At 41.5% G+C, this 113,406-nt stretch overlaps 2 protein-coding genes across 6 annotated transcripts; one reads left to right on the top strand and one right to left on the bottom strand.

Annotated features, from left to right (window-relative positions):
* Positions 1–382: 382 nt before the first annotated feature.
* GNS (glucosamine (N-acetyl)-6-sulfatase) lies at positions 383–20,720 on the bottom strand. Of its 2 annotated transcripts, XR_005700524.1 has the most exons (15): positions 20,580–20,720; positions 20,016–20,075; positions 19,124–19,330; positions 17,958–18,023; positions 17,445–17,543; positions 14,997–15,164; positions 11,422–11,504; positions 9,982–10,100; positions 9,267–9,370; positions 8,805–8,906; positions 7,488–7,595; positions 6,702–6,812; positions 4,726–4,886; positions 3,741–3,877; positions 383–2,039 (listed from the first exon to the last, which is right to left on the bottom strand). XR_005700524.1 is itself a non-coding variant. In XM_040062035.1 (14 exons), the coding sequence occupies exons 1-14, from the start codon at positions 20,718–20,720 to the stop codon at positions 3,802–3,804; spliced, it is 1,605 nt and encodes a 534-aa protein (XP_039917969.1). In that variant the 3' UTR covers positions 383–3,801. The 2 variants fall into 2 exon arrangements, 1 of the variants encoding a protein (XP_039917969.1); XM_040062035.1 differs by having other exon boundaries at positions 383–3,877.
* A 1,063-nt stretch (positions 20,721–21,783) lies between these two features.
* Positions 21,784–74,746, top strand: TBC1D30 (TBC1 domain family member 30). 4 transcript variants are annotated; one of them, XM_040063140.1, is made up of 14 exons: positions 21,784–22,036; positions 24,635–24,799; positions 50,253–50,314; positions 50,711–50,776; positions 53,704–53,829; positions 54,735–54,920; positions 58,526–58,694; positions 60,067–60,235; positions 62,993–63,098; positions 68,304–68,416; positions 68,587–68,726; positions 70,372–70,578; positions 70,770–70,826; positions 72,151–74,746. In XM_040063140.1, the coding sequence occupies exons 1-14, from the start codon at positions 21,784–21,786 to the stop codon at positions 72,921–72,923; spliced, it is 2,592 nt and encodes an 863-aa protein (XP_039919074.1). In that variant the 3' UTR covers positions 72,924–74,746. The 4 variants fall into 4 exon arrangements, with proteins under 4 accessions (XP_039919074.1, XP_039919076.1, XP_039919077.1 ...); XM_040063142.2 differs by lacking the exon at positions 70,770–70,826; XM_040063143.2 differs by lacking the exons at positions 21,784–22,036; positions 24,635–24,799 and adding an exon at positions 44,363–44,613.
* The last annotated feature ends 38,660 nt before the right edge of the window (positions 74,747–113,406 follow it).

Here is a 113,406-nt window from a genome sequence, read left to right on the forward strand (position 1 = left end):
ACAAGCCTCACATGGGATGTTATTCTTCCTCTTTCCTGGGGCAGAACATATTGGTTTTAATTATGAACAGCAGTTTCTCCATTGTGCTTTCAATTTTCCATCTACTCAACTACACCAGTTTCCAAGGCAATGCAAGCAAGTACAGGTTGCATTTCAGGTTGTTCCCTCACCTCAGGGTTTCTTCCTGGTACAAAGTAGTCAGGTGATGCTGTGCTAGACACTGTATTAAGCTTCCCTGTGGCCACTTGAAGTAGCCCTTGTTAGGTAGGAGGGCAGTAAAACAGAGGCTTTTAAAAGTTTATAAAATAGGAGTTCAGCAATTAGACACGTGACATAGCTTATTCCTGCAGGAAGGTTTAACTCAAGCTCAGTAACAAAGATAGGAAGTTTGATAGGCAGTTTATTTTTTCTTTCTTCAAAAGTGCAGCAGTGAACAGGGTCCTCTAGAAGGGCACTTGCTAAACAGATGTTCAAAACAGCAGAAATATACTCACACCATGCTACAGCAAAGTATGCTCACATACAGAGAGAGTCATACAATGAAAATTCATTTTAATTGAATCACAATAAATGACAGCTGTTTCATTATGTTCAAATACTGTATTCAGCTTGATGAATCAGTCTCAAATTTAACTTAATTGAAAAGGTATTACATTTGCTTTGGGTGTGTGTTTCCATGTATATGTCCCTGCTACAGCTTCATTCCCCAAAATGAAGAAGCCCAGTTTTGTGGGCCCATGCTGGGTAAAAGCAGGTACTGGCTGTATTCACTTATGCTGAAGTGATGATAATGAATGTTGGTTTGCTTTAGGATGCATAACAAAGTTATTAATTTCTCCCTGTATAGTATCTACTTTATCAGATCATTAAAAAAATCATAGCTCTGCTTTTGATAATAATGATTTTTTAAAAAAAGTAAAAAACATGATCACATTTTATCTAAACTCAGCTCTGTACCAGTAAGGCCCTTTATTTAAAACTCTGTGCATTTAACATCAATGCCTTCCATAACAAGGTAGAGATGCAGCCATGGTCAAATAACACATGAAATGGAATATCCAGAAAGACCATTTAGTTTTAAAATAACTTAATTGGGAATTAGATCTGGATAAGAGTCAAAGCTCCTTCATAGTGGTTTTTTTAATTATCAAGGATAAGAATTAACACTGTTCATTTGAGGCTGTAAAAATATTCAGAATTAACTGCTTTATGGCAACAGACACAAGTGATAACCTGCTCTAAAAGCAATGGAAGGCAGGCAGCTCTTGGTTCCTGTTCTTCCTTCAACTACGTGCTTAACAATTCTTAACTCTTTATCAAAAGTGGGAGCAAATCAAATAGTCCCATGAACCATTAAGTAAGGACTGATGAATTTAATTCTGAATTTCAGTTTAATACATTTACTACCTATGTCAGATTTCAGGTATAGTGTGGTTCTCTGACAGTGTGTTAAATTACTGACCTTCGTTACAAAATGCTTTACAGGTATGTGCAGACAGCAAGAGTATTAATTTGGGTAAAACATCTGGTCACTCATACTGAATAATCTGCATCAATTCTGTGAGCTTTCATATTATTAATTAGGCAAAAAATAAATAATTCAAAAGAAAGTGTCCTTGTTAGGGCTTAAAATCATTGTAAGAAATTAAGAAATGTATTAAAGTTACATTTCTATACCCATAACAAAGTTTTTTTTTTTCTAATAAGGAGCAACAGAATACACAAGTTGCATTGAAACTTAAGCAGAAACTTGATGTACGACCCAGATTTGATAGGACTGATGAGGGTTTAATGTGCAGCAGTCAATGTATTTCACATTAGCCTCCACACAGCTACCAAAAATGAAGTTTAAACGAAGAACAGGTCTAAATTGCTAGAATTCTCCAAGCAAAACACTACCTACATGAGCTCAGTGTGTAAGAAAACCCTTGAGAGCATGAAGACAACTTTGGTTTGGTTTCTAGAGACAAAACAGTGTATAAAGGATACTGATGGCCAATACTGAAGCTTGAGAAACAAAAAGCAGGATAAAGCTACAGCTGTAGTTAAAAAAAAAAAAAAAAAGTCCTGAGTTTCTGAAAGCATGTAAGGAGTCTGAATATCTAAAACCCTCTGCATTTATACAGATACCTCAGCTGAAAAGCTACCTTTCAAGCTATTTTTTTTCTTCCAAATATTTGGTCACTCCTGAGAGATTTGAAACAAAAGTTCTATAAAAATCTAACCTGTAGACCACCACAGAAGTTTGCAACTCTAAGCAACATGAAGGACAACTTCCGTGCCTCAGAATTAAAAGCCCGAAAGTTCAATTTACTTTGTTGTAGCATTGCTTGTATCCAGTTTGTGGATCTGCACACTGGGGGATGCACCTTCACAGTTTTGAGTCATACTTTGTTGCCTACTTAATCAGCTGAAATAATCACGCTCTCTACTGGGGTAAGAGATGTGAAATAACAACACTAAAGAGTTTTGCTACAGTTTGCTTGACAAGGGAATGATTATCACTCCTGAAAACAGAGTTGAGTTGCCCACAAGCAACACAAAACTTGTCTTGCAGAAGGTCCATAATTCAGTGTTTCCAGGTGGTGTTTTGCCAGTGAATCTATACAGAAGCTACATGGTAACGCAAGTTTGTGTGTTTTTCAAGATTTTGGAGGGAAACCAAGTGACTTCTGACATGCAGACCTTTGGTGTGAAGGCCACTTTTTGCAGGTTCCAAGTAGTTAGGTCTCAACCAAAAAGCGACACTATGAAGCATTTAAACTGCCTAAAATAGCTCTTAGCCTAATGTCTAGTGAGCAATGATTCTATGACTTATTTTTACCTAGTTTGCTTTCAAAATAATTTACCTTCAAGAATCTAATCAACATAAGAAGTTAAACAATTCAAGACATTTGGAGGTTAGAGACAGATCACCTCTACTGTGGTGCCCTGGTTTGTTGGATTTTGTTTATTTTAGTATTACTTCTGTTTGTGTATTAAAAACAGATTTAAGAGTTAGCTCAAAGCACAGGCACACTTACTTGAACAGTTGTTAGTCTCAACAGTGTCTTAACTCACTAGGAAGTCAGTCCAAAACCCTAAGAGGTCTTTCAGTAGTACAGTAACCCAGCCCAGCATTTCAAACCAGAGGGAGGCTGAAATTATATTCTTGTTTGCAAACTACCAACGCTGTCCTACAAAATGCATTGGTCTCATCTAAAGTGGTCTCATTGAAAATAACTGTTTAGCAGATAGGTTTTAATTCTGCACAAGACACTTGCTAATCAGATCCTACACTTCTGGCTAATGCCCTCCGGTTCTCTTTTGGGCTAGTTTGCTATTGTCCTCAACAGCCTGGAACTCAATACAGGAAACCTATAATTAAGCATTAGCTTTTAAGAAGGTCTGTGACACTGAATATGAGTGAGCATTACTGTGCAATAGCACCTGCCTATCTAACCTGACTTGAATACACATTTATTTATTTTTTAGAACAAAATAAACTGTTCAGATTCATAGGCATAGGTTCACCTCTGTGCCTGTGATATGAAAAGGTACTTGAAAGACAAAGGTGGTAATCAATGATCTGAGCAAGACAGATTAGCTGTGTCTAACAATTTACAGTTAGAGTTCAGCTGTAAAATATATATATTGCACAAGGCAACCAGCTAAAGACAAGGGGTTTCCTTCCAAACAGGGTTTGAAAAGCCCATTAAAAGTCTTCCAGCTGTAATCAGAGAAAGTTAACAGAGACAGACCTGCTGCAGTCACTGGAGAAACTGGTCAGTAGGAGCCCATTGCAAGAGGCTCTTAAGGGTCTTACAAGAACTGTGCAGAAAACCTCCGAGCCCGTAGCCCATGATTGCTGAACATGAGCCGTGGGTCAAACCTGTACCTGGAGAGAGGAACAGAGTCAGTGTGAGCTGCTTGGCTGGCAGTGACCAGCACTGCTAGAGAGAGCTTTGTGCTAGAAGAGCTCTGCTACAAGGCTACGTGAAAAGCTGCTTTCTCAGCAGCACACAGCAGTGACAATTTCTGTTACAACAGATAAATTATAACAACATGCAACCAAAAAGCTGAGTCCCCAAAGAAATAAATCCTACAATGTACAGGCAGCATAGGGGCACGTATAACATCAAGCATTCAGGAGCTACATTCTAACAGAAAGCTTCGCTGTCCCAAATGACAGACTTACATAGCACTTTAAGGACCCTGTAAGGACATTTTAAATACTGCTTTAAAAGGCTTTGGTATAAATGATTAGTGACTGAGTTTTGAGGCCCAAAGTGCTATTTACTCCCAACAGCTAATGCAGACAGCTCAGATCCTGCAGGAAACATTCTTACAAACAGCATCTCCAGGAACAATCAGAGATACTTGGACATACAGACTTGGAAAATGCCTGCCTATAGAAACTAACAGAGCTTTTCCTGGTTTGCAGGGAAACCTGAGGTCTGTCTCTTGACTACTCAGTACAGCAGAAGTGTACAGCTGTGCTAAGTCAACAATGCCTGACAATATTAAAGCACTGGTATTCATACCATCAAAGTTATACATGGTAAGTTAAAATATAGATTTACCATTAAAAAATGGAAGCATCAGGAAAACACCTCTATTAAAAAAAAACCCCAGTATGTATGACAATAATATATTTCATCACAAATACACTCTAGAAAAGCCAAATTTAAAAAATAGAGGGTTATATCTAAAAGTGTTCCAGTAACGAAGTGGATGAGTGTTTACCCGGGATCGAAGACACCTGGTGTGCGGCACGTTGCTCCTGAGCAGGACTGCAGCATCATCAGTCGATAGTTCATCTTTTCTAAAATTTCTTGATCAATTGTTTTAGCAATGTTATTGATCTGGTGTGGATCTGCAGTCAAGTTATACACTTCCACAAACACCTGTAGAAGAAAGTGCCTGCACTGTATTAAGTCCTGAATGCTAATTAACTTATATTATTTGAGAAGAATGCTTTATGGCAGCACAATCTCAGATGTTATTTTGAACTCCACTACAGCAGCCCCACACATAAGCTGTGTTCAGCCATGCAGTATGTGGTGAAAGACAGCACAGTGTGCAAGTAAAGCAAAGTTTTGCAGTAACACAATTTCATGGGAAAAGTTTTTACTTTCACCTAAGGTACTTACCTGCCACTGCAGATTCTTTTGCAATTCTTACAGTCTTATGACTGTAAGACCACAGTGAGAGGTCTTGCCTAAGCTAGCAGGCTTTCCACTAATGGATCTCAAAATAACAATTTCATGATCATCACATCAGCATTCTATACTCATCAGATACTTAGTGCTGGGAGACCCAGACAGGTGTCTTGACTTCTTCATGTACAAAATATGCTGAAGACAAGTATACTACAGCCTCAAACAGAAAAAGCTTATCCTGTGTGCATGTATTTTGAAGTTTGCCTGGAAGATTTTTGGGCAGATTTGGTTTTTGGTACATTAAATCTCTAGACACTTCTGTGGGACAAATACTGGTCAACAGTATCTCAAGAATTTAGCTGTGGTTTTGTCTGTGCTAGAGCAGGAGGCCTAACTGCAGATGATACTGATAAAAAACGGCTGAGTTGTGTCTAACTTTGATAAAGACATATCTGGACAGACTTTGGCCTTCTTACAAGGTTCACTGCAAGGTTATAGAAGCCACATTGTTGCACCTTCCCCCTACGGTTGGTTTTATTTTAGCTAGCTCAGGTAAGCAGAGTGACCCAAAAATGACCCAGCTATACCTTCTTGGTAGAAAAATCCCAAAGTGACATGAAGAGTATTACTGAGTCAACTTTGGAGTCTGCTTTTAAAAATAAATCCGCAAGACTTGTTTAACTTGATCACAATTTGTCAGAAAGGGGAATACCAAAGTGCAGGGTCTGCTAATCAATATTTTGGTTTCCTGTACAGCTTCTCACATTATCTAACCGCAAAACATCTTGTGGGATTTCCTCCCCTGGCTTAAGTTGCTCACTGTAGACTACCATGCAAAATGTTGTGTGGTGCATGTTACTGAGTATACCTCAGTTACTGACAGCACAGTTAGATCTGTGACCCAACTGCCTCAAACCCCACATCCTTGTTGGAGCAGCTGCATGCAGACCAGCACAACTAAAGATCAGCCTTGTGACATAACATACAGCACTTTTGTACATACAGCACTTGCTCCCCTAGTGAGACCCGAGCAGGGGACGTTATGTTCCTTAGAACCAAACAACTCAAGGTCAGAGACCTTTTCTCACAGTTGTAACTTTACTGCTATTTTTGCCAGACAAACAAACAAATAATAAAGGACAATTTATTAGCCTGGAATTTCAGGTCTTCCCAAGTAAAAGAGTTGAACACTGTACCTCTACTGCGTTTATGTTATCAGAAAATACTTGTTCAAAAGAGACTGCTACGTGGAATTAGGCTAAGAGAGAGAACTGAAACCAGTCAGCACAGCTCCCTGTGAGGCTGTTAGGTGATACCAGAAGGTAATAATCATAGTTTAGGCCTCACTCTCCTCCCACACCCTTTTTTCTTCCTTCTTCTCAGAACCCCACTGCAGTTTTGGTCAAACATTCTCAACAGGCGATAAGTACTTCACTGTTTATCCTGCAAGCAATGCCAGTCTGCTTTTCAGAGTACTTCATGGAAACCTTGAGAGCTGATAAGAGTGCAGACAGACACACAGTTGGGCACAGCTGACATCTGCTAGTCAGACAGCCTTACCTCCCGGTCATCAAATTCACAGTACTGCAGATCCCAGGAAGCTGACAGTGTCCTTACACAAGCATACGTGTTGTTATAGGAATCTTCACAGACACAGTCTGGGAAGCAGTGCTGTGAAGCAAGCAGCAAACAAAAACTTCAGGCCAGAAGATGAACTTTTCCTGGAGTCAGTACCAGCTCATGCTAACTGCAGCTAACAGATGAACACCCAGATCTTCATCTAACACATGCAAATTTCCACTGGGGATTTTAAGCAAAAAGTCGGTGTTGTTTTTAAAACTCATCATGATTAAATGCTTTTTGCCTGGGAAGTGAAGGTACATACACAGAAGAGAACAGCACAATGCACTACTGAAGACAGCACCAATGGGATGCTTTACTTTGGTGAAGCAAAGCAAACCTGCTTCGATTTAGAGAGTAGCTAGTGACTTAAACAATAATCACAGACAAGAATTGTGCAATAAGGTTACTGAAAGTTTAGAAAGAAGATTATGTCACTGCCACATACTTAGCTTAAGCCCACACCTTCCTGCATCGGTCTCCAGCCCTGAGGCTTCATAGATTCCCACTGAAAGGGTTTTTATGATCTTTCTGGTCATATAGACATGTCAATTCCACATGGCTGGACACCTCCTTCCAATTGTCAAATGCTGCACAGGACCTACAGAGCTGGCTCCTACTTACCAACACACTAGGAGCTTACATAGAGAACCAGGTTAGCCCACACAGCAAACAGATTTAATTCAGCTGCTATTTTCTAATATTAACAGATCTTGTCTTACTCACTGTGACTCCAGGTCCTAGGCCAGGACAGGTAGGATCACTGCCATTGTATCCCTCTCCTTGGTACTCCACCAAGAAGTCTGATCTCCACGTGACATTTTTGTCTCCTCTCTACAAGAGGTTAACATAACTTAGTACGCACTGTACTGTGAAATAGAAAAAATTTTCCATGCTTGGAATAACACTAACACTGCCCACTGCTTACTAGGCAGTATCAGTCTTAAATAATTAGCTTTAGGTCAGAAGGTCTCGTGTAACTGCAACACAAGGATTAAACTCCAAAAACATTAGTACATCTACCTGTGAGGGTTTAAAATACTACCTTGAATTTATAAAGGACAATGCAGTAATACCAAGTAGGAGCCACATGGCCAGATACTACTATCCTACCGACAAGATCCCTGTAACAAGGCTGTTTCCCTTTGATTTGTATCACATTACCACAACAAGTGAAAAAAGACACCCTTGGCAAAAAAAAAAAAAAACACGCAAAAAAAGAAAAAGCTTTAAGAAACAATTAGTTTTTAAGCTGGTGTATTTGTAGCTGCATTTTAAAGGACAGAGGAAGATGGACGTTTACAGTTAATATACAGCACCACCACAGGCATATGCAGCAAAACAGTGAGTTTCAAATTCAATTCCAACAGAGTTTGGTGCCTTTTGCCTGCTTCTGTCTAAAGAACAGCTTAAGATTTGGATACAAGGTTTTAAGAGCAAATCACCATTTTAAGTCTGGATGATCCTTCCAAGCTTACTTTCCAAGTAAGCTGCCTTCAATTTTTAGACTAAATTTAATTAAAACTAAACAGATCACCTGCAAGCAGCTTTATTTAAATAGGCTTCTGCTCACGTATTAGAAAGGTCAAGTTTACTTTATAAAACCATATGCATTCTTCTACAGTTTGGCAGGAAACACCAGTTCTACTGAAAATGGAGTCAAACCAAAGATTTAATAAAAACAGTCTTCCTTTCTCCTATTCCTATGCTGAAAAACGCTAAGGAAAAGGGGAAAGAATGCAAGGTGGAGACAATAATAAAAACTACAGGCTTCAAAACAGGAATTATTACAACTGTGAGAATTATCCAAAGGATGACACAACTTACTATTATAACATGACCACAAAGCTGTAGTGCTAATGAAAATACAACTGAATTTAAACATACCTGCTTTTTTCACTCAGCTATGAGCATCCCATGTGAAAACAACATCAAAGGAAGAATCTGGGTTATGAGTCAACCTACTCTATCAAAGGAAGTAACATTGACTTTGAAGAACTACCCCTACAAGAATCATTGGTTACTATCCTGGTCCCTACTTACCAACAGTGGCAACAGTGACATCCCATCCATCTGGGTCTTATTCAAGTCGTATCCAGCAATATCCAGAATAGTGGGACCCAAATCAATGTTTGCAACAAGCATCTGCAGGATGAGAAGAACTTAACTTCAGAACCTATTTTAAATACTTATATTTGTAGGTGCATCTGAACACTACCACCTAATTTCATCTTTATGGGCTAATGGACTCTGTAACATTGAAAAGCAATGGCAGGGAATTTGGAAAGTGAGTTCAAAATTCATTTGCTTTTGTGGCCTGCAATGGCTTCATTTGATTCAAGCAGGAACAGCCAGCTTTTTATAATGACGTCTTCGCACTTCCTACCACTCTGTGTTTTTCATTTAATGGATATATATATGCAGGGCAGCAAATTAGTAGCTAAAGTGGTAACTGTAAAACAACATTAAAAATAAATCTGCACTGGGATTTTACTTCTTTCTTACCTTGTTTGTCTGATTTGGTTTTATCCCTGGTCCTCGAACTAGCAGTGGAACTTTGATATCAAACTCATAGAGCTGCCGTTTGTCTATTGGCAAAGAGAACTGGCCTAAACAAGAGAAGATGGAAAAAGTTAAATGGCTTCTTGTTTACATTATCTGCCTTGTGTTACCATAGAGCGGTTTGGGCTGGAAGGGACCTTACAAAGATCATCTGGTTCCACCCCCTCTGCTGCTATAATTGCCACCAGTCCATTTTTAAAGAAGAGAGGTTCTTAACCTGAACTGTATTAACAAATTGGAGGACAGAAGAGATAACTTCAAAGTATAAGCTGTATCTTACAAAATTTAACAGCTTAGATACTTCACTTTTAGTTGTGCAACATGATACAGACATGTATTTGACAGATTTTTACTGGTTAACCGTCTTATACCAACTCTTCCTATAGAGCACAAAGATCCTTCCTTTATTTCTGTCCTAGTTTTATACATACCAGAATTCTCTGGTAGAAATTAATGCTGAAAACCACAACCAAACAAAAAACCAACAGTAAAATCCCAAACACCCCACACTGCAACTCCAGATCGTTTTGCGATTCAAATCAGTACTTCCCACATCTATAGTTTTCCACAGCTTCTGTTCCCATTTTCTGGAGTGGTCATGAGGGTGAAAAGTTATGCAATTCCTGGATCTTCTACAAATAAGCAGTGAAATTTTTACCAGTGTGGAAGCCATTGTCTGATGTGTAGAAGATGTACGTGTTGTCTAACTCTCCATTCGCTTCCAATTTCTTCACTAGTTTCTCTATCAGGTCATCCACTGACAGCAGAGTTTGCCACCTACACAGAAACAAAGTACTTCACATTGGAGCGTGAAAAATTTGGAATAACCCTGACTGCAAGTAGGGCATTTATATCCTGCTTCCAGTCAGCGGTATATGCACTGTAAATGAATAATTTTGCTTACAAATTCTGAAAGCAAGCTTCATACACTAGTACACTCTTTTTTTAAGGCTGCAATTAAAGACAGAAATAGACTGTTTGTCCTCAGTTCTTGTTGACTTCTGTAGTGCCTGTGAAAGACATCAAAATGCTGATTACTTCTTATCTGGACTCAGTGAAGACTAACATTGAAGTGTCACAGTGACAGAGTCAGTTTATCTCCTGCAAGGTCACTTGTTATTAGTTCTTTATATGCAGTTTAATATTAAAATGCAAAACAACCATGAATACAGTTGTCTTTATGGGCTCCTTTCTGCTTGAAAACGGTAGCAGCTGTTTTGTATTACTCACATAATGTCAGGGTCCATTATTTCAGTGTATCTAAAGCCTTTGACAGTTACAAGTTCTTTTCTTTGTCATGGGGTTTGCTGTTGAGAAAAGTGACCGCTTCTTCTACCCTCTACAGACCAGTGTCATGCTGAATTACCTCCAGCTATTCAATTCTTGGATTCTGCTGTCTCTTGGCTTAAAATTTTGTTGCATAATTTTACCTTCATGTTTTATAAAGCAAAAGTCTGAAAAATCTTGTGTTTCCATCTCCAAAGTGACAAGATAATGCCTGGTAACTGCCCAAACTGAAGACCAACACTTAAGGCAGCATTTGTTTCAAATCTTTTAAAGAAAACACATCTATAGTGTAAACAAATACCCTTGCTCTCTATTAAAAAAGGAGACCTGACTAAGTCATGTCTGCACATTATTCCCCATGTCCCCTTTATAAAAAGGAATATAGTACCTGCCCTGGCCAGTCAGGTATTCCCATGTACAGATTGAGAGACAACATTAATAAATCAGATTAGCTGGCAGACAGATCAACTACATTTGATGTACATCATGTAAAGAAACTGGAATTACGTGAAGTAGAAGGTAAGGTCTTTTTTTTTTAATAAAAACCTGTTGTCCACTGAAAGAAAAGCAATAGAGAGACCAAGTGTGATTGGTCTTTTTTTGTCACAAATAACAGCAGCATTTGTGAATATGGTATTTCTGAAGCCAAAGTTTATCTGCAAAATGTAAACAAAGTCAGGTCTTCTGAGACAGGTGCCATAGAACGATTAGAGGTTATCTGACATCAATTTTCAGACTTACTACAACCTTTGTAAGAAATCTACACCTTACAGATTCTGATCAGAAACCTTAAGCAACAAAATATTCTTACCGCTTTCTATAAGCATCATCAAGAAACTGTATTGAAGAGTTGCTCATTGGAGTCTTTGCTTGTCGAATTAACCAGTGCTTGTTCTAAGGCAAAAGAAGCCAACAAAGATTAGTGTACAAGAGAACTATCAGATTTTAAGCATTTCTTAGAGCAATTACCAAAACGATTCCTGTGAACAAGTCAGGCACTGCTATCAAACTGACCTGACTTTGGTTTTCCCTGTTGGTTCATGTAAAATCTAAGTTTCAAGAGTAGGTTACATTACAGCTCCACTATGTTCAGCCCTTGATGAGAAGGAAACAGCTGTGGATCTTTCCAAAGCAGTTCAGGGAAGAAAATTGCAAAAAGATCTAGGGAAGGCTCTCTCAGAGGTAAAAGTCTGATAACAAAAGACAGATCTGAGGAAAACAATGTGAAGCACTGAGCATCATTGTAAGGACTTGATGTCAAAGTGAGGTATATTTTGGGACTAATATTGGTGAGCATTCCAACAGGTAGCAAGGTGGGCAGAAGCTCCTACACCCAAAGCAATTAGAATTACGTAAGTTATAAACAGGTGAGTTCAAATATCTGTAACAGTGCACTATCAGATTCTTGGCAGTCTAAGAAATCAGGGCTGGTGACTATTGAATGAAAAAGAACATTACCATTTTATTTAGATTTTGGCTCCAAAACAAGAGCATTTCTTTAGCTGCAGCATCATGGATTCTTCTAGATGTATTCCCAACCTTCAGAAACAGCCCCTTTATTTCTTTCCTCACCTATGCCACTAAAATAATGGAGATGATGTAATTCACATAAAAAGTGATACTCCCACTTTGAAGGACCAGTCTGAGCTGGGTCACCTGCTGTGCAAATACATGGGAAGGTCAGCTATGAACAACCTGAAGGTTAGTATTAGTGGGGATCAGAACAAAGAACAGTCATGTCAGTACAGCTTTATGTTTCTTCATTTTGTAGGTCAGAAATGACCCACTCATCACCCTCAGCTTGATCCTGTTTTTAGCTGGTCACTCCTCTGTGTGGAGCCTATTGTTATGCAAATTCCCTTCTATCACAAGCAAATGACTGAAGGGCTCAGGCTTTAGGGACTCACAACAAAATGACTCCTATCTCCTGCAATTACTCAGTTCCCCTGTTTTCTGCTCTTGACTACTGAAGGAAAAATTTTTGGCATGGTGTCTTAATACTATGTCCAGTTTACTTTAATTCATTTGTGTTCAGGTGTTTCTTTTATAACAGTTGTAAAACAATTCTCTGGAGAGACACAATCTATCTCAGCTGAGAGAGGAAAAAGTAAGGAAATACAGCACAAATCCTACCCTCAGCTCAGCAGAAGTTCTTCAGAGAACAAAGGAGCTGGCAACATCACCGGTGCACCAGCCACCTTTCACAGGGGCTGTGCTTAGGAGAGGAGCTTCATAAGGCACAATTACGCTGGGCAACTCAGGCAACCTAGCACAGCAGAATCCTCCTCTTTGAGTATTTTGTTCTTCTTAGCTTTCTCTCAAGTTTTAAAAACTTCACACAGCACTCAAGCACCTTTGTGGATTTCGGTAAACTTCACGCTGACTCAGAGTTCTCAGATCTGTTTTCCCATCATGTCTCTTTCAGCACTTACATACAAAGCAGTCCACCAATCCTCCTGCCTCCATAAGCTCCATTCTTGGAGAAATTTAAGAGATCGAGACAATATATAATGTACTGCCAGCAGAATCAGAACACAGCTGAGCTCTGATTTTGCAGGAAAAACAAGGCATGTAAGGGAGATACCCAACATATATCTTAATCAAGTTGTCTTTTAGAACAGCTTAGATAAAACTCATCTGGACTATTAATAATTCTGCTTGGGAATCCAGACAGCTGCTGATCATTTAATACAATTCACAGCTGAGGATCCAAAGCAGAAGGTAAACTCAGACTCTGACCAATGACACATACAAGAGCTTAATTCCTATTTTTCATGCAAAGATTCTGCCTAAATGGTTCCTCTTGGTAGCCCTTGCCCACATACAGTATGAGGAAGTGAGGAAACAGTGGCTGCAACATTTGTCAAGGCTGTACAATACAAGACCGTCAAGCAAGCACTACAACACCAGTGAGGGTCTTAGCCTATTTACGTGTTTACTGCTACTGCAGAAACCATGCTTGCCACAGAGAATAGTGAAGCTCTAGAAAACTCTGAAGCTCCAAGAAGATTTAGGCTTCAAGACCACAACACTGCCAGCTGCAGAAATGCACATTAGCTGTGTCTAGGAAGGAAGGTAATGCTAGCCTGTTCCTCTAGAAAAACTGCTGTATCCACAGATATTAACTGCCAAACATTAAGTCCACTATTCTGCTCTGTGTTATAGAGACGTATGCAGAGCTTTTACACCACATAAGCGAACTCCACAGTGTATATTTTGCTAGCTGCTGACTTCACTAGTCAGGTTACTTCTAAATCACTATTTTTAAAGCACTATTACAGTAACAGAGCCTTAAGACAAAATCTGGAATCCCTTTATGGAAGAAAAAACCTCAGTCTGATTTCTACTCCCTAGTTTGAAACTTAAAAAGATGGGGCTAAAGTAGTTGCTACTGCCTGCAAGCCCTTTTCTGTCCTTTCATTCATGTTTTTCTATCATACTGATGAGCACATAGTCATTTTGCAAGTTACAGTCCTCAGCTAAAAACAAGTTTCACTCTGTACTACAAGGAGTCACAGTGACCTGAGGAATGACTGGGCTCCTGATAGGCATTTAGGCAATATTATCTCAGTCTTAAGATTTGAAGCAAATTTTGAAGTGAAATAATTGAACACTGAACAGCAAAGAGGTCTATATTTTAAATTACTTGAATCAAAAATACAAAACTTTTTTAAGTTTTCACCAAATTAACTGCTTGTGAAGCTCACTTACTGGCAGAGTAAATTGCAGCAGATTAGTCTGAGCTAGACCATATCTGGCCATATTTGCTGGCAGTGGAAGGTACTGCCCTGTCACACGGGGGACTGAATTTGTAACATTAGGTTGTTTTAGCAAATGAAAGGCAATTTCTCAAAGCACTTAGTAACCTTGGGCCTATGGTTCATTATTCCAGAGCCCTCTGATTAGTCTGACATTAGTCTTCACCTCAGGAAAGCATTGCCAGGGGCTCAAGGAATGCACTGCCCCCACTCACGAGCAGACATGTGAAGGAAGACAGGGCTCTTGCCATTTTGCACCCAAGCCTTTGAGTAGCCCATTTCCTATGTCTTCCCCTGAACATACTGAGAGCAATCATAAGAAAATTTTAAGAGCTTCAGGAGAGTCTGGAAATGGAACACAGAATTCACTTTTTATCTTTATCAATCATAATTCCATTGTACTACCATATCACTTTTGCCACTATGTTATTTTTCTTTACAAGACATTAGTGTGCAAATATCTCAAAGTCACAATACACTTATCTGACCCTGACACACCAATTTAACATGATTAAACAACCCATAGTCATAGTACTTGCCTATTCTAATCTAACATGCAAGTCAGGGCCTCTGCCTTCTGCTCTCACAAACTAGAATAACCTACACAGGTTCTTGCTAGTTAGCTTACCTTGCCGTGAATATTAAAATTGCTGTTTCTTGGTGCACTGACATTCTGAAAGCTCTTTGCATACTGTGGAGCAGGTGTCCAAGGGGAATGTGGTGCTGGGGTTGCAATCATCATAAAGAAGGGTTCGAAATTAGATTTGTACTCCAAGAAGTCCAATGACATGTTGGCCTGTGAACGGTGTTGTTGGAGAAGAAAAGTCATGCCTCAAAGGAAAACAGCAACTATTTGACAAATCCAAACTAGACATTCATAACTTATTTAGAGCTTGGTAATACTGTGAACATTTAAACTATTTCAAAAACTTACTTGCCCATCTACAAATGTCTAGAGTAGCAGCTCATGATAAAAATAATCCCAGGTGCTCATGTTAAACAAATGATTTTTCCCACATCTTCAAACGACTTTCTACCTCAGACCCTTGTGTTAATTAGACCTGGAAAGCTCATAAAAAGTTTGTGCCTGTTCCAAGTACATTGAAATCCACCTATATTCTGGTTTAATCAAGTAAAATCAGAGCTTTCTTCAACAGAGTCCAAGCCTGAGACTTTAAGATGCCATCTCCCATCTGATAGGCTCCAGTTTAAGAGTTTCAGCTTCCTTCAGAAATAGCAATAGTTCTGAAAAAAAATTCAGCCCCACTGTTTATAGCCTGTGCTCATTCTACAGCAAGCTGCGAGATCACAAGGGGTGAAGACAGATCTGGCGAAGAACAGTGCCAAAATGCACTCACACCACTGCACTTTCATTTTCCTATACACAGTTTCAAGTAGCAAGCTAGAAGAAATTGCGAGTTCCATTTTCAGTTCCCCTAGGTCAGCCTTTAAAATTAAAGTTTCAAAGGTATTAGTTGTAGATGAGTTCTTCAGTATTCAAATCTTGCAACATTTTTTCCTGCCTGATTATCCTCTTTTGGATATCCTTTTCTTTCCCTAGAAATGAAACAATACACAGGAATTCCCCCTTCCTTCCTTCTAAATTGAGCATCTAAGCAAGTAGGGCTCAACCTCAGTTATATGACAGCAGAGTCAAGAAAATATAAGAACCATTCAGAAACCCATAATGGTAGCCAACTTTAATTTCATTAGGAGCTTCAACTGCAACATATGAGAAGTGCAGTAGAAAGATTCAGGTGTTTGGATGCTTAATACCAGACTCAAGTACCCAGGTGCCCTTAGACAAGAAAGCTTGAGGATCACATCAAGCAACACAGGAACTTTGCATTAGCCATTTATTCCTGTGCACTGCCCAGCAAGTGAATTAAACACTGTCTCTGAAACGTTGAATACATGTTTAGTTACTACAGGAAGAAAGCAGAGCACAACACACTGAAAATTGTGATACACTGCTGCATCAATAGGTAACATGCCACAAATAAGCAGTTTATGCAACAATGACCTGTTGGACAAAATGCTTACATGCTGCTGAAGGATCAAAAAAACCCAGTACCACGCCAGTAATAGGATAGTCTCACTTCTGGCTTATCAATTCCAATTTAGCTTCAGACAATGTAAATCTAAATTTAATCAGACAGCTGTTCAGTACCCTAAGAAACATCAATCAGTGTTGTTGCTAGTGAGCAGCTGTCTGTGTTCCAGCACCCAGTGCAATTAAACTCCTCAGGGTCTCAATGAAACACTACAAGACTGCAGGAGGAGACATTTCTAGAGAAGAATTTTTGAGAGTGCTAACCTATACATTGTAACACAGTACCAACCTAAACACTGTAACAGCATGTCAAGTTATAACTCCAGCTTGGGAGACAGGAGGACATTTTCCCTCGCCCACAGCCCCTGCTACTTGCCAAACAGGGACTTAGAGAGCTAAAGCAACTCTTCCAACCTTCCTTAAAGTATCTGACAACTTTGTTACCACTCTGTTTTATGTGGACAAAGTGGCTAAAACCGCCCCTGATCAGCTACATATTAGCCTCATACACTACGAAGGATTGATTAGGATTTAATATTTACAAATTATCAGACCGATGGACTTGAGATTACAAGATACTAACACACCATAATACCTAAGAAAAAATCCCTGGTGTGAACTTCATTTTTACATACTTCCTACTGAAATCTTGGCCTAGGTAAGCTGTTACAGAAGTTGCATATTATAATGAAACATATCCTTGTATGAAGTAATTTAAATCTCTGTCTACCTGTTCCTCCTGCAGCATAGCAGTCAGTATTAACTCCTTAGCGAGGGTATTGGCTAGCAAATGGCCAGCTGGAATTCCTTTCCTCTCCACAGCTCAAACATTAACCTGTTATTTCTAAACATACTCAGAGTCTTGCTTTGCTGACAAATGCCCAGCCACCCTCATGACAGCACAACTGTCCATCTGTGAACTAATGCAGCCTAACAAATTATCTCACCCTTTCCCAAGTCCCCAGCACGAGGCATTATCTGGTCATAAGCAGCTTCTGGACCACACATTGCAATATTTCTTACCAGTACATCTGTGAGATAATCTACACTGTAATTCTCGCCGTGCCTTCGTGCTTTGCCATTTACTGAGAGAGTGTAGTTGTAGTACTTTGAATTTTTCTCCTGTGAAAAAGAAAAGCGACACAGATACTTATGCAAAGTAACATGTACATTGATTACTTGAAATAATCCAAATTAACTGCCAGCAAGCATTTGCAAAATAGGCAATGAGCGTTTGCCATAAGGATACTAAAAAAATTCTCAGAAGTGGTCTCTATCAAGAAAACTGTTTTTATTGCTATCTCACACTGCTCTGGCTTTACAAATTGTTTTTTTTTTCCTCCAGGCACCCAGTAGGAGTACCCCTTGTAAAAGGCACAGATCTGATGTACAACGAAGGAAAAAGAGGGAGAAAATTTGCATTAAATCGTCAGATGTTCTTTTCCTGCTCTTTCACAACCAGCAAAGTTAGAACATGAGTAGGATTATAAAGCAACAAATACTAAGTTGTTAAAAAAAAATAGAAAAGTCACATACCAAAGCATACCAAAAACTCCATCCAGGAGGGACATGACCTACTCCCCCCGCATCCTCTGCTCCATACTGAAAAAACAGAGATCATGACTCAGAGTTTCAATTATGATGAATCAAAGCTAGACAGTATGCTTCATATTCATGTGCTTTATTCAACACTACTCAGAAACCATGCTAAGCCAAATTCAATTTCGGAATGGGGAAAACTTTCCACATATATATGCATATAAAAACAAATGTAGGACCTGTCAAAGAAACCAGGGTTCAATAACTAGACAGTAGCTAAAAGCTTAGCAATCACCAGTAAAATTTAAATATTATTCCCCTGCTCCATTCTGCATGTGAAAATACATAGAGATCCTGGAGAACATAGCGTACATCATCAAGTAATGACTGGTGATCAAAACATCCATGTGACAAGACACTTGCAGGCTTCGTGATAAGAGTTCACAGGATACTAAAGAGAATTCCACACAGACCAACAGCTTCCTTCATCCTCCTCCAACAGGGGTAGGAACTGCAAATAATGCTAGCCTCTTACCACTTCACTGCCAAATAATCTACAAAAACTAGCCTTTAACACAAATAGGGAAAGTAGCTGCTGAGTCAGTGCCAAACTCAAAACAGAGGGTTCCTTAGAGCAACACAACGGGCTTTCTCAGGGCAGCCCTCTCCCATCTATGTGGCTCACTTAACTGCAGGCATGAGAGACTGCTGAGTCAAGGGATGCTCAGAGGAAGCCAGTTAAGTTTCCCTTCCCCTTGCTGCCTCAAGAATATCAGCAGACACGAATTTGTAGCTATGAAAATTCATGCTCCATTGTTTTATTATATCACCAACATTTTCCACCATGAGGTGCATAGAAAACATGCTGTTTAGAACCCTGTAGCTCATCTAACTCTTAATCCAATTCTATCACACAAGAGGAACACCCAGCCTTACAGCTGTCAGTGCCAAATTTTACATCTTACTATGAACTACTAGAAAATATAACCTAGTTAAAAAGACAAAAAAACCTAAAGCACACATAAACAAGAGACTCAAAATGTTGGGTAACTGCCATAAGTGAGCTCTGAAAATATCTGTTCTCCTGATGAATTTGCCTCTGTAAACACTTAATTCTTAAAACAACCCCCTCCCCCCCACAAAAAATAAAGAACACCAAATACCTCATTTAAATACTTTCCAGCAAAGAATGTTTGATAACCACACATAGCTTTGAGCAATGCTGGGAAGGTGTATGGTTCTTGAATCTTCTGCCATAACTTGCTGCTACAGTTCCCTTCCAGAGTGTTATTGACAACATGATGATTATGTGGATATTTTCCTGTTAAAATGCTAGCTCGACTAGGACAGCAGAGTGCACTGGGGACATACTAGAAAAAAAGAATTAGGAGATTTAGACTGGGACAGTAAAACCATTTTATGCCAAAATGTACAGTTTTCAAATATCAGCTAACAGGTTGATTAATATGTTCACCAACAGTAAAACCTACTTCCCTCTGAATTATATCCCAAGTATTCTCACTAGCGAAAAACAGCACATGAAACCAGTTGTAGGACTCTGCAGCACATGCCCTTCAACTTCTCACTACCAGATTGGACATGGCTTTTAGACAAGGCGAGAACCCACTAAAATACTGTTTGATTATTGACTCGCTCCATTATTTTAGCCATGGAGAAGCACTAGAATATGAAAAGAGCAAAGTGACTTTTCATTGCGCATGAAGCTGATGAAAGTTTCGAGCAGCTTCTTTTATTGCTTTGCAGTCTGTAATAGGAATATTCAGACGACGCAGTTTTACTTTACAAATTAAGGAAGTGAGCACAAGTGCTTTCAGAAAGTGAAACTTTACTGATTTTGAACACGGCTTTAAGTTATATTCATTTTGAGACCAGAAAGTAGGTAGCGACTGAATTAAAAAAACCCCAAATCCATATCTACGGGTTTCATAAAACTGATACCATTTTTTGAGACCCCAGATGACCTAAGATACATAAATGCAAAAACACATAAATGCACACATCTCAGAAGCTCTGAGTGTTAACGTAAACACTTACTGCGTTTACGAAGGTTATTCCCATCTGGGCAATAAGAGCGTTAGTCTTCTTCAGGGGGGTCTGAAAGGAAAGCACCAAAAAGGTATCGGCTAAAAATACAAGGACGCCAGGTAAAGCACGGGACTTGAAGCAGGCTGCCCACAAAAAGGCACACCACAGTTTTTAGGCACCACCCCAGCAAGACACTCAGAGTGCCCGTTCCTTCTCGCTAGGGCCTGGCGTGGCCATAGCGATTGCACAACTGGCCCAAGCGAGCACAAGTGCGGGGAGTTTCCAGGGGTATCGGCAGCGGCAGAGGCTGCTCTGAAGAGGGCCCAGCCCCGGCGGCTCCGTAGAGCGGCTGATCGCACCCGCGGAAGCCCCGTCGCGACCCTCCTTTCGCGGGCCGGCTTGGTCTGAGGCCGCAGCGAGCCCCTGCCCGGCGGCGGGCTGGGCCCAGCGCACCGACCCCCGCCCCGCACCGCGCCCGCCGAGCTCGGTCTCGCCCTCCGACAGCCAAGCACGCCACCCGGGCGGGCGGCGAGCCCCTCTCCCGCCAGCCCCGCGCCCCCGCCGCAGGGTTACCATGCCGCCCAGGCAGACGTCCTGGTCATCGGTGAGGATAAGCACCACGTTGGGCCTCCGCGCCTGCCGGACCGCCCGCGCCGGGCCGAGCAGCAGCAGCACGGCCAGCGGCAGCGCCCGGAGCAGCGCGGCGGGGGACATGGCGGGGCCGGGCGGTCGGGGCCGCCACAGGCGCGGAGCGGCCGCGGAGCCGGAGCAGCAGCGCGCGGGCCCGCCCCGCCCCCGGCATATGACCCGGGAGCGCGGGGGGGCGGGGCGGGGCGGATCACGTGCGCGGGCGGCAGCCGCGGCTCCGCCCCAGGCCCCGCCCCCGCCCCGGGCTGCGCGCGGAGGCGCTTCCCCGGCGTGACCTCCGCGCTCCGCTCCCGGGGGGTGGATAAACATCCACGGGAGGCGTGCCGAAAGGATGGAGCCGGCCCTTCTCGGCAGAAAATGGTCATCTCAACCAAGCAATAGGGCAAGAGGCAACGGGCAGAGACTGATGTACAGGAAGTTCCACCTGAACGCGAGGAAGAGCTTCTTTCCTGTGCTGGTGACTGAGCACTGGAACATGTTGCCCAGAGAGGTTGTGGAGTCTCTCGCGCTGCAGATATTCAATAACTGCCTGGACGCAGTCCTGCGCGATGTGTTCTGGGATGATCCTGCCTGAGCAGGGAGGTCGGACCAGTCAGCCTTACCCATTGTGTGATTCTGTCGATTCTGAATTAGTCGCGACTGCTTACGCGTGTGGCCGGGCCTCCCTGCACGGCCATCGGTGCCGTAGCCAGAGCCCAGGAGCGCCCAGCTCTGGCGGCCGTGCGGACCCGGCCATCCGCTCCGGGTTGCAGGCGGTGTCACGGGGTACTGAACAGTACCACAGCACAGGTACTGAATTGCTGGCAAAACCTGGCCGCCCCTCCGGCGGGGGAGCGGGAGCGGGACAGCCGGCAGGACGGTGGTGATCTCCGCGGCAGCCGCACGGCGCACGGGCACCGCGCCCGGTGTCACCGCCCCGAGGCGGAGCGGGGTCCCCACCCTCCCCGCCCCTCGGCAGGTGCAGCGCCCCCGCCCCGGCCTCTACCACCGTGCGCGGGGAGGGAGCGGGGCCGGGCGCGGCGCTCCTGCCCGGGCTCTCCCGTCCGCTTCCCTTTCCCCTGCCCGCCCCACCCCGGCGTGTGACCGTGGAACGGGCCGGGCCCGGAACCCGGCGGCGGCAGCGCGGAAGATGGATGCGGCGGAGGCCGGCGCGGCAGGCAGGGCGGGCAGCAGCGCCGACAGCCTGGCCGAGGAGGAGGAGGACGAGGACGAGGCGGGTCCCGGCAGCGGCCGGTCCAGCCGCACCTCGTCGCTGGTGAGCGGGCTGCTCACCGAGCTGTACAGCGCCGCCGAGGCGGCCGCCCCCTCGGGCAGCGCCCGCTCCCGCGCCCTCCGGGAGCTGCAGCAGCGGCCGAGCCAGGTCAAATACCTGCGGCTGAAAGGTACAGCCCGCCCCGCCTGCCTGCCCCTGCCGCCTCGCTTTTCCTCTGTGAGCGCAAGGGAGTCCTGCCCCAAGGGGCCCTCCGTGCCTGCGCGCACGTGTCCGCGTGTGAACATGTGTCCGTAGCCAGGATTCCTGCGTGGCTCTGGCTCCCAGAAGCTTCCCACGTATTGTTAGTTGAGAGCTCCTTCAGACTAGGGCCTCCTGTGCTGTTCGCTCCTCTTGTTTCAGGTGCCCTAGGAGCCGAATTAGGGTTGTCTGCTACTAGTTTCTGTGACAGACTGCCTAAGGTTTTGTCTTTCTGCGAGTTTGGTGCTTTTCTTCACTTACAGTAATGAATAAATGTCCAATTTTTTTCCCCCTCCTTTTCCCCTCCTTTTCCCCTCCTTTTCCCCTCCTTTTCCCCTCCTTTTCCTCCTTCTCCTCCTTCTCCGCCGTCGCCTCCTTCCCCTCCTTTTCCCTCCTTTTCCCAAATCCTTTTCCCCTCCTTCCCCTCCTTCTTCCCTCCTTTTCCCTCCTTTTTCCATCCTTTTCCCCTCCTTTTTTCCTCCTTTTCCCCTCATTTTCCCCTCCTTTTCCCCTCCTTTTCCCCTCCTTTTTCCCTCCTTTTCCCCTCCTTTTCCCCTCCTTTTCCCCTCCTTTTCCCCTCCTTTTCCCCTCCTTTTCCCCTCCTTTTCCCCTCCTTTTCCCCTCCTTTTCCCCTCCTTTTCCCCTCCTCTCAGTCCTTATTTTCTGAATCTAGAAGAGATGCTACACATACAGTATCAGAGTTTTTCTCAGGGCCTTTTGGTTCTACTGGACATAAACTAAGCTGCACAACTGTAAAGCTTATTTGGAGCTTGGTGTGTCTTCTGGGAAAAAAAAAAACCCAAACAAAAAAAAAACAAAAAAAGAGGAGTATAATGAAAAATGTAAATGCTGAAGTCAGTCAGAATCTAAATAAAATTTTCAAAGATTTCTTATGAAAGTTAAGTAGCCTCAGCGGTGCATGTTTGTGAAAGACTGAGACATGCAATTCCAAGTTGATGCAGTGAAGAGGAAAAGAGAACAAAGGCCTCTTGTCTCCTGATGTTTAATCACTTTTGCTTTTGATGAGGAAAAAAGAGGTGACTAAATATTCCTGTTTTTCAGAACTGTACAAAGAGCTATCTGCTTCCGTGTTTGGCTTCTTAATGAGATGACACGCCATCTGATGTTACTAGGATGTAGCTCAAGTTCTTTTGTGTGTCCTTTGGCAACCTGGGACTCAACAGGAAATTTTCTTGTTCAGAAATATATTTTGTGGTATTTCAACTTATTAGTTTTGCTGCCAAGTTACTGGCTTTTACAGGCACAGCTAACTGGCACGAGTGGGAAGGAGTAAAAATCGCCAGACAGCTCTGGTGGTGATTGAATAAATCAGTATGAATGCAACTTTTTTCTTCCCCTCTTAGTTTTAAATTATCTTGCCTGGTACAAGTGATTGGGAATTCCATCTGAGCAGCAGGTGCTGAAACAGGGTAGTGGCAATAAAATAACGTAGTGTTTTATCAGTGGCTCCCCATCCTTGCAGTTACACTTTTTACTAGCCTGTGGTTGATGGTCATTTCAGCCTAATTTGGCCTTTTCTTTAAGCTCTCCAGAATTATTGAAAAAGTTTTGCCATGTGAGCTGAGCTGTTTACTGTCCCACAGATAGCAGCTTTTCCTGGATGTGTACATATTTTTCTCAATTAGTTCAGGTTATTGAAGAATGGAATTTTTTTGGATTGTTTTTCTTTCCAGCGTCAGGGCACAGGGGTTGCATTGAAAGTGATGGTTTAAAAACTTAGCTGCAGGGAGCAGGCAGCTGTGTGGCTGCTGGTGGCAAGCTGTACCAGGGAAGAGCTGAAGAGATCAACATGTGATAGGCAAGACCTAGGATTTCACTGGTGGGGAGAGTCTCTGAGAACAGAGCAGAGGACTCAGAAAAATTAAATGGACTTAAGGCATCTCCCCAACAACTCCCTTTGTTGGCCCTGAAGCTCATCTCGTGGCAGGATAACAGGAATATTAGAACTAAGCTGAGACATTGGGATGAACTGGAGGGGTCTGGTGGCACTGTGACTGGCCAGTGGAGAAACTGAGGCCATGACTGAAGCCATCTAGTTGCATCTTAGTGGAAAGAATTTCCCCCTGAGAGCTTATTCTGGAGTTGCATTTGTAGCTTTGGAGGCAGCTTTTTGAACATGTTCACTTGTCTGTTACAAATGTGTATCTTGTCCGTGCTTGGGCAGCTTTTGGAAGGTACTGTATTTAAATTGTATCCCCTGGTTGCACTATTATTGGTATATTCTCTCCGTATCTGTCACCTTCCTAGGAGTTTCTAACAGCAAAATTGTTAAGATTCATACTCTGTGCAATAAATTAAAGTACTTTTGTTTAAATGAAAATTAAAGACTTTGGCTCAGATTCTGAAAGCATTTGTAACTGGGGATTACTCCAGTCAATATAACTTGTCATTTATAGGAAACTTGTATTTGTAAATGTCTGTGAGGCAAGTGCCTTTGCGTGTCAGCTACAATAAGCTGTTTGTGAATTTTTTGGCCTGTACTGAAGTTGTTTTCTCTGCTTGTTGGCAGATGTTGATGAATTAACAACTATAAAACAAGAACTGAATTACAGAATTTCCATTCAATCAGCAAAGTTGCTCCGTCTTCTGAAGCAGAAAGACAGGCTCGTACAAAAAGTCCAGAAGAACTGCGACATTGTCACGGCTTGTTTACAGGCAGTTTCCCAGAAACGTTGTAAGTACTTTCTGTGTACTAGTGTAAATAGTTTATTTCATTAATGTGGGCAGTGTTTCATTTAAGCCCTCACACTTAATTTAAAGTCAAGAGGCCAGGCTATGCTATTCCTTAGATATGACTGACCCCTAATGATGTCAGTAGTACCTGGAAACAGGCAAAGTTCAACTAGCTCAGCTGGGTAAGCTGCTGTAGCCTCAGCTGTTAATTCTGTGTAACTCCTTTTTACCAAGTTGATCCAAGGTGAAGAGTATTAGTAAAAACAAACCTACGTCCCTCAAAGCCCTTTATCAGCATCAGTGTTTTGGGGGTTTCTGAGAGATTGCATGGGAAAGAGAAGAAATGTTGTTCTTTAATTGTTTAGCTTTTTTTTTCCTGCGCAATAAAACCCTTTTATTTGACTTGGCAAAGTTGTCATCATAAGATAGACTGAAGTGCTTTTTGGTAGGTCTCCTAGAATAAAACTGCATGTAGCATCATATGTAAGAATAATTAGAAATTATGCCTTTGGAAAGGACGTGTGAAAATAACCTAATGTTCCATCTTATTTTTTCATTAACATGCAGCGTGACAGGTACAGAAATGTTCAGGTACAGTAAATAAAGCATGGTCTTTTCATGAAAATGTCTGTAGGAGCTTTGAGGTGCATGTAAGACTACTAAAAGAATTTTGCTGTAGTGGCATGTGCTAATGTAGTCAAGGTAACAGCTTGTCTGTTAATGTGAAACCTAATTTTTAAGCATTTAAAAGTGTTCCTTTGTCTTACTTAAACATGGCATGAAAGTTCTTGGCCGTCATCTACTATGTAGGCATATTTCTTCTCAAAAACTCTTTTCTTAATGTCAGTTTGATAACCAAGGCCTCCATGCCACTAGTATGGGAGCATATTCTATTGTCTCCTTTTAAATGAGACTACTTGGATTTTTTATGTATTTAGAGGATTTGACTGTAAATTCTGAATACGTTTTTCCCCATGTAGTGGAATCTCTGTGTAGAGGTAGAAATGTAGTTTTCAATTAACCTCAAGTTCACATTCAGCTGTTTGAATGCTACCTTTAAGCAGTCTGTACCCACGAATTGCAAACAAATACTGTTTCATGAAAAGATGGAAATTCTGTCTGACCGTTTTTGATTACTGCTTGACAGATTAACTTCTAGTGGTAATTTTCAGTTAGTTCAGAAATTACAGAGCTGGTAAATTGCATCTCTTATTTTCTGACAGAATGTCTATCATGCTTTTATCTGTTTCTAGAGTGGGAAAATGACAGGCACTGTTTAAAAACTCTATGCTTAAATTCAGGGTCTGAAGGTTCAGGATCTGTGAGTTTTGCAGCTCACACAGGGAGCCATCTGCTCCTCAGTCTTAGACCTGTGCTGGCTCCTGGTCCCTGCTGCACGCACAGAAGAAGCCTGGCCCCTGGCAGCTTTGGGAGCCACATCTGACTTGCCTGTGCTTCAGGGCCACCACCAGCCAGCACAGCGCCTGCAGCCCCGAACCCCGGAGTGGCTACAGTAAACTCGGAGGAACAGTGGCCAGGCACAACTTCATAACTTACTGTCTTGCTCATTCTGCTGCTGACCCCTGTCCGTAGCAGGGGATGCTTGTTTTGCATGCAAATAGGTATTGCCATAGAAAATAAAATTCACTGCGGAGTGAAATGTGTTTTGGTTGGACACATTAACGGTCATGGCTCTGTTAAAGGAGTGATACATCATTCTGTAGAATATATGATAAAATCAGTACACCGTGCTGTGCTTCTAGTTTGTAAGATATATGCAAGATAGATGAATGAAGAATTTCATTTTAATAATGCCTTTTTTAATCCAAATGTAAATGAAATTCTCCAATGAAGAAAATTAGTAAGAGAAAAATTACAGAGAATACCTCATGGCAAACATGGCACTTGTTTCTCTTACTCTTGTGATTCTGACTTATTTGGGGTATGAAAAGATAGATGTTTGTTTGGGAGCACTATGAACTATTTCAAATCCATATTAGAAACAAGCAGAGTTCTTTATGCACTTAATTATATAATTTCAGAAAAGCAGAATTCAGTAAAAAAACAGCGAGTTTTTGCAGCTGTCATCTAAAGACTATGTGAAAGACATCTCTTGTATTTTATATAGTGACAGCTTGTTTTCCTTACTAAATATATTTTGACTGATCAAATTGCAAACCAGAAGTTCTTTGAATCGCAAATTTTGATTGGTTTTAATTAAAACAAACCCAAAAGACAACCAACGAACAACCCAAACCAAAACCATGTATTATCTATTGTATATTTAGAAGTAAAAGCATCCAGCTTAATTCTAAGTCAGTCTGGCTGGAAGCAAACAGGAATGTTTAAATCTAATTCAATATAAAATATGCTGAAATTACTGAAACAGAAAGTTCATTAATATTCTCTTGCATTTTTAATGAAGAAATAATTTTAGTAGAAAATTTCCTAAAGATATAAATAATTTCTCTCTCATAGCTGTGTCACTGTGGTGGTGCTATGTACCTGTGATAACTTCAAATGGGCCTCATGCTGTGCTCAAAAAGATCCTTAGTATTCTTTCTTGTAATACTTGTTTAGAAGCTATGATTTAAGTATTAATCTTCTGTTATTTGACCATTGCTTCTGTATAGAATTCTCTAAGATAAAAATAAACATTTGCTTTCTAGATTTTCTGTTCTTTTTTATGGTTTGATTTAATGCAGAGCCAGTAGAGGGAGACAGAATATTTTATTTTGTGCAGAACTAGAAGTGTATCTCTATCCTTGATAAGGATACAAAAGCCATCGACCTTCCTTAAACATGAAGGGAAGTGCTTTACAAATGTGGTCAGACAAGAATTGGATGAAAAGATTTAGCATCAGGTTGCCAAATAAATGCTGTTCACAAAGGAAATATTAGTTTCTGTATGTGAAACAGATGATAAACAGTGACAAATGGCTTTTTAATTATAACTGAGATCATTAATTTCCACGTGGTTGTCAAAGTTATTCAGAAGCTCCTGACTAAAGGAACTGAATGTTTTGGAATCCAACTACAGAAATTCAGAGGGTTTTGCCTGTATTTATTAGTGGTGTTTACAATCTCTTTGAGTGTATCTTAATTGGATAGAAAGGCAGTGTGAATTGGCATCACCTGGGCATAGATTTGTCCCTCACATGTCCTCAGAGCATGGACAGTTTCCTGGTACAAGGCTGGGCTATGAAGTCTCCTCAATTTCTGAGAACAAAGTTCTATCCCAATAGCATCAACTTTTCTCACAGGGTATGGAACTCAGAGGAAACTGGGAAAGCATTGGCTGACGTTATTTGCACGAATTGATTAGGAAAGAACTGAGCAAGATCACATTACCATGTGCACCTGGAAAAGTGCAACTTAGACTTAGTGCAAAAATACTTGTATATCTAGATTAAATGTCTATTTTCTGTTTCCTAATTCCCTTCTCCCAGCAGTCCTACTGCATCTCTGTGTCTTGTCTCATCTAATTTTTTTTTTTTTTATGCCAAATGCTTTGTTAGCTTTTCTTACATGACCCAATCCTTAAATATTGGACTTCTCAGCTCTCTTCCATTTTCCCATCCCTGCATCTTGTCTATATTGCAGTGTCTACCCAGATTACTCCCTGTCCTTGAGTTTTCTTTGCATTATTCCTTGGTCCCCTTCAGATGTTCTTCCTTGTCTTTTTCCTGCATGTACTAATTATCTACTTGCCCATTTTCTCCATCCCTCCTCTTCCCTCAACATGGTTATGAAACCAAGCCAGAAATTCACAATTTTTAGTTCATAAGGTAGAAGTTTGGCTAAAGGTGTAAAAGCAACTTTAATGCAATATAGTGTGGACATAGCTAATATTGATTTGATTGAACTTGATAAGATTCTTGGAGGAGAGGAAAATTTTTCACAATGAAAACCATCAGCCACTGAAATAATCTCCCCAGGAGAGTGGTGGATTCCACAGTGTTGGATGCTTTTAAGATTTGGCTGGACAGGATGCTGGGCCATCTTGTCTAGACCATGTTTGTGTTGAGAAAAGTTGATGATCCTTGAGGTCCCTTCCAGCCTGGTATTCTGTGATTTGGTGATTGATTTCACTCTGGATCAGATGTCTTGCAACATGGGGCAAGTACTTATGTACATGTGTAGTAATTCATGCATAACAAATTTTGCTTGTGGCTTATCTGTCTCTTCCCACTCACTTCCCAGTAGTTTGATGTACTGTTGCAGATGCATAAATATGCTTTAACCTAGAACACCCTAATTGTTCTGGTTTATTTTTTTAATTTCTTCATGAAGACTTGAGTTACTCAGTGAATATTGCTGCTATGGCAGCTTAGTGGGGGTGGGCTGGGCGCTGGTTAGCAAGGATTTTCTCATCCATTCTGTGTCCTGTGCCAGTTTGCCAAGAGTGAGGTAATGGAGCAATTAGAAAAGGAGAGAACCTGTGTTTAGTGATGCTGAAGCTTGGCTCAAGGGGAATGTTGTGTGGTTGGTCTGTCAGCTGCACTGGGCCACTGGGCAGCAGTTCTTTTGGATGGTGAAGTCCACCTGCTGGTCCCTTGGGATGGGCATGCACAAGGCAAAATGGCTTTAGATCTAAGTGTGATCTTAACTGACTTGTTCACTGTTACCCAGCATTATTAATAAATCGTGTAATTTTTGAAAATATTACAGAAGAGCCCTTCAAAAGAGCCACCTATAGCAATGAATATAAAATTAAATGCCATTTGACTAACATATGTTATTCAGCTTCAGCCAGCAAAGATTCTGGGAAATCTGAAAGCTTATTCAATTGCAGTTGGAGCCTGGGTGAGAAGGATTACTTTTCTTTTAACATTAGGCTTGGAGGAGAAGGACTGCAAACACCAACCTTCATTATTGTGCATCAGGGCATGAAGAAATGTTTCAATAAGTAGGTGTGTGTGATGTTTAGTATTTGCTTATATAAATTAGATTATGTATTCTGAGTATCTGTTAGACTAGGAGAGAGTTTGAGTGTTGTCAAACATAATGATAGCTGTGTGGAAAGCAGACTGACAACTAATCACTAACAGAATAATCCAGAGTTTTTCGGCACTGAATTCCAAGGTTACTTTCTTTTGATGAGAATATCATCTTGGAACTGGTCTTTAAGCAGCACAGCCAGGATGTTGGCGCTTGAGGAGTAGTTTAACATAGCAGCAAGTCAATAAAGTTCTGGAATAGCACTGTGCCCCATCCCTCTCATAGGATATTCTTCTAGAGAACTATCAATGTAGTACCCAGATTTAAAGCGTAATTGTGCTGCTGATGGGATGTGAACACAGATGATGATCTTGCAAATAATGAATTTTGACGTCTTTGATCACTTGATGAGCAGTAGCATTGGTAAGCCCTCGGGGCAGAGACCACCCCACTGCACTGTCTCCAACCACCTCTTCAGGATGATCTGTGTTAGCCCCACAATGTTGACTGGTGTGTGAGTCAATAGAAGCCCTTGTCAGACTAATTAAAAATACTTAAACTGACTGCCATCTTCTCTTGCTGTAAAAATAAAGCTGTAATATAAATTCTAAATTGACAAACTGTGCAGTCAGTTTCCTTACAAACCCGGCAAACTGTGTGACTGTGTAGATTTGGTATCTCTCGGGGGCCATTTTGAGGCTAATTTCAGTTTCTTAACTCCTAAGGTGAAGTAAAGTTTCTTTACTTTTCTGGTGTTGAAAAGATTTTTTTTTTCTTTCTTTTTCCTTGAAAGAGGCTGGATTTGCTGTCTAATTTGGTCATATATCAGCTGAGAAGTTCTTGTGGTCTACGTCACTGCAGAATATCAGATTCAAAAGGTGGCAAGGACTAACTGCTTGGAGCATTACAGGTCCTGGAATCTTCACTTTTGAGGGAAATTCTGCTTTAAGGATACAGCAACCAAAATATCTTGTTCCAGCATGAAATAAAACACCCACTCACAAGAGTCAATTGCTTATGAGGCAAAATTCTGAAAGCTTGCATTTCAAACTAAAATGCTTTGTTCAGATGCCTTTTTCAATTCATATTATGTAACGAGCTATTTTCAAGCAAGATGATAAAATGTTTAATGCTAAAAAGAGTCGAGATCACGCTTTTAGCATTTGGAAATCTGTTTTCATCAAAGATGACATTTTGTTGTGAAGGACTTTCCTTTCCACAGACTGGTATTTTTTGTCAGACCTTTCCATTAAAGTGGTTTCAAGCAACTATATTACAGAGATCTTCCTGGGAACATTCAGCAAGCCATCTCTGCAGCACGCTCCCTGGCTGCTCAGCACTGGGATTGCTGGGCTGGTTAGGGAGCTGAGGAGCCCACATGCATTCCTAAGCCATATGTTTTCCTTCTGAGTCTGTAGGGGTTATATGAATTCTTACTTTTCTGCGTCACATACTTTCCTAACTACTTTGTCCCTAACTCTCACCACCGAAGTGTCTTATGTCTGCCAAGAGTACCTCCCAGCCTCCTCAAAACAAATAACATCTCATAATTGGCTAAAATTTGAGCAATTCTTGAAAATGGCTTTTATCATGGGTTCCTTCAGCTATATTCTTCAGGGTTTAACTAAGCGAACTCTTGGTGGCTGCTTCGACTGGTGTCATGGGCCAGTGATAAGATTGCCTTTGTTAAAGGCCCTGTTTCAAGTGACTCTGGGCTGTGCTCGGTGTCAGCACAGGGTGTAAGACTGGCACCTTTTTCTTTGAAGTGTCGTTCTACTGCTACCATTAATAGGAAATTGGCTGCGTTCAGAGCTGGGGTCAGTTCCTGGGGACTGGTCGATTCCTGGGGACAGTGTGAAGCCTGCTGACTCGAGATCATTATGTCCTTGAGGAAGGTGCTGCCTTCTGGCTCACTGCTGCCACTCATTTTCCAGTTCAGTGAGCTGCTGTGTCTGGAGGGGTGAGGTTTTCCTCTGAAAGGGAGATGCCAGGGGTTCAGGGCTGGGTGGAATCTGAGCAAAAGAAGCAGCTGACCTCAGGGCACTTGCCTCTGAGAAGAGAGCCTTCAGTTGCCTGTTCACTTCTGCCTGTTCAGCTTCAAACTTGGCCCCAAATGTGCCTCACACAGAAACAGGTGGCCGCTGTGAGATGTGCCAGCCCTTCACCGGCAGCAGGTTGAGACTTGGGAGATACCCTGGTCAACCAGCTGTGCTGTCCCACTTCTGTATACGCCGTGGGCCCCGTGAAATGGATAGCCTGCTCCTGCAGCCTTCCATCTCACCCTGCTTTGAATGCCTGCCCTGGAAGATGGCAGACATCTGGGGTGAGGGTGTAGTGGGGCAAAATTGGCCTGTCTGAAGTGTGTTGTGTAGGTGTGTTCTGTAGTTGGCCACAGCATCTAAAATGAAAGGTGCACCCTACAATGGCCACCTGAGTAGTGAGAGAGTCAGCCACTGATTTTCTAACTACAAGTTAGTTCTTTCCTCCCTCCCTCCCTTTCTCCCTCCCTCCCTTCCTCTCTAATAAATAGTTCAGCAGTATTTTTTAACGATGTAGAAACTTGGTGGGATATTAACAGCTGAATGTGGTTACAACATAAAACATATTTTGCAGAATAAATATTTCATTGTTTATCAAGGAACTGAACAGTAAATTCAGTAAGTCATTCTGTAGGCAGTAATCTGGCTGCTCAGTCTAGGCCTGGCTTGCGACAGAAAATACAGATTTTTTGGTGTAGGGATGTACAGATCACAGAATCATGATCAAATTCTTGTTCTGCAGCATTTGCTGTAGGATGTCGTAACTATCCTTCGTCAGTGTGCTAGCAGCTGTGACAACAATGAAATTGGTTGAGTTAGTGCTACATTGGAGTTGTGTTTATTTTGGGTATGCATACAACTTGGAGGCTCACTGCTTAGCTGCTTCTGCATATTTTTCTGTGTTAACAGTAATCCTGTTGCTGTTGCAAAGTCATAGCTAACCTCACAGGATTAGCTTTGTAATGCATGTAGAATTTTAACTCCACTGAATTACACTTTTCATAACAGCTGTGCCATGTGAAGCTGATGTTTCTTATATAAAAGACTTCCTTAGTATTAAATATAAGGATTAACGCAACAATTATTGTGTGTGGAGCTTTTTGGATTGTAGTACTTCTACACTGATTTGCCTGCAAAAAGTGGTTCTCAAACTACTGGTCTCTTATTTCTCTGGTACTGCAGTAACTTTGGAAGTTGGCATTTCGTTAGCTCCAATTGAGGAGGCATGCTGAAGGAAGGATGCTGCTGTTTGGAGACAACCAAGTCAGAACAGCCTGTTCTCTGTCTACAGTCCTTGTCAGTCAGTCATGACAGTAGAAATAACTGGCAGGCACCGCTGTTCCCTCTGCTCATTTGCATCTATTTAGATGGATACCTGATCAACGGTAAAGTTTGTTAGTCTAATAGTTCCCTGAGAAACTGGAAGAGCTTTTATTCAGTCACCCAGGGATTATTGTGATTAAATGAGGTGAAGTGGCAATTTCCATGTAGGTTCAGGGAGAGTGTGGAACAGCTCACCCTGCTGCAGCCCAGCAGCTGCATATCTGCCGTGGGGCAGGGAGAGTGTTGGCCATGGGGGCAGGAGTGGGGTGCAGGGCCCAGCTGAGCGAAAGGCTCAGCCTGCAAGTCTGTGTGCAGGTGTTGGCGTGCTTTGCTGCGAGGCGTTAGCAGCAGCCAGGCTGGAACCTAGGAGTTCATTGCACTAGCTGGCAATTTGCAAGGAGACTGGCTCTTACAACCAGTGGTGCCAAAGGCCACCTGGGAAGCAGTGATGTGTGAGAAATGCACCTGAGTACATGCATATTTCACAAGTCTTTCCAGTTCTGAACTGATGGTAGATCTGGTCCGATACCCGCTGGTAGCAAGAGCCATGGCATCTGTGGCAAATGTTGGACAATCAACATGTCAGGGTTTGTGTGTATAAGCTCACAGCAGGGGTGACTGTGTGAGCTGTGTAACTGTAATATAATGTCATTTCAGTCTTTAATCTTTTTCTTGACAAGCTTTTGGATGTGGAAACAGCCTAAGAGAAAAAGTTCTCTTAGATTGTATGCATAGTCTTTCACACTTGTCTAGCTGAGCACTGCCTTCTCTTTTATTCTGCTGGGGGTTGCACTTCTGTACAAGAAACGATGCTGTTCTTTTTCCTACTGAAATGTTCTTTTCTAAAAAAACCCACAAAAAATAACCCCAAACACTGTGAACTTGTAGGAGTTGTAGATATTGCCTCCCCAACAGGAGTTTTAATGGCGCTGCAGAGAAAATACCCAACAGGGTATATGGCATTTAAGTAACACAGATGCATTTTATCTCCAAGTGATACACGATAAACATTCTTTGGTCGCATTAGCCTTTGAAGAAAAGATTTCCTGGATACTGAAGATCAAATGGAGGATAACAGCTGCTTGGGATAATTAGTGCTAGGAATAGACTGATTTATGGCGCATCAGGCAGTGCCAGCAGCTATGTTTCTGCAGCTTTGAGATAGCTTGGTGTTTAAAAACTAGATGCTAGAAAAGTGGGTTGTGGAACTGACTGTTTGGATCAATAGTCCTGCTTACAATTCTGCACTGGAGCAGCTCTGAAGGAAGAGTTAAATGTGAATCACAGATTTTTAAAATGTTTTTCTCCTTGAAGCTGTTAATAACCTGAATTTGATTTACTGAGCAGTAAATGAGTGCTCCTCACGTACGCTTGAAATTTGCCAGAGAAGTCTATGTTCCATCTCCACAATAGATCATCTTACTTACAAGCCTATCATTTATCTTTTTCTTAGTAAAAATTGGAATTTTCTTGCAATGTTTTGTCAGCAGTGAAACAGCTCCTAAATTTTGTTCTCTATAAATTATTGGTAACTTCCTAAAATCACAGAACCTGGTACTGATCAACATGTTTTCCTTGCCATCCATACAACACATATGGCCAAATACAGACCATGAACACTTTTTGGTTCTTGGGCTGGATTAGGCATCATTAATAGCTAACATTTTATTTTTGTGTGTGCTTGCGTGGTTTTTGTTTGGTTGGTTTTGGGTTTTTTTTCCCCAACATATTATTCCTAATTTCTTGTCTTATCCAATGCTCATTGGCAGAAATAGCTATTGGACCTTAGGTCTTGAAGGAAAGATAATTATACCGTGAAACTAAAGGAAGTTAGAGTGGGGAGGTAATCAATGAACAGAGCTGATATTTTTTTTAAATGTATACTAATCTGAAGAGCTAAATATTACTGATATTTATAGTGATATCTAGAGAGGTTTAGTAGTCAGGTATTGAGCTACCTATTGACAAACTAGACATCACTGGATGAATAGATGATACGAGTCTCTTTGGAAAACAAACTTAATGAGACAAGATTACTTGAAGGCTGGCAGAAGAAGAACACGTTTAAAGAAACAAAGTGAGTTGTCCCAAGCTATGCAGTAGTAAGTTAATGGTCAGAGCTTTGCTGTTTGCCAAACTCGTGCTTGTGTGGTGTTGTACGTGCTCAGAATCAATTTTAATGGCTCTAGGCTTCAGTGCTAAATGAGCCTTTGATTAATCCTAAACACATCCAATTTAATAAACTTGCCCTGTAAGAATAGGTTATGAACCGAAGTTTTGTCATTTAGCTGCTGAGTCCAAAATCTTTGAGTAGTAATGCTGTTGGACCTGATAACTATTTCCTCCTCTTCATCTCACAAACTTCATTAAAAAAAACCTCTCTGCATCAAATTTGCTTAAATGACTAATGTGTGCATTTTTTTCAGGAGGTGGAGGTGGTGGTCTAGGGTTCTTTTGCTTTGCTAGCTGCTTTTGTTTGCAACACTTGGAGAGTATGCTCTGTGAAGCTGTGGCTCACTTGGGATATGAAAAGAATTTGGTGGTCTGGAGGGCTTGGACTTGCAACAGCTTCACGTACATGCAAAACTTTATGGAACTAGTGGCATCTACAAATGGGAACCAATGCATACATGATCAAAAAACTGGAGTGGTGGTGCAGGCCTTGCTATTGACTGATCAAGGTTTGTGGTTCCAAGAGCTCTATGGTGCTTATATTAGCTTCTCCAGGAGTCAGCACCATTCCCCTCCCCAGCTCCAGGAAACGTCATGTTTCTGTTCCTGTGGAGGCCATGTCTACTGGGAGAGAGGATCCATGCTTGAAGCTGGACTCTTGCCCTTGGGCAGTGCAGGACAGACTGGCTCTTCACTACGTGTCTAATGAAAGCCTTCCATGGGCTGAACCTAGTCTTTGCTGCATGTCCTTAGCATTACTGCAAATAAATATGAATCAATGTATAAAAACTTCTATGCAGAAATGTCCATTTCCATAATTCCTGGCCCAAAGCAAAGAGATTTCATCATTAATAATTTTTCTAACTTTGGCTATTTATTTTTAATCTAAAATCTTTCCAAGTGTTCTATTTGTGGATAAATCTTGTCTTGGGGATATAGGATCATTTTGCCTTTTTTTATTATGTTGGGCAGATAAAAATCCTGCTGTTTTGAAATAGCAGTTCAGATCAATGAAACTGGTGATTCACACTATAAAATTCAATTTGTATTCTAGGTGCTAAGCAAATAATCAGATTCTAATAAAGGAAGAGAAGTTCAGTTTTAGATCTGGGACCTGCTATGACCTCCATTTTTCTGCAGTATTATCTTAAGTATAACTACAAATCATACCTGTCAGAATTCTTTTTTCATGTATTGCATTAATTTTTCTGCTGAGTTAGTGACTTATATTTTAAATTACCATGTAACATTTAAGTGGGGTTCTGGAGTGTGAGTACTGGCCAAAATATGCATTTACTTCATATTGTTTAGCAAGGTTAGGAAACATTTCTTAACTTTTATAATCATACTTTTCAGCAATGTTTTTTTATTGCATGGGCCTCTTCAATAATTTTCCTTCTTAAAAATAATGTTTGGAATTTCTTTTGTAGATACAAATAATTTCTCTGACAAAAAGCTCATTTGCTATCACTTCAATTCATTGCTTTGTATTTAATTTAAGAGGTGTTCTCTCTATATTTTATTGATCATGTAAGCATTGCTATGACTTTTATTCCAGTTGTTAACTCTAGACTCTATGCTACTGGTTACTACAGCAGTTAAAATATATAGTTACTTTAACAATGCTTGCATGACACATCTTTTAGCTCACTTATGGGATGCAGCTATCTACTATAGCTTTACTGCTATAGTTGGCACATGAAGGCAATGAGTAAAATAAATTGATTCTCCCCCTCCTTTTATTTTCTTCATCACTGTTCCTCAAGTGGCAATTATAATTTCAGAGTTTATTTATGCATTTGAACCAAATTTTTAAAAATGCAGTAAGAAACCTAGATGTTGTTGAATTACAGACTCACAACCAATTTTACAACATGAAGATATCTATCCACTTATCTTTCATTTTTATCTGATTAAGAGCTTATTGGAAGAATGTGAAACATAGCATTTGGAAGCTTCTCCAAGCTCCTTTTTTTTGTGGGGGGAGGTACTTTCCTCCTTTTGCAAGACAACATATATATGAACAAAGAATTAAACATAAAGTGGACTTCAGCATTGGATTAATCACCTGTTTTAGTGTTTGTACAAATGTTTTCATAAGTGCTAATGTGTGTGCTTTCCTTATGGTCATTGTAGATCTAGTCTGTCTTCCTCTTGTTGCTTTCATATCCAAAACTCTTCACAACCTACTTTTTTTCTCTGTTGTCTCCTCCTTGTAATTTCTTACTTAGTATTCAAGCTTGGCTCATGCCTCCTACCTCCATCCCACATGTGTTTTAAAACAAGTACGTTTTCAATTTCCCCCCATGCTGGCATTTTCTTATAGATGTTTCACCATGTTGAACATGTTGATGATCAAAACCTGATCTCTTAGCACTCTCTTTGACCTTATGTGTTCATGGTGTGTTCCTTGGAATTAATCTCTGCTGTGAAGGCCATAGAAACAATAGCAGCTCTTATATTAAGAATACTGTCCACTATGCTTTTCAATATCATCTGGCTGTCGACCTGTACTTCTCTGTCTGATAATGTGTTTTCTCTTATTTCTTTTATTTTTTTAAAAACAGGCAGTCTGAGGTTTTGCTGTACTTGTGCAGTACCTGGAGTAATAGTGCTAGAGCCCAGAATTAGGATTTATATGCACTGCAGTGAATACAGATAGCTTTAATAGTATATCAGGCGTACTCAGTTGTATGAGTTTGTTAACCTCTGTTATTGGCATAATAAGGTGAACTAACTGCTATCTTGTGACCAAGCAAAATTAGTCTAAGCTCCTTTTTATTTCCGACGTAGATAGTTCTGAGTTAAATCTCTGCCTTGTTCTTTCAGTGTAGCTATTGAACCATATATTAAAAGTTTCCCCATCACATCTGTTTTGTAATGTCAGTAAGGTTTTTGGGTTTTTTTCTGAAATATTTGAGGTGTCTGTGATCTGTCCTGCATGATGTTTAAGAAACATGAGTCAGTTTCTACTTTTTGGGAATTCTTTCAATTCTCTCCCTTTTTGCTCTAGGAACAGTCCATTCCCAGTGATGGGCCTGGAGTGAAATAAGCCACCCTTTGAACCCAGTCCATTGGCACTAGTTGCTGTCACTTGTGTACTCAGGGTTGCTGAATTATTAGCAAATTTAAATTCTTCTATTCTCAAAACTAGTTTGACCTAGGAACGCCAGATACTACAGGATACAAGCTTATTAATGGTGTGGGGGTGAGAGATGGTGACATAGGAGAGTTAATAATTTGTGAAGTAAAGCATTTGAATATTAATATATTCAGTGTTAGCTTGATGTGGTTATATTGTAGACGGGTTTAAGAAAAGCTTTTGGCTTACTGCTGAGGGGTTTTTTGAAGAACTCGAGGAAAACAGGAGCTTTCTGCCCTACTGGATCAAGTACAGATCTGGGAGATGGGTTTATGCAGTTCTGCTGTTGCTGCCTGTAGCCCTGGTACTATACAGATGTTAAGTCTTTCTGCATGTCCCTCATTCATTTTAACAGTTACTTATATAGAAATGGAAAGAGGTTATGAGTAGGTTTAGGGGGATTACAGGCACATCTGTATGTCTGTTTTAGCAACCTGCAATGCTTTTGAAGGCTTTCATATACTCACATGATCCAATTGCACAAGCATCTTGTGCTACTCCATGAGAAACCAAGGGATTGAGGGATTGCAGTCAGCCTTACCTGTGAGGATTCACTGCCTAGGAATGTGGTGCCTTCCTAGATGGGAAACAGCTCCATCCTATTGTGCTGTAAACTGCTTTCACAACTGATTTGCAGATGTATTATATTTTCAAGTGCTTTCACTAATGCTGGAAAACTTTGGCATACTTCTCAGGGTGTATGTGCCAAAAATTTCAAGAAGCAATATGACTATGAGCATTATTCAGCTTGAAAGTATACTCTCTAGATGTAACTGTCCATCACTCCCAAAGAATAAATTACAACATACACTTGTGGGCAGGGGATGCTCGCTCTATTGAGGGGACCTTCTTCTCTTCTTTCATTAATCCTGTCCTAGTGTATGCAAGTGTGTAGTACAAAAGGCAGGAATCAATAATGTGTGTGGGAGGAAAAGGGGAGAATTTGGTAAACAAAACCCCACAACTAAAGATCCTAACAAAGAATCTTGGGTCTGAAGGTCTCATGGTTAAATCCTGATTGTGATAGCTGAAGCATCATGTAGTGCATATACCCTTGTGAGCATCTTACATGAGTTACAGACTTGTAGATTAATTTCCTGTTAAAAGATATATACCATACCAGGCAGTACTATTTTAATGATTGTCTCTAGATTAGTCCTCAATAGATATGGCTAAACAACATGCAAGCAATATTACTTTTCAGATATCTTACCTATAAACAAGAGAACTCCCCAGCTCCTCTGTCATAAACCCACCAAGAGCAAGTGTGCTGTTTTAGGGCTTCCTTAAAAAGAAGGCTGTATTAAAGTGTAATTACCATGCTTCCGTTTTTGAAGGGGGAAATAAGTAAAAAGGTTATGTGCCTGAAGTCTAGAGGAAGAGGAAACACTTGGCTAGCTGCATGCTTCCTTGAACTAAATCATATAAATTTTGTTTTCCATTTCTGGAAATCATAGATGTTGTTTCCTGTCCATTGTGTAGTTTGTATTTGTGCTCAGTACCTTTGTAGACAAGGACTGGCTCTGCAGCTTTTGTCTGTGATATCTAAAATAGGACACAGCGAGGTCTTGACCTCTTTTGTGACATTTGTGTACAAAGTGATACAAATGATGACTAATGCAATGAAAAGGTTTAAAATATTACAGGTGTGATGATGAGACTGTGGTGTGTGAACAAACTGCGCCATTTTTCTGAGCCCTGCTTTCAACAAGTGCATAGAATTAACCTTCTCTAGACACCAATACAGTAGCAAAAATTTGGTTTTGTATTTTTTCTGGAACCATTCTTTATGTAGTGAAGACAGCCCTGGATATATTTGTCTGGCAGCAGAAACCAGCTTGATGGCAAAACTGAATCTATTAGTCCATAATCATGTTTCTCCTTCTGCATAACACATATCTCTCCATAGGCTCCCTTGTTAGGTGCTCCTGCAACAGTGATGCAAACAAATACGCAGAACAGTGCTACAGGCCCTGTGCTTGGTGCTCCACATGGTAGTTGCAGGTAGCTGGTGGATTGTAGCATGCACTCCCTGCACTGCTTGAGGGAGCGCATCAGTACCAGGAGCTGTGGACAGAGCAGTATGGGCAGTGCAGGAGGGGATGCTCCCCTCGCAGGCTGAGCTGGAAGGAGTGCTGGGCTATGCCACCTCACAGGCTTTTGTGTTCAAGGGAACTTTTGTGTTCATGCTGTAGCACTGCTGTAGCACCTGTGCCCAACAAGCCAGAGACCTCTTTTCAAGCTGTCAGGGTGGCTCCATCTTGTGTGTTGGAGGAGTGTGAAGCTCCAGGTGGGATATGCTTATTTTTAGGCTTTTAGGATCAAGCAGAAGGAAGCAGGGCTGTTTTTCAGAGGGGATGTTTAATAATAGAGCACACATAGGACTGGGTAAGATAGGATTTCTGTGCTCCAGTGGTAGAGATGGTTTAATGCGATAAATGTATTTTAAAAAGTTTTGCCTTCTGGGGGAATCTCAAAATGGTTTACCTTTTCTTGTCTCTAATGTGGACATATTTCATTCCATTTGTTTTTTCCTGTATACTGTCATTTGACAGTGAAAACCTTTTTTCTTTTGAGCCTCATTGTGAACTATAATACATGTCAAAACATATGTTGGTTTATTTGCTAACTTCTGTAGAGCTGTTTGAAACGCTGTGGTAATAGGGTTACATTTTCTGGATACATTTTTTGGCTCTTTAACGTAGTATATGGAGCTCTGGGGTTTAGCAGACAGTGACCCTATGATTTGGTCAATACAACAGGTTTTCCCTTGTGCTTGCAATACATTTTTCCCCCTCATCCTATTGATACATATTTCTTTCTGAAAGCTACCGTATCATCAGCTGTTGTAGTGCTTCTGTTTAAGTGTAATTTCCAAAATCCTCATGGATGAATCATATTACAGTATTATCATACAATGTATCTACTATATTTTTCCATGGGGACATGTCACTTTAAGTATTTTTGACATTGGCATTGAGAATTGTGGCAAGTAAGCTTTCTTCCCAGATTTTGACTGTTTAACTAAGATGTTGTGATGCAAATCAGAATTAAGGGAGGTCTCTACAATTCTTCTGTGAAATAAAGGGGAAGATGTGGAATTCATGAAATACAGTGACCCACCTGAAGATATCTTACCATTTTTAGTATTTAATTACATTCAGTCTTCTTAGCATACATCAGAAGAGACGTGGTGAATTGTGCCTTCTAGTAGTCCTGGGCTTGGGCAGTTAAAGCTCCATGCAAACAAACAGATCCTTTAAAAGGGAGATTGCTCTACGGCCCCATTTCTGCTGCTGTTCCTATCGCTGCCCCATCTGTTTGTACTCATTGTTCCTTTCTGGCAGCCTGTGTTTTACCTCATTGTCCCAGTGCAGACAGAAGTGGGCTAAAGAATGGAGAGGTTTAAGGTAAATGGAGTTGGTCAAAATCTGGCATTAATCCTGGGATCAACCATCCTAAGGTTGATTGTAACAAAGGAACAAGAATACATATAGTATTCTTAAGAAGTTGTCTGGCCTTAAAATGGCATGTGTAGCAGATGGTGGTAATATTGTAAAGAGGTACCAAATAATATGGTAAGGTTTTTTAGAAAGTGACTCTTGTGTGGGAAGGAATACATGAACTACAAAGGGAGGAAAAAAAGCAAAGTCTCATGTTGATTATTACAAAATACTGGAGCTGAAATATCTTGCCTAGCCAAACGTTTTGATTTTTTTCCCCCACAAAATCTTTTCCGAATGTCATCTGTCTTGTCAGTAAATGCAGATTGACATGCTTGTGGACACGACCAGACTTCCATGCACTGGTGGATCAAACTAGATTCATGATGGTCTACACATCTTGCCACAGGCAGATTAGAGACTTTGCCTGATTAGTGATTAAAACCCACTGCCATGCACTTTTCTAGAAGCTAGGTTCTAACCCTTAAGATATGTATATGTATGCTTAATGGGAGGCTTATCCCTGCATCCAAAATCCATTTGTACTAATGATCCAGTGAGTCATCAAACTGGTATATATGTCTTGGCTTCTTCATTTTGTCTCCTGAAGTTCAATTTTGCATTTTCCCCTTCAGAATAACATTGGATTAATTGGCTGGCATGCAGGAAAGCTTCCTAATGCTATGATTGGAAGTATCTGTGTGCCCAGTCACAGTATGATTGTCCTGATTGTATCCAGTTTTCTTGTAGAGACAAGATGACAAGTAGGAGAAATAATGGGGATATTGAATTCTCATTTTGAGAGCTGGTTATCTTCATCAGCTAAATATTGATGTCTTTCTTAGACATGAATTCTAATTGTTTAAATATTATAGGTAATGCAGTTTAGAGCAATGACTGATTCTCACTGTCTGGCTAAGGAGCAGTTTCTGAAACATTGGTTATAGCTTCTGAGACTTTGGGCAACAGAATGTGTTGTTGGATTAGTTAGTCTTTAAATGATCCAAGAACGATGTGGTGCTATTTGTAAAAGGTGCTCAGGCAAGAGGAGAATATTACAGAGATAATACAGCTATTTCTGTATTTAAATATTGCTGTTATAGTCCCATTGGTACAATCTGTACACCTAGGGAGACTAATTGATTTCAAATTTGATGCTTTAACCAGTAAATCATCATCTCCAGCTGGCACTGAAATAAAGTGATTTGCATCATCTACATCAGCAGGGAAGTGTCACCTTTGTTAAAAAAAGAACCACCAACACACAGACTTAATTATCTATTCAGAATGCAAGCTAACAGCTCAAATGTAGTGACTTTTCTCCAAAACCCAAGCAGATATTTAAAGAGGCATGAACAAAATCACACTTCTCTGAAAGCTTAACAGTGACTTCTAAAGATAGTTATAACTCATTTTAAAAAAAACGCTTGATTCTGTGTTTTATACTGTGTATCTTTTATATAATTAGCTTTACTGTTTATCTGTTGCCAGTTTTCTTTCTTCATAATGTGACTGAGAAACACATCTTTTTAATAAAGGAGAAAAATGTTTCAAAGCTAGAGTTGCTGGCAGGTAGACTGAGACTTCTGGTAGTTTGGCCTTTGAGCCTGACTAATGTTGTGTGATAAATCTGCTCTCCTTCCACAGAAATGCTGAGTGGTTTAGGTTATGAAAGCTATCATTATTTCAAATGCTTTTCTTCTTGTCAATCAAACCACTAGTTTGAGAATCTCTATGAAACCCTTTTAACATGCTCTTAGGCCAAATAGCACTGGAGAATGCATCTAATAAAGTGATTTTTAATAGCTTCTTTTAACTATTTAGTGCATGGTATATTACTTGTAAGTGCTGTTGCAATGTAGATTCATAGAAAAGGCTGTTATTTTAGCTGTGGATGTTCAGTGTCTCCTTTCCAGAGAGTGAGAAACAGAAACTGTGCAGCATGCTTGCTTGTGCTGCTGCTGGGGCTGTCGCTGAGCAGGACCTCAGCCTGCCCTGGCACTGACATGCTGTCAAACTCTTTGCTCTCCCTCTGCTCCATGGTCTGATACTGCTAGTCGGACTCCTTCCAAGGACAGCTTTTTGAAAGGGGCAGCAGGACTATCTGTATGTGTCCAGCTGTAGGCCCGAGTACCAGGTGAGAAGACTCTTCCGCGGACATTTAACTCGTTTCATTCTGGGGAGAAGTGTCAGCGTTGCCGCCTGTTAACTGGCGTCAGGCGAGCCGTGTCCGCATTGCCCGTGTCGGGTGGTCCCGTACAGCCCGGGGGTTGTGCAGCTGTCCCGAAGCCCTTTGGCACAGCCCAGCCCCACCACTGCCGCCGGGGCTCCCTTTATTTCTAACCAAAGCCGCTGCTCCCCTCGCTCGCTGCATTCCAGGTGGTGCTGGAGGAGGAGGAGAGGCTGCTGGTTTATTCAGGCAGTGATGCTAGAACTGTGGGCGGGAACAGCTTTTTTTTTTTTTTTTTTTTTTTTCCCCTTTTTGTCTTTCTCCTCTCCTTGTCCTCCCGCTTCCCTCCGGCACTCGGACTTCGCTGTCTGCAGTGCGGGTGCCATGCCCCCCACCCCGCCGCCCTAGGGCGAGCCCCGGGCACCATGCGGCAGGACAGGCTCACGGGCTCTCTGCGGCGCGGGGGGCGATGTCTGAAGAGGCAGAGCTCGGGCGGCGGCGTGGGCACCATCCTCAGCAATGTGCTCAAGAAGCGCAGCTGCATCTCCCGGACCGCGCCGCGCCTGCTGTGCACCTTGGAGCCAGGTACCCGCGCCGGCCGGGCGAGGCGGCGGCTGCCGCCCCGTAAGCGGCTTAGCGGGGCGGGGGGAGCGGCCGGGGGCCTCCGGGTCGGCTCGGAGAGGAGGAGGTGGTCTGCGGGCGATGAGGGCCGCGGGTAGGCGCGGCGGGGCGGGGGGCAGCGCCCGGGGGCGGCCCCGGCCCGAGGCAGATGCGTCTCTCCGGCCGCCGCCGCGGCAGCCCGGCCGGGCCCGGCCGGCGTGGGGCGCCGCGGTCGCGGCCTGGGGCCGGCGGCGCGGCCGGAGCGCGGAGCTCCCGCCCGGGCTGGGCCGGCCTGGAGCGGGGAGCGGGGCCTGCGAGGTGGCCCCGGGCTGGGGAGCGGCGGCGGCACCGCGGCGGGTGCGAGGCGGCCCCGGCGGGGAGCGGGGCCGGGCCCAGGCGTGAGCCGGGGGCGGCCGGGGCCCTGCGGGGAGGCAGCGCGCTGCCCCTGCCCCGGAGGACTCCTCCTGCTCGTGTCCCGCCCGGCCCGCGGATCCCGGCTCCGCTCTCCAGATCTCCCGGTCCTTTCCTTGCTCCTCCCGCCCGGCGTCGCCGCCTCGCAGCGCTTTTGTGTCGTCTGTCCCTACTGCCTTTCTCCCTCCGTCTCCTCTCCCCCGGGCTCGGCGACTCAGCTTTCTGCCAGTCTCTCCCCGAAGTCTTCTCGAAGCCTCCCCAGACCTTTCCTGATAAACCTGCTAACTCTTGACCTGCCGGAGACCCGTCCTCCCGCCCAGCCTTTGTCTGCGGTAGGGTGTTGTCTAAATTCCTATTCCAAGGGGAAGGCATCAGCTCTGCAGCTACGTTTTCTAGATCCTGCTTCAGTATCAAAATCATTTAAGAACAGGGTGGTCAGCAAACAACGTGTATTTACTCCAGGGAGCTGGGCTCTGAACAGGAGCACAGATGGGTGATCATGACTGAATGCTAGATTCTAGTTGCCTGCCATCAAAATTTTAGATTTTTTAAAAAATGAAATATCAAGAAATTTAAATTCTATTTACCATGTTAGAGCTGTCACTTGTAGCTAAAACGTTGTTGATCTCTTGCCTAATTTTTGGCATTTACAAAGCATGCAAGCCAGAGATCTGAAACATAGAGCGATACATGGAAATAAATAAGAATCAGTTTCCCATTGTACTAGCTGTGTGTGCATCAAGCACACAATGCTCACTGCCTCTGTGTTTGAGATGAGTTTCAGAAGCTGTAATTAATAAGGTCTCGGGTACATTTTGGTACAGATTTATGGGGTTGCTGTTTTCAAGGATATTCCCTGACTTGTAATTCTCAAAGACCCCTGCTCCAACAGTAGTCTGCTATTATCCCAGGTAATGACATTATCTGGATAATGGTGTTTTTGTATTTACACTCTCACAAAGACCTGGGGACATGATTGGAGGCCTAACTATGAATGCCATAGTCCTAAAAATCTCACTGTTTGGGGCATTCCATATTGTTCATTTGTAGGTAAAGACAATAGCCTTGTTCAGGATACATGTTTTTGTAGAGTGTTGGGCATGGAACACCTAATGAGCCCTTAAAAAATATGCTGGATGAAATATTCTTCAGATTTCCTTAGTGTCTGCATTAGCTGTCTCTATTGAGAAGTTTTTTAGACTGGAGATTTTAGATGTGCTTTGATACATCCTAAAGAACTCCAGCTCCTGATAGAAGCGGTTTCATACAGAATTACTCAGAATGTTACCTTTAGAGCTAAGAAGCTAAGAAAGGCTAAGAATCTTCTTGAAACAGCAAGCAGCATGAGGTGATAGTTCACATTGACATTTCTCTTTCCTCAAGTATGGAGTCCCACAGTGCACAAAGCTGCTTTAGGCCTTTTTCCTTGTTTATTTTTGATAAAATATTTATTTGCATTCTGTGGGAGAGGTTTCAACAGCTGTGGAGTGCAGCCAAGAACCTATAGTGCTAATTTGCAAGTTTAAAACTGTCTTTATAGCTCACAAATGCTCATCAAAGCACATAATCTTCCTACGCTTTCTTCTGGTTTGATATTTCTGAAAAAATCACAGATTTTGCCCTATCCTTTTGTTTAATGTTGAGGGTGGACTGGGAATTTGATTCCATCACCCAGGTATTTGGCTGACAGTATTTTTCTCCCCTCTTGTGGCTCTTTGTGTGGTTCTGTGTCCATTTTGGTTATGCAGTGGAGGACTGCTAGGGTTTGGGAATCCTAGGGATATAGTCTTCCCCCTTACAGCCTTTTCTTGTCAGGAGTTATTGTGTATTTTACACAGGAAAGCTTACAGGAATGTGGTTGGGAGGGGGCATATATTTTCCCCTTTTTAAATTTTAATTTTTAATATGTCTTTTCTGCAGTGGTTTCTGGTGACAGGCTTGGAAGGGCATTGAACAGAGCTTATTTTGGCATTCCCTTACCTTTCAGAAATTTGCCAAGCATGTACCTTTGTGTGTCCTTGTATTCGTGGAGCTAATAATTCCAGTGTGTTCCCAACATATTCCTGCCAATGAGTTAATGTGCTTCTCAGCTATGAGGAATTAGTTGAAAGTGTATGAACTGGAGGTGATATTTAATATGTCAAATGACACTACAGCCTGGCTGATTTGATGTGGAAGGGCTGAGTTGTACTGACACTTACAGTAGGAACTATTGCTCTGTGTGTGGTGCATCTATGCCAGGCTGTCCCTGCAGAGGAGCTGGGAAGAAAAGTTCTCTTAAGGCCTGAAGAGAATTTTTTTTTGCAAAAAAAATTGTGTATATGTAATGGAGAGGAATGTGACCCAAAGATGGAGGATTGTGAGGAATGGGAAAATCCAGTGAAAATGGGTGCAGACATGTGGTAGGATTGTATGGGTGTGGGGTACTGAGGGAGGAAGAAACTATTGGGGAGTCTGAGTTAGTTTATGGAGAGAAGACAACTGAAAAAAAAAGGGAAATTATGGAGAAAGGAAGGTTTAAGAAACCAAGAGAGATTGAATTAAGGATAGGCATTAATTTCCTTTAAGCTCTAAAGCTGAGGGACAAATTCCTTGAGCAGAGTGCAGAAACTGCATGTAGCAAGATGAGTCTTGAGCCAGAAATAAGTAATGGGTAATGAGATACTGCTCCCAATTTGCTGGTTGTCTTCCTTGCTCTCTCTGTAGGGTTGCAGCTTTTTTTTCTTTTTTAAACATGCTTACGTGCTGTATTTTTTATAAAGCAACATTGTAATTTCTTGATTTTTAGGAAATACAAATTCTTTAAAATGGATGGGAATGAGGAGCAATTCATATCTGCTCTCGGGTTCGTCCTCCATTGTTCTTCCCCTTCTCTCCCACAAAACTGCTACATCATTTGATTTGGAAAATACTTCTAATGGAGAACAAATAAAGGGACACAGATTCTGTGGCTTTTGCAAGAGGTTGTCATGCATGGCCTGCCCAAGCAGTTCCTCACCATGCTGAAGAGAGTGTGCTGTGTAGTCTGGTGTTACCGTGTGCTGTAATTCTCATTTGCAGTAATTTTCACACCTGTCTTAATTGTTCGCTGTGATTTAATTAAGTTTTGTAGATGGATGATCTCATTTCAGTCTCATTTAATCGAGGGTCTTATTTGAAGGGTCTCATTTCAGTCTCAGGAGGGACATGTACCTTGACTGTAGTGTGAGCTCCCTGGTCATGATGTTCATGTAACTATAGATAGATTTTGCCTTGCTCTGAGATTTTATCTTGCTGTACTTGATCTTTTGAAGACCTGAGAGTATCTGCTTGTGTCTTTCTTAGGAAGTTTCTAAGACGGAGACAAAAGTTATTACTGGGATCTTTTAAGTCTTAGAAAACTGAAATAATTAATATTTGGCTGCTGGGTTGGAAATGAATACATGGTTACTTTGGAAGGCTATTGGTTCTTTGCTACGAGGTAGTGCTAGGTAATATGTCAGCATCTGTTACTTTAACAAAAGGAGTTCTTGGTCATGATGTATTTTAGTATGTATTAGGGTTTTACAGTACTTACTTTTATTTTTTGAGATTGAAGTTCACATTTTCCAATTTCAGCAAATGTGATACAATTTAATCTTAGTAGGTTACAGGCATTGTTACATTGCTTTGAATTATTATGAAAAGATTTATCTATTAGGAGCCCCTGCTGAGTGCCATTGCGTTATGGGAAGGAATACTGATAAACAGTCACTTCCAGGAACAGCTGTTAATCCTTCAATGTTTTTTCATGATGTATCTGTTATATTTTGAAGCCTTTATTTTTCTAGATCTGATCAAGCATGTCTTTTAGATTTGAGGCAGGGAAAGGAAAACACTAATCCCCAGATCTTAGTGATGCAATTCTAAAATGCTAAAGTTCTAAAAAGTGCTGGAGTTTGTGTGAATTTTTTTTTCTTTGTTTCTATTCACTCACTCCACCCCCACCCCCCAAAAAAACCAACCAATAAACAAACAAACAAACCACACGGAGAAGAAGGTTTTGTCTTTAAGTACATATTTATCAGGTAGTAAGGCTTAAAAATTACTTGCCACCACTTCAGTATGCAAATGCTCAAAGGCATTTTACATTCCATAAATAGCAAATGCCACTACAGTTGGATTTTCTGTCAGACTTGTAAGTTTAGACCTCCAAAGAACTGGGTATTGCTGGTGAGTTGATTAGCATGGATATTAACATCCTTAAAACCTTGCAGGATTATAATCTGTGGGTTTTCTGTGTGTGTATATATATTTCTATATTGAAAATGTTTGGCTTCATATTCTGGAAAGGTGAGAAGCTATGCAAAACATAACTGTAAATATGGAACAATACCATTGTATTAAATTATGGAGGGAAAATAAAAGACGACTTCATTCTCTGTGCCAGCAGATGGGAGGGAGGGGATGTGATCTGATGCCGTGTTCAGCACCTGGCTTGTGGACAGCGGCATTTGAAGGACCAACGAATTGTACATTTAAACTGTGAGGTGGAAAGCAAATTAAACATTTTACTGTTGAACATGTTCTGGCATACTCCAGTGCCATGTTGGGATCTGCTTGAGATTCTGGTATTTTATGTAATATTGTATGAACAATTAGTAGGCCTGCTTCGTTACAAGTGAAATAATTTGCTCATATGGCCAAAATAAAATCTAAGCTTAAATAACAATACTGACCAAATGTGCATTATGGTCTGAGGAATTATATAAAAAGAAATTATATTCTGAACAGTAAAATAATTTTAGCACACCAAACTTATAAATTAGTTTTGTCTGACTTAATGTCAAGGAGCTGACATAGATGAAAAGAAACTGTCTCTGCACTTGTATTTTTCTGTGGATGCATATGACAGTTTGCAGTGTACTAGTATAGTTTGTAGAACAGTGAACTATATGACTATTAGTGAAATGAGTTGTGCCAAACGACATCATTAAAAAGCATGTTACTGCATTTTAAAGACATCTTGTCTGTGTACTTGTTAACATGTTCATTTTGAAGGAATCCACTGTGAAGACAAAATTCACCAAAACAGGTTTTGAAATGTAGTTGTTAAAACAGAAAGATAAAAATCTGTGTTCTTGTTTCAATTGTGGGATTTTTGTGTTTGGGGTTTTGTGGCTTCTTTTTGTCTTCTGAGTTAAATGAAATAATGACTTTTTTTTTTTTTTTTTCTTTTCCATTTTGCTTTCTAGGGGTTGATACAAAATTGAAATTCACTCTTGAGCCATCTTTAGGTCAAAACGGTTTTCAGCAGGTGATTTGATTTATTTTTCTCTTGAGTTTGTGAAGGAGTGGGTTCTCTGCAGTCAAGGTGCTTGCCCTAGTTTAGAAGTGCATTTGTCTTCATAATACCAGCATATTATTTGCAATTGCATCAAGAGCTGTTTCATTCGTATTTGGAAAATGGAATAGGCTTTCATTGTTTACTCAGATATTTCCTAAATCCATGTGTCCTAGAATATTATACTTTTGTCACATCATTAAGTAGTTAATCTGTATCTTCCTTGTGAGTGGATTAAGCAGTTAAAAGCTCTGAAATGTGTGCAGTAAAATGAAATGAATGTGCATGTCTGCAAAATAGTAAATGCTGCTATACTGTAGCATTAAACTAATGATGGATATTTTACATTTTTGGATGCTTTTGCTTTAGTGGCATGATGCACTCAAAGCAGTGGCCAGACTTCCTACAGGCATCCCAAAGGAATGGCGGAGAAAGGTAGGTAGATCTCTATTCCTTGTGGGCCATATTGCTTGTAGGTTTCTCAGGAGAGGTGAATTACATCAATATTATCTGTTGGTGGGTTTTATAACAAATATCTGGACCTTTTAAGTTGTACTGGGGATTTTTTCCTTGTTTACATTATTCAGTGACAACCTCACAGGGCAGCTGGAAAGGTTGAGGCGACAGGTAAAGATGGTGTTTTCAATAGTTGGGTTCTTTCTGCTTGAGGCTTACGTAACTTATTCTGGTTAACAGAATAAGTAGCGATAATATCTAGCAGATATTATTGCTTCATTCTGTCAGTCTCAAGAAATTGCACTGGTGAAATTGCCCCCACAGCTGAAGATAACTAAAAGGAGAACATATCTGCAGTGTAGTCTGTCACACACCCGAAGGTGACGTTGATAGATGCTTAATGCTGACAAGAATGCTCACAGATACAGTTCTTGGATTGCCAAAATTAGGGAAGTTCAGAGTCAGGAGTGATGTAGAATGGCAGAGTGCACCATTAACGGGAAATTGCACTGAGTTAGTATTGTAGGAAAGGCTCCATTGGGATTTTGCTAGACTTACTTTATTGCATTCGTCAATGTTTGAAGTCCCCTAGTATAAAAGGAGGCATGTCTATTATTTTTTTCTTTAAAACTGAGTCACACAATCTCAGCTTTAATAACACAGGTTTAATAAAAATAATATTTTTAAGATTTATAAAATGCATATAGTTCCACATATTTCTGATGCATCAGCTTAATTTCCTTTTCCTGTTTTTGCTGTCTTTCCAAACTGAACTGTACCTCTTTACAAATGTAAAACGGGAGAGGGTAGAGAAGACTTTGTGGCATTGTTTTCCTCACACCACATGAATTTATTTTTAATCTACAACTTCAATGAATCATTATACCCATCTAACAGCCTTTTTTCTTTCGTGAAATATTCTTTTTCCACACTCCAGAAAGCGTCTCAGACACTTTTCTGTGGTACATGAGTGGCAGAGGTCACAGAATCACAGAAGGGCTGAGTTTGAATGGGACCTGTGGAGGTCATCTGGTCTAATCCCTCTGCCCAAGCAGGACCACACACAGCTGGTTGCCAAGGACTGTGTCCTGGTGACTTTTGAATATCTCCAAGGATGGAGATTTCACATCCTCTCTGGGGAATCTGTGTCAGTGCTCAATCACCCTCACAGTGAAAATGTGTTCCTTGATGTTTGAGGAGAACCTCCTGTGTTTCAGTTTGTGCCCATTATCTCCAGTCCAGTCACTGGGCAAGGATAAGAGCCTGGCTTAATCCTCCTTGCAGCCTCCTTTCAGGTGTTTACACACATGGTAGGATTCCCCCATAGCTGCCTTTTCTCTGTTTTGAATTATCCCAGCTCTCTCAGCCTTCCTGAATAGGAGAGAAGCTTTGCAATTGAGTGTCCCCAGCATATACTGGTGCTTGGGATTGTTCCTCCGCAGAGGGAGGATTTTGCACTTCTCCTTGTTGAACTTTATGAGGTTCTTGTCAGACCGTTTTTACATCCTGTCAAGGTGTCCTTGGGCTTATCAGCCACTCCTCCCAGTTCTGTGTAATTAGCAGACTTGTGTGTGCTCTGCCAAGTCATCCAACTCAGATCTGTCTTTCTTTTTTGCTCTGCCCATCTCTGTGTTTGCTCACATGTGACCACATGATGCTAACCAAAGAAGTAGTAGTAAGAAAAGAGATGTCTTTTTACTGCCATTCCCCAGTTTCACAGGGATTTTAAGATAGATACCAAAATAGAGGAAGTATTTTGTTGTGGCAGCATGCTGATTGCCTCATTTGCTGTCAACAAAAGGAGCAGGTTGACATCTGCATTATTGTTGTGGCATGTGACATTTCGTTGCTGGGGCTGGCAGAGGTAAAGAATCCAGTCAAACAACATCAGTAGGATGTCAGTAGTGCTGAGGCTGTTGGGAGGCAGAACGGTGGCATTCCTCCACATGGGTGGCTTCGCAGAAGTGTGGGAGGGGACATTTAAATGCAGAAAACATGAGATTCTGGGAGTTGTCTATAAATTCCTTCATCATGCAGCTATCTAAGTGTTTAAATCTGTGGGAAGTGTCTAAATTGCTTTTCTCACTTGAGTGAATTAATGACTGATATAAAACTTGACCAGTTTGCTTTCATGATTTCTTTCAGTTTCCTGAAAAAAAAAAGGTCCTTTATTGTTACTTGTTGTCATTGTACGATCTGTCATGTGCCTTTCATGGTTCAGGAAGTTTTCAAATCTTTAATAAAGGTCCACCCTTTGTCTTGGATACACATGCATAAATCTGCTCTGGCATTTATCAGGCTTTCAAAGTAATGAAAATGTTTGTTTCAGAACACCCTGTAGCACCAACAGTTTAGAAAGCCCTCTTGTAAGAGTAAGTTGTTCTAATCCAAGTCATGCTTTCAGATCAATACCAAATGGTGAATACAAAATGCTATTTTTCGGCAGTCATCAGAAGAGAGTTCTGATGAAGAGAAGCATCAGCACTGCTAGATTTCTTTCGTGAGTTTCCAGATGTATCCATGGTTGAGTTTGTGGAAAGCTGGCAGCAGTGTTATCCTTTTATAAAACTCTTTGTTAGTTATGAGGCTAGAAGGTCTGAACTGACAGAGGGTCCTTACCTTGTGTTTCCATCTGGGAGGGCCCCTGTGAATTCAGTGACAGCTGACTTGCATCTCTGTAAGCAGTCCACAGATCTGGATGCTTAATGCTGACTATTTCCTTCCTTTCTGTTTTAGGGAGCAAGGTATTTAAAATAATAGCTTTGCAAAAATTGTAGCTAAAATCCTCTTCTGCATATTTCAAGTCTAACAGCAGATCACGTATGGCTGATAAGGTTCATCTAACAATATGTATCAAGACTTTGTTTTATCAGAGAAATAACTAAATTTGCTGTATGTATTTCTAGGTTTGGTTGACCCTGGCTGATCAGTACTTACACAGCATAGCCATTGACTGGGACAAAACCATGCGTTTCACATTCAATGAAAGAAGTAATCCTGATGATGACTCCATGGGCATCCAGATAGTAAAGGTAGCCAGCTAATTTGTTATTTTTTTCTAATTTTTTAATGAAAAGTCAACATTTGAATTTGGATTTATTTTCATCTCTGCAACTGCTTTAGCAAAAATTGTACCTTAATTCTCTTTGGAATGAATTTTTTTGGGGGGTGGAGGCTGTTTTGGTTCTTTTGCCCTAGTCTGGTTAGTGTTAGCTGGGAAAAAAAGCTATTTCTGGGAGTTTTTCCCTTCAGTTCTACTATTTATTTATTTGTTTGTTTGTTTGTTTGTTTGCAAAAGTACTGGAGTTTAATGAAGAAAAAGGAACGAGTGGGTTTTTTCCTTCTCTGCAAATAAACACAAATGTTTTCTGGGAGTAAAAGCATGTTTTAAAATACAGCAAATGAGCATTTTTTTCAGTTGTTTTACAGGAGTGAAACACATTTACCTATTTGTATTTCTCAGCTGATTAATGTTTAATATTTAAAGCAACCAGACATTTTGTACATTTTGCCTTTCACTTATAAATGACATAAATTTCAAAGGCAGTTTCTGGCTTGTATGTTTTGAAAAGTCAGTTATCTACTAGTGTTTTTATACTTTGATAGAAACGGTTGCTTCTTTTTTTGTTCAATTAAGCAGCTGTTGTGTCTTGCCCGTTTGAAACCTAGAGATCTGTTAGTATCTTCTGTGGCAATGCCTTATGAACATCTTTTAGGGGACTTGTTTACTTAAGAGCTTGCTGAAACTATTTCTTTTGGGTAAGCTAAAGGTTTAACAGATTAAAAAAGAAACGTCATCAGCTTTGAGAGTATGTACTCAGAAGGTGGAGGTAGAAGGAAAACAGGGACAGGCAAGAGAACTAACCAGGGACTGAAAATACACATCTTTTCTCTGCTTGTCTTGTCATTTTTATTTTTATTTCTTTTTCCTTTAAAGGACCTTCACCGAACTGGCTGCAGTTCTTACTGTGGCCAGGAGGCAGAGCAAGATCGAGTGGTATTAAAACGTGTTTTGCTGGCTTATGCCAGGTGGAATAAATCTGTTGGCTATTGTCAAGGATTTAACATACTAGCTGCACTTATTCTGGAAGTAATGGAGGGCAATGAAGGGGATGCCCTGAAAGTAAGTAAAAAAATTTTTTTTTCAGTGTTGAAGATTGCTTTTAGTTAGTGAACTGTAGAATAAACCAATGTGTGAATTTTGGAGACAGCCTAAGAGAGCAGGACTCAAAAGAGTTAGCTGATTTATATTGGTGATTTTTTTATTTTGTTATTCTATCTGAGCTAAAATGAATAGTTTAAATGTTTGTTATTTTTTTTTTTTAATAAATGAGACCACTGCTACTTACTGTAGGCTATCTTATCCCCTAATCCCAAATCTGCTTGCAAACACCAAAGGTAGCTGAAATATGAAAATTTCATTATCAGCATCTTATGTGGCAGCTCCATGTGAGGCAGTTAATAAATTGGCTACATTTCAAAGCAAATCCTAGGAAAACACTAAATATTCAAAATGAAAGTAAGTCACTTGGAAGCTAATTTCTGGGCTGTGTTAGTCTTACAGTATTTTGTTTTCTTAGATGGTTTTTATTGTAAATAAAATAAAGCTTAATGAAATTTATATTATGTCAGAAAAGGGAAATACAATTTACTATAGGACATGGTTTAAGGTTTGGCAAGATCGTGTGCAGTTTCCTTAAATAAACTTGCTCATATGTATGAGTTGGGGTCAAATAGTAAAAGATGTGACTCTTCAGATACCGAGCTGTTTGTTTTGCCTTAGACAATGATTTAAGTGTCATAAATATTTAAATTCACTCAGAGCTCCTAGAATATAAAGCTTGTGGCAGTAGAGTCCAGCTAGCTGGTATTTAATCCTTCATTCTAAACAGCTGCCTGTAATAGGAAGAAAATACCATTATATACCAACTTTATATCAGAAAGTAAAATTTCCTTTCAATAATTCTTGCTTGAGATTTCCTCAATATTTTTAACTGTAATTTATCACATTTTATTGTGATCTTATACTGTCCAGAAGCTCCCCAAACACATTGTGGTACGTAGGAAATATGATTGCCCAAGGTTTACGAAGTCCAAGTTGACAATAAGAGCTGTGCGCATCCTTACGTGTTGTGTGTTCTTGTGAGTTGTGTCAGGCTCCTTGTGTGGAGGAGACAATGGAATAGAGCCAGACTGCCCCAGAGAGGTAAAGCACTGAAGGCTGTTTGCACCAAAACTGGTCATACCTGGCAAAAATAAGAATGGAAAATAACGTAATTTCTTTTCCAAGCTGCGTGCGTGGCCTTTGCAGGGTTGGAATTTTCCTAGAAGAAGGAGGGTAGAGGGGAAGGGCAAGAACAGAGTGGATGGGAGGAAATAAGAATTTGGTATTAGCATGTGATGGTTTTGTTGTAGTCATTGCCACTGAAAGAAAGCTACAGAGGCCTGTAAAGGTGCCCTCAGGATTGAAGCTATGGGGTAGATGTGTTTGGGTTATTGTAGAGTCTGGGAGTTAGGGGAACAAGGACATACTCAGGTCTTGCCAGTCAGGTCTCATTTCTTGGGAGGACATTGTAAACAAAAGCTCTGTGTCTGGGAAGCATCTCCCAGGGGCTAGGAAACAGCAGGTATTACTGATGCCAAGGGGCTTTAACAGCACAGGATCCAACATGGTAGCTTCAATGATACTTGAGTGTTCACTAGTTAAGGTAAGCATTAAGTTAAATCCCTGGAGTTGCTTCAAAGTTAGCCTACAGAAATTATGGTAAGCAAGAAAATCCCAGCTTGCATGTGTAGAAACTATAAAAGTCTCATAGATACTGAAACTCAACAAAACGCTTCTCTTGCATGCTATTGTATGGAAGTGCTACAGAATCAAATAATAAAAAATAAGTATGTGGAGATGTGTTACAAAGAAAGTATCTATAGCGAACTGGTAAATCCATGAAGTGCTTTTTTAAAAAAGTCTTCTCAAAGCAATTCACATGTTGGTGAAACAGAATGAAATTCAGTGTTGAAAAAGATTTCTGTTCTTTGTACTCTCATATATCAGAGATCAGTGAAGTAATACTAATCAGTGGGAAGGGGGCAAAGGCCTTTATAAAAGGGTGTCTTTAACAAGGGGGTTTATAGCTTATGTTGTAAGGGATTAATGAAAACACAAATAAAATAGCTGTAAGTTAATGTTGCTGTATCAAATTACTCTTCCATTGGTTGAAATATATCTGAACAAAATAAAACATATTTTTACAAGACAGTGAGGTAACCCACTATTCAGCAAAGGTTACCTAAGGTATCTGACAAAATTGCGAGGCTGTAGAAGCTGTTGATTTGCTTGTGTTGACTACTGATCGACATGCTTTAAAACACAGAAGATAAGACTGCTGTTGCCAAAGAAATCTTGCAAGGACAAGTGGCAGTATATGCTCACAAGCAGCTGGGAAAGAAAAGAAAGCTGCAAGACTATTAGGTGGTGCTCTTGGTAGTCCTGTGTCTGATAAGCTGTTTCTGTGGGCATCTTATGAAAAGAGAGGGATTGGAAGGAGGATTGCCTCCTGTATATAAAGGTGCAGTGCTTCTCTCAAGAGTTAAGGTATTTATGAGACATGGTAAGGATATGAGGGAGATGGAGATGAGATGCAGATGGGATGACTGCGTGCAGGCTCTTTGGATGTGGTTAGTAGAGTGGCCATAGAGATCGTAAAAGATCCTGAAGTGAAGGTCAGTGTCTTTTATTAGTCTGATGTTAAACATCAGCTTCTGCATATTTTTATTGCATTTGTTAATTCTCAAAAGTTTGACAGTATCCATTTAATCTATTACCATCCATGTAGTTGAGATATCTCACTTGAAACAGATGTCTGCTTAAAATGTCTCATGCTGCTTAATTTAGCAACTTTTAAAGTGACAAGATGGAGTGCAGCCTGTGGTAACAAATCACGGTAAAATGTATGGAAAATCTCTTTTTAAAGAACAGTGCCTTGCATTTTGGAGAGGGAAAATAGGGGACTTGCAAGATCAGTCTTCTAAGTTGTGGCATTAACCAGAGAAGGGACAGTGAGACTCCAGCAGTGAAGAATCTCATAAACAGTTGCAGCATCTGAAGTGTCAAAAATTGCTTTTGGCGTGGGTAATGCTGCCAGCTTGGGCATAGCTTACTGGGACATTGATTTCAATAATTTCATGGTTCATAAATTCTGGATAGTTTCAAGAGGCCTTTGCATCTTGAACAGTTGCTGATACCTAGGGCACCTAAAGATACTCAAAGTGATTATATTTTCTCTCCATATTAGTGGAGGTGCCATAAGCATGTGTTGCCACTGTCTCCAATTCATTCTTTAGCGAAGAGAGAAATTTTATTTTTCTGTTTTTCATAGAAAATAACTGCTCTGTTGTTGCTATATTATGTGAGCTTTCTGAGATGTTTAGAGCTCTGTAGCTGAGTTCTCATGGTTTGTACTGTAAACAATTGTGTTTTCCACATTCCTCTCTGATGAGAGTCAACTGATTGACTTCTAGTCTGGCCAGTGGGATGGAGAGGTAGTAACCTTGTTCTCCAATCCCTGGTCATTGTTCAGAATCTATATAATTGAGGTCTTTGTAAACAATAAAGTTCTTCTTTTCTTCAGCCTTCATCTTCATGGAGTCAAGAGATTCTGTGAGTATCTTTTTGTGTCCTCTAGCGACACTCTGTAAGTACTACATGATAGTCTTTCATTTTGCCCACAGATCATGATTTACCTAATTGATAAAGTGCTTCCTGATAGCTACTTTGTCAATAATCTCCGTGCTCTCTCTGTGGATATGGCTGTTTTCCGAGATCTGTTACGAATGAAGCTTCCTGAACTGTCGCAGCACTTAGACACCCTGCAAAGAGCTGCTAACAGAGAAAGTGGAGGTACGTTCAACAGAAAATACTATTCTTGCTTTCAAACTTTGTCTTGCTATTATCTCATCTGAGCACTGATTTAAAAATGCATTTTTATTTTAAGTATTTTAAGTGTTTACATGAGTTTATTCCTTAGCGTATGTATTTTAAATTGTTAAGATCAAATATGATGGCTTCCATTATTGATAACCTTAACATAAATAGGTGGGTACTTCCAGGAAAAAACAAAGGGAAATAATTTGGTCCCACCACTAGCTGCAGACAGAATTGTGCTGACAAGAATATACAAAGCATGGAGTGACAAAATTAACACACAGCTCAGTACAAGGGCTACCTTGGAAAGGTAATTTCTTGCCTTAGCTGAAGATAGGCGTCCTCCTCCTACTGGTCCATGTAGTTTATGGCTCATATAGCCATTCTGGGAAGAGTTACAATGTGAGAGCCAGTGGGGGCTGGTGAGTATTTCTTCACCTGGATCCTTACCAATAAACAGGTGCAAAACTCAGACATACATCTTGGGTTGCTACCTGAAAACTGGCTTTGCACTGTGGTTTCTATTTATTTATTTGTTTGTTTGTTTTTAGGATGGGGTGGGGGGAATGTTCTGGGGAAGGTAGGAGTTTTTTTGTTAGTTTGGTTGGTTAGTTGGTTTCTTTTTCAGTTGGGAAAAAGAAGTGTGCTAAGTGGACACTGAGTTCCACCTTAGAAAAGATCTGCTACTATGTTCCATGTATCTATGCCCAAACTGTATAAAAAGCAAAGGAAATATTTGCTGTTTGAAAGTGTTTTCACAGTCTGGCCTCTTTGGTCATGGCCTTCAGTGCATCAGTTGATACTGGGACGCACAAAGTGTTCTCTGAGCATAAAAAAGTAAAACTGGAGTTTCAGGCTAAAATGCATTTTGTTTGAAACTTAACAAGTATACCAGGATATTAAAATAATAGCTATTACTTTACAGAGACAGTCACGTTCACCTTATCACCATGATAGACTTATGCCATCAGTTGGTGAAAAAAATGCAGCATTTTGTGGGGAAGTTGGTGGGCTTGTTTTTGATAGCAGTTTTTATTTCATATGGCTTTGGGGAAGGAGAAACAGTCTTTCTGATATAAGGGAAAAAAAGTGTGGTGGTGTATTCCCGGGTTTATAGTCCAAAGCCAATGATGCTGCTTAGTTTTTTGCAGTGCACTGGAATGGAAGGTGACTATGGAATTTTTCTATTTTCCATTTCTTAGCTTATCTTTGGACAGCTGAAGGCTAAGTATGTTTTGAGCACAAAAAGAGGTCTGGTGGATTTTAAGCAGTTTATATTCCTTGTAAAATCATAGTAAGTTGCAGTTACTTCAAGTAACTTGTTTTTTGCTTGTTTTTTTAACTTCAGGAGGCTATGAACCCCCACTTACAAATGTCTTCACAATGCAGTGGTTTCTGACGCTCTTTGCCACCTGTCTGCCTAACCATACAGTTCTGAAGATCTGGGATTCAGTATTCTTTGAAGGCTCTGAAATTATACTGAGAGTAGCTTTGGCTATCTGGGCAAAGCTAGGAGAGTAAGTGGTCATTTTTAATCTGATTTTTCTTTTCAGTATGAGCCACGTTTAACTTTTGTTTTCCTTAAGATGTTCTCAATTCTAAACAAGATGCAATCTTTCAGGAGAATGACTGTTTTGAAAAAGCTGCAAAAAGGACCTTTATGGTTTCTTAGAAACATGTGATTCTGACATCATGTCAGAATTGCATGATAATTAATTGACCCTTTTTGCAGAAAATGTCTCCTTGTTGGAGTTGTCTGTGTATATTGTCTTTGTGCTGTGCCAAAAGGTTGAACCTTCCTGAACATAAACCTCTGAAGGAACTGGTGAATACTCTGTGTAAAGACACAGAGGCTTTAGGGTGACCAACTAATTTAGTTGGGTACCTGAAAATGGGGATTTTAATTCCCTCAGTTTCACTTAAGGAAACTTAAGGATTTGAGCCCATTGGCTTTGGCCAGTACAAGAGTTCAGTGTTACTAAGGGAATGACCTTGTGGTATGTGAGTCTTTTCTGTTAAGACCTGAAAATTAATTTTCCTGAAATTCTCTGCTTTTAAGCACACTTGAGCCAAGTTTCTAATATAGTCCTCTATGGCCTTGGAAACGCACCACATGGCCAGAACACAAGAGATGGTTAGTTCTTTAAACTCCTCTGTTGTCAAAGCAAATATTTGCCTTCCAATGAGTTTACAGTGCTCCCAGAGAAATGAGTTTTGTCACTGGCTTCAGTGGGAGGTGTGAGCTCTGACAGGTCAAGCAGATGTTTGTTCAGCTGGAAACATTTTTCAGCTGGCATCAGCAGCTGCATCGATTTTTTTCTTGTGATGCTTGTTAAAACTTATCTTCCTTTTTTCTCTGAAACTGAACCACTGGGATTTATGTTCAGTTCTGCCCTTGGAGGTTTCATTTCCCTTTTTCTTTCTGAATAAATTAGCACTGCAGGCTGGTAGCATTGTAAGAGGATTTGTTTAGTACATTTAATCTGAAGGATAATAATTAGAACAATAATTTCCTGAGAACTTTTTTTGATATTCAGTCCATGAATGAAACTTGCATGAATCATTTGCATTATGATTAAGCTATATGTAGTCACATGCTGTTTTAGATAAAAAGTTCTTCCAGTGGATCTCTATGTACTTAAATGCTGTAATTATGAATGTTACAACTCATAAGATGATAAAAAGGAAGTTACTACTTTGAAGATTTTATCGTAAAGCTTAAAGAAAAATTTAACATGATTTTAAAAATTGAAAAGAACAGAATCAAGAGGTACATAAGAATGTGTCTAAGACTAAGCTGGTCACACTACACACCTTGTAGCTGTGGAGAATGGGAGAAGGTCTGGTAAAAGATTGGGCACTGTTTATGCTGGGAGGAGATTGTGATATTTTTGTTTCTCTTTGTCCACCATTAGAACTAGAACAGGGGGGATTTGAAGAGGTGGGGTCTGAAATAGTGTTTGTAGTCTCATGATCTTCATACTTCTCAAGATTCATTCTCAAAATGAAAATAGGGTGAGAAGTGCATTTTTAAAATGTGGGTGGCTCAATCGTTACTTGTGTTTTGAGGGAGGCTGATGGAACAGGGAAGTTAAATATAGGTGCAGTGGAGAAAGCAGTATGTGGAGGTCATGAGAGACTGAATGGCAGGTAAGCCAGAAGCTTCAGAAGCTTGTGATAATTGGCTACATACCCATTGTTTCTATTGATTTTTTTTTTTTTTTAGCTACATAATTATTATTTTACCCAAACTCTCTTAAGTTTTCAGTAGGAGTTTCATAGCTCAGTGGTTGTTATGTACAGGTGCTGAAGATCGAGGGAAGCCACTTCTTCTATTGCTAAAGAAAAAAAGCCAGTGTATTTTTTTTTTTTTTCATCATTCCAACACCTGTGTTTTAGAGGAGAGGCTACTATATGTAACCATCAATACAGCTCCTTGAGATATAAGTAAAACTAATTTTTCACTCCGCAGGAGAGATTTTAGCAGCTGTATGTATGTAGAACACCAACTCACTAAAGCATATTGCTCACATTTCTCTTCCTCTAGATGACACTCTGTGTTTAGTGATTCTTTTTTTAGAAATTTAAAGGAAAATGCAGAAGAAATATCCAGTTGAACTCCCCTCCCCAAAATAAGACAAACAAAAGCATACTACCAAAGAAAACAAACAACCAAAACCGACAGAGTTCCCGTCCCTAATTTAGAAAAAGCATTCACAAATTCAATGAGTGAATTTTCCTTCATTCTGCATTATATTAGCTTCGTTCTTCTTTAACACAGTGACATGTGAATGCACCTATGCTTAATTTATTCCTCAGAAATTGTTTCTGGCCAAGTGAATATCTTCCTGTCTGACAAAAAGAAAGTTTAGATATTGAATTTGGCTATTTGGTGCATGGTGAAGGATGAGTGATAAGGTAGTCAAGAAGTCTTTATGCTCCTGTTTTGAGCTGATGAGAGAACTCCCTTGTGCTAATAGGAGGCAAAATGTCTTGATTCTTGTGCTGTAGAAGAATCAAGGGGCAGAGGGAATAAATAGCCTGTCTGCAAATGCATGAATCTGTTATCATGAGGAGTCAGGACAAGAAGCTGCTGCAGCTTTTCCAATGTTGTGTGCACAATTTTATTATTTGGAAGTCTAGGCAGAATTGCAAATAAACATAAAAGTTAAGCTAACAGAAATGTATATTTTATGATGACAAGAAAATCAGTTTTGCTTTGAATATGTAGAATTATACATAAAAATAAAATAAAAACATGTATTTTAATGTAGGCAGATTGAGTGTTGTGAAACAGCAGATGAGTTTTACAGTACTATGGGCAAGCTGACTCAGGAAATGCTTGAAGACAGTCTGATTGACAGCAATGAACTTATGCAGGTGAGTAACTGTGACATAATTTTTTTGTGTTTTCTGTTTGATTTCTTCAGGTATTGATTTCTAACAAATCACATTTTTGTTCAGATACTGCAGAAACCTAAATTCTACCAAGAATAAAAGTTTCAGAAAGCTGGGTTGAGCTAGCATGTCAATGTAACAAGTAGATGACATGCAGTTAGAGCTTATTTTATGTATTAAATGCAGAGAACCACTAGGCTTCATTTAATAAAAATGGATTCTATGTTGACAGCTGAAAGTCTTTTGTGATATAATGCTCAATTTCATTTACACAAGTAAAATGTAGAATCTTTTAGGAGTCACCATTTTTAGGGTGTTCTTTTGCTTTATTTTTATGTTTCGGTCAGGTTTTTATTACACTGTGTCGTTTCTGTTCTGCAGACACTGTGGGAAATAAGTTTATGAAGTGCGACTTGTATAAAAAGTCCTTCATGATTTAAAAAAACCCCAAACACCATGAACAGTCAGTAGTTTACTGTAAGCAAAGACATTTGAAGATGATTGCAGTCTCTGAATTCTTAAAGCACATGTCATTGTATGAGAACAAAACCCCATATTGTTCTGGGAAAGGCAAGGGCCTTTAGTATAGCTGATACAATTTATTTATTTACTGTTACACTTATTCTTGTGCTATTTTGAAGGTGTTGTCTACTTAGATGATTTATAAGGACTTCATGCTACTGTTCTAGAACTTTCCTTTTGATGAGTTAGAGCAGAGTGATCAAATTGGTGCAAGTACAGAGAACATAATTCACCCGAAACTTTGTACCTGACTTAAGGGAAGGAAAAATGCCAGCCTGTGAAGCTACAGAAGTTTAATAACAGTTGTTAGCAGATGACTTCTATTACCTATTGTTGGAAGACTGTGTTAAAATACACTATTTCCAGTTTTATTATTTTGGTCATTGGTATTTTGTCTGATGAGAAAGCTCTAGGAATGGGAGAAGTGAGTGTTGTGGCTTTGTTTTGCTTCAAAAGTGGAAATGCAGCTGGTCAGAGGTACTCACATGCTTTGTAAAAATGGGTTAAGGTTCCTCACAAGACAGTTCAGATAGTGAGGATGTGTAAGGAGGGCAGTACAAGCTGACATCCCATTGTGTTTCAGTTCCTGGTCTCCAGTGTGGTACAAAATCAAGGTGTGGCATTTGTGAACAAGAATAATTTTGGGAAATCTGAAATGGTCTTTTGTGACTCTGGATTTCTTTCTTTGCTGCTGTGTGTAACAGAAGATAAGGGATGGGTAACTTACTGGTTGGAGGGATGGAAGGATTTTTTTGTTTGTTTTTAACTCTTGCAATTACAAATACTAGCAAATTAGCAATCTTTTGTGCTTCAGCAAAAAATGGGCATTTGGCACAATACATATGTGTGTTGATAGTCTCTGTGTGTATTTTGTGGCACTGACAAGAGTGTTAAGGTAGGATGGCATTGCCACTGATGTGGAGAATGTGGCAGGTTTAAGTTCTGTGTATGGAGGAGCAGTGTATCTGGTTTATGTGTGTCCTCTCAGTTGAAGAAACCACAGTATAGTTTGCATGTTTTCAAGTCAAAGGCAGGTGCTGGCAGTGTAGCCATCTCTGAGGTCTCTACCCTTTCCCCTAAGTGGAAAGAATAAAGAACCCTAAGAGTTTACCATCAGGGCATATAAGTGCTACCCTGTATCTGGTTGGAGAAAAAAATTTAAGGAATATGAACTATTGCATTAATGAAAAGGCTGCTTGAACATGTTGTTTTTTTAAATTACTTTAAGCTTTTTCAGATAAGTCATCCAGAGATGCTTTGTTTTAATTTTTTTTTTCTTTTCTCCTAATAAAAATCAGAATGATGAATTTACGTCTAATACTTTTTACAAGATGGCTCAAGGATTAGTATCCTACTGTGGGGAAAGGATTAATATCCCACTCTGCCTTCCCTACACATTTCAGTGGAGCGCACTGGTGGCAATCATCTCACTTCTCTTTAGACTTGTGTAACACTTATATTTGCATCTAAACTACTTGTCCAGGCTCTTAAGCCAGAATAACAGGCACTTCTCAACCACTAGAAAACAAATTGTGCTCTAAGAGCCTTGTTTCTTTTGGGAGTTAAAGGAGGGAGGTACAACTGATCCTTCAAGGGAAGTGTTGACAGCAAATGTCTAAAGTAGAACAGGGGACTCATGTCCTCATTCTCTCCACCAGCATGTATAGTTGCTGCAGTTTTATCCCTCCCATGCAGACAGTACCTATAGTTAGGATGGGAGCCTTAAAGCTTTTGCAGATTTGGTCATTATGGTGGCAAATTTCCTAACATTTTACTGAGGAGAGCATGGAGGCATTGGAGGAGCAAGCCAACCTGGAGTTTCTTCCTTTCCCAGATTGAACAGTTTGGGTGAATAAAGGGTAAGTGCTGTTCACATCGGATTCTAGACTGGGTATGTATTGGTTCCAATATGGAGACAGAAGGCTGTACATCAGGTGTCTGCAGATATTCTAAATAGAGTGTGCTAGACTGAGTCTGTGCTTTCATGCCTTTGAGAAAGTGAGCATTTTTACAAGCAGCTGAACTAATTCAGTTTGTACACCCAGAAATATTGCAGCACAGAGGAGATGAGAAGCCAGCTGGAGGAGAGGCATCCTTTTGTATTTACGTAGAATGGAGGGGAATGATCCTTCTGTGCTACTCCAGCATTTTGAACTATCTTTCCTAGGCAGTTACCCTGATTGGATGGTGTTCACTATTAACTTTCTACTTGAGTAGCACTTTTCCTGTTTTCTTCTGGGCTTGTTTTTGCTTTTTGTTTTGTTTTGTTAGTAAAAGTGAAAAGAAAGAGGAGCATTAAACCAGTGAGGGGTAGCTATGGAGATAAGGGTGTTTGATAAGTTGACTGGCTTACCCTGTTTGGGAGCCACAGCCCATCACGTCCCATATAGTGTTCTGCTGAGGGTGTAGACAGCTCTGCATTTTTAGAGTAAGGCAAAGGATTGTCAAATGATTTAATGTGAGAATAGAGGGGTTTTGTCCTTGTCTTTTTTCTTGTTCCCAGGATCTGTCCCTTATTTAAATAAGATGCTAAGTTTGGCTGCATCATGCTTTTGTGAGTAAATTTGCCTCTGGGACAGTTCCCCAGAAATAACCAAATGGCATCCAAGGTTGTGTAAAAACTAGAAAAAGAATGCTTTGACTCTGAATTATTGCTGGGAGGATATCAGAGGTATCAGTTGACAATATTTTTTTTAATTTCCAGCAGAACTTGCCCTGGCATAAAATTCATTTTGTGGACCTCTTAGCCAGGTGATAAGCAAGGCCTGCAGTTATAATCTGATAACAATAATTAAGCTACAATATGTATGCTAAATGAAAGAAATTGTAGAAGATGTGGAAGAGATACAGATTGGAGACAGGCAAAAACTTAAAGCCTAATCTGAAACAGTAGGTGCAAGGAGTAGATGGAGGAATTGGAGTTGACTGTTTCACTTCAAGGGTAACCAGCATATGGAACAAGTTACCTGAGAAGGACAATGACATAAAGAGTAGAAATAAATTCCAGACAGACCTCTGGAGACAGTTGAAACATATGGGAAAAAAAACCAAAAAAGCCCTAACAGGAAAGTATGATGGAGATCAAACAAGCAGGCAGATGTGTTGGGCTGGAGGTAGGTCATTCTCCAGATCATAAAATTCCTTTGTCTGGTGGACGAATGGGAAGTCACTGTTCAGGCCCTAGAGAATATTTTCCTTTCACAGTAGCATTGTAGTTCAATGAAGTGGCAAAACTTCAATTCATGCTCTGGATTTTTGAAGGCACCTTCCTTTCTTTAGAGTCTGTGCACAGCTCGAACTGTAAAAGCATTCTCACACAGAAGCCTGTTAGGGTGCACTATGGCCCTGTCGCTGACTCAGACAGGAGTGTCCTTCCTGCTCCTCAGTGTCACATCACTGCCACTAACAAAACTTTTTTCCCTCTTTATGTCAGGAAATGTCTAGTGCTGAATCCATGTTTGCAGTTTTTCTTAGTGTATTTAGCATAGACAAGGCATGGTTCAAGAATGGGTTATGTAGAAACTGTTCAGAATTTCCTTTAATCTTAATTGAGATCATTTGCCTTCAGATGAAAATGACACTGACTTAATAGCACAGGAAAAAAATACGTAAGTGAAGATTTACTGTCATAGGTAATGAGAAAATTTTATGTTGCTGTCTTTCAAAAGATATTTAATTTTTAGGGTGTGGAAAAGCTTTAATATTTCAAAGAAACTATGGTAAATTATTTTTTTGGTTTTGTTTTTTCCTTTTGATATTGAGACTCAGAATGAACTATTTGGCAGTTATTTGAAAATTCTGAAGAGTGAACAAAAGCAGGGGGGGAAAAAAGCAATTAAGTATGTAGGAAGAAATCAGCAGTGATATTGCAATGAATATGTATCTTTATGCCAGGTTGGCTGGTGACCTACAGAAAAAATAATACTGAAAGGAAATGCATTTGCAAGTATGTATCTTTTTAAACTCTAAGTATTGATGTAAAGAAAATCTGTTAGCATTTCGATGACCTTGTTTTAGAAAAACAACTACCTTTACGCTGCCTAACCCTACCTTTAGCCTCAAAACCAACCAGCAGTCAAAACTAGAAACTGAAGGAAGAAAACTTGGATAATGTTGGATCCTTCCTCTTTAGCTATTATTTTTGTGCTGGTGTGATTTCCTTCACACAAGCTCTTGAGTTTCTCAGGTGAAATAATGAGTCAGGTAACAGTCCACATCGATGAGGATCTGCCTCTTCCTATCTATGCTAGTGCTAATACTTTGTTGAATTCTTGAGCAAAAACTTAGGTCTTCTGGAGAGATTCCCAAATCCTAAATGATGCATTCATTTAAGTGAAATCATAATTGGAGGAGGATTTCCAGTGTTCTGGCAAGAAGAGGTTGACAATAATTATTAAATCAGTAAAGTATCCTACAGCTCATATTATCAGTTCCTTATTTTTTTAACTGAACTGTGTATTTTTCTAGTGAGTCAGTTCTTTATTTTTCTTACAGGAAATAGTGACTGAATCATAAAACTAGACCATTTTCTTGCGGTATGTGCATGTGCAAGGATGTGCAGCCTTTATACCTGCAAGACTGTGAAAGTCTGTTCATGGAAAAATTCTTTTGTGAGACTGTTAATTAAAGCAAAAGTTTTTAAAGTTGCCTCTTTTTTCCCCCTAGACTGTTTACTCCATGGCTCAGTTTCCTTTCCCACAACTGGCAGAATTAAGGGAGAAATACACATACAATATTACTCCTTTCCCTGCAGCAGTAAAATCCACTTCATTTTCAGGGTAAGTTTGAAATGCACTGCTTATGATGTATGGAGTTATTGTTTACCCTCTGCAGATGGTGAAAAGGCGGGTGGATCCTCCCTTGTACACTTCTAAAAGAGATTAAGGTGCTTGGTAATGTTCACATTTAAGAATGTATCCTCCTTACTTCTTATGTTCTGTTTTGACAGAAGGTTAGGCAGAACCAGAGACAGTGATGAAGAAAATGACTTAGATGATGAAGACTCAATTGCTAATGCAATTGGTTGTCTTGGACCATTAAGTGGGTTTTTGGCACCAGAGCTCCAAAAATACCAAAAACAGATGAAAGGTAAAGTGACTTTTTTAATTTTGGAAAACACAGTTAAATCTATATGACCTGGCAGAAATTGTCTGCATCTCTGTCTGTGAAAGCTGCTATGGAAAATGTGTTTTCTTTGCACATAGATGTTACAGCAGGTACCAAATGATTTGCTCTGTGCTTCATGAAGATGTCGTCAAAGCCAGGTTGGAAGGCTGTAGGTGTACAGTGATGGTGTCAGTTAAGGATTTGGCTACTGTAATTAACAACAACCCCATAGTGTTGCCCACACACAAAAAAAGAAGCCTATGTGAAAAAAATTCCACCCTAAATCCATGCTTATTTCTGAGACAGCTGTTAGGTAGTCAGCATTTTCTGAAGGGTGTACCTTTAATAAATGATCTTGATCTTTATTAGCATATGCATGGCTAATACTGGAACCTATCAACAGTGAGTAGATTCTGCAAGTGATTTCACTGCTCTTTTGGCCAAACCTTCAGATTGAATGTATCCAAAATATACAACAAGCTTTAAAAAAAATTGGTGATGGTTTAGGGTGTTCTGACAAAATGTCACTATTTTTCAAATCCTTTCGCGCTGAAATAAAATTTCTTGACAGCATTGTGTGTACAACAGTGCAAATTCTCTATAAGCAGTACAAAATGTTGATCCATACAAGAAAAGCAAAGAACATTTGTGAACTTGCAGCAGCCTTTATGAAATGATACTGGATCAGCAATGATTACACAGTATCTTGGGAGAGGCTATTTTTATTTATCCCCAGTTCACCACCACCTTACCCTCAAAAAAACCCCCCAGACTGATGTAACAGTTGCTGTTCACGCTTCATTGTTCTTGTGTCTTGGTTTTGCTGAGACCTGTGAGCTGCAGTTGTCCTCTCGATTGCTGTGGTGTTTTGTTTTTCCCTTCCGGAGGGACTCTCTACCTATGGCTTCTAACTAGCACTTAGTCAGAACATCAAACTGCTGTTGCAAACTAAGCCAAAGACAAATAAACATTCCTTGAAAAAGAATTATCCCCCTGACCCTGGAGTGCCAGGCTGGTGCATCAGAAACAGCTGTGAAAACAAATTGCCCTGCTGCTGTTGCTCTGCAGCTGTTCATCAGAGACACTCTCGAATTGTCTGATCCTCAGCTGCTCTGTGCCTATCCCTTTTGTTGCTACTAGCAGCTTTCTCCCTGTGGTGTTCTGTTTCTTGATGCTTCTTGCTGGTAGCACTAGAGTGGTTGTTTAATCTCATGCCTGCTTAACTGTAATGCATTTTATAACTTGCATTGTTGGCCTCTAACAGCAACAGAGTATCTTTAATTATCTGTTATTTAATTACTTCAGTGGTGGCTTGATGTACTTTTGGATATTTGAAGAGCTGTGCTTATAACTTTGCATTGCCATGTTAATTGACTTTTGTACTCTTTAACCTCCCCTCAAACCCTTGCTATTCTTAAGCACTAGTGCTATTTATAATACTTACTGTAAATAGCACAGCTTAGTTAAATATGCGTATTATAATAAACTTTTAATTAAAGACTACAGTTAAATAAGATGGTAGGAATCAGATATAGACTTCCCTTGGAAATAATCTACAGAAATATAGATATATCTCTTGAGTATGCCAATTTACTCCTCACCTCCACTTTATTCCCTCGTTCTACAGATCAGAATGAAGAACAAAGTCTTGGTTCCAGTAACATTGCAGAATTAAGTCCAGGAGCAATAGACTCTTGCAGAAGTGACTATCACACTGCTTTTAACAGCATGATGATGGAGCGTATGACCACTGATATTAATGCACTGAAGAAGCAATATTCCAGGATAAAGAAGAAGCAGCAACAGCAGGTTCACCATGTGTATATCAGAGCAGGTAACACATCAAAACATGCTGCATTTCCTGATTTATTACAAACTAACTTCATCAGGCAAATGACATTCTTTTACATTTTACCCAATAGACAAAATAAGAAAGACGGATGAAATATATAAAATTACTAGTAAAGTGGTACCACTTCATGCAGACAGAAAACAAGAAGGTGATATTTTTTCTTCTTTTGTCAGGATCTGAAGATGATGACCCTGGGGTTTTCTTAGGTCCCAGGGACCAACTAAACAATGGTATTTAAATGTGGCTTTGCTATCTGGGTGCCTTGTGTTGATCTCTTTGATTTAAAACTTTAAGTCTTTGGCATTCTTGGAATTGACATATTGATGCGCTGGAAAAAGTGCATGCAGAGATGAGGATGCTTCAGATCCTGTGTCAGGTAGATTCCTAGCTGGTCTGTGTTATCCAAACTCATCTAAATTCATCTGGGCCCAGCAAATTATGCAACTGAAGGAGCTGGCTTAGATGTTCCACTGTGGCTGGCAGTTTCCCTAGCCATAACAATACTGTTGTGAGGACTGAGCTGGACATCAGTCCCTTGTTTAACAACCCATGTTATGGAGTCTGTCTTCCTAATTGTCAGACTTAGCAATGCAGGGGTTGGTATGAAATGTACAGCTGCAGGTTTTACTGGGTGTACAAGATGGGCATGGCTCACCCCACTCATTCCTCCCTGCTTAGGTGTCATCTAAGTTCACCAGTGAACCAGGCAAATGGGTCACTGTGGAGAATTTTTATTTCTCTTCTGGATTGTCTAAACCTGTGCTAGCAGGAGCATTGGAATATATGGAGCTGCAATTTTTCATTTACATGATTTAGAAGGATTTTTTTTTTTTTTAATATTACTGAAATGTTTGCTTTGAACAAAGGCTGTTTCCAGCAGAAACAGTGCAAACAGTAAAATGTTGATTCCCAAGGATGCCAACCCCTACCTTCCAAACACGAATCTTTCTAATCTTACTAATCATGGTACAGGGCTGGGTTTGTCATTTAATCAAACTGTCATCTAATCACTAATTCTGAGTCTACTTCTCTGGATTAATGAGGCATGGTTTTATGCATTAAAAGTACTTCAAATCATTTTCCATTTTCCAGTCACACAAGCCTCATGGAGAAGCTTATGTGACTGACCTCATATGGACACTGAATAGCCTCTTGCTGTTGGAAGAGAAATGAAAGAGAGGGGAAATATCAGAAGCCAATATCTATGTTTAACTATCAGTTTTAGTGCAATTCCAAAAATCAAGAAGCTGGGTTTTTTAATGGTTTATTTTCATGGTATTCCTGGCTCAGGACTTACCCACAGGTGCAAAGCAGTGAGGGGAGGCAGAAAATTCTTATATAGAAGGTGCTGCTTTGTGCCCAACTCTAAGACATAAGTGAAATTCAGTGATGATTTTTAAGTTTGGGAGGTTTTTTTTTTTTAAATACATTCTGTCCTACAAACTTTTGCCATACCTTAAGAATGGTATTAAATTTGGTGGTGGTAGATCCTTAGAACGTTAATTTGTTTTGTTCTTTAACAATATGATGTTTCTTTTAAATGCTTTCTTTCAGACAAGGGGCCAGTTACCAGCCTCCTCCCTTCTCAGGTAAACCATTCCCCAGTGATAAACCACCTCCTTTTAGGAAAGAAGATGAAATTGAATAACAAGTCTCTCAAAAATGCTGTTATTCACATCCCAAGCCATGCTACAGGGAAGATGTCTCCCATTCCCCAAGAAGATCTTAAAACAAAACTGAACTCTCCATGGCGCACTCACATACGAGTCCATCGGAAGAACATTGCTAGGGCCAAAGGCTACGGGGATACCGTGGGGCTAATAGATGAGCAGAGTGAGGGCTGTAAAACTAATAGTCCTGGTGCAAAGGAGGAGAATTCCAAGCATTCTGACTTTGGAGAAAGAGAAGAAGGTGATTTGGATGACAGGACTACTAGGAAAGCCGACCAGCAGTCGACTGAGCCAGACTCTACGGACAGCGGTACAAACATGTCCGTGGTTCAGCTAAAACTGGAAGCACTGGAACTCACCTCAGATACCCAAACTGACGTGGAACCAACATCCCATCAGCCCAGCCAGCCACGTTTATCAGAGTCTTCCACTTCAGCCAGAGACAATGGAAACCTGGCTAAATCGCCCCAGCCTGGGAACCCAAAGCCACAAATCTTCAATCCTTTTCCCAGTGTCAAGCCTCTTCGAAAGTCAGCTACAGCCAGGAATTTAGGGCTATACGGCCCCACTGAAAGAACACCAACCGTGCACTTCCCACAAATGAGCAGAAGTTTCAATAAATCTACCACTGGCAACAGTGGCACCAGGAAACGATGATGTGCTACCTGGTACTTACTGTTTCTGACATCAACAAATGAATTTGTATTGCCTTTTTTTTTAATGTGTGCATGTGTATGTGTGTCCCAAAGCATTTCTAATTGCTAATTAAGTAACAGGGACAAAAGTGATTACCAGATATATAAATATGTCATTGAAAATTTTACTTCTGTGTTGTTATGGGGTAGGTTAGTGAAGATGCACTCTGGCACCGTATTGTTAATTCCGATAGTCCTGTGTAAAATAAATATTAATTTGCAATGTGAAGCATACTGTTTTTTAAAGTCTAACTCAGACATTAAATCACCAGCTGCCTTTAACCCCTCAGCCCCCCATGGCTGTCTCCTGCCTTTCTGAGCTTGAAGGACAAATTGTCCAGTGCAGCAGACAGGTGTAACAGTTTTTGTGACTGTTAAACAGCTTCCCCATCCAACCTCATCATCACACTCCAGGAGTAGCTGGAGAAGCCACAACTTACAAAAGCACAAGCAGCTCTAGCAATCAAAAGTGTCACTTTGTGACATCTGGCTTGAGATACTCTTGAACAACATTTTCTGCTTCTCTTCCCACAGCAATTCTCTGCTGATACTATTTTTAATATAAACCTAAATATTAAGCATGAGAACAGCAGATATAATTCCATCCACAACATAGGTTTGCTCCTTCCCTTACGTGTGTACATACATACATTTCTGTTACTTACTGCTGGAGAGTTGCAGCACTGTAAAATTAGGAATTATGTACAACTATTTGTATAGTTGTATGATTATTATTCTGATGCATCTTGGCTTCAATGGATTTTAAAGCTATTATCTAGATTAGATTTATAGTTAAATAATATTTGACAGCTTAGCAGTAGGTAAAATATATGAATGTTCCAAAGTAGTTTAGGGGTTTAAATTCTATAAATAGAGTGATTAGATACTTAGAGTGCCACTTCCCATTAAAAGCCAACACATCAGCCACTATGTTAGTGGGATGTGCCCTTGGGCTTCCATGTCTTGGTTCCTCTTTGGTGTGAAAGAAAGTGATAAACCAAGTTTTTATTTCCAAATCAAAAAGCAGAGCTGATAAATACCGTAAGACAAGTATTTATATATAACAGAAACAGACAGAGAAACTAAACATAGATAATTCAACTTCAGGATTGCAAAATCAAGTACTCAAACTCCAAGAAATTCAGGTTGCTCTTAAATCGTTGCAGCTCTGTCAAATGGTATGTACTGACTGTGATTCATTACCTTGATTCCAAGTTTCCTGTGGCATGAAAGGGCCAATATTTTAAACTGCGGTAATGATGAATCAGCACCCTTGTATGTAATATCTTACTTGCTTTTAAAATCTCTTTGTTAAATTTTCAAATTAATATATCATTGTCTATTAATGTATTCCATAACCTGTGATATGTGACACCAGTTTCACTACATAACATAACTTATAAGCTGTACAATGTACTCTGTCCATTGTTGTAGGAACAGTTTTATTTTGCTGTTGTTTCATATGAATGTATGCATATAAAATAGTATATAAGTATGAACACTATAAATATAAAACAGATGTAGATCAGATCTTGCCCTGCCTTTTTTCCAGGTGATAGTAGTATTGTCACTAATGATTACTTACAGCATTAAGTAAATTTAAAATAATGTAGAATTTAGTCACTTATTATGGACTGTATGTGATTTGGTTTTGCATTGAATTAGAAGGAATGGACTTCTCAAAAATTTTCCTCTGAATCATCTTCCCCAATTTTTCTTAGCTTCAGTGTATCATGTGGCTGTATGCTGAACCCATACAAATAAAAGGACTGTCAGTCTGCAAAACCTGCTAAAATGGTCCAAGTATGTGCATGAATTTTCAACATTTTATGCAGTAAGCAGTGGGAAATCAGTAAATTATGCGTGGATGTAGGTCTGGGGAGAGAACAACACATTCTAATGATTCAGAACAAATAATAATTTACAAGTGTGCACTCAGGTCTTGGACTGTTAGGATTGAGATGAAGGAACCACAGCTACTCAGTGCATTAGTTTGATGATGCTTGCTGCAGGAAATCTCCTTAAAGTACTACTTGATGAGAAAATAGAATGTCGTGTTAGCTACCTCAAAGGTACATTTCTGAACCTCATTCTCTACCTGAAATACTGTTGGAACATACAGCAAAAGCAACTTCATTGCTTAGTGCTGAGACAGAACATCAGAACTCCAGCTAAGTTTCACATTATTTTTTGTAAAAGAATGCCTACAGCATATGAGGTCTAGTGATGAAGCAAGTTGTGCTTGGAAGAGTGGCATTGCGGCACTGAGGGTGCTGGGAAGTATGATGGTGGCAGTCTGCTCTGTAAACGTTTTGTTCTCCTTGAGCCTTCTTGTTCTAATGCTCCCTTCCATGTGACCAAATGACATTTCTGTTTGTTGGGGTTTTTTAAAATTCCTTGAGTCTCTTTTTTTTTTTTTTTTTTTTTTTTTTTTTTTTTTTTTTTTTTTTTTTTTTTTTTTTTTTTGTGTGTGGGTGTGGGTTGGTTGGTTGGTTGGTTTTTTGAGAAAGGATTTTAATAGGATCCTGTTGACTTTTACTTCTGAGCATGTGTTTCACCATCATCAAGTGAGAGCTCTCAAAGGACAGGCATTTGATTCCATTTTGCGGACACTTGCAGTTCTGCAAGGTGCACAGCTATTCAGACATTATTTGAAATTGTTTGTGTTTTGGGGGTAAAAAATAGCAGGCTGTAGAGATAAGTTTTTCAGAATTGCTGTCAGCAAGAATTGATTTCATCCACAACTGCAGTTATAGTGCAGATTTGATTTTGTGTACCTTACAAAAATCCTATCTCCATTCTAAACAACCTTGGTGGTTGCTAGAAAGTCAACAAAACATTATTTCGTACAAAAGTAAAATGCAGCCCTTTACACTGGTATATCTATTTCAGGTAAAAGCTAATTTTCAAAATTCAAGACTTAAAATCTGTATCAAACTTTCATAAAATCTATTTTAAACCATGTGAAATTTTTCATAGAGAAATAAGGTGAGTAGTTTCACTGTACTGTAGTTTTCCTTGATCTTTGCAAGGAGTTATCTTGTGCCCATCCATGGGCAGGAGTAGCATCTGGCTGAGTGGCAGGGAGCCAGTATCACCTGACACCAGCTCCACTGAAGTATGAAGAGATAGAAAACTCATCCAAATGCATCCCTATCCTAGTCAACCCTTTGTTTGCTCCAGTTTTACATGTTTTTTATTGGGGGAAGGTTCATTCAAGGCAGGGGGTTCTCGTGGAGGCCTGCCAGTGATTTGAGATGCCAGACAAGCACCCTCAGGCTGTGTGCCATTCCCCAGCAGGGACTGGTGAGGTGACTGGTTTCTCAGGAAGCCAGAAGCTTCTCGGACACCTTTGAACACCTCTGTGTTAACAGCGTTCTTTGGAAGGTGTGCTCCTTCGTGGGAGCGGTGAATCCAGCACACTGCAGGAAGATCCACGTGTGAAGGGTCTCTTCTGCACACCCTTTTCCCACTGAAGAGCCCTCAGGGCTTACACCAGCCCACAGGTATTTGACACAGTTTAGGACCTGGAAGTGGTTTACAGTGTCAGAGCATGCTCAGGCCCAGCCTCCCCCAGCCTGCAGGATGCCATTTCAGCTGTGCTTGGTCCTGCAAGCAGCACACAGCACTTACTGGCTCACCGCAGGTTTAAAAAGAACCACAGATGTTTCCAAGCCTTTTTCTGATAAAACTGTATCAAACCACACTGGTTCACCACAAATAAGCAGGCAGGCATGGTGGTGGCAACGGAGGCAATACACGTGGGTAGAGAGGTTGGGAGGCTGGAAGGAACAACTTAGCCAGGAAAAGGTACAAGAAGTTTTGAGGGAAAGCAAACTCCTTGGTGCCTGTGTGGCTTTTTAGGTTTTCTGGTTGTAAACAACAAATCCATGACATGCTGCTTCCTGCCCATCCTTCCTGTGTTCAAAGTGATGCCTGAAGCCAGCAAGCTGCACATCCTGCGATGGTGTTGTCCACTCACTTGGTAGCTCGGTGGCTGCTCCTGCCCTGGCAGGAGCCAGCCCTGGCAGAAGGAGATGCCAGTGGAGAGCCCTCTGATGAGGTTCACCATGGCTCGCTTCATACTGAGCCACCTGAAAGGGTCTCCTCTCATGGATGTGTGTAGTTTTTTGTTCTCACTTTGTTCTCACTTGTTGGTTTTCTGATGTTTTGTATTTGTTGGTGTCATGGGGTAATCTCTTGATCCTTTCCTCATTTTTTGAATATTGCATCATGAAAGACAGATGCTTCCTGCATTTCAGGACTTAATAGTTCTGCAACTATTCCTCTCTGGCTTGTATTTTACCTCTGTGAACTCCCAACCCTTGCTTATATTCATTGTCTGGGTGTTTGATGAGAGTTTTCAGGAAGATAAGGGTAACCATGCTGGTTGGCTTAGCCCAGTGTCTTTTCTCTGACACCTAATGAATGGAAATGGCCAAGGATTGAGTCTTGTAGAAACGGCACATCCAGAGACAGCCTTCCCCTGGTGCAGTCATCTGATTTGGTCTGGCCTGAGCACATGAGGCAGGGGTGATCTGGATGGCTGGGCAGGTGGCTCATCCACAGCGGTGCGCTCACCTGCGCAGCTGTGCGCACAGCAGGGACCACAAATAGAGGCTCGTGAGATTTCCTCCTTCACAGGAAAAGAGTAACGATAATGGAGACATGGCCAAGACTGAAAAGAACAATAAACACCACAAAATGTGAGCCTGAAGCAGCAGCCGTTGTGGCGGCTGCTGCTGCGTGCCGGATTGCTTCTGTGGGCTCCGCTTGAGCTTCCAGCCTTATGGCAATCCTCCCTTCGAGGCTGACTGGCCTCCCCTTGCAGGGGAGATGCCAGGGAACTTCGCTGGAGCGATCTCCCAAAGGGGCAGAAGGTGGGAATGGACTGAAAATCCTCACAGGCCCTCAGAGGGTCAGACATGGCTGAAAACCCCAGATCCAGCGCATCCCACAGCCTGTGCAGGGATGAGGGGCTCATGGGCAGTAGTTCCCTTTTTCAGTCCCTTTTTGGCACAAACAGTGGTGTTGCTCTGCTCCTGCTCACTGTCCATGATGGCTCCTCCACCTTGCTCTCCTTTCCTAATGACTCCAGTGGCTTCTCCAGATGACACATGGGTACAAACCCGGAGTGAAGGGCGGGTGCCAGACCGTGCAGACACACAAGGGCAGTTGTGGAAGGAAGGTGTTTGGCCAGCAAGAAGGAAATAACTTTATTCTTAGCAAAATAGAAAACGTCTCTAGCAACCACCCGGCACAGGCATAGGAGTCCAATGTCAAGACTTTGAGAGGCCAGAGACTTACAGCTTACCAGCAACCAGTCACAGGTGCTCAGGGAGAGGAGAGCTGAGTGGAACCTTACAAGGTATGAACTTGTAGTTCCAGGCACCAAAAAGTGCCAGAAATTTTACATGTTTTACCCCCTAACTGTGACTTAAAATTGCAGCTTCTCTTACTCTTCTAATGACATCTCTTAATGAAACTGGTGGGTTGTTTTGGGGTGGTTTTTTTTTTTTTTTTTTTTTTTTTTTTTTTTTTTTTTTTTTTTTTTTTTTTAATAAATAAATAAATAAATATGGGTCTATTGCTCTGTTTTATCTGCACCAAAGTACAGACCTGATCTTCTGCTTGTTCTAACACTACTAGTCACTTACATTAGGCATAGATAGTGCCCTTTTGAACTCCAAATTACTGTGTATGATAATTTTTGTACTGTTTCCTCTGCACTAGTAAACTTTTCACCCAGTTGCAACAATACTGTTCCGTGCCTGGCCTCCAGTGCTCTTGGAGAAGAGGCCTTTCTCCAGAGGGAACAAAAGGACTCTTGTCTGCTTGGTAGAGAGCCAGGTGACTTGATGTTGCTGGACACGTTCTCTATCCCCAGTAGCCAGCGCTGAGTGACTAACTTCCATCCAGACTGGGAAGTGTTCATTCCACCAAGTGTTTGCTGCTGAACAGGCGCTTCTCCTGCCGTAGTGTGAGAGGCAAATTGTGCCACACTGCTGCTGAACCTCCAGGCTGGTGTGACAGACAGAGTTGGGGAGGATTTCACTATTGCAGTTGGGAAGACATGATAGCATCTACTGTAAAAGTGCTACAGGATCTGGCCACAGAGATGCAATACTGCTGCTAGAGGTTAGACCAGGTTTGCAGCTGCATCACCAGTGGGTCAGCGATGTGTGCTCTGGCTCAGTCTGCACCGTGGCTTTCTGTGTACATATCCATTCGAGGTGATCGTCTAGGCATGGTCACTAGATGCCACTGGTGCTCCATGCAAACACAGCTGCTGCACTTCCTGTGAAAGGAAATACAGCCGTAGCTTAGTGTTTCCAAATTTTATTCATTTTCGATCAGATGTGAAGCAATTTCCAGTCTGTTCACCTTTGATTTTACATTGCAACCTCTCTGCTCTATGTGACTCCTCTTAGTAAGCTTGCTAATCTTGCACAGTGATCCCAAAGCACAGAGACATCCTAACAGCATCTTTGGAAGCAGTGCCCATAGCAAGACTCTAAAATGGTGAGAAGGCTTTCTCAGTCAGAGGTGTAATAAATATTCTCTTTGGTGAATGAGCCATCAAAAAAAATCGCAGTTGCAGGCAGATGAAGGAAGCATGCTGGATCCACTCAGTGCCTTGTTGAAGCTTGTTTTATGAGTGCACCAGCAACGAAAACCAGTTCCTGCCAGTCACAAATCAGCTGAAGCATTTTATCAAAAATACTGGAGCTGAGCTGTTCCAAAGGCTGAAAGAAAAAAACCCACCTTTTAATCAAACTTTTCTAAAAAATACCCCCAACAAAATATAGCTGAACTGATAAACTCCTCTCAGATACTTACTAGATTGCTGCCCTGCTCTGGAGAGCTTACTGCTCAAGCCATGAATGTTTTAAACTTCTGGAGCTTGAAAAAAACCCACATTCAGGTCTCCAGATGTGGATCTTGTGCCTTGAAGAACTGCTTGCCTTCGCTGAGAATGGGAATTTGAAGTTTACATGCCAGTTATCAGCAATCAGTACTGACTCCAAGTGGGCCCATGGGAATCTCATGAGGTTTAACAAGGCCAAGTGCAAGGTGCTTCACCTGGTCGGGGCAAACCCTGGTATCAACACAGGCTGGGGATGAACAGATCAGAGCAGCTCTGCTGAGAAGGACTCAGGGGTGCTGGTGGAGGAGAGGCTGGACATGACCCAGCCATGGGCACTCACAGCACAGAGAGCCAAACGTGTCCTGGGCTGCACCCAAAGCAGCGTGGCCAGCAGGGCCAGGGAGGGGATTCTGCCCCTCTGCTCTGCTCTGCTCTGCTCTGTTTTGGTGACACCCCACCTGCAGTGGTGCATCCAGCTCTGGGGTCCCCAGGAAAGATGAGGACTTCTTGGAGCAAGTCCAGAGCCGGGCCCCAAGGATGGACTGGAGCACCCCTCTGTGAAGACAGCCTGAGAGATCTGGGGTTGTTCAGCCTGGAGAAGGATGTGGAGAGGCCCTATAGAAGCCTCCTGGTACCTGAAGAGGCGTTATAAGAAAAATGGGGTCAACATTCTTAGCAGAGCCTATTGTGATGGGATAGGACAAGGGGGAGGTAAACTAGAAGAGGATAATAAAACACTGGCACAGGTTGGCCAGAGAGGTGTGGATGGCCAACCCTGAAAATATTCGAGGTCAGGCTGGATGGAGCCCTGAGCAACCGGGTCTATTTGAAGCTGCCCCTGCTCATTGCAGGGGTTGGGCTAGATGGCCTTCAACAGTCCCTTCCAAACCAAACCACTGTATGATTTACATGGTGGCTTTTCAGGTATATGCATGATCTAGACACAGTCACTCTCAGCATCCTGTGTCATGCAAATTTAGATGAGTCTTAGATTTGCAATTTAATTTTTCATCAGCTTGCCCTGCAAATTATTGTGACCAGACACATGCAGCAACACACAGGCTCGACACAGCCTCACTGAATGTGCACCAGACAGTTTACTGCCAGGGAAAAGCACCAGCTGAATGCAGGTCACTTGAAAAACAAGCATCCTATATCCATTAAAGGTCTTAGGCTCCTAAAGCAGGACCAAGATGTTACTAAGATGCTTTAAAAGAAGCACAGCCCCTTACCTAGCTACTGCACAGAAACAGTGGCCTTCGGTGCTCTGTAAAATTTCCATTTGGCTTCAGCACTTACAGAGCACCTAGAATTCTGCCTTTGCTTATGTCACCTCTGTGTCCCTCAGCTAATTCACATGAGAGCAATCCAATGAAGCTGAAAAACAGATTCTGGTTAACTCTGAGATTGGTCTGGTACTCCTAGAGCTCCCCCTTGCCTTTTGATAATGAAATTCAGCACAGGGCAGATCTTGATGTGTTTGGGCAGAGCCAGAAGCAGACTGATTTGGGACATTAAATCAGGATGTACCTAAAGAGATTGTGGTAATTTCTAGATCAGAACAAGTCTGATTAGTTCAGCAGTGTCTGGAGAAGTTCAGCAATTATTTGCTTTAATTTCCATTTCAAGATATAGTTCAAAAAAAGGTATTTCTTTTATCTCCGAATTTGTTTTTCTCTTGTACAGGCAGTGATGCCCATGACCAGAAGCCTTGAGCCTGGACAGGTCTAACCAGTGGTTCCCCTCCTGATGAACAAGTGTCTTTACTGCTGAGTATACCATGTTTTAGAGTACATGGGGGCATGTTCTGTGGCTCCTGCTGAGGTGGCAACACCTCAACAAAGTTGAGTCCCAGATGCAAGGACATGGCTCTGTGCCATCTACACAGGATGGATGGGTTTAATCCTGTGGGCTGTGGCTTGACAAGGGTGAAAGGGGAGGAAGGCATTGACCTTTCTAAAGTTGCAGACAACAGCCTTGTTTAAAAAATAACTGTAGCTGGGTCTTTGCATCCACTGGAAAGGCTGCAAATAATGATGTGTATGAAAGCTCTGTCCTAGAGTTCTGACCTCTCATACGGATGAGGGAGACCCGGACCCCACCACCTGTGTGTGGTTAGATTTTTCATTATACAGTAATTATGTAAAAAGAGGATGGAGCCCTGTGCAGGAAATTGTCTCAACCTGACAACTTATTTCTTTAGATTAATGAAAATACAATGAAAGATACCAATGGTATAATTTAAATATAAAATCTATATTGAGGTAACCCATAATAAATCTCCTGTGTCAATTCTCAACTTGCTTTCATTCTTCTATTTGCCAGTGAGTACAGAAATAAGACCTGAGCACCTTTGGCTCAGATACCATCTGTACTTTGAGCAGAAGTGGCTCTGTATTTTGAATATACAGGTTTTTGCTTTTTCCTTCAAGGACACAGAATGCATTAGGCATTTGGCTGTTATATTCGTTAAGTTATAGGTATTACCAGTCTGCATGGTGAGCATTGACTGCTATTTAAATTAAAGTAATGGTAAGCCTGCTCTAACCATTCTCCTCTCTGTCAGAAAGTGACAACAGCTCGGGCAGCAGGTTGCAGAGAAGCTGATAGTCTCTGGTCTCTGGAGGCACATGCAGCACTTGATGATGTGTTAGAGGGGCCAGAGCACTACAAACACTTGCAAGGCTGGTACTTGCTGGAGGTCAGTATCAGGAAAAACTGAGCTGGAAGCATCCTCTCTGTAATGTAACATCCTTGCTGTAATGAAGCTGTAACTGCACAGTTAGTGCAGGCTGGTGATTGGTTTTTACCATGTTCACCTGCCAGCAGGTTACCCTGCAGTACCACTGGTGCTGATACTGGCTGTGGGTCCCAGGAGTTGTTGCTGGTCTCCAGGAAAGGACTTATGTCATAAACAAATGTTCCAGGTTTGGCTCCTGCCTTCCTGAAGTGTCTCCATGGCACAGGTTGGTGCCAGCACTGTCAAAGCTGGAAGACTGAAGAATTTATCCTTCCTTTCCTTCCTTCCTTCCTTCCTTCCTTCCTTCCTTCCTTCCTTCCTTCCTTCCTTCCTTCCTTCCTTCCTTCCTTCCTTCCTTCCTTCCTTCCTTCCTTCCTTCCTTCCTTCCTTCCTTCCTTCCTTCCTTCCTTCCTTCCTTCCTTCCTTCCTTCCTTCCTTCCTTCCTTCCTTCCTTCCTTCCTTCCTTCCTTCCTTCCTTCCTTCCTTCCTTCCTTCCTTCCTTCCTTCCTTCCTTCCTTCCTATCCTTCCTTCCTTCCTTCCTTCCTTCCTTCCTTCCTATCCTTCCTTCCTTCCTTCCTTCCTTCCTTCCCTTCCTTCCTTCCTTATCCTTCCTTCCTTCCTTCCTTCCTTCCTTCCTTCCTTCCTTCCTTCCTTCCTTCCTTCCTTCCTTCCTTCCTCCCTCCCTCCCTCCCTCCCTCCCTCCCTCCCTCCCTCCCTCCCTCCCGTCCCTCCCTCCCTCCCTTCCTCCCTCCCTCCCTCCCTCCCTCCCTCCCTTCCTCCCTCTCTCCCTCCCGCCTGTCTCATCCAGTCTCCCTTCCTGGCCTGCCTTTTTCCATTCTTCTTTCATCCCTGAAAAGATCAAAAGCATTTTCTAGAGCTGATAAAAAAAGGCAGAAAGACCCCACTGGTACCTGACCTGCATGCAATATTTCATTTATCCAGCTTTCCATTTCACATTTATTTCTTTCTACACAAGACCTGTGATGTGTCTCTTGACTTCCAGGCGAGAAGAACTGAATGGTTTATCTCTGTTCCAGTACACTGCAAGCGCAGTATCTGGTGATCAACAAGGCCATTTTGACATGGACACTCCTACTATGAACCAGCTACAAGTCTCAGGTTTTTTTCTTCATGGCTACTTTTCTCCTCATGAAGCTTTGTAGGGTGGGGTTTTTCTTCTGTTGTTGTTGTGGGTTTTTTGTTTGGTTTGGTTTAGGTTTTTTTTCCTTTCCCCTCTGTTACAAGCCCTGCCCATTAGGTATCAACACTGTGGAGTTTGTTGGTGGATTTTTTTTGAGCCTTAGCTGCTAACATCAGACTATACCAATGAAAATACCCCCCACCCCAAACCCCAAACCAGAAGAGGACATTACAAACCCCAAACCAGAAGAGGACGTTGTTTCTAGCTCTCTTATATTTGAGAAGGTTTTTGCCAAAATTTGAACATCAGAAGGAAAAAAATTCTCCCAAAGCTGTTATTTCTATTTTCATTCTGATTTTGGAGGTGTAATGTGTGATTTCTTAGCATTCTGACATTAAAAATGTTGCTGTCCTTCAAAATTGAGAGCGTAGTTGTTACTAAGGTTGACAGCAGCAAATAAATGACCTGCCTCTTGAAGGCAATCATTCTCAGAGTAAGAGATGAATGAGAAACAGCAAAAGTTAGAAGGAAAGTGGGACCAATGCTCTGCCTGGAGAGGACTGGTGTGGAAATGGCTTTTCTCTTCCCTTCCTTTCCAGTAGTGACCTGTGGTCTGGTTTCCTTTCTTAAAAAGCAACTGAGAATATATTTTGGCCTTGCTGGAATCACTCCAGTAAAATACAAGTCTTATGAGGGAATTACTACACAGCTGACACTGCTACAGAACTAGCTGCAGGTTAAAATTTCTCACTGCGTATTTCACTGCTGCTCAGAGAAGATGGAAGCACTGGGAGTTTGCTGCAGTCAAAATTGACTGTGGATGGTGAGTGAAATACAGTTATTTTTTTCTCTCAAAGGTGTGTTCTATTCTGAGGTTCTGTTGGAGAGTATGGAAAGCTGTGATGAAGGATCTTTGATGATGGTAAGAGCCATGACATATGTGTGGCAAACAAAAAGGAACGCCTTATTTTATCTTCTCCTTTTCTCACACAATGGACTGACTAATTGGAAAAAGGATTGATAAATTGCATCTTGATTATTCACCAGCTTTTGAACTCTATCCAGAACAGTGAATAAGTCCTGCTTGCTTTTCTGGCAGGCAAAACATGCCCACATGATTTTCAAGCTCTGCCATTCACATATGCAGATCGTTACAGATGAGATGTATTTTTCATGACGCTTTGTTCACTACTCCCATGCAGAGAAGGGCTGGGGTGGAGAATGTCTCGTCTACACTAATCCTGAAGTTACTGCTCTCAGAATAAGCATTGTAATATAACTCCATTGTCTGGGTGGTATTGATAGGCTCTCTTTGGCCATGATGCAGATTTTTAGTTTGTTTGCACCATGGGATCTTGCTTGAAGTTAAGGCAGCTCAGGATGGGAGGAGGGTGTCAGCTTAGGTCCTTAGCTGCCTTCAAAAGGTGGTCTCAGCTGAGCAAGGACGGACTCCATCTTCCCTTAGTGTTTGTAGGGTCCTTGGGCCTACTGAAGGAACCAGACATATGTCAGTAAGGTGCCCCCTGCCCATCCTCCCTGGGCAGTGTCCCTCCAATTCCAGCTAATTTTCCAGCCTGAGCTGCTGGTTCTGTGCAGCTCTTCACCTACGTCAGCTGGTCTGTGGGATGCTTCCATCGACACTGCTGCTGTTTTCTCCGGAGGAAAGGGGGAGCTGCTCTTGATACAGGCAACGCTGCCCTTGCAGGCAAGCACCTCCTTTTCCTACATTTTCTGTACAGTCTCACGAGGGACTGTGATTTTAAGGCTGAACGACAGGAAATCTGCTTCCCTGGCCTTAGCTTCACAACATTAGACCCATCGCCTGGACAGCACAGCAGTGGCTGCCAGGGGCTGGACAGGACTGCAGGGAAAGCAAGAAGTTTTGTTGGGAAGGAGCATCCTGCTGGCATCTGTCCAGCCAAGAACTGCCACCATCTATAATAAAGCCTGTGGAGAGTGGGTGTCCCAAACCAGCCCCCAGCCTCTGTGGCAGCTGCCCTGAGGCCACTCTGATTTACCATGTCAGGTTTTGGTCTGAGACCAGAGTGCTGAACAGCAGAAAGTCTAGAAGAAATTGGTCTATGGTTTGCTGCTGTTCAGAGGTAAATGGAAAGCCAGAATCAAACTGATGAGCAAAATCCCTTTACCTGTGAGTCACAGGACTCTCTGTAGGGAAGCTGTGCTTGGGGGGAGGTCTCTGCAGGGCTGCACAGACCTTTAACACTTGGAAAAAAGAAGGGCAGCTGGCAGTATGATTTTGAGCACTGCCTACTGCTTCATTAACCAGTAACAGATTACATGTGTATAAAAGTGGAAACAAGACTGATTTGAGGGAAACAAGACTGATTTGGTCCCACAGACTGGAATATGGAGCTGAGAGGAAAAGTGGACTTACATTTTGTAAGAAAAAGGTTGATTTTCCTAGCTTTAATGAAAGTATAATAAAGCAAAAGGGAAAAAAAAATCTCACAGTGTTGACAATACTTCATACTCACATTTTTAATGAAACATTGTAATTTCCAGTTTCTAATTTTGCAGTGTTTACATTACAAGATCTAACTCGTATCATATGTTCTGTATCATTGAAAAAGCCCTCCTCAATTGGCTTGGAACACCCCAATCCTCTGGCATTTTGCTTTTGAGAGAAGTGTGGGAGTGGTTTTTTCACCTAAACTTGACTGTTAGAGAAGGGAAGAGGAGTTTGTCCTTCCCTCCTTTTGGCATACAGTATGTGTTTGTCTGAGCACTAAGCTGCCTACAGAACAGGCTGGCTCCTGGCATTTGCTGACTGGAGGAAAAGGGCTCAGTGCAACAAAAACTTGAGTTGTTTGTAGAATAGCTACTCAGATTCACCTGAAACCTAAGGCAGATATTGGTCTTTTTAGAAAATACTAGTGCTTTTCTAGTGTTTGCTGGTTTTCTGACAAAGAATTGAAACGATCCCCCAGGTTAGGATGCTCTGAGAAGTGTAAAATGAGACTACAATGCACAGATTAAGTAAATTAGAAAGTCATTAAGGGATAGAGGAGAATTTGTTTGAGAAGAATAGGGATATACCTCTTATTTTTGCATTAGATTTTACCTTTCCTTTCTGCAACAATCCCTAGGTCAATTAACAGTTTGCTGTGACTTTAGCAAAAGACCATGTCTCTCTCTCTTTTTGTTGTTGTTGTTGTTGTTTTGGTTTGGTTTTTTTGTTTTGTCACTCACAGGTGTCTTGGGCTCAACAGAAAGCTTTCTGACTTTGATCCAACTGTTTGCTCAGTCCATCAGAAGTTCTGATACTATTCTATTCAGTATTTCACAATGGCACCAACAGGGAATTTGTCAGCACAGGATTTCTACTTAATTAATAGGCTGTCAGGAACACCCCTGGGACAGGAGAGGAGAAAGCACCAGAGGGCTTGGCTGGGATGGGAGTAAGAGCAGTGAGGAAAGATTGCTGCAACATGGCAGTAGAAGAAATGGAAAGGAAAGAAGATAAACCTGAATACTAACAGAAAAAAAGCAAGACCAAGATCAAATGATTCCATTTTTTTTAACCACACTTGTGTTTTGTTTGCCTATCGAGCCCTGTCAGGTATCTTGCCTAAGAGATAGCTAAACCAATGCATTACCTCAGCTACTCTGAAGATAGCTAACAACAACGCTACCAACAAAATTAACTGGTCATTTTTTTGTTTATTTTGTGAAAGAATGAATTGGGCAGATGGAGAGTCTACAGACTTCTGCATACCATAATTGCTATCCTTACTGTTATTTCTTTAGATACAAGTAGTATGGCATCAAGAAGGATAAAAAAAGGGGACATTTCATTATGGCCAGCCTGATACTGATATGAAATGACAACTAAATGATCTGCAGTACAGTCTGAAGTTTACACAGATAGAAGTTACTGATAGTCATCATTTAAAAGACACTGGCAGAGTAAAGTTAAATAATTTGCTCAGTACAACGCAGTGCGCTAACCAACAAAAATTGAATCCCTTCACTGTCATCTCCAGGCTCAAATACAACCATAAAAATTGCTTCTTTTCTTAAACACAACCAATTCAAAACAAAAAGAAGATTCTTCTTAGGTTACAAGCTAGTAACCTCTAGTGTCCATAAATGGCACCGTCTTTTAGACACTTTTACAATTTTGTAATAACTGTGGGATTTTGTTCCTTCCAGTATCTGATTAGCTACACATTTTGTTGCTTGGGTGCTAAAGCTGAAACTATCAATTTTATATATTTTTATTTACTTTTGAGAAACCCGTAGTTATTTTATCGTAGTATGTGCTGTATCTCTGAGAGTTCTGCATTCAGTCATGCTTCTGGCATGTTAGTTATAATCTTCCCATTTCACAGTATCTGGATGGTCCCGTATCTTTTGTGAATAAACTTCTCCTGAGCATGTCCCAGCACAAATCTGCTGTTCAAACTCCTGTCCTTTGACATTTACATTTTGTGGAATAGCCTGAAAATTGAAAGTTTGAGGTTTATTTATTTTCTAGGCTTTAATTAATTTCTCTCACCTGAGTCAGTTTCTCATCCCCATGGTGCTTTTATTTGTAATCTTTTCCCTTTTTCTTTAAAACTCAGTTGAAAGTTTTTCTCCAGAAGAAATGAAGATCCTTCCTTGCCATAAAAGTGCTGTAAGCATAGTAAGCCAGGATATTTGAGGACTTAAGGGCAAAATTATCTCTGGTGAATTATCCACCAGAGGATACAGATTTTGGCTTGAGATTTTTCCTATGCCTTTTGTGAGGTAGGTATTCCCTGTTGATTTCAAGGAGTTGCAGGCACAGTAGAAAAGGAGGGCACATGATTAGGCATCATCATATGAAATTAATAGGAGAATTTTTCTTCATGCTTTCAGTGTCCTTGAGAGTATGGAATTATGCCAATGGCATAAAGTATCCTTTACTCCTTGTTAAATGTTAATGAACATTGGGGCTGTTATGAAGTCATGACATTTCCACATTAGTAAGTCCATCTGTCACTGAAAAGGGGAAGTTAGGCTTAGTTATGTGGTTTATTGACCAACTTCTGTTACACACCGTCTTGGTTTGGAAGACAGGTATCTGCTAGGGAGGGACGGGACCTCTCTAGGAATGGGGAATTCCAATCCCCTCCCTCCAAGTTATTATAATTTAGAAAATTAAAGGGGCTTTACAGGCAGGGCTATGAGGAAAGGAATAACAGTTCTTTACTAGTAAATATAACAGGACAAGTGTACAGCAACAACTACAGCATTAATAATAAACAGAACCAGGAACCTCGAGGGGCTTTGTTCCACAAGCCCGGGGCAGTCTGATCTCTTGGGACCCCGAGAGCACCAAGCTGGAGCGGTGGAAGCTCCCGGGCTGGTGGCTGGAGCAGCAGGATGTCCCGGCAGGCAGGGGGTGTCCCGGCAGGCAGGGGGTGTCCCGGCAGGCAGGGGGGTGTCCCGGCAGGCAGAGGGGTGTCCCGGCAGGCAGAGGGGTGTCCCGGCAGGCAGGGGGGTGTCCCGGCAGGCAGAGGGGTGTCCCGGCAGGCAGGGGGATGTCCCGGCAGGCAGGGGGGTGTCCCGGCAGGCAGGGGGTGTCCCGGCAGGCAGAGGGGTGTCCCGGCAGGCAGGGGGTGCGGGGCTACAGCGGAGCACAAAGAGCAGCGATGGAGAAGCCGCGATGGCCGGGCAGGGCTGGCCCAGCTCCAGCAGGGCGGGCGAAGGGGCTCAGAATTCCTGGGCACACGGGCAGATGATGGTAGAATTCCCAGGACCGGACTTTCTGTTGACAGTGGACTCCCCCTGCAGCAAGCAGCAGCCTGGCCGTCCCCTCCAATGCCCAGAGCAAGAAGAGCCCCCAGCTCCCCCAGCCCTGGCCTTTTCCTGCCCCAAAACTCGTGTGATCTTCCCCATCCTTTGTGTTGGTCAAGCACCATCTAAGCACCAGCACTTAGTCTCTTAGCAACTTATGGGGAAAAATTCTATAAGGAAAAAAAAGGAACAAACCTAACCCCCAACACCATCTCTGAGGTTTTAAAAAACAGACAGATTTTCATTTCAGAGGAGAGCAAACTTCTGCTGGAGTGAACAACGGCTGTGAAGGTGCCAAAAGAGTAGGATGCCATTAAAAATCATTCTTCCCCCCCAAAAAAACCAAAACCCCACAAAAAACAACAAACAAACAAACAAACAAACAAACAAAAAACCCACACCAAAAAAAACCCAACAAAAAACAACCCCAAAAAAACCTGGTGACTGTCAGTCCAAGAAGATCCTTTTCAAAGAATGGGCTTTATCGGGACCCTGCTACATGTCAACAGGGTTTATGTAGTCCATGTACTTCTGGGATGGTATCTACCATTCTCTGAGCTTTTGCCACTCTGTTCACAGCACAGCTGATTTGGACTTCATCTGTGGGCTGCGTTTTTGTGAATTTAAACCAATATTCCTTTTGGGTATTTGTAATAAATACGATTCACCAAATTCGATAAATCAAAATTTTGGAATTTTATTGAGAGACAAAATGACAGTCTCTGAAAGCCACAATTAAAAGGACAGCGTCGAGCCCGGGATCGGCGCTGGGTGAACGCAGTAACACACTTAGCCAGTACGTTACCCCCCAAGTTCACATTTCTGGCTTGGAGCAGTCTCTTTTTATACACTGGATCGCTGAGAGAAACTCGGGACATCGAGGATCCTCCTTCCGAGGCAGCCTCATTAGACCTTCATGTTCCAGTTCTGGGATTCTGAATAGGGCAGCTGGAGAGGACAATGCCGTTAATGGTTGGGTCCAGGTGTGGCGTGAAGATGTTAATTTCAGGAGGAGACGGATGAGATATTGATCTGATGTAATCATCTGGTTCTCCGGGCTATCATCTCCTTTTTCCGTTGTCGTTGTTCTCTCCTTAACGATTCCTGGCAGAGGCATCCTTGTGTCCCCCTTTTTTTGGTAATTCCGATCATAGTTTCCTCGTGTCCCTCTTATGTCTTCTCTGGCAAAAGAAATTCCTGTACCCTTTTCTGGGCCGCTTTCGTCTGAGTTAACTCTTAGTATACTGGATTAGAAACAAAACTTATATTTATAGGGGTTGAATTACATCTTACATCATTTAACACGAATTAACTTTAGGACATATATCACAGTATTTAATTGGAACACCTTTGCTGTTGTGAAAGTGTAAAAAATTGGCTAGTTTTTATAGTTCTCTTTTCCTTCTTCTCGCCCCAGTTTTAGAAATGCTTTCTTTAGCATGTGGTGATTTATAAGTTCAACTTAGACAAGTGAAAAGGAGACAGCCAGTTGTGTTTTTACCTTCTTTGGCACCCTGAGCCCCCAGCTAGGTAATCTGTTTAAATTGTCCAATAGTCCTGGCAAGGCTCAGTTTTCTCTTCAGTTTAGTCCAAACACAAGGATATTTTTTTCTTTTATCTGCTTGTTCCAAATTTCAAAGCCTTAAAAGAAATGCATTGTCCTTGGAACAACAAGTGAAGAAGCTAGAGAGGGGAGGGGAGGGAAGGGAGCTTGCCTGGAGAAGCTGGAAATAGCTGGGAATATTTCTGAGTGTAAACTAGGTAGGATCCTGCAAATCAAAAAATCTACAAAATGTAGAAAAAAACAAAAACTGTGGGGGGTTACTTGAGTGAAAGGTACCACTAGGTGAATTGCTTGTTATTTTCCACCATATGTGATAAGACTAGAATAGACACTGTGATATTCCTGTCTGGTTCTCTAACATCCCTACAAGGCCTCCTATCACAGCAGAACACAGGGGGTGATAATCCCAAACCTGTTCTTCTGCAAAACCTGGTTTCCAGGCATGGTCAGTCCCTTCAGATATCTGTCATGTTTAATAGGATTGTGGGGTCTTATTTGCTGAATTTATTTAAATGGAAATTCCTGACAGTATCTTGGAGGAGAAACACCTTCCAATACCAGATGTGCCTAGGTAGGTATGCACATACAATTTCAGATTTTTCTGCCTTAATCTAACTGCAAATAGCCTTTAGTTATTCTCACAGCTCATCTCTGAATCTCCACATTTTTAGTCCTGTCCAGAAAAGTACTTAATTAATTTAAGGAAATAGAAACTGTTTCAGCAGGAGAGCCTGAGAGTCTTATGAGGTGCAAGGATCTGTATTCAAACCTGTGCTTTCTGCCAAGGGAACATGAAAAATCCTGCGGCTGGCCACTGTGTGAGGTCCAGCCCTGTAAATGTGTCCTGGGGAGGTCCTGTGTCGTCAGCCATATAGACTTCCCCCCCCTCCTCTGCTCTGTGAACTGTGTTGTGAAAAAAAATTGGAAACTTGGGGTTTAGGAGGTTTGGAAGATTCTTACAGGGTTCTGTGGGAAGGAACAGTACCCACAACACTGACTTGCAGAGGAGATAACATCCAGCTACTGCTCATAGGACTCAGATGGTGCCCCTTGGTCAGTGTGGTTTCCGAGGCTCTCCGTCTCCTGTTTCCTTTCTTTTGGTCATCACTGAAAAAACTTTAGAGCATGATTGTGTACAGGACCCTACAGTACTGGACAGTCATTTGAGAGGGGTTTTCATGTTCATTTCTACCTAATTTATCCAGTTTCCAGTTCATTTATGCATCTCCATGTTCTCTTGGCACTGGAATGACATTGTAACCAATTTTAAGTAAGAGCAACGTAGTGGTCTTGCAGCCTTGGAATCTAAAAATTGGTGCCAGGATCTTTTTTCTGCCAGCCTGTCTGGGTCAGTATTAGTTCCAGTACCTTCTCCAAAGTGAAGTATACAACCTGGGGTATACACCCTCAGGGAAATCACAAATGTGGAGCTCTAGTGCCTCTCCTGGCATAAGCTGAAGCCGAGCAAGAAATGGTGTTAGCAGACACTTGCCAAGTTAGTTTCTATCAAGAGTGCTGGCTGAACTCAGCTGAGCCTTCCAAACGCAGGAAAGTTATGTGGAGGCTGCATGAATAGGGCAAGGAGTTAGCCTTGTGTTCAGCTTTCCTGTCAGCAACCTATGACACGAGACTGAGGTAGAAAGTGGAAAAGTACCAAGCACAACTGGTTAAGTGTAGAAAGGGAAAAAAGAGACAAGAAAAGATAAAGGAAGACTAAAGTCTAGATATGGGAGGATTTATGTCCTCAAACTCAAGCGTTTGTGGAAAAAATTTGTCTCCATGGGCTCTCTTCCCAAATACTCTCTTCCCAAAGAAATCACTGTCCTCTGTGACAGCAGCACCACCAATTCCCTTCAGTAATAAACCAGCACCATCATCAGGCTTCTTTGTGGGTTTTTTTTGTTTTTCTTTTTTTTTTTTTTTAAGCCTTTTTTTTTGTTCTTACACATGCCACCCATAAAATTCTAGCTGTGTCTTTGTTTCTCTTATTAGCTTTTTGTTCCTAAGCTGTACTAATTGTTATCCATTCATCCTTTCATTCATGTCTTCTTTCTTTCTATTTCTTCGTAATGCTTTTAGCTTATTTTGCCTCCTACTAAGTCATGTTATTTTGTAACCATCACAGCCTTCTTTTCCAATTGTGGTATTGTGGTTTTCTTAGCATCTAGTGAAATATTCTTAAATATCTCCTAATTAACATTTTTCTTTTTAGAGTCATCTCCCAGCTGACTTTGGTCAATTGTTTTCAGCTTGGCTGAAAGTTGGCCTTTTTCAAGCCCCAAGGAAAAGTAGAGCTTGGACTCTGCTCTAGTTACACTGAACAAAGGTAATGAAATCATGACTGCTGGCTCCTAAGCTTCTACTTCTGCTAATGGTCTTTGTGAAAACAGGAGGGTTAAATTTAAATCCTCCCTGTGTTGGATGTAATGCTTGAACTCAGATATTGCCTATGATTCTCAGAAAAAAAAAAGGAAAATCTTGTATATGAAATTTGAGATCCTTGAAACTCTGATTTTCTTCTTCCTTAACACTGCAGCTTAGTCTGGTGGGACTCAATCATCATTCAAACCTCTGTAGGTTGTTGGAGTCCAGGGCATTCCTTTGGTTGCCCTGGAGGGTCAGGGACCTGGGCAGGGGGGTCTGGGACCCCAGCCCAGAGCTCAGAGAGACACTGGCTTTGATCTCAGTCCATGGGAAAAACTTCCTACACTGAGAGAAGGTTTACAGGCCACAAGAATGTGAAAAATAGTAGTTTAACTTATCACAGGGTGAGAAAATAGTAGTCTTAGGTTCCTAGCATTGAAGTGAATGGGAACAAGAGGGAGAATCTGGGGCGTTGTCTCCTTCTCCTTCTCCTTCTCCTTCTCCTTCTCCTTCTCCTTCTCCTTCTCCTTCTCCTTCTCCTTCTCCTTCTCCTTCTCCTTCTCCTTCTCCTTCTCCTTCTCCTTCTCCTTCTCCTTCTCCTTCTCCTTCTCCTTCTCCTTCTCCTTCTCCTTCTCCTTCTTCTTCTCCTTCTCCTTCCCTCACTCCATTGCTGCATTGACGTGGCACAAAGTAGTTAGTGAGGATTGGGTCAAAGTAAAGATGACCTTTTTATATAGTGATAAACATTGGTAAGAAATAGTAAACAAGAAATACGTAGTAATTAGTATAAAAGATAACGACAACCCAGCTCGGGGGGAGACGTGAGGAATCCATGCAGCTGCGAACATCTTGTCGGACTCCGAGAAAATCGTAAGAAAAGAAAAAATAAACGAAGTATGCAACATTGAAAAATCTAAACCTGAGAACTCCGTCTCTTCCTTCGGCTTGGCTCGGAGCTGTGCAGGGGAGCAAAGGATCTTGGAACCACCTGAATGTCGGGGAAAGCCCCCGACAGTAGGTTACTGCTCTGCTGGCACGTGCAGCCTGTGCTTCACATACTAGACTGTCTTTTTCTCCATCCATGAGTCTTCTTGTCTTCCTCTGATTTTTCTCCCCATCCCTTGGGAGAGGGGAGAGAGCAAGTGGCTATGTGGGAATTTGGCTACTGGCTGTAGCCAACTCAGCCTAAAGAAGACAAGACTAACAGGGGCTCACAGCCACGTATCTAAATACAGGAAGGGAGAACTCTTCACCTGGAGATGAAATCTGAACTGCAACCTCCTCTCATAGTAAAATGTAGAGAACAAAAAAATTTATAACCTTCTTAACATTAAACACTGAAGTTAAAAACATTAAAATCCCCAAAAAGAAAGGACTGTTACATCTCAGTGAGCAAGAGAGCACTAAAGAATTGATGTGCCTCTCATGCCAGCGTCTGGGTTTCATCTACAGCATCTTGCCTCAGCCATGCTCAAGTGTATTTTGCCTGTTACAGTTTCCATGCAGGTATGGCTGATTGCTCCTGCTGCAGGCACTCCACTGCCTCATGGGATCCTGGCTCATTAACCCAAACACTGTTTATTACCCCCTTAATTCTGATTTTTTTTCTATTTTATCTGTTATAGAACATCAAAGGATGTGGTCCTTTCTTTTTACTATCCTTGTTTCTAGTAGTGGGAACTAGAGGACTTGCTGAAGGACTTGCCTTTCTGCAAATTTCTTTGTTTTCAGCAAGACAATTTCTGAACAGTCAAATGAATGCAACTGGTGCATATAGATTTTCTGTTTTAAACCAGAAAGAATCCTGCAGTATTGGAGGCATGTAAAAGCAGTGAGAGGGTTTTTTTCAAATTCGGTCTGCTGCTGAAGCATGTTTGGGATCTCTGTGAAAGCCTATGTGGATTTATAGCATGATTTCTGAAGAGGAAGGCATCCATTTTCTAGGATTGTGTGGGGTTGAAACTGTCTTCCCGGCTTTCTAAAATGTTTTTTTCTTAGGCTATGAAACACTGCTCAGCACACACAGGTTATTGTGGCCTTTAGTTTTGATAGAAATATATGTACTTTAGCTTCTCCTGGAAACATGAAATAACTTTTTTACGTTGCTTTTCTTCATCAAGTCTTTCAAAATGTGGTTTCCACTTCAAGACACTGTTACAATAAAATATTTTCTATTATCCCATGCAAATATCAGCCTATACATCCTGAGGCCAAAGCAAATACAGACTAAAGACCACATTTACACACTCCACAGGAACAGGATGGAGGCCTAAATTTTGGGACCTGTTCTGCTGCCTACACTGTCATCATACTTGCGTGTTCTGTGGTGCCTTCTGGAGCGCAGTTTTGGATTCAGCATCAGCCAAATGCCACCATCAGCAAGCACTGTGGTAGGTCTTGTAGGCACAGGCTGAACAGATACAGGCCCTGCTATATCATTTTGGGCCATAGTCTAGGGATATGCCAGCCTGAGTTATCTCTAAAAGATGCACATTGTGGGTTGGGGGTGTGTGTCTCACATCCAGGCAGCATGGAAGAGGGGAAAAATTTAGGGCAAATGTGGACATATTCACATATAGTCAAAATTAAGTATCGAAGTACCTTAGATCTCTCTTAGATTTGGGGTGTCTCAGTAGCTAGATGAAAAGACAAACACACTTGAAAATCTTATTCCATCCTTTGGCAGTCCATCAGGAACAGCCAACTCTTCCCTTCTTACCAAGACTTCTGTGAACTGTCCTGTTCCTTACCCCTCCAAAAAATGCCCCCCTGGGATACATTCTGTTTCCAAGGGGAGCATCTTTCTGAATGCAGTGTTCAAGATACAGTTTGGGATACTTAGTTCACCTAAAGTTTAAAGCTGAAGCCACTTCAGAATTGTGTTAAATGTGTTGCATCAATCACGCTTTTGCCAACCCTGTTTAGAAAGCTAGGGGGAGGAGGTGCACAGCGTTCCTTCATGATACGTAAATATTGTTGGATGTTTGTTTGAAATACATGGCTCCCTGTAATTGTAGATTTGACTTTGGAACTAAAGATGCATATTTATTTACTTTAGATTTCTAATCCTGTTCATTTTGTCATGGATTTGCACATATTATTGCAATCATGGCAGGGCAATCCATAGCTTTTTTACTTACTATGCAGCCAGACTAGTTTCTCTGAAATCAAAGTCCTGGGACTTATTTTGTTTATTTTGCTTCTTTTAAATAAAGAGACTTTCCAAACAAAGAGCCAAACAAATTTTCCTGTGGGCTTCCTTGATTTGTTCTGCTTCAGTTAAAGAAAGATGTAGGGCAAGTCAAAGTGTATTATGGAACAATGGAAAACCAGAGATTACTACACTGCCTTTTTTTTCTTTTCTGTGTAGAAGAGCTCCCTAAACAAAAGCAGAAACGTTTCAGGGTCCAGCTCTGGGTGTCCTTGAAACACATGTCTGATCTCACCTCTCTGAACAATGAGCCTCCTTGCAATGAAAGTGCCAACTGTTCTCCCAGAGTTCATTTGAACTTCCTCCAGCTTCAGAAGAAAGAGAAGCAAGAAATTCCACTTAGGATGCCAGCAGGTCTCGATTGTGTAGCTGGCAGCTCTGAGGGATTCCAGATGGCTTCAGCTCTTCTTTTGAACATATCTTTTGATCTCATTTAAGTTTCCTCCTGATTTCACCTGCTCTGTGTTTACCAAGTGAAGGATATGCAGGTGGACATATTAACTTCACCGTAGGATACAAATGGATTGCATTTTGACTTTGTGTGCAGGAGGGAGGTTGCATAGTACAGCTAATGCAGCTCCAGCTTCACTCCATGATTTGTGATTCAGAAACCACAGTATAATTTTAACAGACAGAACAAACAAATGGAAAACCTTGTCTGTCCCCAGTGTGTGTTTTCTAAATGTTACAATGTGTACTCTTCAATCTAGTGGTCATCTAGGAAGTCGAGCAAGAAATGTTTTTAGAATTAACTTTTTTGAGCATGTTTTTTCCCATTCTTTGTTTACATATTTGTAGATCTCTTTATTCACAAACAAGTTGTTTGTCAACCTTTCGAGCTATGTTTAGCTATTGGACATTTCCATAACAAGTAGCAAAAAATAATTTGTTTAAACAAAGACAGCAATCTAATTATATTTACCTGAATCTGCATGCTGTGGAAAGAGGGAGAGCAGTCAGGATTACACACTGGTAGACTGCTGACAGACATCTGAATGCAGCAGAAAAATAAGATCGATGAGCCGGAGCCTCATGGAGGAGGACATGCAATGGGTTGGTCTGCAGAGACACAGGACTTTGCTGGTTGGATTAGCATGCATCCTCATCTGAGAAGGGATCTTCTTAGTCCATATAAACTGCTGAGTGTAGACCACTTCTTAACTTCAGTTGAGGTAGATACCCCCTCTGCATGTTGGCTGTGTCAAGATGAGACGCAGGTCTGAAATATTCTCCATAGTGTGGCTTCTGTTGGGTGCATGAGTTAGAAGAAATCTATTTCACATTTTACCAGGTGTACTGCCATGGACTTCAGATGTCAATTTTTTTTGACTATGTGCTTGCACATCTCAACACAATCCCAGTCTCAGCCAGGGCACTACAGGTTTTTAAATCATCAACCTACAACGACCCCCTTGGGTGGGCCCAGATACTGGTCTGTCAAGACTGCACAGGATTTGGGCACAAGTACGCTAATGTGAATAGCAGGGTCAGAGTGACATTTCAGACTGATAGACACTGACTTTCACTGGTACCAGTGGGCATTGCCATTCAGTCCTCAAGTTTGTATACATGTTTTTATCCTTTAGCCTTAAAAAAATACTTATGAGTGGATAAGAGTTGGAGTTGCAAGACCACAGCTGACATTATTCAGAGAAAATATATCTGAAAAACCTGTACAGATGAGATTCGCATCTCCTGTGACCCTGCTATGGTAGATTTCTCTCTGATGCAATGTTAGAGGTAGGAGAAATTGAATTCCCTGAGAAACAACTCTGGAAATGTCCTGGATTTTTCTCCTGTGCAGCTTTAGTGAACACTGTCAATTTACAATTTATATTGCACTGGGTGAGGTTCTGTCTAGAAAGCAGAAATGGCTGGGACCAAGTGGAAGCCCCCTGCTTCAGGGTACTCTGCCCTCTCAGCCAGCACACACACCAGCAGCTCCCCGGCCTGGCCTCCCATCAGTCCCTTTGCCTGAATTTTGCACTTCTTCCACTACTTGTGCCATTCCATATTTTCATGTATTGGGCCTGCATGGCAAGATTTTGGAAGACAGGGAACTACAGGTGGCTTCTGTGAGAGGCTGCCAGAAGCACAGAGCCAATGCCAGCCGGCTCTGAGACAGACCTGCCACTGGCCAAGGCTGAGCCCGTCACTGATGGTGAAAGAATCTCTGCGATAACAGATGTAGGAAGAGGGAAAAGTCTCTGCTCAGGAGCAGACAGAGAAGGGCAGAGTGAGAATATGTGGAAGACACAGCACTGCAGACAGCAAGGTCAGTGAGGAGGTGGGGGAGGAGGTGCTGCAGGAGCTGAGCATCCTCTGCAGCCCATGGTGAGACAGGCTGCCCCACTGCCGCCCATGGAACACCCCAGGCCAGAGCAGGTGGATGCCTAAAGGAGGAGAAGCTCATGGTGCAGCAGGGCTCTTACAGCACCTGTGGAGCCCTGGAGACAGGAGTCCACACTGGAACAGGTTTCCTGGCAGGAATTGTGACCCTGCAGGGGGTCTATATATGGGGTCACAGCATAGGTTCCGCAGACTGGAACCCAGTCTGTTCCTGAAGGACTGGAGTCTGTGGAAGGCATACATGCTGTAGCAATTTGTGAAGAACTGCAGCCTGTAGGAAGGAGTCATGTTGGAAGAGCTCATGGAGGAATGTCTCATGTGGGAGGGACCCTACACTGGAGCAGGGGAAGAATGTGAAGAGTCTTGGCTCTGAGGTGGAAGGAGTGGCAAGGACAACATGTGATGAATGGACCCCAGTCCCCCATTCCCCATCTCCCTCCGCTGCCTGGGAGGAGGTAGAAAATTGGGGAGTGAAGTTAAGGTCAGTAAAAAGAAAAGGATGTGGGGAAGGTGATTTTAAGCTTTGTTTTTATTTCTCATTATCCTACTCTGATCTGGTTAGTAATAAAATAAGCTTATTTCCCCAAGTCAAGTCTGTGTTGTTTGTGAAGGTAACAGGTGAGTGATCTCTCCCTGTCCTTGCCTTAACCCACCACTTTTCCTTATATTTTCTCTCCCTTGCCCAGCTGAGGAAGGGGAGTTATAGAGTGGCTTTGGGGGGCACCTGGCATCCAGCCAGCATCAGTCCACCAGACTCCATTAGAAACGGCATTGTTAGGGTGAATGACATAATACACACTACTGATGATGCAAACCAGAGAATAAACATTGCTTAGTGACTCTTCTGTTAAGTAAAATCCAAACCATGTTGTTTCCCAGAAACATTTAAGCCCTCGCCAGTGCCATGATTCATACCTGATGGAAAGATCTGATTAGGTTCCTAGCCAAGTCACCCAAATGCTCTGAGCTTGCCCTTCCTGACCATTTGCTTCAAAAGGATCTCGACCAGTGCAGATGCTTGTAGCTGACAGAATGTCAGCAAGATGTTATCTCTAACTAAAGGAGAGAAACAGACACTTCCACAGCTTGATTCTACTCATTCTAAACAAACAGAAAAACAACAACCAACCAGAGCTGTTGCTCCAATTGCAGGCTCCACTGATGAGAGAGGGAACATGTCACAGCCTGCACAAATTTAACTCATTGCCTAAGAAGTGAGATGAGACCTACTATCTCTTGATGGCAGCCATATCTATTCCTTTCCTTTCGCCAGGAAAAAGTCAGTAGGGGTGCAGCTACTTTCTTGTTACAGTGAGGTGCCCAAACCGACCTGGAACAGGACACCGAGCTGCAGAGAGCCCTGCCTGCAGCCATTCCTGTGGCTGTGGCATCTACTCATCCATTCACATGGCTTTTTGAGTAACATGAGGTAACTCCTCCTCCCTCGATGACTACACGTTGCTTTTCCTATGTTCCCAGCTTGTTGCAGTCCGGGTCAGTGGTGACTCACTGCAACCTCCCGAAAGCGTCTCCCAGAGGAAGGCATTTGGGCAGATGCACAGCAATCACACACCCATACACAGCACAGGCAACTTGCTGATAACAGGAAGGGCCTTTGCATAGAACTCCCATGTGTTTTCATTGAGCCCTTGCTAAAAAGGTCCAGCAGCAAAAGGCACTGACTGTTAGAGGGCCCAGACCTATATGTGGGTAGAAGGGGGTGGAGCTAACTGTAACAACCAATCACCGAGAGGTGTGGGTGGGAGAAGGGTAAACAATGACCAATAGGAAAACACGATGGTAAACGAACAGGGGTACAAACCAATGGGATTGCAAAGAACAGAGAACCTGCTAGAAACCTGACGATAACCTCGTATAAGGGGAAGTAACGGCCAGTGGGCCCGCAGGGGGGTGTGGTGCTGGGGTTGACTGACAACCTGCCAATTAAGCAGGGGGTCCATGTGAGAGGCTTCGGTCTAGGGAACATTCTTCAAGGCATAGCCCCAGAAAGTGCCCTAGTGGGCCCACAGGCCTCTTCAATGGCTCTCACCGCTGCTGATGACCTGCTGCAGGTTTCTTTTCTGCACACCACAGTGTCCTAGTTATTATATCCCAATTTTTGTATTAATCCTAGTGCAGTCTGAATACATCCCACTGCAATCAGAAGTGGTCAATGAAGGGGTTGAGTAACATTTTCAAAGGGCAATTTCCCTACAGTTGGTTTGTATTTTGTTTGCTTGATTGATTTTAATTTAAAGGTACCACAATTACAACCACCAGATAGATAGCTTCAGGTTCTTGACCTAGTTATGGGAAAGAAGAGTCCTACTTGTGCTTTGCTCTATTTTCCAGGTTTCAGTGGAGCTTGTCAGATTAATTACAGTTTTGAACCAACCATCGCCATCACAGAAGGTGACATGAGCATTTGCTAATACGGACACTTAAACCTTTGGTCTTCAGATATGCAACTCAGTGACAATCCTTCCTATCCATGTTCTGGCTGGTCATTTGCTGGCAATCAGTGTTGATTTTCAGCCTAGAGAGACAGGTCTAGAAGTAAATGTTTCTCATAATTTTTCTAGACAATATTCCAAAGGTTATAGACAACTTGGAATAGTTTGGAGAAAAGCCTTTTGAAACACAGACATGAAAATGAAGTGTTTACCTATGCTGTGTGGCAGACATCTCTGTCATCTCTGGGGTAGATTGTTAGTAGTAAAACCACATGAATTTTCATGCAATGTCCCTGGAAAATGCTCAAACATTGACTTTATGTGCATGTAGATTGAACACGACATGGAGACACTTTTGTTCCCTAGTATTCAAAGCATTTTGCTAGAATAAAAGTGGGAAAACAAATGTCTGGGAGGAATAAGCAGATGTTTGCTGTTAAAGATCAGCATGTTATACAATCAAGTTTACAATAACTGCTTTTAAATATAAACTAACTTCTGACCAGTGTTTTTCAATGTACTGTGAAATCTGCATGTCATTCCTTTTGTCATTTGCAAGTAAACACCCACTGGAGTGTTTTATAGTTTGTAAAATATGAAAAGGGCTTTGTTCATAAGAGACTCCTTTGATTTACTGTAAGATGAAAACCTATGTGCCAGAAGTTTTTGGTTCTCTTAATCAGAACTGAGCAAACTTTTCTTCATCTTGACCACTCTGATCTCATTGCCTAAACATACTAGCAAATAGCTAACAATTGTGGTGGCTTTTTTTCTTCTTTTAACATAGCTTTCTTTCCCTCTGGACAGGGCAGATGCTGGAGACTGGCTTCAGCAACCAGGAAAGGCATCTTTATCTCCTGACAGGCCTACATAGCTTGAACCCACAAAAACAATGATAATGAGGAAGCTTTCAAAAATAAACAGACCAAATGGGTGCATCTTCCGTTTCCCAGTGCCTCTGTGCCAGATACTAATGCTTAGCTACTGTGCTGAATCAGCAGTTGCAGCTCTAAAAAGCTGTGTTGGGTTTGCTAAGGTGGACAAAACGCCCCCTCGCAACTGTCAAAAAGGTCAAACAAGTGTGTAGGACAGATGTCCCTTCAAGGAAGAATTCACATATTCCTGAAGAAAACGGACCAACATTGAGGGAAGTATCCAGTATCTGAGAGAATTAACCACATTGAAGGTGGTCTTTAAGAATCTGCATGACGACCAGCATCCAAAGACCCCAGTGAAATCTGGGGCATGTGGCCCGGGTGGTGAAAGTTGTACAAAATGCACCAGTGTCATCACCCATGCTCTGGTGATAGCCTCTGGACAGACACAGTGGCTCCAACTACCAGATGCACCGGCCAGACAACTTTGGGAGTATGAAGATTATCTCGCTTCCCACATGGGACTGTGTCTCAGCCATGGACAGACTGACCAAGTCAAAAAAAGTCTGAGCAAGCTGAGGAACAGCTGGGTCATCCTCTCACACTCCTACCAAGGCCTCAGCTATGAAGAGTCAGCCTTGGTCTGTTCAAGAGAAGGGGTACCAGTGTTGCACACCAAGTATGATTCTGTGGTTCTTCCTGTGTGACCATGAGGTAGTGGGATGGTAAACCGACCTGGAGGCTAGAAACTTGGGTACAGGAACTGAAAGGAAAATAACAGTCCAAAAGCATTCATCGAGGAAAATCACTGCTCCAGTGTCTGTTGAGTGGAGTAAAAGAAGTGATTGTACCTTTGACCCTGACAAGGAGGCTTCTTTGTTTTGCAGTTACAGATATTGAGTAATGAAGACTCCAGCCAGGAACAGAGGGGCCCTGCCTTTGGCCAGGTGGAGAAAAGGGACCACTGGGTTTACTGGACTGTGAGGTTCATGTGGCCTGGCTCATGAGCCCCACAGGAGTATAAAGCTCTAGTGGACACCTGCACACAGTGTACCTTAGTGCCACCTTATAAAGGGGCAGAATCCATCTGCAGTTCTTAAGTGATAGGAAGATCCCAAAAACTGCCTGGCTTGTAGGCTGAGGTAAGTTTAACTGGGAAAGAGTGGTAAAAGCGTCCTACTCTGACTGGTCTGGAGCCTTTGTGCATCATTGGCATAGACTGCTTCAGGAGAGAGTACTTCAAAGACCCAAGAGAGTACTGGTGGGTGCACAGTATGATGCCTTGAGTACAGACAAGTTTAAACAGCTTGTCTGGTCACTGGATGACCTGTCTGTGGTTTGGTTGCTGTGTTTAAAGAAGAGCAGATTCTTATTGCTACCATGACGATGCCCGGGTGACAATATTACACGAGCTGAGACTCCCTATTTTCAATCCACATGTTGATCTGGGGACTGGACAGCCCAGGAGTGGTCAGCAGGACCTGCTCACCCCTTGGGCATCTCACCATACATCCAGTGCAAAAGTCCAAGACAGTGGAGACTAACAGTGTACAATTGTGGCCTGCATGAAGTTGCACTGTGGTGAGTGCTGCCGTACCAGACATGCTGGAAATCTGAAATGAGCTGGAGTCAAAGGCTGCCAAATGACACACAACTGTTTGTACTGCCAGCAAGTTCTTCTTGATCTCTGTGGCAGCAGAGTGCAGTTTGCTTTCAGCTCTAGGGGTATCGAGTACACCTGGAATCAACTGCCCCAGTGTGGAAACACAGCCCTATCACTTGTAACTGGGTCTGTTGTAGGGTAAAGCAGTCACAAACAATTTGCATCCAGCTGCAGGAGCTCCTTTGGTTGGTTGGTAGTTGTGCATTAGCCGCAGCTGGGCCAGGTGGCCCTTTGCAAGGCAATTGTCAGGAAACAGCTAACATGGCCATATCAAGCAGGAGTCACGAACAATCAGGTAAAAGTTTTAGTATTTTCTGGGGCTGAATAATTGGTGTAGGTTGGAAGGAGTAGGGGAGATATGGAATAAAAACACCATGTGCAAAGCTTTCTTCTTCACAGAGACACTCTTTTCACCCAGCTTTTAAGCAAAGCTGCATTTTGCATGATGTTCTACTTTGAGTAGATTAGAGTTTAAAAAGGGGAGATAAAAATAATTTTTTTTATGTTCTGTGACAAGATCACTGAAAAAGTTATTTAAGAAGATATGATAAACATATGTTTATCATATGTACTTATGAGCAGAAGAGAATTCTCACCCTAGAGGAAGAACTAAATTACAGGAGAAATTCCCAGGGACCTGGAGGAAATTTGGAGCTTCTGCTCTTTTTAAAGCATTATTCTCAGGAGTCCCCAGACAGACACAAAAAGGGGTGGTAAAAGATGAATTATGTGCTGGAAAAATAGCAGGTTTTAAAAGGAGTTTATGTGTGGCTCAGCAGGACTTTGCGTTAGATCATTCCCTGAGAACCTGCTGCGTGTTACAGTCTGGCACCAGACAGTTCTGCGTGTGTGACTGCAGCCATGAACAAAGCTAAGCTTTGATCTAAACATCTAAGAAAATGTCCAGGACTCAGAAGAAGAGCTACAGTAGTTAGGATGCTGGCTAGCAAACATAAGACTGCTCATTGCTTAGGGTTTGGAGATGTAATTTCATTCTTATAGGGTAAAGAGCCATTTCTTTCAGATGAGATGTCAGATCTGCTTAACCCCGTGGTTTCCAAATAAATGCTTGCTGCTGTCTTTCCTCATTATTATAAAATGTGATGGTTAGAGATCTGCAAAGAGAGGTAATTTCAGTAATACCAGTAAGTTTGTGAAACCATGATATACCAAAAATGTGTGTGGGCTGATGACCCAGGCCTTCACTGGGAGGAGACAGTCCCAGACCTTGCTTACCTTTCCTAATCCAAGTTCTATATTTTATGTGAAACATTCATCGGGTAGGAGTCCTCAGAAAAGACACAGGAAAAGGCATCCACAGGTGTCTGTGTTAAGCATTGAGCTGGAGACCAGCTGCCCCATAGAAAGCATGAACACCTAGTGCTGGCTGCAGAACTCTGCAGCTGGGGTGGCTGCAAGCCTCAGAGCTTGTTGCATGCAGGTAAAGTCCATTAAAACAATCCAATAATTTACCTGGGGTTCAGTAAAGCGTCTCTCTTCATCTTTCTGATGTCCTGAGGTAATCTGTTTTAGGGTCAGGAAGGAATATATAAAATTTCATGGGCCCCCTTAGTTAGGAATAGGCCAAGCCCCTTGTCACTCTTGAGTGCCACATTCACCTCACAGATGATGTTCTAATTCTGTGATACATCTACCTTTTAATGCCAAGTTTAGGTGCTTGGTGAACTCCATCCTAAGCAGCTGAAATGGAGACTCTTGTCCTGTAATCTCTCATCCCAGGGCTGTCTGTATGGCACTGAGCAGCCACCAGCACCCCTGCACTGCCTGGGCACCCACCACCCTCCTCTCTCCCTTTTAGACTTCCTGTGCTTTGCCTGGATCTGAGTGCCCTGTGCAGCTGCAAAGCTGTAGCTGATGACAAGAACTTGACTGCTTAGCCAGTGTTGATGAGAAGGAATCTGAATGCTTCAGGAGATTTTCAGGCGTAGGAATCGAGTGGCACACCAATCTGAAGCTGAAAATGACTGTGTTTGTGCAGTCACTTAAAAAGCCTACGCAAATAATTTGAGAGCTAAAACTGATACGCTTCTGAGCACTTTCATAGCCACAGAACAATTTTAGCATCTTGTTAATTGCATATTTTGGAGAAACATTTGCTTTTGGCTCAGGGAAATGCAACCACAGAATGCAGTGCTCATTACTGACATTACAGTCCCACTGTCTTGGGTGCCTTATTTCAGCAGAGAGATACTTCTCAAAACAGTTTTCAGTCAAACCCTGACCTTCCAGCTACCTAGTGTCTTAGTGACTGTCTGCACACAGGATGTCGCAGTCTTTGGAGATTTGCTCTTTCAAGGACTGAAAGGACAAATCTAAGTCAATGGATACCTTTATTTTATGGATGGAGATTTATCAATTTCCTTGCCCAAGCTCACTATCCCAGTTTTGATGACAGCAGAGAGCTCAACCCAGTGCTCTTCAGTTCAGTGCCATCACCACAGTCATCCTGTTCTTATTAAAATTTCAGTGCGTGGAAAAGTCAATATGTTTATGATAACATTGCTCAATTTTGCTCTAAAGGACTCTGTTCGGTGCTTTACGCCTTATGGTGACTCTTCCCTTATTTGGGGGGAAAAGTAAGCTTAAGCCTATGCTTCTTTTCAGTAAGGTTTTTAGAACAGCAAGGGAAGGGGAGGGAGTTTAAGTTATATAGGTTAGACCCATCTGGCAAAGTTTGATGTACACACCTTCTCCCTGTGAAGGATGCCTTAAAACTAATAATAAAAGCACAGACTGTGCTTATAAGGTGTCCTGTGAGATCATAGCTTAAAGGTAGAAACTTCTTTGATCTTGGAAATTCGACATAAGTTTATGTAAGAACAACTTTGACTTCAGGAATTCTGTTATTAAGGTATTCATATTATTTCCTGTTTGTTGTTTTGGTTTGTTTGAGGGGTAGTTTTTTAAACAGTTATAAGAAAAGGATGTTTTGAGTGAGGATTGAAATAGCTAGAAATCTTCCTTATTTCTCCAAAGCGCTCAGAGGAGACAGATTATTGTGTAGTCAGACCTGCCCTGTGAGCTTGACTTGATTTAACTTGAAGACAATAATGCACACAAAAAAAAGAATCTGATCTCCTTCCGCTAGGGTTTCCTGCTCAGGTCTCTTGCTTGAAGAGACAATTCACATTTTTCATCTCTCTTAAAACAAATTAGTCCCACATGCCAGCATGACTTAGTGATTATGTAGTAATTATCACGGATGTTTATGCGGGTTTTCAATAGGTAGGCTTGGGATGAGTCATCAGAAGGATTTTATGCTCCTGTGAAGTTTTGTCCTGCCTCCTGCTTAAAAACATCATTTAGTTGCTACTGAAATGGTTTCTGCTTGGCTTGAATTTAATCAAGATTTTTGTGCAGTATTTTTCTTACTGCAAATGAGAATTTTAAGTGCCTTTTAATTAACGTTTGACTAGCTTATCTATTTGCATGGTTAAAGCTGCAATTTGTTTGCAAGTTGCAGACTTCATCTTGGAATGTCTAAATGTGGGTGTTAAGTCATAGAAATGACATTTGAATTAAGAGAGAGAGTAAATCAGGGCTAAATAGTAACGTGCTGCCACTGCAGCACTCTCCATGCTAAGACAAAAAGAATTTATCTGCCTATTTTGTTCATTTCAGTCTTTCTGACATGGTCACTGTTTATTTTGCTGGTTTTGTTTGGGTTTTTTTCTTTTTGAAAAGCAAGACCACTTTTTCATCTTCTAATTCCAGTTCTGTTGTCCCTTCAAATGAGCAAACTTTTAAAATTACTTCAGATCACTGCTTTTATTGCAGTTAAACATCAGTTTTTCTAATCCAGCTCAGCTCTATTTTGATATATCAACCAAAGTTTTGGGGTGACTTATTTTCCTCAGTGAGATTAAAACGAACCTTTTGTTCTGGCTTTTGATTGCCTTGTAAGTCTGTAGTGTGTAGAAAAGCTTATCTCTGGCTTTGTGCAGTGGAGAAGCTCCTTTGGTATTTTTTTACCTTTAACAGACTTTGTCTGCTACATGGCTGCTAATCACATGTGTATGTCTGTCTTGCTGTCTAGTGTTGTCACAGCATACTGCCGAATTACTTGCCTTGAATTTCTTTTTTCCTCAAATAAAGTCTTTTTCCAGTCAGGTTTTTGTGGCAGAGCTCACACACAAAGCGTCTAGGACTAGGTGCCACGTGGTGAGAACTTTCTCTTCTAGCTGTGCTGAGGAGAGCCCTGCACTTGAATTCATGCCTGTAGCAATTTTATATGAGAAATGTAGATTTCACGTGCTTGATTGCAGCATAAGAAGCCTAAACTCATTCCTTCCAAAAGCTGAAAGCATGTGGTCCAGCTCTTGCCCTAGTGAACTAGTCTGTGGCAAATTTTCAAGAAAACTACCTTTGGCTAGTCCTTCTATTTTTATTTTTTTTTACTTGTCTACCCTGCTTTCTTTCTCAATTTCTGTAATTTTCTGACATCTGTTTTTTACTTTTCCATGCTTGCTTTCTGTGTCCTCATGTCCCTTTAGCCTCTCTTATTTTCTCCTTTTCCCATTCAATTATATTCTCTCTCCTCTCCTTCATTCTTTCCTTCCTTGTTCCTTGCCACCTCCCCATATTATTCTGGTTTTCGTACCCCCACACCTACTCCCTTCAGCCTGCTCTGCTGCTGTAGTTGGCAGCTGATCTCTGTCAGGCAGCCCAGCCAAAGTTAAAATGGATTTTTTTGGTTGTGGTTTTTTTTTTTCTTTCTTTCTTTTTTTTCTTTTAAGCCAGCTGGACTAGTAATAATTGCAGTTTGTCGCACACTCTCAGTGGGAAATGTTTTGTGAGTAAATCTTGGTCAATCATAATCTGGCCCTGTAATAAGGACCTTGTTTAGTCTAGGGGCACTAAATAAATTGGCCTTACATCTTTGCCTTCAAGCTGTATTTGAGCCGTGTTTTGTAATTGCCATTTGCATGCCAGAGGGATTGCGTAGGGGTGCTACTCAGATCAAAGTTGCATTCATCGGGGCTTGGGTGTATTAGCTGCAATTAGTAATGTAATTTTAGGAGACAATGCCACATTTGTGGGATGAACTGAAACTACAGCAGCGCATTAGCAAAAAAAGCAATGTTGAGGCAGTCTGTTTCTCTACCAGTAGCAGAGACTAATTGCAGTGGGAAGTATTTGTATTACACACGCAAAATCCCCTGACATATTTCCAAACTACCATGAAATACTAACTGAAACTTTAGGTTCTTCAGAGCTTTGCCTCTCACCAGGTGGAAAGAAAGCACTGCAAGGAGAGGACATTTGCTTTGTGTGTTATGTGGGGACATAATAGATAAGTGGCCACGAGTCAGAGAGAGAGGCAGGAGGGTTTGGGTTGTATTTCAGGTTCCTGTCTGTCTTCTCATTAATTAGTTGCTGCTTTTCCCCTTCCAAGGACAGTCCTTCTTGGATATTGGTTTTGATTCTGGGGATAAAAAAGCCAAGAGAGCAACCTTTCATTTCACCTGTCCTTAAAAAAAAAAAAATAAAATCAAATGTTATGCATTTTGGTAGGCGATTGTTTTGGCTCTACTCTGTCATCCTGGTCTTGTCTCTATCCACTGTAATTCTTTCCTGCTCTGACCCAGTGTACAGCAGGGAAGATGATAACAGATCCTGAGGAAACTACAGATCCAGTGCTTACAGCCCTTGTGAAGTATGGCTGTGTGTGAGGAAGGACATTAATGAGGTCACTAGAGGTGAGATTATGAGTACTGCAGAGTGTGGCAATTGCAGTCAATTGTGCTTTAAACTTTGCAGTACTCTTTATCAGTGCAAAGAACATGTCTTTTGGATATGCACATTCAAGGGCCTACATTGTTTCAAATTCTAGATGTCCTCATACTCAGCTACAGAAAAAAAATATTTTGGGTTGAGCACTATAGGTCATACTCGTGCATCCCAAGAACTGAGCTCAAGTGAGATGTATCTTTAAAACCCAAAATGGATCCAAGGGAATTGTTCTTGCTGGACTTGTCTGACATGGATGTTTTTTTCAGTTGTCTCAAACTCATCTCCACGTGATAAGTGGAACCAGCACACAGTCGGTACCTATCTGTGATCTTATTACAGATCCCAGACATATGTATCTCTATGTGGCCTTCATTACGGAATCATAATTCAAGCTGAGAGTCACCTCAGATTACCTGGTCCAAACCCCTGCTCAGAGTAGGGCCAGCTGTGAATTGCATCAGGCTATAGATGTTGTGTCTGGGTGTAAACATCTGCAAGGATCCTGACTCCATACCTTCCTTCAACATTTGATCCAGTGTTTCACCATACCCATGATAAACGCCTTTCCCCCCCTTCTTACTGTACTGGAATATCTCCTGTTGTGGTTTATGTCTGCTGCTTCTTTTTTTATTGCTGTGCACCTGCTGGAAGAGTACGATAACTTCTCTATACCTTCTGTTTAGGCGCAGCCATTGTAATGGCAGCAAAGAAGGAAGAATAAAAGCAAGGAAGGGAAAAATTTGGGTGTTACTTAAATCTGGTAATGGGGCACACTGCTAAAGCAGGGACAGTACCAATGACTGTGGAAAACCCTACAGAAGGGCTCAGATCACCTCGATGGCTTCTCTCCTTCTAAAGGACCAGCATGAGAAGTCAATGGAAATGCCCAGTTTAAAGAGCTGTAACTGGGGTTAGATAGGAAGAGGGAAGGGAAAGCTTCACTGCATACTAGGTCTTAAAATGGGTGGATTTGATTGGTGCAAGTATGCTTGTGGACTGGACTTCTGCTCTCCTTTGAATGCACTAAACATAACATAAAGATGAAATTATATTGAACTGATGTTCTTCCCTGCATCTGGAATAAAATGTGGAAAGAAGAGGAACTAAGGAAAATGTTTGTTACCAAAAATCAGCTTCCCTGTGCAGAAAAAGTTAGAATTTATTACCTTTTCTTCACAGATGCATTACTCTTACTGTGTTAATTACAGTACTGTTTTAATCTACTTATTATTTTGGGATTTATATTTCTAGTTACAGGTTTTTAATTCAAAAATCTGACACTTCTCTTTTGAAAAATATATCTCATTATTGTCAATTACTACTCAATTATAAACATTTTCCTTCTGCAAAAGTCCATTGGTGGTAGAGGTACTTATGTAAGTCAAGCAATTTGGAACTAGCTCAGGGTCTGCAGTAAAATGCTCAGCCAAATGGTGTTGAGAGTAAATGGACATTTACTTTTTTTTTTTTTTTTTTTTTTTTTTTTTTTTTTTTTTTTAATATATTTTTAAATGGATAGATCACAATGGTGGCTGAGAAATCTTTGTTGTTCCCTTTTCTCCCATCAGGAGCACTCCTATCCAGGCTGAATAAATCCTTTAACAGCATTCTTTGCTTGGGATTGTTTGATGTGGTTCCAACAGCTTCGAACACAGGAGGCATCCAAACTGCTGGAAGTTGGAAAGGCTGAAACTCCACCATCGTGGGAGTCCAGAGTTGCAGTGGGGCAGCTTAGCAGTGCCTTGTAGTACCGAAGATGCACACACTCAGAGTCCTGCTCTCCTGCTCTCCGACACTCTTGGAGCATCTTTCCTAGGGGTCAGGGCTGCTGGAGAGGCCAGCAGGGTGGTGACAGGGGCAGTGAGCACTGGGACTGCAATGACATGGGCTGTGTGCCTGTTGGAGGGTAGCAGCTGGAGGAATGGCAGCGACACGTGTGCCCTGGCTCTGCTGAAATGAGCGCTTATGTGGCGCCGCGGTCCCTGCTCACTGTGCTGTACTAATGAGTCCATCTCTGAGAAGGTAGAGGAGAAGATGACAGCCAAGACTCAGGGAGCAGGGTCATCTTGTCACTGTTGTGTCCGTGAAACTCTTTACTCAGGCTGTGTCTTGGGAATGAATGGTTCCTGTGGGTTTTGCTGTTGGGAGTTCATTCCCAATGTCACTAAGCCCAGTGGTTTGGTAGCCTGGTGACTGTGAATGAGCTCTGCCTAATCAGGAGCTGCAGCCAAGAAATGGATGGATGACTGAAGTGGGAAAGGCCAGAGGAGAGGCAGCCTGGTGATCCTGAGAAAGCGGTACCTCTGAGTAGCACAGGTCATCTGTGAGTGCAGCATCTCCCCCTGCAGGAGGAGGTCCTGGGGAGTCCAGCTTGAGGGGCAAACAGGTGGCTGGATGCTCCAGCCTCAATCCATCATCTTTTTCCATGACCTAGTCTGGCTATAGCACACCAGTATTCCCTCAAACCAAGGCTTTTTCTCTGATGGTTGTGCAAATGAAAAAGTTCATTTTAACAACAAAATTCCCAAGTAAGAAACCTCAAATAATTAGAGGAAACCAACCCTGGGGTATTCATGATCTGGTTAAAGACCTTGCTGAAAATGGAACAGATTATGCTTGTTATATGTGGTTAAACTGAGCCACTAATATTAAGACTGTTCAAAACACAAAATAAATTTTCTTCTGTCAGAGCTTGTGGTTCAATGTTCACACATTCTAGGCCTCAGTTAAATGATTTACTGTACCGTTTAATGCCTTTCAGCTGTCACTCGCACAAAATGATCCGTAGAATGACATGCCAGCAAATGAAAGCAACACTGGCCCAAGGTGGAGTTGGGCCAGGACTACAAAACCCAATGTGCCAAAATACACAGGAGCAATCAGGTAACCCCCTGTGACCCACACTTGGTACTCAGAAAAGTGAAGGCCCACAGCTGTGACACTATCTGTGAAAACACACTATTTGAAATATACTGAGACATTCATTCTGCTCTTGGTTTTTTGTGAGTAGTTGCCTTTACGAAGGCTTCTATCACAAATGTGCTGTAGTTCTTTGCCCTTATGAGATCTTCTCTGTTCCTGTTTTTTAAATGGTGTGAATTTTTCAAGTATTTCTCGGAACTCTTTCACAATAGCTTTTAAAATTTCTAATTCTCACATAACAACAGGCTGAGAAGAAACAGTTGCCATGGGACAGTGAAAAATACACTTCAGGAACAAGGAAGGAAATTAAAAAAGCCACTACGCATTTCTAATTATACATTTTAGGATTTGACGTGGCCTTGAGTTCCTTGCCTTATCTTTGACAAGCTGAAGTCGTAGCATATGGCCAAATATCAGTATATGAACCGCACCTTGCTGTGACTTCAGTTATTACTCAGCTTCCTCCAGCTCTGGAGTGAAATTGCAGATGCACTCAGAAATTAAATGCCTGCATTAAGATTTGGCTTCAGTTTTGGGGTTATTCACCACTTTATATGTTTAAGACCAGTCCAAGCTATTAGACCAAATCTAAGGTGACCACAGCGTGGAAAGTACCAAAACCTTATATTGCCATTTCTATTTGAAGCCTGTAACTTATCTTTTAGCTACTAATGTATCTTTTAGAAGGTCCTGCTTTTAAGACCAGATGATGACGAATCTGCTGCAGTCCCAAGTAAAACCTAACATTTACTTAAT

Source organism: Hirundo rustica, chromosome 4, assembly GCF_015227805.2.
Source record: "Hirundo rustica isolate bHirRus1 chromosome 4, bHirRus1.pri.v3, whole genome shotgun sequence".
Classification (NCBI taxonomy): domain Eukaryota; kingdom Metazoa; phylum Chordata; class Aves; order Passeriformes; family Hirundinidae; genus Hirundo; species Hirundo rustica.

Coding starts and splice junctions, on each gene's coding strand:
- TBC1D30 (XM_040063140.1), top strand. CDS start 21,784: ATGGATGCGGCGGAGGCCGGCGCGGCAGGCAGGGCGGGCAGCAGCGCC. Junction 50,315..50,710: donor GTCAAAACGGTTTTCAGCAG/GTGATTTGATTT, acceptor CTTTTGCTTTAG/TGGCATGATGCACTCAAAGC. Junction 60,236..62,992: donor ATCTGGGCAAAGCTAGGAGA/GTAAGTGGTCAT, acceptor ATTTTAATGTAG/GCAGATTGAGTGTTGTGAAA.
- GNS (XM_040062035.1), bottom strand. CDS start 20,720: ATGTCCCCCGCCGCGCTGCTCCGGGCGCTGCCGCTGGCCGTGCTGCTG. Junction 17,544..17,957: donor GGAGTTTTTGGTATGCTTTG/GTATGTGACTTT, acceptor TCTTTTTCACAG/GAGAAAAATTCAAAGTACTA. Junction 9,371..9,981: donor AGACAATGGCTTCCACACTG/GTAAAAATTTCA, acceptor TCTCTTGTTTAG/GCCAGTTCTCTTTGCCAATA.